This window comes from Bos grunniens, chromosome 11, assembly GCF_055505025.1.
Source record: "Bos grunniens cultivar Pamir isolate PY7600 chromosome 11, Bosgru_T2T1.0, whole genome shotgun sequence".
NCBI lineage: Eukaryota > Metazoa > Chordata > Mammalia > Artiodactyla > Bovidae > Bos > Bos grunniens.
In genome coordinates this window covers 34,465,172-34,584,744 of record NC_141175.1, presented here as the reverse complement: position 1 = coordinate 34,584,744, position 119,573 = coordinate 34,465,172, and the positions used below count along the sequence as shown (strand labels likewise).

General features: G+C 44.2%; 4 protein-coding genes across 10 annotated transcripts; 2 read left to right on the top strand and 2 right to left on the bottom strand.

Moving 5' to 3' along the window:
• Nucleotides 1–272: 272 nt before the first annotated feature.
• On the top strand, nucleotides 273–10,980 carry ADGRF3 (adhesion G protein-coupled receptor F3). The gene is made up of 14 exons (XM_086325935.1): nucleotides 273–352; nucleotides 575–733; nucleotides 2,399–2,459; nucleotides 2,831–2,989; nucleotides 3,435–3,615; nucleotides 4,049–4,293; nucleotides 4,834–5,043; nucleotides 5,538–5,681; nucleotides 5,858–6,054; nucleotides 6,443–6,622; nucleotides 7,486–8,868; nucleotides 9,334–9,375; nucleotides 9,449–9,511; nucleotides 10,149–10,980. The coding sequence occupies exons 2-14, from the start codon at nucleotides 650–652 to the stop codon at nucleotides 10,206–10,208; spliced, it is 3,009 nt and encodes a 1,002-aa protein (XP_086182061.1). The 5' UTR covers nucleotides 273–352; nucleotides 575–649; the 3' UTR covers nucleotides 10,209–10,980.
• Nucleotides 10,981–16,296: 5,316 nt separating this feature from the next.
• HADHB (hydroxyacyl-CoA dehydrogenase trifunctional multienzyme complex subunit beta) lies at nucleotides 16,297–46,396 on the bottom strand. Of its 4 annotated transcripts, none has more exons than XM_086325932.1 (17): nucleotides 46,196–46,396; nucleotides 45,781–46,019; nucleotides 39,924–39,998; nucleotides 39,771–39,815; nucleotides 37,423–37,522; nucleotides 32,477–32,521; nucleotides 30,546–30,645; nucleotides 27,470–27,557; nucleotides 26,144–26,331; nucleotides 25,631–25,811; nucleotides 24,970–25,091; nucleotides 21,953–22,032; nucleotides 21,828–21,875; nucleotides 21,043–21,130; nucleotides 20,649–20,723; nucleotides 19,914–20,078; nucleotides 16,297–17,068 (listed from the first exon to the last, which is right to left on the bottom strand). In XM_086325932.1, exons 2-17 carry the CDS (start codon nucleotides 45,788–45,790, stop codon nucleotides 17,033–17,035), a joined length of 1,446 nt encoding a protein of 481 aa, XP_086182058.1. In that variant the 5' UTR covers nucleotides 45,791–46,019; nucleotides 46,196–46,396; the 3' UTR covers nucleotides 16,297–17,032. The 4 variants fall into 4 exon arrangements, with proteins under 4 accessions (XP_086182058.1, XP_086182057.1, XP_086182060.1 ...); XM_086325931.1 differs by having other exon boundaries at nucleotides 46,345–46,396; XM_086325934.1 differs by lacking the exon at nucleotides 45,781–46,019.
• Nucleotides 46,397–46,679: 283 nt separating this feature from the next.
• Nucleotides 46,680–88,990, top strand: HADHA (hydroxyacyl-CoA dehydrogenase trifunctional multienzyme complex subunit alpha). The gene is made up of 20 exons (XM_086325930.1): nucleotides 46,680–46,823; nucleotides 52,156–52,197; nucleotides 52,291–52,361; nucleotides 53,644–53,777; nucleotides 58,947–59,085; nucleotides 60,040–60,159; nucleotides 61,496–61,598; nucleotides 64,521–64,643; nucleotides 65,109–65,227; nucleotides 67,203–67,259; nucleotides 72,277–72,386; nucleotides 76,594–76,728; nucleotides 78,775–78,946; nucleotides 82,082–82,168; nucleotides 84,912–85,052; nucleotides 85,694–85,762; nucleotides 86,540–86,735; nucleotides 87,428–87,542; nucleotides 88,223–88,368; nucleotides 88,456–88,990. Exons 1-20 carry the CDS (start codon nucleotides 46,757–46,759, stop codon nucleotides 88,599–88,601), a joined length of 2,292 nt encoding a protein of 763 aa, XP_086182056.1. The 5' UTR covers nucleotides 46,680–46,756; the 3' UTR covers nucleotides 88,602–88,990.
• Nucleotides 88,991–90,856: 1,866 nt separating this feature from the next.
• GAREM2 (GRB2 associated regulator of MAPK1 subtype 2) lies at nucleotides 90,857–108,025 on the bottom strand. Of its 4 annotated transcripts, XM_086325927.1 has the most exons (7): nucleotides 107,780–108,024; nucleotides 104,690–104,830; nucleotides 96,816–96,946; nucleotides 94,850–95,896; nucleotides 93,752–93,915; nucleotides 93,157–93,241; nucleotides 90,857–92,409 (listed from the first exon to the last, which is right to left on the bottom strand). In XM_086325927.1, the coding sequence occupies exons 1-7, from the start codon at nucleotides 107,889–107,891 to the stop codon at nucleotides 92,221–92,223; spliced, it is 1,869 nt and encodes a 622-aa protein (XP_086182053.1). In that variant the 5' UTR covers nucleotides 107,892–108,024; the 3' UTR covers nucleotides 90,857–92,220. The 4 variants fall into 4 exon arrangements, with proteins under 4 accessions (XP_086182053.1, XP_086182054.1, XP_086182052.1 ...); XM_086325928.1 differs by lacking the exon at nucleotides 93,752–93,915 and having other exon boundaries at nucleotides 107,780–108,025; XM_086325926.1 differs by having other exon boundaries at nucleotides 90,857–93,241; nucleotides 107,780–108,011.
• Nucleotides 108,026–119,573: the final 11,548 nt, after the last annotated feature.

Here is a 119,573-nt window from a genome sequence, read left to right as displayed (position 1 = left end):
TTTTTATCCCAACAGTCTTTTCACCCCAAATTTAAAACTTTGTATACTTTCTAATTTATTATTTCCTCTCTGGCTTCTGGGTTTTGTGTCATACTTAGAAAAGCCTTCCTCGCCATGAAATTATTTTATGAAACTCCTTGATAATTTCTCCAGGTATTTTCCCAGATTCTTTGTTACATTTAAGAGTCCAGTCTATCTAGAAATTATTTCAGCATAGCCATCAGCTCTGATGTTTGTCTTTTCTAATCTTGCCTTTTTGATCAATGACCCAGCTTCATGGGAGCTTCAGAAAAATCCAGATTTTCCAGACCCTTGGAGATGTGATGGAACCTGGCTGATGGACACATGGCTGGTATTGTGACCTAGAGCCCCCAGCTCCTCTCCTGCTCACTGAGTCCTGGGCCCAGACTCCAGCAGGGAACCTGGGCAGACCACTCTCACTGGAGCCTATGAGCTCCAGGGGGCCCCACAGTGACCTGGCTGCCCATTTGACTGTAGCATGGGCTGTAACACTTCCTCTGTAAACTCAGCCTGGCTCCCTTCCTCTCTTCTCTCACATTCCATCTGTGCACAGCCCTGCCAGCTCTCCTCGGAGGACATTTGCATCATGCGGCAGCAGGTGGGCTCTTGAGGACAGCTTCAGTGAGCCATGGTCTGCTCAGCTGCCCCTGTGCTGCTCCTGGCCATGACTCTCCCTCTGGTGGAGCCACCAGCTGTCCAAGCATTCCAGCCTGTGAGTAAGCCTGGGTGAGGACCACGAGAAGGTCTACAGAGATGACAGTAGGGGCCTCTGGGTGTGACAGGCAGCACGGTGTAGGATGAATGGATGGGTGGATGGGAGAGGGCTGCAGGGTGAGAAAGTCATGCTTTTTTTTTTTTTAATATTTATTTGCCTGAGCCGGGTCTTAGTTGCAGCATGTGGGATCCAGTTCCCCGACCAAGGATTGAACCCAGGTTCCCAGAACTGGGAGCACAGTCTTAACTACTGGACCACCAGGGAAGCCCCTATAACATATTTTTTTTAAAGAGGATGGTTTTTTATGAGAGTTCAGCCTAATTTTTCAGAGTGTGAGGATAGCTTTTGTTTCTTTATTTGAATTCCTGTGAACACCAGTGATGCCTGCTGCACTTTAGGTAAAGGCTCTTCTAGTCAAGCTTGCCACTTAAAAATGAAAATTAAAACTTGCCAAATTTGGGAACCATTGGCATAGAGGAGGAGAGAATCTGAGGCAAGTCAGCAGTGTCTAGTCTGGCACTTTATGATTTGTGTGTTCTCCCAGGTGGGTATCTATCTATAGCCACATACTCATCTAGTGCATATCTGTTTTTAGACTGACCTCCTCACACACATGCAATTTTGAGAGAGGGAGGTGTGGGTGAGGAAATATTTACACACACCAGAGACCTAGGTATTGCTTCTGCTCACCCTCATGGCAATTGCTATGGAGGGAATAATCCCCAAGCTTCCCTGATAGGTCAGTTGATAAAGAATCAGCCTGCAATGCAGGAGACCCCGGTTCGATTCCTGGGTATGGAAGATCCTCTGGAGAAGGAGTAGGCTACCCACTCCACTCCAATATTCTTGGGCTTCCCTGGTGGCTCAGCTGATAAAGAATCCACCCGCAATGCGGGAGACCTGGGTTCAATCCCTGGATTGGGAAGATCCCCTGGAGAAGGGAAAGGCTACCCACTTTCTGGCCTGAAGAATTCCTTGGACTGTATAGTCCTTGGGGCTGCAAAGTCAGACACGACTGAGCGACTTTCACTTTCTTTCTGGGTGCCAGGCAGCTCCACCCAGCCCTCCTCACTGGAGCTCCAGACCCAGTCATTTCAATCAGCCTAGAGGCCCAGGGATGGGCTTCCCAGGTGGCACTAGTGGTAAAGAACTCTCTTGCCAAAGCAGGAGACATAAGAGACATGGGTTCGATCCCTGAGTTGGGAAGATCCTCTGGAGGAGGGCACAGCAACCCACTCCAGTATTCTTGCCTGGAGAATCCCCATGGACAGAGGGGCCTGGAGGGCTACAGTCCATGTGGTTGCAAAAAGTCGTGGAGGGACTTAGCACACACACACTCACACTCACAGACCCAGGGATGGGTGCATTCAGGAAGCAATTAAGCAAAGCTTGTTGACTCTCAAGGGTGTGTCTGGTTCCTGGGTTCGGGTGGGCCTTGCCAGCCTGGGAGGGATCCCTGGGGCTGCAGTCAGGCACCTTCTACCAGAAGCTGGCTTTCCCCTCCTGTTCTGCCCGCTTGATTCCAGTCAACAAGAGGAGCTTCCGAGAGACCAAGTCACAGCAGATTACCCAGGCTGCCCCCGCAGCAGCTTAGAGAAGAAGGTGTCCCTGGACAAAGGCAGGGTTCAGCTCTCCCCAGAGTCTCCCTGTGCTCTGTTCCAGGGACAGAATCAGGCTCGAGGGGGATCAGGGCCACGGCTGGACCCCGAAAGTGGAGCAGGTGGTGAGTGGACGAATGGGAGGGTGGGGAGCAGGGAACGAGGCAGAAAGGTCTGGGAGAGGCACCGCCGAGGGGGAGGGCAGTGCAGGTCAGAGAGACCGGGTCTGGCACCAGTCACAGGTGTGAAGGCAGCTCTCTAGCTGTGAGGTCTTGACAAAACCTTTTGCTCCTGGAGAGTCTCACCTGTGCAAGGGGGGTTGTTGGAAGGGCAACATGAAGTGGCAGGTGTGATGGGTGAGCAGAGACCACCTTCCTGGGTCCTGTCTGTGTGGACTTGTCTGCATGGGCTGTGGGAGGAGGAAGGTGGGACGTCTTCAGGTTCCTGGAGGGGACAGCTAGTGTCCGGTCCACAGCAGCCGCTCCTTTCCCTCCAGCTCTCCCCTCTCCTGCAGAACTGGTCCTGGTCTCCGTCTACATACAGCTGGACTTCTCTGATGAGCCCTGGCCGGTGGCACTCTCCCAGCCCCTGACTGTCCCGGCTGCCTCGGCTTCCTCGGCCCCAGTGACTCTCACTGGCCTCAACTTCACAACAGGTGGGGAAGAACCTCTCCTGACCCCCGGCCTTTCAATGGCTTTTAACTGCTCAGGTGGGAGGGGGAGCTCAGGGTGCGAGAGCTGCCCAGCCCTCCCACAGTGTCCTGATCTGAGATACTGTGGGGAGCTCCTCCCTATTTCTTGGAGGGTCTGCGTGCCCAGCTTCTTCCCCACCCCTCATCGGACAGATCTTCCCTTCCTGCTCCATGTCCCCATCTTCTAAACTTTGGCAGAGGCCCAAGGGGCAGATGATGCTGAGCCGGGGCTTCTCCACTCCCACCTCGGATGCCTTTGCCCAGCATGCTCTGCTGCTTTGAACCCTGGCTGGGAAGGCAGTGACTTTGGGATTGTTCCAGAAAGCTAGCCCTAGGGCCTCGCAGACAGCAGGCATTAGCCTTTCCTGGACACCCTGCTCACTTCTCATTTCCCTTCCTTCTGTCACAGAGTGCAATGTCACCCACGACGGGCACAGCTACTGTGCTTGCCTCTCTGGGTACCAGTGGAACGCCAGCATCTGCAGCCATCGCCAGCCCTGTCAAACCACCATCAAGCACCGGCCGTGTGGCTGTCTTGTTCTGAGCCCTACTGAAGCCGGGTACTGCGAGCTGCTGCCACCTGGTGAGGAGGGCTGGGAACTTGGAAACCAATAGCCCCGAGTGAACAAAACCCTCTCTGTGTTTTTTCCTCTCTGAGGGCTGTATCTCTGCCAGCTGGTCCAAGCCCAGCGGCTCCTCTGGGTGAGAGAAAATGCCAGGTATCACAGCAGATCACAGGCCCCGCGCTTGGGACAGGAATAGTGAGACTAACCAACAACAGGGCTCTGGAGACAGGTGGACAAGGAAAGTTTCCTTTCTGGTGGAGGGGGAAGTCTTAGGTCAGAAAGCTTCCCTGTGTGGTTCCTACTGACATATAGGGTCTTCCAGGCTGGACTGCAGCAGCCACACTCCTCCAGGGACAAAACAGGACAATTAGTGTTGGGTGGGGAAGGAGTGAGGAGAGATGGGCTTCGGAAAATGGGGGAGGAGGGCGAGGCTCCAGGGCCACAAGTTTCTGTTCTGGGGGTCCTGTCTCCTGCCTCCTGCAGTCCCCGCAACCCTGAACCTTGACTCCTGGCTGCAAATGCCTGGCAACACGCTGAACCTGACCCTCCTCATGAACCAGGAGACCACTGACCTGAACTGGTTCCTGTGGCCCACAGGAAGCCCCAGCCCCGTCCTCCTGCAGGCAGGGACCTGTGTGTCCTTGACCTCCAGCCGGGGCCAGACTGTCCTCAGCATCGTCAACATCTCCCATAGATGGGCAGGTAGCCCGCCTGTCGCTCCCTCCTCCTCTCCTGCCTTCTCGCTCCTCCCCTTCTTTCTTCCCTCCTCTTCCTCTGCTCCCCTCCATCTCCTCCTCCTCCTCCCTCTCTTCTTCCTTCTTGTCTTTCCTCCTCTTCATTTTCCTTCTGTCCATTTATTCATTCTGGGGAAATGAAGGCTAAGAGGCCCATGGATGTGAAGAATTTTGATGAGAAAACGCGAAAAGCATGGTCTCAATTTCAACTGAGGACAGATGTGGGCTTTTCTTCATGATGCCAAGATGGCAGTGGGTGGTGCGGGAAGAGCATCTCCTGGAGACAGGGAGGTTCATCTTAGGATGCACGGCAACAGGCTCGTGACAAAGCGTCAGGATCTCCTTTTCCTCCTAGCAGTCCTTGAGGGCACGGGGATCTTTTCTGCTGGGGTTTAGCTCAGGCTGGATGGGGAGGGCAGACCTAGGGAGTGGCTGGGGAGGCAGGAGGGACCCTGCAGTACATGTCGGGGCTGAGCAGCTGGGAGGTGCAGCAGGCGTGTGTCTGCAGGTGAGTACATATGCCGCTTCGAGGCCCAGGGATTCAGGTGGGAGCTGCACCAGGTGGTGAGGGTGCCCCTGCAGGCAACAGATGTGACTGGGCTCCCAGACCAGCTCTCCGTCTCCTGTGCCACCTCCCCCGGCTTCCAGCTGAGCTGCTGCATCCCCAGCACACATCTAGGCTACACGGCTTCCTGGAGCCCCAGAGAGGGCGGCCAAGGTATGGAAAGGGGCTGACTGTCTTGGGGGTCCAGGGAGAAAGGGCAGCTAGTCGCCTCCAGGCAGCTGGGGCTCCAGCCCCCAGGAAACAGGCTGCAGTTCAAGCTGGGAGTTCCAGGTCCAAGTCCAATACTTTTTTGACCCCAGTTCTATTCAACAATAACCACATGTGTGTAGACAACTTTCACATCATGCTGTCATCCACACGATCTCCTGGAACCCACCCAATGCTGCTGTGCAAGCTTCCTCTAATGATGGTCCCATTTTACAAATAAGTCCACTGCGGCTTCAGGGCCTGGAGCTTGTAGGACACCCCCGACACACCACCAGGGTCTCCCGGCCCCAAATCTCAGCTCAGCCTGCAGTAGTCTGCTGCCCACATACCACTCAGCTTTTCTCCACTGTTTCATCTGCTTCTGAAATTGCTAGAAAGACCCCGAGGGGTCTAGGCGTGTCCCTGGTCCGGAGACCATTCCCTTCTCGTGTCCCCCTCAGCCTCCGTATTCAACAAGCCGGACTCCCAGTGCTTCATGCTGGCTGTTCAGCACTGCCCTACAGCCAACACCACATACATTTGTGAGCTGCAGAGCCCGGGTCTGAGTCCTCTCAGGGTCACCGTCTCTGTCACCATCATTCAGGGTATGTGGGGCCTGGGATCCGGCCAGCCATCTTCTCACTGCCCACCCTGGGAGCTCCCCCTGGGTGTCTCCCTGAGCTGGGCAACACAACCAGACTCAAAAGCCTGCAGGGGTTTCTGCTCAAGGAAAGGCTTGGGCTTGAATGAGCTGCTAAGCCCTCCCTGATGTCATTTTTAGATGGAGACACCACCTGCCCTGAGGACTCTTCAATTGTTGCCTGGAACGTCACCAAGGCTGGCCATGTGGCACAGGCCCTGTGTCCTGGGGACAGGACGGGCATGGTAAAGAGGCCCTGTGTGCCTGATGGGGTCTGGGGACCCATCCACAGCAACTGCACAGACGCGGAGCTCCTGGCTCTGCTCCTCAGAGCCCAGGTAAAGCTTCTGACCCTGCTGCCCACATGCCCCATCCTCCATGATCTATCCCTTCCTCAATCAGGACCCAGCTTTAGAGTCCTTTCCCCCCGAGGCCCAGCAGGAAGGTTATTCAGCTTCTCTGAACTGGAGCCCTAGCAGAGCCAGGAAGTAGGTGTTGAGACCCTACTACCCAGTGTTGGTGTAGTCCCAAACCTTCATGCCCTCAGGTATCTGCTCCACAAACCTTGGTGTGAATTCCTCCCACGTGGCTTGTTCCCCTCTCTGCTTCCTGCTCCCCTGGGATGGGATGTGGGGAGAAAGAAAGGAGGTGCTGGGCCGGGAAGGAGGTGGCCCTTCCTTCTTGACGGCTCACCAACTCCCCTCCTGCTGTCTTATCTGTCTCAAGCTGCTACAGGCAGGCCAGGGCTGGCCTGAGGAAGAGGTGTCACAGATCCTCGCTCAGCTGCAGGAGCAGGTAGAGGCAGTGATCTCCCCCTCTGACTTACTGGCCCTGGTGGCCACCATGACAGTCCTGGCCAAGGTGGTGGCAGACACCGGAACACAGCTCAACTGCAGCGCCCTGGAGGTGAGATCTCTGAATCACAGCAGGGGCCAGCTGGGTAGTATGGGCAGGAAGCTCTTCCCCCAGGCATTTCTGTCCCTCTGACATCGCCATGGGCTGTCAGATGGCAGACCTTTCTAGAGTCCAAGTGTCTGCTCTCCTGGTCCCTCTCTCCTCCTGCCTACACCAAGGCCATGGAGCGTGAAGGCCTGATGCTGGGAACACATGGGAGGCTGGGGAAAACAGGAAGGGGTGTGGAGACAGGAGTTCAGAGGCGTTCATATGTGTGCAGGCATGTATGTGGACTTGATCTGAATCCCCCCAGGCCCACACACAAGGTACCTGCATGAGGATACTCAAACGCACTTGGCTTTGCGGGACTCACCTAAACCAGCTCTCAGTATAGGCACCAGGTGGTGAACCCTAAGCTGCAGCCAAAGGAATAATCAGGGACAATGGCCCGGCACATCCTTCATGTCTGGAACATGCATCACTTGTGGCTACAGACATGCAGGTGGTCCTCTACTTCAGAGAGTGTGCCCTCTACCACTGGGCACCACTCCTAGCTTTACAGATCTGGAGGGGCCCCCTTAGGACATTAGAGGCCCCAAGGGATGGAAGGGGGAGGAGGGTTGTCATACAGAGGGGTGGGGTGTTCCTCAGGAGCCACATATTGAAGGCACCCCAGCAGTTGGCTGAACAACCCCCCACCCTTCCCATTTAGAAAGGCTCTCTTCACAGGCCTGTCTTCCTCTCCCTCTTTCTTCCCATCCTTGGGTCCTGAGCTAGACTTGGAAGGATGGGTTTGGGGTCTGTGGTTCCCAGCGCCCCAGCTCAATGCTGTGGGCTCTGGCAGCCAGGCCTCATCTCTCTATTGGGTGTTGCAGGCTGTCCTGAAAACCACAGACAAGGTCCTTGGCATGAACTCCAGCTCTCTGTGGACCCTAGCCCAGAGGCAGACGCCCTCGGTGGGCTCCAGTCTCCTGCTGGCGGTGGAGACCCTGGCACACAGCCTGTGCCCACAGGACCAGCCTTTCTCCTTCGTCTTGCCCAACGTGCAGCTGCAGAGCCAGCTCCTCGAGCCCACATTTCCAGCTAACTACAGAGTCTCCTTCCCTACTCAGCCCCCACTGAAGGCATGGATTCCCAGGCACTCATTGGCGCCCCTGCGCCATAACGGAACCAACGTCAGTATTACTAGCCTGGTGCTGCAGGAACTGGACCACCTTCTGCCCTCAAACTATGGGCAAGGGCTGGGGGACTCCCTCTATGCCACTCCTGGTCTGGTCCTCGCCATCTCCATCATGGCAGGTGGCCAGGTCTTCAAGCAGGGAGAGGTCATCATGGACTTTGGGGACACAGATGGCAGTCCCCACTGTGTCTTCTGGGACCACGATCTCTTCCAGGGCAAGGGAGGCTGGTCTGATGCAGGGTGCCAGGTGCAGGCAGCCAGTGCCAGCCCCACCACTCAGTGTATCTGCTGGCACCTCACTGCCTTCTCCATCCTCATGTCTGGACACACGGTTCCAAACAACCCCACCCTGGAGCTGCTGAGTCAGGTGGGCTTGGGAGCCTCCATTCTAGCACTGCTCCTGTGCCTGGGCGTGTACAGGCTGGTGTGGAGGTTTGTGGTACAGAACAAGGTCGCCTACCTACGCCACTCGGCCCTGCTCAACATGGTCCTCTGCCTGCTGGCCGCAAACGCCTGCTTCCTAGGAGCTCCGCTCCTCCCTGAGGGGCCCCGCAGCCCAGTCTGCCTGGCTGCTGCCTTCCTCTGTCACTTCCTCTACCTGGCCACCTTCTTCTGGATGCTGGCTCAGGCCCTGATGTTGGCCCACCAGCTTCTCTTTGTCTTCCATCAGCTGTCCAAGCTCCGAGTACTCTCCCTGATGGTGCTCCTTGGCTACCTGTGCCCGATGGGTTTAGCAGGTATCACCCTAGGCCTCTACTTACCCCGAGGGCAATACCTGAGCGAGGGGGCATGCTGGCTGGACAAGAAGGGAGGAGCGCTCTACACCTTCGTGGGTCCAGTGCTGGCCATCGTGGGCGTGAATGGGCTGGTACTCACCATGGCTGTGCTGAAGCTGCTGAGACCCTCGCTGTCAGAGGGACCCCAGGTGGAGAAGCGCCAAGCCCTCCTGGGGGTGATCAAAGCTCTGCTCATTCTTACACCTATCTTCGGCCTCACCTGGGGGCTGGGGCTGGCCACTCTGCTAGAGGAAGTCTCCATAGTCCCTCACTACCTCTTCACAGTTCTCAACGCCTCCCAGGTGGGTGACACGGTGGCAGGCATGCTCTTTGCCCTGTTAGACAGCCTAGGTCACTGCCAGTCCCTTCTCAAGGAGGTATCACGGTGGAGCAGAAAAACACAGGCACAGGAATTTTAAAAGGCTTAATTAAGTCTGTATCCCAGTTCCTCCATGGACTGCTAGGTAACTTTGGACAGACTTCTTTGAGCTTTGGTTCTCTTATCTGTAAAATATCTGAAATTGCTATTGAAGTCAGGGAATTGCCAGTACCCAATCTTTTGATATTCATCTTCCTCGTAACAGTAAGAAAAGCATCTGAAATGGATCCTATGCATCAAGTGATGTTAATGCTCAGAACTGAGATGGGAAGCCTCAGGATGGGAATTAGGCGAAAGGACAGAGGTTGAAGGAAGAAGAAAGGCAATGAGTTGATTTCAGTTGATTCCTTCCTCCTTGACTAACGGATCCCCATATCCCTCTTTTCAGGGTGTCTTCATCTTACTGTTTGGTTGCCTCATGGACAAGAAGGTGAGTCTGCTCGTCTCCCCATGCCTGACTTGCACTGGAAGGCCGGGCATAACAGCATTCACCTCTCTTGCAGGTCCAAGAGGCTTTACGCAAACGCTTCTGCTGCAGCCAACCCCCCAGATCCACCATCTCCTTGGTGAGTTGCTGGCTTCAAGTTTTACTTTGACCCCTGAGAGCAGGTCAGAAGTAGATGTTCCACAGCCTTTGAAGGAGACAGGCACAGCTAGAATCCAAGAGAATACTGGGGATTTAGGGCCAGCTCTCCAACAGCAGAGAAAGCAGCCCAGGCAGAGGACAGATTCAGGTTCCCGGGCTCCTGATTGTATCCTGGACTCTTGGTAACTCTGGATTGTCCCTTGTTCCCCCTCTCTGAAAATCTGCCTCCAGTTGGCATTTGAAAAGTAGGATAGGTATGCATGGGAGTCACTGCAGCTGGGAGCAAAGTTTCTGCTGCCCAGGCATGAAGGCAAGTGAAAATATAGAAATGGATACAATCCATCAAAGGAGAGATGGCAATAATAATCGCTCTGCAATTGGGCCTTTCCACCCCCTTCAGGCTTCCCTGGTGGGTCAGATGGTAAAACATCTGCCTGCAATGTGGGAGACCTGGGTTTGACCCCTGGGTTGGGAAGATCCCCTGGAGAAGGAAATGGCAACCCACTCCAGTACCTTTGCCTGGAAAATCCCATGGACAGAGGAGGCTAGTAGGCTATAGTCCATGGGGCTGCAAAGAGTTGGACATGACTGAGTGACTTCACTTCACCCCTTCCTAGGCCACAAATGAAACCTACATCTCAGAACACAGCAAAGGAAGAAGTAAAGATGCCAGGTGAAAATGAAGTGTTCTTAGGGGCAGCATGCATAGCATGTGGTGAGGCTGAGTGCACAAAGGGCTTTCCAGCAAAGCTCTAAAAGGAAAACTCTTCGTATACCTGTCCCAACCCAATGGCGGAAAACAGATTTCTTCAAGTGGACATTTCTAGATGGGCTGAAGAAGGTGGAGGCCTCAGATGTGGATAGCATCTCCTATTGCTTTCCCAGAAAGGTGGAGGAGGTGTCACCACCACCAACCCTTGACTCAGTTCACTCTGAAAATTCCTTTTCACACTATCAAAATTTTAATCATCCTGAAAAACCATTGTTTTGAAGGAACTGCTGTTGGTGGGCCTGGAGTGCAGAGGGGAGAGGGGCCTGCAGAGGCTTCAGGGAGAGCTCCTTGGTGGGGAAGACAGAAACTCTGAGTGACCCACAGGCAGAGCTGGTGTTCCTTCAAGGAGGCTGAGGGTATGTCCTTGAAGCCAGGGATGGGTCCTGGCCAACGATCTGAACACTTTCACCCTCCCAGAGCTCAGCCAATGGGAAAGGTAGCCCTCCCATTAGTCACACTCATTTCTCTTGTAGTCATCTGTCTCCACCTCTAAACTATCCAAGCAAGAAAAGCATGAAAAACTAGCTGAAGCTACCTAATGAATAAGCCTGCCCTTGCTGTAAAAATAATCACCAAAGTTCAAAGTAATTACAAGCAAAACTATCTCAACCAGGTTTTTAACTAATCAACAGTTTATGTTACAGAGATATTTGATAAAAATGGTTTTATTTGAACTATTCAGTGATTTCTTGTCTAATGATTTCTTCCCTATAGTTACAAAGAAAGGATGACTTTAAAAAAAAATAAAAAAGAAAGGATGGCTTAATTGAAAGGAACGCTGATCTTCCAAACACTGGAGGCAAAGGACAGAATTTGGTTTCTTTTCAAAATATAGGAAAAAGTGAAGTTAATAGGTCTCTCTTTAAGCTTTATAAAACACATCACTATATGTAAGTTTCATACATATGTATGTATATAAAAAGTCGTTGATAGAAGGGCATTCATAAGCAGGAGGCAGCAGTACTGGAATCAGCGGGGGCTTTGCCTTGCCGGTTTCCCTGACAACAGAATCATGTCTCAATTCCACTTTTACATGATTAACATTTACAGTCTTAATTTTTTTAATTATAATTTTTCTTAATTCAAGTAATATAGAATAGAAGCAGCAGACTCCTTTTCTGAGCATGCTTCCGAAGATGCATGTGTGTTCTCATCTTCCTTCTCAAATGATTACACGTACTCAAAACACACTCTGCTGCTAACAGCACACTTTAGAATGGATAAATGAAATGACATTAAGCCTTTGTTTACTTGGCTTTCATCATTTAAAAAAAAAAAGTGGAATAAACAGAATGCTCTGGAGGTAAATCCAAGAAGGCGAGATTTAGCAGCAATTGTATTTCTAATAAGAAGGCTTAAAGAAATAAGTAAACAAGTGGACAGATAAATGTGCAAAGGATGTGTACTCTATGTTTGCACCCTTAAAAAAGAGGCACGTGGTGAAACCAATTAGGATATATCCATCCCAAGGAATGCTATGTGGTCACTAAAAATGATGACACTCAGCTACACCTACCAAAATGAAACAATATTTAGGCTACATATCTAAGTAATAAAAAGGGGTTCCAGAACAGTGTACTAGGCAATTACGTTCCATATGTCCATATAAATATGTATGCGTTAAAAAGAGATACCAAAATACAAAGAGTGGGTATCTCTACTTGATTCTTCATTTTCTTCTTCTACTCTATATTGTTTGAATTATTTTTTTATAATGAGCATGTATTTTTATGTTAGAAAAAAAGATTTTCAATAAGTTTTCCTGACCATTTTGCATATTTAAAAATAGAATCTTCACAAGCAAGGAAACACAAAAAAAATACATCCTGGAATTTAAGTTTGTACAGAAGGATAGACTACATTAGGTGTTCCTGGGAAAGCTCTGAACTTTCTATCTGGAGTTCTGCTTTGGGAATCAACTGATCACTGATATTCCTTTAAGTGTGAAAGGGGAAAGGGCTTCTAGTTGAGTATGACACTGAGTACAAACACTGCCAACATGTCTGAATGCTTCTTCTCTTTGACAATCATCTATTTTCAGAATAGTACTACTATTTTTGTCCTCCAGTCCCCCCATTCTCCAATTTCCTCTCAATCAATGATCACTCTTCTTTGAAGAAGCACAATATACCGGTTGAGAGTCCCCAGAAAACCACAGTGATACAGGCAGAGAGCCTCTGAGTCACCGACTAAAATCTGAGAAAGCCCAGGAGACCCTGATACCACCTTTTACTCCTCAAGAGAGACCAAAACTTGAGAGGCCTGAAGAAATATACAAAACTGAGAAAGGACACAGGGAGGAGCCAGGCAGAAAATTAAAATTCTTCTCTCAGGAAAGATGGAAGCAGAGACTGTTGGAAGCAAACAGCTGAGGGCAGGGGAGAGCCGAGGGGAAAGGGTAGGGGAGCCAAACTTCCAAAGTCTGAATGAAAGAAAATAAAGGCAAATAAAGGCTCCACTCGCAATTGGTTATCAGGTAGAACACAGAGTGTAATTAAAGTTTTACATGGAAGACACTTTAAGTTGGGATCTTTACGAAGAATATAACCAGTTTCAGCTATTTAAGAACAAACTTTAAGGAGACAACTGTAATCACCACAGCCAAGGATGGGCTTTTGTAGCAGTCATGCAAATGAAAATAACGCGGGTGTCTCTTGTATGTATAAAATGTTTTGAAATGGTACATAGCTTTAACCTATGTGCTCCTTTCCAATCCAGTTCCACTGCCCCCCACCTAGAGGTAACCTCTGTTCTGAATGTTTTCCCTTACCTTAAAAAAAATTGTTTTTAACTGTGATAAAATACACATAAAATTGATTACTTTAACCATTTAAAAATATACAGTTCAGTAATATTAAGTACATTCACATTGCTGTGCAACCAACCTTAAGAATTCATTTTTCAAAACAGAAACTCTGTACCCACTAAACAACTCATCATCCATCCAAGCCCTGGCAACCACCATTCTACTGTCCTTAAGAATTTGTTCTGCATATTTAAATACCTGGTACAAATGGAATCATACAGTATTTCTTTTGTAATTGGCTTGTTTCACTTAGCATATCCTCAAGGTTTATCCGTGTTGTAACATGTGACAGGATTGCCTTCCTTTTACTCATCCATTGGTCCATCAACGAACACAAGTTGTTTCCGAGTTTTAGTAATTGTCCATAACGCTGTTATGAACATGGGTGTATAAATATTTCTGAGACCCTGTTTTCAATTCTTTTGGATATATACTAGAAACTTCTAGGTCATATGGTAATTCTACCTTTAACTTTTTGAGGAACTGCTATACTATTTTCCATTCCATCTGCACAATTTAAAATTCCCATCAATAGTACACAAAGGTTTCAATTTCTCCATATCCTCATCAACACTTGTTATTTTCAGGGTTGGTTTTTTTTTTTTTTTAAGTAGCCATTCTACTGGCTGTGAAGTCGCAGTTTAATTTGCATTTCTCCAATGACTAGTGATGCGAAATATCTTTTAATGCACTCATTGTTCATTGTCAATCTTCTCTAGAGAAATGTCTATTCAATCATTTGCCAATTTTTAAATTGTGTTGTTTTTCTAGATGTTGAGTTGTAGTTCTTTATATACTCTGAATTAATAACCCTTATCAGATATGATTTTCCCCCATTTCATAGGTTGTGTTTTCAACGTGTCCTCTGATGTACCGACGTTTTCTTATGAACTCCAATTTTTTTTTCTTTCCTGTGCTTTTGGTGTCATATCCAAGAATCACTGCCAGACCCAGTATCATGTAGCTTTCCCTCTGTTTCTTTCTAAGGGTTTTATCATTTTAGCTCATGTTTGTGTCTTTGGTCTGTTTTGAGTTCATTTTGTAGAGTGTAAAGTAGGGGTCCAGCTTCATTATTTTGTATGTGTATTTACAATTTTCCCAACACCATTTGTTGAAAATACTGTCCCTACCCCACTAAATAGTCTTGGCACTCTTCTCAAAAATAATTTCACCATATATGTGTTCCTTTATCTGGGCTTCTTTTTAAATACTAACTCCAGATTTCATTCAAATTTCATCAGTTTATTAGTGTTCACCCAGGATACTAGCATTACCTTTAGCTGCCAGATCTCCTTAACCTCCTCTGGTCTGTGACAGTTATTCACGACCTTGATAGTTTTGAGTATTGGCAAGAATTTTGTAGAATGTCCCTCAATTTAGTCTGATGTTGTCTAAAGATTCAACTAGGTTATGGGTACTTGGAAAGAATACCACTAAGGAGAAGGGCCCTTTTGATTACATGACACCATCAGGTCTGTGATATCCACATGCCAACACTATGATGATAACCCTGGGCTCTTAGTTAAGCTAGCGTCTGCCAGGTTTCTCCACTGTAAGTTTGCCTGGTTTTCCATCTTCATACTTTTATTTTTTGGAGTTGAGTCACTAAGTCCAGCCCACACTCACCAGGGGAAGGGCATGCTCCACCTGCGGGAGTATGGGGTCTACACATATTATTTGGAATTCTTCAATAAGACTTTTTTTTTCTTGTTTTGGAAAATATTTTCATCTCATATGTAGGCATCCTAGGAGTATACTTAGTTTTGCTTGTTTTTGAAATTTTGCTGTGGATGAACATTTTTTATTTATAATATTTTGCTATTAAAGAGCAATGCTGCTATCAACACTCTTGTACACGTCTCCTGATAACTTGTGTGCACGTTTCTTCAGGAAATATACCTAAGAGCGGACATGCTGGACTATAAGCCATGTGTCATATTCAAATGTACAAGATAATGCCAGACTGTTTTCTACAATGGTTGTAGCAATTTGCATTCTTACCAGCAGGTATAAAAAGTCCCTATTGTCCACATTCTCACTAACGCTTAGTGTTCTCAGTCCTGTTTATTTTTGCCAGTCTAGTAAGCATAAACTAATACCTCATCATGATCTTAGTTTGGTTTTTCTTGACGACTAATGAGCATATGAGCATCTTTTTATGTTTATTCTCCATTTGTGTATTATTTTCTAAAAAAAAAAACCTGTTAATATCTTTTGCCAGTTTTTACCATGCTCTCTTCTTACTCATTTACAGGAATTCTGTATACATCCCAGATCCTTTGTAAAATATATCTATATCATGTATATTTTGTAAGATATCTATCCTATGTATATGACAAAGATATAAAAGAGATATCTCTATCACATGTATAATATACCTTTGTAAAATATATATATATAGATATAGATATAGATATGCACATTCTTTGTTAAGTTGTATCTGTATCTTCACATTTGTGGCTTCTCTTGCTACTCTATCATATAAAGAACAAACGTTCTTATTTCAACTTAAGCCAACTTATACATCTTCTCTTTTATGGTAACACGTTTACTGTCTTGTTTAAAAAAAAGTACCCATCCCAATAGCGGTATTTTTCCCTAAATTGAAAAAAGTTTTTTACCTTTTATATTTCACTTATCTAGAGTAAATACTTGTGATTTGTAAATATACTGATTTACAGCATTAAAAATTCAAGTTATGTAGAATTTACCAATGAAATCATGGGGAAATGATGCTGGGATCCTCAAATAACCTTTTAAGAGGTTAGCACTTGCTCCCTTGCCTAAACTGTCCCTGAACTAGAGAATGATTCTGATTGCCAGTAACTTTCATACATCTAAACAACATTCACATAAATGGTTGCAGCTGAGACTTTGCTTCAAAGCACGAGCACACATGTTATTCAATGCAGTTTGGTTGTCAAAAAACTGAGGATTTTTAGTATGTGGACCAAATCTTTAAAATTTCTTTACACCTGGCAAACAGAAACATCTCCAAACAATAATAAAATAAATTTACTTCAATTGGACAATGGGGAAAAAATGGTGTTATTCTAAAGCAGGACTTTATGTTCCTAGCGGCCTCATGGTGGACCAAAATGGTTAGAAGTTACAAATGAGCAGTCCAAGGCAAAATCTGTCTCTAAAACAAGAGAACCACCTCTTACCTCTAATAAAACAAGGCAAATGATTCTCAAACTTTTCTACTTTATTAAGGTTAACCAACATGGGCGTCCTTGTTGGCTCGGATGGTAAAGAATCTGCATGCAATGTAGGAGATGTGGGTTAGATCCCTGCATCAGGAAGATCCTCTGGAGAAGGGAATGGCAACCTACTCCAGTATTCTTGCCTGGAGAATTCCATGGACAGAGGAGCCTGGCAGGCTACAGTCCATGGGGTCAGAGTTGGACATGACTAACACTTTTAACAAGGTATTTATACATCTAAACATTTACTGTAAATTTTCAGTGATGCTTAGATTCTGAATTATTTTCCCATAATTAAGTTAATTTAGGCACACCGGTTTTGTGTTTTATAGAAAACGTTTATCGTTAGGTCACAAATAGGAATGAGTTATAATTTGCAAATGTTACAAAGGTGATCCCAAATCTCACCTAGTTTCTTTCCAAAACTGCAGCCACTCATTCAGTCCTTAATGAAAATAGAGACCAAAAACAATTGCTTGAACTTATCACTGTGAGAGATTCTGGTAACTAAGGAATCCCTGAAAGAGGAGTAAGCTGTGATTCTTGGAAAGCTCAGAACACCGGAAAGGCTTAATTGCAAAGTATTGAACAAAAAGCCACAAATTTTGCTTTCCTAAGAGGAGCTGGGAACTAGAGATATCATTGAATAGTGCATTGAAATGGCATTGCCTAGGCCGAGTGCTGCACAGAAACTCCAGGTCACCTCTTCTGGATCTATTATTTTGGATAAGCTTCTACTATCATAGCATGGCCCTGTAAAAGAAAAAAGAAGTCCAATTAGAGCAATGAAAGGCAATGAATCCAGCCAGTATGGAGGCAGAGGAGAACCATGGGAAAAGTACAGGCTTTGGAACTCAATCCTGACTCTGCCATTCAAACACTGTGTGATCTTGGGAAAATTATTAGCCACTCTGAACCTCAACTTCCTCTGTAAAATGGGGCTCATGGCGCCCACATCAAAGTATTTTTGTGAGCATTAAATTAAGTGATAGCATACAATGTGTGTGTGTACATACACCACACACACACATACATGCATACACGTGTGTATCAAAGTCTGCCTAGTAGAATCTGATTTCTAGTAGATGCTCCATAAGTGGTTGCTATTAAAATAAGCCACAGTGGCTTTTTTTAGCTGTATAAAAATAAACACAATACAGTGAATTTGACAACAGTTTTCTTTCTTGTGAGAAAGATAAGAAAAATGGGGGCTTTTTATTTAAAAATGTAAAAAGGTTACATTACTCACCAAATCCAGAAAGCTATCAAATAACAGGGTCAGGACTTGAAACCAGATGATTCCAAAGCCTGGTCTCTTCTTTACTACTCTATGCATGTGGAGATGATAAGCTGCGGTCCCACAATAGTCAAAAAGTAGAAAACCCCTTCCCACGTACTAGGCACAGTACAGTTACCTCCCTAGTTTAACCCTAGTATAGGAATGTATGATGTCACGAGTCTAAATCCTATCTGATAATCATAATCATTCTTTCTTCTGGACTGTTATCAATCCAGTTAACAGTTTAACTAATCTCCCTACTTCTAGATTCAATTCAATCCCCACAGTATTTATTCAGTTCAGTCGCTCAGTCGTGTCTGACTCTTCGTGACCGCATGAATCCCAGCATGCCAAGCCTCCCTGTTCATCACCAACTCCTGGAGTTCACTCAGACTCACGTCCATCAAGTCAGTGATGCCATCCAACCATCTCATCCTCTGTCGTCCCCTTCTCCTCCTGCCCCCAATCCCTCCCAGCATCAGAGTCTTTTCCAATGAGTCAACTCTTCGCATGAGGTGGCCAAAGTACTGGAGTATTTATTAAGGAACTATTATTTACAAGGCACCGAGTTAAACACTGTGTGGGTACAAAGTTTTGTTACGTGGTTTCTATCCTCAATCTAGTATACACTGTAGTTCAAAACAAACTGTTAAATGCCCTTGATACAGGCACAATCAAACAAAAGAACAGGGGTGGGAAGGTCTGACTGACTTGGGGTTGTCCTAGAAGGATACATAATAAGTTAGAATATTCCTTCTCCTGTTTTATTTAAGCTGTGTTATTTTCATGTCCCAAATCTATTATAGTATTCTACATCAGTGATGCCCAACTGCAGTGATTTTGCTCCCCACCCTCCCCAGAGGACATTCAGCACTGTCTGGAGATATTTCTGATTGTCCCAGCTGTGTGTATATGGTGAGACAGGGAGAGGGGGTAATGAGGGGGGTTGTTTGCTACTGTTATCTAGTGGACAGAGACCATGCTAAACACGCTACAACACACAGCACAATCCTGCCAGCCAAACAAAAAATTACCTAGCCCAAAGTGTTACTAGTGCCAAAGCTGAGAAATCCTGCTCTAGATCCAATGACGGATTCCTCCTCTGATCTAATCATGTCTATACAGCACTCACTTGGCTCTCAATGAAACAATGCCAAGTTGAATCTAGTGTCTAGAATGCATCATCTCCTTCCTCACTACACTTAAACTTCTAGAGGAAAGTAATAACATTGGATATTATTCTTTGTTCATTTGCAAACCATCTAGCATTAGGTTACTAATCCTCTATGTGCTAGATTAAAAAATTAGGGAACAAACACTCAAAACCAAAGGACACTGACTGGTGTGGACTACGCACTATGTACAGCATTGTGCACCAGTTATCTCCCCCAGTGAATCTTGGCATAGAAAGATAAGGAGGGCTCCAGTCCCGACCAACCATGGTTTTCCGTAAACGAAGTTACCCAGATTAGAAATACTTCCAATCATGAAGTCTAAAAGATTCTAACCTAAAAATAACTGACCCCTTGCTTTTTCAAAGTCTCTGAGGAAAAGCTATAAATAAAGGCTTTTAAATGCAAGATGTTTATACTTTTACATATCTTATTCATCTTGGTCAGCAACAGATAGATTCTATTATCTGGTGAAAAATCAAATCTGTTTCCAGCAGGGTTAAAAAAAAAAAACCAGATTACAGCCAGCCTTCCTTTGGATTGTAGTCCCACAGTGAAACGCTACAGGTAGGAAGTTTTGTCGGTAACACAAGTAAAACAGATAGAAAAAACCTGTAGAAAACAAAATTTTCCCCAGCTAAATAGCAATAAGTTATCCAGAGGTAAATTAATTCTCCATTGTATAGTTTACTTCTCAAGAAAGACAGTTTTCCTCTTGGAGAGATTTTATAGATAAGGTCTCAAGGTGACTGAATAAAATTTTATTATTAAAGAAGAAAATATATCAAAGTATGATTAATGATAGTGTCTGATGAGATTATAAGTGATTCTAGTCTTATTTTCTACATACTTTTTGTATTTTCCATCATTTCCATAATGAGCACATGTAACTTTTATAAATAAAACCTGTAAACATTATTTTAGGGGGAAAAAATTTTGGATTTAAATAGCTTCTTTCATTCAAAGTACTCTCAGGATTGAAGTTGTACTCCCCAGCCCTCAAAAATGGGCTTTTTTTCCCCAGTTGTGTGTCATCAGAAAAATCACTCTAAGACTGTATCGAATTAAGATAAATCAAACATTCTTGGATGAGTTTGTTTCCAGAAAATAACTTTCTGGAAACTCCTATTAAGCTTCTGTGACCTACCTGCCCTCCAGCTGCACAGGCAGCTACTAGACCATACTGGCCTCCTTCCTTCCGTAACCTGTTGGCAGCTGCCATGACCAACCGACAGCCAGTGGCTCCAAATGGGTGCCCCAGAGACAGTGATCCACCCCAGTTGTTAAACTTCTCCAAAGGAGGCAATCCAACCTGGCTCCCACAAAAATAAACACAAATAAAAAGGTGAATTTACTTAAAAATCAGGCCAGGCTCTGAGTAACAGGAAGTAATAGCAATAGAAGGAAATAACTTTCTTAAAGACCCACCATATGCTATTTGACTACAAAAGAAATTCCAAATCAATTCTGAAAGCCAAGAGCCCTGTTTATTTTTCATCTGACATCAGAGTGGATAAACAAAAGACAATTTGAGTTTTTGCTTTTATTTTTTCCAAAGAATTTCCAGGAGGTATTTTTCAACTAAGAAATAAATACATGAAATAACACACAAAAATTTTCCTAAGAAGCAGCAGCCTTCCTCTTCATATTTTTATTAGCAGGTATTAAAGCTCCAAATATCATAGTGCTTTGGAAATTCAAAGGTTTTTTCTGGTGGGGGGGGGGCCCACACTGTGTGGCATACAGGATCTTAATTCCCTCACCAGGGATAGAACCCACATCCCATGCAGTGGAAGCATGGAGCCTTAACCACTGGACTGCCAGGAAAATCCCTCAAGCATATCTTTTTTTTCCTCAAGCATATTTTTAACCAGAAACTTACCTTGGCTTTTCTACCCATGTAGTTTTGTGCAAACCAATCAGAATCCATGGCCTTCAAATTAGCCAAAATCTGACCCTAGAAAGGAAAATAACTCAATAAAGACCTTCTTGTAGTAAAATCCCTCAAGGCTTTCTTTTTTGCATGAGTTTGTCTAACTTTAGAGCTAAGGAAACCTTTATATCAGTTTTCCATGAATATTTTCTAAAGAAACAACCTGATACTTCTGAAGGGCCTCAAAGAAATAGCTTCAAAAGATATGTTTTTCAACACTGTGGGTGTAGCCCTGGATTTCCTCCCAGTAGTGTTAAGTCAGTACTTCAAACATAAAGCTCTACTTGTTTCACACATATTAAATGATTATAGTCCTTTGATATGTGTCTTTAAAGTGACTTACTGAGAAAGCTTCATGAAATTCAAAAACATCAATATCATTCATTGTTAATCCTGCCTTTTCCAGAACTTTTGGAGTAGCATACGTTGGTCTGAGAAGAAAAAATTTAGTGATACAATATTAAAACTTTCATTTTAAACTAAAGAACTCTTTCATATTCCCCAAACTGAATTTTACAGTTATTAGAAAGTCCTCTACTCATTCACTGATTCTACTCTACAAACAAAGTGTTGTTGATACAACAGTAAACTGAACAGACATGGCCTCTGCCCTCTGCAGTTGATATTCCAGACTCAGAGAAAGAGATAATAAGCAAGTAGACAATAAAAGAGAAGGGCAAGTTAATAATGTGAAGAGCCAGAAGAACACAGAGCTCAAACGGCAGAGCATAAGGGGCATGGCTAGTTAAATAACATGATGGAGGCTAGTGAGGGTACAGCCTTGTGAGGAAGGGAGAGGAGTCTATCTAAACATTAGGAGGGTTTTATAAAAAGTTATTCTAATTGTGTTGCAGAGTAAGTAGCAGTATAAAAAAATGCTTATGACATCTTAATGTAAAAAAGGATATAAAGTTGTATATATATGATAACTGTAGTAGAAAAGCATAGGAAAAAGTAGAAAAGTGATAAAACTATAAAACGATAACACAACATAAAGGATTATTATTTTAAAACCCAACTTACAAAACAATTATGAACTCAGTGCTTTATATACTTTTAAAATCTATGTAATAAACATGGGTAACCAATATTTTCTAGAATAATCCAAGAATATACATTGCTACCTACCCAAGTAAAAGCTGATCTTTTGGATCCTGGGACACGTACATGAAATCCCTAGGTAAAAAACAGAAGGGTGAGCTCTGTACTAAAGTAAAGAAACCAGAGGAAACTTACTTGAATACTTACTTTACCTCAGATATGCCTTCGGCTTATAACCCATGGCCAGAGCTTTTTCCTCTGCCATAATCAGCACTGCAGATGCACCATCGGTCTGAAATGTTAATTGGAACAAAAATGTTAAATAACTGCAGCCTACCTGGTGCTATTTCTTCAGCCATCTTCTATGCTCTGTTCCTAAATTTACCAACACATCACACTTACAGAGTGACTCTCTATAACAAAATCTTTCCATTTTATCCATCATTAAGTCACAATTTGACACACACACACTGACCCATTTTGGGCAGATGAGGGTAGAAAAGTCTATTCAAAAAGTATCATAATTATCAAAATGAATGATGAGAATTGGTAACTCAATATGTATTCATAATAAACTAGAAGTTTTTTGCTTTTGGCACAGAATACGAGGGATTTTGTGAATTAATCCTCCCCCAAATCTCTTCTTTACTGATTTATTTTTATATTTTCTGGATTGCTTCTCAGCTGTTTCTTGCCTGTGGCTTGTACATGATTTTCTTCAATTTAAAGACTCTATAACAAGCAAACCACGAAGAAGAAGTGGAGGACAAATTAGTACTACTCACAAAAGGCCTTTACTACTGTTTCAAAAGAAAAAGCTCAAAAAAAAAAAAAAAAAAAAAACCCATAAAATTCCAAAGAAAAAGAAACTACTCTCTAGAATTGACAAAATTAAAATAATCTCTACCGTAATTTCAGACCATATTTTTTTAACTCAGTAACTCTGAAGAGGCTATGCAGCCACTACCAATAAGGTGGCCATAAAGACTGGAAACACAGGTGACTATACATAATAACATCATATTACTATATTCAATGTGCAATTGTGAAAAACTGCAATGAATACGGTGCATTAACAGCATCTCTGAAAACCCATGTATCTGTGATGTATTACCTCTAATGACTTGTGTTTCTGATTTTGATGAATAAACCTGAACCTTTTGCACACCTCACAAGTATTCAAGGGGGTTCAGATCTGCCAAGAGTGTAACCGATGCCATATGAACCTATCATCCAATTTGGTTTTAGAAATAACCACCTAACCAGTCCTTCACTGCTCAGGTTTTACCAGGTGGTACACCATCCTGTTAAAATCACCTCAGGTATCCTTTCCTAAGCTCAAGAGCAGGCATTAAATTGTCATTTATCAAGGTCAAATATATCAAACATTTGCCTGTGTTTCTTTCTAGACTGTATGTCTGGGTAGGAGAATGATACTGTAAAAAGAAACACTGACCAGATGAACTATATCCTGAAGACTGCACCCAAGGTAGAAGGAGGGAAATCACATCTCACAAGCAGAAGCAGAATCAAGAGGGACATTTAATAGAGGAGGAAAGAAAAAAAAACCCAAGCAAGGACATGAAGCTACCTGCATACAAGTAAAATAACAACCAAAAATGAGAGTAGATTTACTCCATGATGCTTATAGGAAAGTAATTTGGGGGTCAACATAAAACATAATTTTCTAACAATCAGAACTAGAAAAAGTATCTTGTCATTCTCTCTGCCTACTTTTCAAGTCTTATGTTGCTCAGTTGCTAAACTGTATCTGACTCTCTGTGACCCCATGGACTGCAGCATGCCAGGTTTCCCTGTCCTCCAAGTCAAAGACGACTCCCTAAATTCATATCCTGTGTTCCAACCAGGCTTTTCTCCAAAGAGGCCCTTTGTTCTCCTAACTCCCAAAGTTGCATTTGCCATTCCCTTTGCCTAGAAAGCCTTTTATACACTTCTTAAATTGGCTTGTACCCTTCCTTCAAGATTCACTGATCAAGTATTACCTCCTCTAAGAAGACTCTCTTACTCACCCAACTATGTATCTTCTCCAAGAGTCAATGCTTACAGTCATCACAGAACTTTCTCACTACAATTAACTATTCTTTTTACCTCCAGTGCCCAGCACAGGCAGGCAAAATTTTTTGACTGCTGAAGTGACTGAAGAGAACAGCTTTTTTTTTTTTTTTTTTTTTTGAGAACAGTGTTTTTGTATTAGAATGGTGACTGGATCAGGTGATTTTTATGGTTTTAAAAACGGATTCTGTTTTAATAGTGTTTGTAATAGATAAGTATATTCTATTTATTTTTGGCTGTGTTGGGTCTTTGTTGCTGCGTGAGGGCTTTCTCTAGTTGTGACAAGTGGGGGCTACTCCCCAGTTGTGGTGGGCAGGCATCTCATTGTGGTGGCTCTCTTTGTTGTGGAGCACAGGCTCTAGGCATGTGGCCTGTGGCCAACAGTAACTGTGGCAGGTGGGCTCATGAAAAGTTGTTGCTGAACCACAAAAAGATGCCAGGATTCTTGGCCTCCAGAGGAGAATTCAATCCGGGGCCAGAGACAAGGCTTGATCGCTCAGAGCTTTTGTGTACTAAAGTTTTATTAAAATATAAAGGAGATAGAGAAAGCTAGAAGGGGGCAGAAAGTGTTAGGGTTAGCAATGTAGTTATATACTCTCCAATTAGTCGTTACAAGGAATCAAAAGAATGTCTGGAGGTTGTAAAGACCTCAGCAGACCTACTCCCATAATTTACATTTTAAGATAACAGGATTAGCTAGAAGGTTTAATCCAGAGACTGTCCTCAGGCAGGATACATTATTGTTATATAATCCTAAGGAATGTAGAGGAAAAAAAAGAAAGTTTGTCCTTTCTTCCTCCTTGAGAATTCCAGACCCCTCTCTCTTTGGGGACCCCTAGACTTATCAACCTGCCTAGGAAATGACTCTCTCACTCAGTAGTTGCGGCTGGTGGGCTCTAGAGCTCTGGCTCAATAGTTGTGGTGCATAAGTTTAGTTGCTCCACAGCCTACAGAATCTCCCCAGACCACAGATTGAACCTGTGTCCCCTGCATTGGCAGGTGGATTCTTATCCACATCGCCACCAGGGAAGTCTGAGTAAGTATGTTTTTAAGTCTCTATTCGTAATACACACAAGTACATATATTTTAGGCTTTCCTATTGAGAATACACAAATATAAAAGATCACTAGTAAACACATATAGCACACATAGTTACCAGGAAAGAAGAATTTGCAGCTGTCACTGTGCCATAGGGCTTGATGAATGCAGGTTTTAGTTTGGCCATCTGATCCAGAGAGGAAGGACGAATCCCATTATCTTGTGTAACTGTATCTCTTCCTATAAAAATATGGAATTTTTAACTCTAAGCTCAATAAGCATTATATATCTTCTACAGAGAAATATGCTTTAAAATTACAAGAACAAATAAAATGTAAACCATAACTATTCACTAAAAAGAAGGCTCTTTATAGTTATCAAGATGTTACCAAATACGAAAGCAAACTCTTAGGACATTTGGGAAATAATCTAAATGATTTAACATTAAAAAGGATCACTTATTTTCTTAAGATATTCATTTACTTTTGGCTCTTCTTTACAGAAGACTTATAAATACAGAACTTTAAAAACAGGCATGCACGTAAGAACTAAAATATATCTGCCAGACCTAAAGGAGACTTACAAAACATCTCTTTAAAATGCTTACGTATGTTACAACAAAAATTGAAACCTGAGTCAATATTTAAGAATAAAAGCTGAGTATTTTGGAAATATTCATTGAAAATCACTTAGGGTTTTTGGAGTTTTAGAAGAAATTCAGAACTCTCTAACAATATCAAGAAGCATTTCCCTTTACAAAGCTGAGCGAGCTGTTTTACCTGGTACTTTGAAGGGCACAACATCAGAAAGGAGTCCTTCATCCTGTGCCTTTTTGGCCAGGCTGTGAGAGCGCAATGCGTATTCATCCTGCTCCTCCCGAGAAATAGCAAAGGCAGCAGCCAGTCGGTCTGCAGAGTGGCCCATGGTCTCACTGGTGGAGAACTCACTCACTGCAGGAAGCTGGGAAAGGAGATGTTCGGGACCAGGTACACTGTTAACAGGTGCTATACCACACCTAGGGCTATCTGGGGAAGTTAAAGTCTACGATCAATCAGGATTAGGACAAGGGAAGTTCTTTGTCCGCAAGGCATCTCTAAAAAAGGGGCTTCCAAATTCAAATCTTCTAACTGCTATTTTTTCTCTGTCTTGACCTAATAATTAACCTTTCCTTGTAACTAACAGAATTCACAGCTATAGAACATAACTGAACCCATGCCATCTTATCTATCTAAATCTCTGCAGTGGGATGCTTTGGCAACATAAGTCTTTATGTTAGCATTCACGAGTCTTACCTCTGGCGATAGGAAATTCAATCTGAATTTAGAGATTATAGAGAGTCGCTGAGCCAGAGTCTTGGCCTTATTGAGATCCAGCATCATTTTCCTCATTTTCCTTGAATGGCGAATAGGGATGTCAGACATCAACTCTACACCACCTGCCACGACCACGTCACATTGGCCGGAAGCAATGAGGCCGACAGCTACAGGGCATGGGCACAGGTCATATGCACATGAGCATCTTTTGCATAAACTAACAGACCTCTGGTAATTTAAGCTTCTTTTTTTTCCCTTAAATTTAGGCTTGACTTAAAAATTGTACAATAGTTATTAGCACTGTACAACATGTGTAATTCAGGTTTTTATCTTTTCAGAGGGATTAGGATAATTTTTTTGACTGACTCAAAATACATTCAGTGCACTAGAGAAAACAAATTTCATTCAGGCTACAGGGACATCAACTTTTGTAAGTATCCACTGGACCAATTCTCAAACAAATCATATTCTAAAGCAGAACATGTGGCATATTTCACATGTTTCCAGCTTCAGTTTTGGTAACAACTCTTTTTCCTATAATTTCAGTTTCTACTACAAGCTAGATAAAGTATGGCTTTTAGATGTAAGGCAGCCCCCTGCCCTCTGCCCTTTGGCCACTGGCAAGTACTATGTTGCTCTAACTGGAAGCAGTCACATGCTGTGCAGAGTGGAGAATGCCCCCATTTCTGCCTCCAGCTTATTCCCTGCCACCTTTATGATGGACTGGCCACTTGGCCTTGATGTCACTAAGAGAGCACATGATTACTGTATCTTCCAGGTTTCCTGTCTTTTCACAGTAAGGGCTGGTGTTACAAAATGTTCCACAGATTTGCTAAGTTTGTTGTGAGAATTTGTAAATAATTATAAAAAGGCGAAGATGTGGGGGAAAAGTAGAGCAAAGAGCTGTACCATCCAAGTCAGTGATTTATTGCTATGATGATGGTGGAGGGAGGGCCACCATCTTCATGGGGGAGTATCATGCTAGAATCACCTAATCTTAAAACCTAGCAGGTGATAAACTCCTCCTGCCTCAAATCCAGAAGCACCCCCTGCAGTTAATAATCCCTGTGATAGCCAGCCACACTACTGATGGAGACATTACACAAATGGTTGTGGTCCTCAGGTATGGAGGGCAAGAAAAAGGTGGAGAACTACTGTCAAAAATAAAAAAATGTAACTGCTACCGTATTTTCTGAAACACACAAATTCAGAGATCATTTATTTCTGTTAAGAATAATGTTTAATGATCATAGAAAAGACAAAGGAGAACCAACATGTACCTTCTGCTTTCAAAAAAATACATACCTGTGGTCATGGCTTGGTTGGAAGAGATGCAAGCCATGGTGACAGTGTGAGCAGGAGTCTTGTCAGAGAAGCCAGCTCCGAGGGCAGCCTTCAGGAAATACAGTGAATGCAATGATCACTTACAAAGGAAGTGCAATATGTGAGTGAGTACTTCACTGTGAGCAATGCTGTGAGCAGTACTTCACTGTATGGTAAATCAGGAAAGGAGCTAACATCTCACAGAGGAATATTTAAAATACAACTAAGCCCATTATGGAAATGGTTTACGAATTTTTTATCTAGCTGTTAATCAATAAGCACTGCCAAATTCCTTGCAGTGATTTTCTAGTGTGGTATACAAACCTACAGTCCTCTGGCAGTTCACCTCCTCTCTTAGCAATGCTTTCCCCAGCACTTCTAAGAACATTAATATATAATTTGATTTTAACTCATTTAAATTTTCAAATAGACCTAAAGTAAACCTGCTACATATGGTTGGTGGAATGATGAAATATATCATGGGGTGAGATTCTCATGACCTGTGTTCCTGCAGTTATAAGGCTTAGAAGTAAAGCAAAGTTTTCAGATATGAAAATAATTTCTAAAGAACTGACCATTCATCAACAGATTCCCACACAGGTCCCTGGCTTGCTCTACATTCATCTCTACTTTCACTGACTGCCTGATATTTCAGACAGCTCACTGTCAATCCAAAGCAAAGCCGAGTTGGAAAACATGCCAAGTATCCAAGAGTTCAAGTGAATGAAAAAATTTTGGAAAACTGCTTTGGCTACAAGTGAGTCTCTGAAAAATAAGGACTAGACAAGTTAACAACTGGAAACAAGGAAACTGGTCAGGAAGATGACATAAGAGGTGTTTCAAAAGAGAATTAATTTGAAGGACCTTGAGAAAAACTGAGGCCCTCCATTAATCTTGCAAAAATGGAAAAAGGATATCTAATATTTTATTATGCTATTTATTGAGTTAATTACACTGCCAAAAAAAACAATGAACGCCTGATTCTATTTTTGTTCATGTAAAGAACTGATGCATAGGTGCAAAAATCAAATATTCAATACTTATTTTTATAATATTAAAGTTTCACTTTAAAAACAAAACTCTCAACACCTCATGTCCCCGACCACCACCACTTACTATGAAATTCTGGTTCCTATTGAGGGAATTAATTTTCTCTGAAACTATTTAACAATCCTCAGAATACAAGATTTCCTATCACTTGATAAGATTAACATGCTTCCAAAGCCGAAATCAGAGGGTTCAGTTTCTTAACTGATTTTCAGCTTTATACTTCACTTTGCTGAAAAGTACCTATTGGCAACTGCACATCAGCCTCTTGATGTAAACCAACCCAAAAGGAAGAGAAAGGCAAGTCTCCACCGGGAAGGGGAGAAGAGCTCCCCAGTAAGGCAAGGGTAAAGGGCACTCAGGTCGTACTGGCCTGATCCTCATGCAATCCTTTCTAGCAAGTGTCACACCCTTGGCTCCAAGTGACTCTCAGGACTGAAGGAACTTTAAATAGAAGTGGTTGCTGGTGAACCTTGTCTCCGTGCTTCTATTTAAAGTCTGAATAGATCTCAAGGCAAGCTTAGGCTCTAGATGGTGCAATGAAGGGAAAGGAGGAAGATGTCTCTTAGGTAAATTGGAGAGCAGGGAAATAAGCTGAGGCTTTCATTAAAGTCAGGTTCATGGGAACTCAGCATCAGAAGCCTTTCAGGATTTTATTATTACACTTGCTGGAAGTCACAGCAGCCTTCAGGTTGCAAAACAACTTTAAAAAGACATTCTTATATTCCCTGAATTCAGCCTTCAGTATTATTAGTACAGGGCCAGGAGAGGGATCTACCACATGTCAATCAATAGCTGAGATTTGCACATGGATATAAAATTTCCAGAAAAAAAATTTAGAAAAAAATAAGGCTAGATATATATATCTAGATATATCAAGAATAGATATATAGAGAAAATTGAAACAGATTCAACATTTACTTTTAAGTGCTCCTTTAAGAGTCACTTTGGTTTTTTCCCTAGAATATAAGAATTGAAAATGTATTATGAATAATTTGATATATTCATGAAATTGTCATGTTTGATACATTTAGAAGTGTGAAGATCAAGAAAACTCCAAAAAATTAGGAGGTGGGGAAAAAAACCTCTTCCTGTTCTTAATTCTTTCCTGCCTCCCTTACAATATACAATAGCAGTTGATTATTGTAGACTTGAGTAACACCAGGCCTTCAACAGTTTGAACATTTACTTTTGCACATTTACTGATGAGTAAAAAGGTGGGACAAAACACATACTTCCAGTCCTACTCCTTTTCCTTTCTCTTGGCTGACAGTGGTGAAAGTTACAGCCCTTCCAACTATACTGAACGCAATAGTATGGCAAGCACAAACTAGAAATACAGAAAATGCTCAGCACACTGAAATGTGCTTTGGAGCCAACTTTATCCAAATAGCCACTTGCGAATGGAAACAAAGCTCAGAAAACGTTTTTGGAGTCTTCATTACGAAATGACTGTGGGACATGCCGCAGAAGTGCCAAGGCCTCTCATTATCTCAGTTGCTCAATAAACAGTACGTGGAGCTCTGCCAACTGGGGTAAAGGTAAACTTCTATGAACTAGTTAAGAAAAAAAAATGCCCTATGTGTCCACTAGTCAAAGGGAACAAATGAATAAGCACAACTCCCTCCAACAAAAACCATGGGTATGAAATAAGTTCTCTGTAAAATGGAAATTTTAAGTTGATTGGAGGTCGCTATATCTCACATTACAAAAAGTCACATCAGCCATGCTTTGCCCAAATCTCTGTTTTCCTAAAAGAAACACAAACATATCCAAAACCAGCTCAAATAATTGATTTGATTTATAATATAGCATAAACATATACTAGTAAAGTGTACATCATTTGATTTATAATTTTTTTAAATATAAAATAATTCAAATAGTAAAATCACATTTTAAATTAAATATAACTTTAGTGAATTTTAATAGCTTTTAAAGAGTAAATTCTATTAACTAAAATTCAAATTGATTCTCCTATCAATCTCTTCAAACAACATAAAGTTTGACTCACCTCTCTAGCCACATTGCTTGTTTTCACCTCCTGTATAACTGTGCCAAAGATGATATAATCAACAACATCCTTTGGGACACTGGTCCGATGCAACAAACCCCTGCAAGCAGAAGTTAAAAGCAAAGAAACATTTCATACATTCAAGACAGTGCAACAGATCATCACATAAAACATTACACTTAACTCTGGTTAAAAGGTTAACTTTCAATTAAAAAAAGTAGAGACTATCTTTTCCTTAATTTGACAAGCATGTGGCACATTATCAAATAAATTAAAGACTGATTTAAAAAGTCAACTTTTGATGCTCAATTGGCAATAAGAAGTTAAATAGAAAGAATCATCAATAATTTGGAATATAATCTATAAAAATTTTGAATCACTCTGTTGTACCTGAAACTAATACTGTAAATCAACAATATTCCAATAAAAAATGAAAGAAAAAAATAATTTGGAATAGGATAAAACAGATACATAAACCAAAATTTTCAGTCAAAAAGAAAAGAGAAACAACTAGAAAATTAAAGAGATGAAGTAAAATCCCAAATATGTTAAATTTAAATTTGAAATATCAATATAACCACATCATTTTTTTGAAAAGGAAAGCTGCTCTTTACATAAAAATACCAACCAATAAATATAGGAGGAATAAAAGAATAAGTAAAGTCGAAATTGTATAATCTCTAACATAATAACTAATCCAGGCAAAAATTATCAATGAATGCTAAAGTCACTTGGTCAAAGGTTGCTGGGGAATATGGTCTTAAGATATCACCTTACAGATGACTTACTAATTGCAAAAGAAAAAAAATGCACGTTTATCACCAAAAGATCTGGTGGTTTGACCACTCTGACCAAAGGGTTCGATTTAACATTATACATCATGTGCCTCTTGACATGATGCAATAGCCATGTGCTTTACCTATGAAGCATTCTTACCAAAAAATGTTTAACCTGAATCTAATCAAGCTTAGACATTAACTTTCAGTTTACAGGAAATTCACCGAGGAAAGTTAAATATTACTACAAAGATACATCCAGAATGTGGGACATTCTACAAACATCTGGCCTGGACCTTTCAAAAAGTCATTATCATGGGGGGTGGATTGGGGGGATGTCCTAAATTAAAAGAGACTAAAGATATACATTCATTTGCATAATAATATGAATTCTGACCAGATCCTGGTCTGGGGAAAAAAAAAAATTAGAGCAGGAGACCTGGATTCAATCCCTGGATTGAAAAGATCCCCTGGAGGAAGGCATGGCAACCCACTCCAGTATTCTTGCCTGGAGAACCCCCATGGACAGAGGGTCCTGATGGGCTACAGTCCATGGGGTCTCAAAGAGTTGGACATGACTGAGCGACTAAGCATAGCACCATTGGCAAAATGATAACAATTACTAAAACTAAAATGAGGAATCTTCATGTCTCATTCTAGGCTTCTTTCTAGATAAATACACACCTCCACCCCCACCCCACCAGGGATACGAAATTCTGAGGATGCTTATGTCCATTAGGTAAAAATGGCATAGTACAGTTGGTCTTCTGTATACACAGGTTCTGCATCTGTATTTGCATAATCTGTTCAGCTATCCTCATATAGTAATGAAGTTTCTGAGGTAACCATTAAATATACATATTGGTTTTTAGCCTGATCTAGTCCTACACTATAATCTGCAGCTAGCTACAGTACGTTAAGGAATACTATCATGCCAAGAGATCGTCAAGCCTGCAAAATAAAGATCACTGACATTCACCACCTGCTTGAATTTGTGTAGCACACATGGCTAAAATGAAGACTATATGAATCTTATAAAATCTACTAAGTGTTTTTTCTCACCACATAAAGTTAACATATCTTAGCTATGGGAATTCTATTAGACATGCTATTTCAAATGTAAATAAGATCTAAAATGCAACTGCATTTACTTACGAAAGTGCTGCTCTAGCCAAATCATGTGGCATCAGGTCTTTATATCTGGAGGAAGAAAATAAATCATTTAACCAAAAGCCTAGAGCTTTAATAAAAAATGTTTTTCATTCTATTTGAAATATCTAAAGAAATAAGCTAACTATAAGTTGCTATTAATATAAAAGCACTTAACATCATTCCAAAGTAACAGTGTGACTTTGCTATTTGTCATCCTTAAAACTCTGACAAGTCTTGACTCATCCTGCCCACTGTCTTACTGTTTAGCATGACATTGGCAAATATTCTTTAAAACTAAACCCCACTGTTTTAAGTTCCCTTTTATTTTATTTTTAAAAAATTCTTTAGTTATTTTGTGATGTCTAAAGGGACATGAGGGATATATTAGGACTTTTAAAGAAAACTTTGTTTTGAAATTATCTGAGGTTTTACAAAGAATTGGAAAGATAGAACAGAGTTCCTTCATACCTTTCATCCAGCTTCCTCTAATGCTAATCTTATGTAAACATGATGCACTTGTCAAAACTAAGAAATTAACACCAGCACAATACTACTCGATAAGCTTGATCTGACCACATCAGTTTTTCCACTAATTCCCTATTACTGGTCTGTTCCAGGTTCCAATCCATGTATTTACTTGTCATGCTTCCTTAATCTCCTCCAGTGTGTGACAGTTTCTCAGTCTTTCCTTATCCTCCTTGACCTTGACACTTGGAAGACTGGGGTTATGGACACCAGGGAAGAGTATCACAGAGGTAAAATACCCTCTGCTTCTTATCAGAGTGAACTTGATAGCAACATGACTTCTTTCTAGTGATACTAACTCGATCACTTAGTTGAAGCAGTGTCTGCCAGTTTTCTTCATTATTTTTCCCTTTCTGAACTCAATTTATTAGAAGAGAGTCACTTCTGGCCCTTACTCAAGGGAAGAATTAAGTTCCACTTCCTAGTGGAAAAAGTAACAAAGAATTTGTGGACACATGTTAAAATCCTCACAGTAGTTAATAAATATTTCAAGAGAGAGAATTGAGGCTATGCCAATATCTTGTTCCTTCTTAACCTTTCTCACCCACGAATTTTAGCATTCATTCCTAGATCCTGGTTGCAGCAGCTATTCCTGTGATGATTTATCTATTTTCCTCATTCCTTCTGTATTTATTAATTGAAACTGAAGAAAGACTTGTCTTTTCTCTTTTATTTCTTTATTCAATCATTTATTTATATCAGATTGGAGTCATAGATATCTCATGTTTTGAGTTATAGTATAATATTATACTATTATAATTTATTTTATTAATCAAATTTTCCTAATTTTTGTCATTGGAAGTTATTTTAGGTTGGCCCTGTGTTTTTTTGGCATGCCCCTTTTTCTAAGCATTTCTTTACTTCCTGGAACTGAAATGTTCCAGATGCATCTGGATTAAATAAGAATATTTATTCTTTAAATTCCTGAAAATTAAAACCTGAAAATTCAGAAATGTTTTTATTTTTACTGTGAATAACTAGAAGAACCATCAGTGATTTTATTTTATTTTTTTTAAATTTAATTTTATTTTTAAACTTTACATAATTGTATTAGTTTTGCCAAATATCAAAATAAATCCACCACAGGTATACATGTGTTCCCCATTCTGAACCCTCCTCCCTCCTCCCTCCCCACATCAGTGATTTTAAAAATCTTTTATAGGGAAAACCAGTTCCCTACAATTTAGAGCAGAGTAACTTGGGCAAAAGTGTATCAATTTTAAAATGCCTAAACCACAATTATCTATCATTTTACAATTTTTCTTCTCATGCTCCTATAACTCCCTCTCAGCCAGGATGCTGAAAGATTCCCACATGCCACGGCTGGAGTATATTCCTAAGAGTGCTTCCAAAATATTTCCAAAAGACCTATAGGTCTTTCAAGTGACACAAGTTGAAAGCAAAGCTTCTTCAAATTAAACAGAAAAAGATCTTTTTCCATCTAGAAAGTCATTTTCTATTTTAGAAGACTCATTTTTACCTCAATCATAAGATTAATAATATGATTTAACTATTTGTCTTCTTTATAAATTCTTCTCTTTGTATTATTTTTAGTCATTTTTGTTTTGCACATGAATAGTACCTTAAAATTTTTATTCCTTCTTCTCTATTAACTATATTTGCCTACCATTACTCAACATTCTTCTCTGTGCTACTAAATTACTCATGAACTTTATCTTCTTCCTCAATTAGGATTCTAAATTAAACTAAAACATACTAATAAAAAATAACAAAAGGAATATAGCCTATACCAATGTGCTGAATATCTCAAATTTCACCTTTGGTAGTTTGATACCAACTATCAAAGGAAATGTGTAAATGATATCTTTGAGCATGTTCATGTTTTTTTAACAGCTAGTCAAACAGTTGGAATCAAACTTCTACACAGTATACAAACAGCCTTTACCACAAAATGGCCTTTCTAGTCAAGAATTTTCTTCTCTTGATGGAAGTTTCTTTTCCTACCCTGCTGCTGCTAAGTACAATAAGGATCCACTCTGCTGCTAAAGCTTCAGGTTCTTATTCTTACTACTGTTGTGTCCATACAAGAAAGTTATTATATTGAGAAAAGAGGGTGAAGAATCTTCACCATTTACTTACCTAAGAAGATATTCTCTAGGTCCTAAACCACTATTTAAAAATGAATGTTTCTTGTTTCTGTATGTACATGCATGCATGCGTGCACATACATATACATACACACACATGCACACACACATCTGTATCTTCCATAAATGGTGGCATTATACACAATGCTCTGAACTTTGCTTTTTACACCTAACGTATCTTCAAGATTTTTTCATATTAGTATAGAAAGGTCTCATTAATTTTAACAGATACTCAACTTTTCTTAGCTTATTTTTAAGTTAGTGACTGCTAGTTCAAAACATGAACATCAAAAAATCTTAACAGAATACAACTAAATGTTTCATTTAATTTTCACTTAGTTCCCAAAGTCCATCATCAATTTTTAGAAAGACTGGGCCTCAGTGGGGAACAGAAAAGGAGAAAGGAAGTCTAGGGGGAACAGTAGTTAGGTTCTGGGGGCCTTGAAGGTTGGTCTAGGACCATTGTTATTCCATATATTTGGGGTTGTGCTATACCAGGATTTGGACCAGTCCATCAACTCCAATTCTGATAACTTCCAGAAAGCCAAAGCAGCAGATTAAAGTCCCTTCAAGATGCCCATGGGCCCACGGCCTCAGTATTTAAACTTCTGAAGAGGCACAGAAACAATGTACTTCTCTCCAGATGAGGAAAGGGCATCTGTTGGAAGCAAGCTACCTAGTTCCACACTAGGTTTTCAAAATACAGCTAGTTTAGTCTAACACTACACTAGACTAGCTCATGAGAAAAGATGAAAAACAGATTCTGCCACTCTATTTCACTACTGACTTGCCTTATTCTGTATTAATTTCATGAAAATATTGTTTATATATTAGTTGACCAGCAATATTATTAGGGGCTTCCTTGGTGGTTCAGATGGTAAAGTATCTGCCTACAATCCAGGAGACCTGGGTTCAATGCCTGGGTTGGGAAAATCCCAGGAGAAGGGAATAGCAACCCACTCCAGTATTCTTGCCTGGAGAATTCCATGGACAGAGGAGCCTGGCGGGCTACAGTCCACATGGTCACAAAGCATTGGACACAACTAAGTGACTAACACTTTCAGCAACAGTATTACCTACTGGGTTAATTCACAAAGGTTCCTTTTGAAAACACCTTAAAAGAAGGAATAAATAAACTATATGGGGTGATGGATGTGTTAATTAACTTGATTGTGGTAATCATTTCACAATGTAGATACACATTAAATGTAGGTCAAGAAGCAACAGAACCAGACGTGGAACAACAGATTGGTTCAAAATTGCGAAAGGGGTACATCAAGACTGTATATTGTCACTCTCTTTATTTAACTTATATGCAGAGTACATCATGTGAAGTACTGGGCTGGATGAATCACAGGCTGGCATCAAGATTGCCTTGAGAAACATTAACAACCTCAGATACGCAGAGGACACCACTCTAATGGCAGAAAGCAAAGAGGAACTAAACAGCCTCTTGATGAAGGTGCAAGAGTGAAAAAGCTGGCTTAAATGTAAGCATTCAAAAAGTTAAGATCATGGCATTCAGTCCCATCACTTCATGCAAATAGATGGGGAAAAAAGGGAAACAGTGACAGACTTTACTTTCTTGAGCTCCAAAACCACTCGGATGGTGACTGCAGCCATGAAATTAAAAGAAGCTTGCTCTTCGGAAGAAAAGCTATGACAAACCTCAACAGTGTATTAAAAAGCAGAGACGTCATTTTGCCCACAAAGGTCCATATAGTCAAAGGTATGGTTTTTCAAGTAGTCATGTACGGGTATGAGAGTTGAATCATAAAGAAGGCCAAGTGCCAAAGAATTGATGTTTTCAAACTGTGGTCCTGGAGAAGACTCTTAACAGTTCCTTGGACAGCAAGATCAAACCAGTCAATCCTAAATGAAATCAACCTCGACAATTCATTGGAATAACTGAGTTGAAGCTGAACCTCCAAAACTTTGGCCACCTGATGCGAAGAGCCAACTCACTGGAAAAGACCCTGATGCTGAGAAAGACTGAGGGCAGGAGAAGGGGGCAACAGAAAATAAGATGGTTGGATGGTATCACTGACTCAAAGGACGTGAGCATGAGCAAACTCCAGGAGATAGTGAAGGACAGGGAAGCCCAGCGTGCTGCAGTCCATGGTGTTGCAGAGAGTCGGACACAACTTAGTGACTGAACAACAATATGCATTGAATCGTCACATTGTATTCCTTAAAAAACAATCACATTGTATAACCTAAATATATGCAGTTTTTATTTGTTAATCATACTTCAATACAGCTGGAGAGAAAAAAGAAAAAAAGGAATAACAAGTAACAGAATCATTTCATACTTACGAAGTGCCTGATAGCAAAAATGGAGTGCGAACACCATCCACCACCACAATATTCCTTATGTTGGGTTTGGCTAGGGTTTTTTTCGATTTAGTCTGGGAAGCTTTAAGATAAAGTTCAGAGAAAAAATTAATTAAAATACAAGAAGTCAGGTAAGTTTTTACATTTTTAAAGATAGACATTCTAAGAGGGATTTTATCACTCCATGCCAAATTGCATTAGTCATTTACCAAACCACTACAACTAAAAAAAAAAGGATTAAGAAATTAGTGAGCATTTTCAAGTTTCCAAATAAAATTTAAGGCAAATATAGAGATTATACCTAGTGATAATATCACTTATGCCATTAACAAATTATTTTTATCAAGTGCTTGACAATCCATTTCACTGAAAGCAACCAATTAAGTCTGCCCTTAATACCTTAATACTCTTGCTTTTCTATGTAGAAATAAAGGCATCTGGTTGGTGACTACTGCAATTTGACAAAAACCTAGCACGCTTCCTGACTCTGTCTGACTCAATTTGTGTAGCTATTTTGTAACATCTAAAAAGCAACCTTTCTCTAATGTTTTAATTAAAAAAACAAAACATGAGTGGTGGTTAAAAAAGAAAAAAATAAATAATACTAAAATATGGAAAGTAAAACCCAAGTTCCGTCTTTATGCCCTCTGCTGCCCTATTGCAAACTAAAGCCTGTTCAGCACGAGTACATTCCCTTTTCCTCCCATCAAATCAGCTGATCACATTCCTTTGTCTTAACATGTGCCCTCTTGTACCACTATCAACATCAATGTTAAAACAAACCACTTGTAGGACAGTGTTAAACACCAGTAACATGACAAGGCTTAAGTCTCACAAAGGTTTACAATATAGTTGGGGAGAGAGAAACACAAAAACTGTTTAAGAGCAATATAAATAAGAATATTCTAAATGCCAGAAAAATGGTATTTAACGTGGTATTCAATGTGACTTTCTCCCAGCTGGCAAGAAACAGATCTATCTGTGTGACTGCAATAAGAATTTCTGAGTAAACATTAGAATTAGGTGAAATGTGAAATGAGATGGAAAGGAATTATTATTATTCTTTGTGAGGTTAATACATATCTATATTCTAGTTAGAGTTTAGAAGCCAAAGAAAATATATTTTTTATATGACAACATGAAACTTTTCTGGGTGGGATTAAATAACAGACCCCTGGGAATACACTATATGTAAAACAATATAAAATATCATCTTGTATTTCCACTGAATTTACAGATTTCAAAGTGTTTGAGATATCTTAATAACTACTTGAGGTTAACATGGCTAAAATTATTATTCTTTGTTAGATAAAAAACTATAAAGCAGGGAAATGACATGATGAGTTGAAGGTCAAACTGCCCAGAAAGAAGTAGAACTGAATCAAAGCAGAGTTCTTCTGAATCTTGGTAAGGTATTTTTTTTAATTAAGTGATTATCCAGGTAGAAATACCACAACAAGACCAAAATCAGAAGTCATAGATCAATATAGGACCCAGGCAAGTGAATATACAAAACTACCGCAGGTTCTACAAAAGTATGTATTCAACAGTGAAGAAGCCTAATCCGCTGGGTTTACCAAGGGTCTAAAAGACCATATAGTATCAACAAATTTCTTTTTTCACTTCATATTGACTAAACAACCTTCTTTTATTAACTAGTCACACCTATTTCAGGTATGCATCCTCTTGCACATGCACTAAGATGATACTCAGTAACAGAAGCCTGTCACTGAAAGTGTAAAAAGTTAACTTTTGGCTTCACAATCATTTTTAGGACTGGGGCTTCCCTGGTGGCTTAGCGGGAAAGAATCCACCTGCCAATGCAGGAGACACCGGTTAGATCCCTGGGTCAGGAAGAGCCCCTGGAGGAGGAAATGGCAACCCACTCCATTATTCTTGCCTGGGACAATCCCATGAACAAAGGAGCCTGGTGAGCTACAACCTGTGAGGCCACAAAGAGTTGGACATGAGTGACTCGCACACACGCATCTTTAGGACTGACAGCCCGTAGCTGAGTAAACTAACCAACCAGAACCTGAGCAAACTAACAAAGAACAAATGAACAAACACAGAACCTCAGTGACTCCATAGGCTCCAGATCCCAGAAAGAAGCCTCCTGCCAACATCCTCAAGCCACCTTACACCATGCACTATCATTACTGATTGGTCCTGTATTGTTTTAATTTGAAGGCAACAGTGATGTTCTTATTGATCATAAAAAGGGGAGAGTTAGAAAATTAGTTTTTGTTTTTATTCAAAATTCACAAATCTAGATCCTATAATCTAACTTTTAAATCAGAAATATTTTTATTTTTTACAAATTACTGTACCTGCGGCAGCTTGTAGCTGGGAGGAACTGCTCAGAGGTCTCATACCTGGAAGACAAAATCAAGTGTTTACAAAAAGCAGTACAATTCCATGTTTGCACAAGATGCTTACACATTCAAGTCTAATCTTAAAAACAAAGAACAAATGAAACTTACAAAATCTGAGGGCCCATTTTGATGTATTGGGAAGATTTTTTAAAGTGTAAGTCAAGAGGGAAGTCATTCTGAAATCTGAAAAAGAAAACAAAAAGACTTTCTGGGTTATTTGAACAACCTGCAGTTTAAACTGTAGGCTATGATCTCTGATATCTCACCCATGGGTTACTATAAAATACTTAAAAATTTACTCTATTACCAACTACCTTTCCCCTAATATTATAGCTATGTAGACATAGCTTTCATAACATGCAAACCACTAATCTAATCATTAATTCTCATAAGGACCTGTGAAGTAAGCATGATTATTGTACTTTTTGTGAGATTAGAAACTGAAGTATACAGGAATTGAGTAACTAGTAAGAGGCAGAGCTATGATTTGAAGCCAGACAGTCTAGTCCAGCAGTATTCTTGGCTGGAGAATCCCATGACAGAGGAACCTGGTGGGCTATAGTCCAGAGGATCACGAAGAGTTGGACATGACTGAAGCGACTGAGCACGCACGCATGCTAGCTCCAGAGGTTATGTTTTTCTCTAGGGTCAAAGGGGTACAGACTATTGGATAGGATCAGGAAGCCACCAGTGTGACTTTCCTGATTTTGATGCTTGTATTGTGATGATGTAGAATGCCTTGTGTAATATTTGTATTTGAAGGGGATACACACTAAAGAATTCAAAGTATCACTTCTTACCTGATATAAGAAAAAAAGTTCATATACTACACTTGCTACTTTTTTATAAGCTTGATATTATTTCAAAATAATAAAAATACAAAACTCCTACATATTAAAACATATTTAAAATATATTAAAACATTTTCCTAAATTCCTCATAATGAGTTCCTATGAAACAGTAAGAAAAAAATGGGCAAACGATATGAACAAAGTGTTCATGGAAATGGAAACACAAATGGCTCTTAGATACATGTTCAATCTCACTCATAAAAGAAATACAAATTACAGCCACAGAGAGGTATACCATTTGACTTAGAGGTCTGACATTCACTGTGTGGTAGAGGCTGCACAAACAGGCTCTCTCATATACTGCTGCTGAGAGTATAAACTGCTGCACCTCCACAGGTACATTCCTATGGAGGCCAATTTGGCAATTAACTGTCAAAAAATTACAACTACACCTAACTTCTGATCAGTAACTCCATTTCTCTGAATTTTTATTTACATGGTTGGTCGGTGTAAACAAAGAATACATCAGAAGTGATGCTGCTGCTAAGTCACTTTAGTCGTGTCCAACTCTGCGTGACCCCATAGATGGCAGCCCACCAGGCTCCCCCATCCCTGGGATTCTCCAGGCAAGAACACTGGAGTGGGTTGCCATTTCCTTCTCCAATGCATGAAAGTGAAAAGTGAAAGTGAAGTCGCTCAGTCGTGTCCGACTCTTAGCGACCCCATGGACTGCAGCCTACCAGGCTCCTCCGTCCATGGGATTTTCCATGCAAGAGTACTGGAGTGGGGTGCCATTGCCTTCTCTGAGACGTCACTTTTTAGATTCGGCTGTAAGAGATACTGCAGTTCCCATCTTGGTCTGTCTCTCAGATAACTCGCTCCAGGAGAAGGCAGCTGGCATGTCAGGAACAGCCCCACAAAGAGGCTCTCATGATGAGGCAGGAGGATGACAACTCCTGTCAACAGTCATGTGAGTGAGCTTGGAAGTGGATCCTCTAGCACAGACAAGTTTTCGGATGACTACAAGCCTGGACAACATTCTGACTGCAACCTCATGAGAAACTCAAAGCCAGAACAACCCAGCCAAGTCACTCCAGATTCCTGGCCCTCAGAAACTGTATAACAAATTTTTATTGTTTTAAGCTACTAAATTTTGGAGTAATTTGTTACACAACAATTGTTTGTTGTTCAGTCACTAAGTCATGTCTGACTCTTTGAGATCCCATGAACTGCAGCATGCCATTCTTCCCCATCCTTCACAACGTCTCAGAGTTTGCTCAAATTCATGTCTGTTGAGTCGAGGATGTTATCTAATCTCATCTCATCCTCTGCCACCCTCTTCTTTTGCCTTCAATCTTTCCCAGCATCAGGCTCTTTTTCAATGAATGGGCTCTTCCCACTAGATGGCCAAAGTATTAGAGCTTCAGCATCCAATGAAAATTCCTTCCGATGAATATTCAGGGTTGATTTCCTTTAGGATTGACTGGTTTGATCTCCCCGCAGTCCAAGGAACTCTCAGGAGTCTTCTCTAGCACCGCAATTCGAAAGCATTAATTCTTTGGTGCTCAGCCTTTTTTGTGGTCCAACTCTATACAGCAATAGCTAATATAAAAGCCTTATTTAATTTCTCTTAGGTCTTCATAGGCTAAAAAGAGATGTCCTGTGGCTTCCAAAAAGAAAAAAAAATCACATTTATCAAATACATGGATTGAAAAGAGGAGTCCAACCTCTCACCAGCTCACCAGCTTGTATATGTTCAACGACTCTGGCCAGGAATACACAAACTGGCCCATGAGATGAGGACCACTTTATCCAGAAGCAACATTTGATGCCATTTGAGTCTGGAATACAAGTCTCCTTCAGTTCAGTTCAGTTCAGTCACTCAGTCGTGTCCGACTCTTTGCGACCCCATGAATCCCAGCACGCCAGGCCTCCCTGTCCATCACCAACTCCCGGAGTTCACTCAGACTCACGTCCATCGAAGTCAGTGATGCCATCCAGCCATCTCATCCTCGGACCTCCCCTTCTCCTCCTGCCCCCAATCCCTCCCTGCATCAGAGTCTTTTCCAATGAGTCAACTCTTCACATGAGGTGGCCAAAGTACTGGAGTTTCAGCTTTAGCATCATTCCTTCCAAAGAAATCCCAGGGCTGATCTCCTTCAGAATGGACTGGTTGGATCTCCTTGCAGTCCAAGGGACTCTCAAGAGTCTTCTCCAACACCACAGTTCAAAAGCATCAATTCTTCGGCACTCAGCCTTCTTCACAGTTCAACTCTCACATCCATACATGAACACAGGAAAAACCATAGCCTTGACTAGACGGACCTTTGTTGGCAAAGTAATGTCTCTGCTTTTGAATATGCTATCTAGGTTGGTCATAACTTTCCTTCCAAGGAGTAAGAGTCTTTTAATTTCATGGCTGCAGTCACCATCTGCAGTGATTTTAGAAACTGGTCAATCTAATCACACTAGGACCACAGCCTTGTCTAACTCAATGAAACTAAGCCATGCCCGTGGGGCAATCCAAGACGGGCGGGTCATGGTGTAGAGATCTGACAGAATGTGGTCCACTGGAGAAGGGAATGGCAAACCACTTCAGTATTCTTTCCTTGAGAACCCCATGAACTGTATGAAAAGGCAAAATGATAGGATACTGAAAGAGGAACTCCCCAGGTCAGTAGGTGCCCAATATGCTACTGGAGATCAGTGGAGAAATAACTCCAGAAAGAATGAAGGGATAGAGCCAGAGCAAAAACAATACCCAGCTGTGGATGTGACTGGTGATAGAAGCAAGGTCCGATGCTGTAAAGAGCAATATTGCATAGGAACCTGGAATGTCAGATCCATGATTCAAGGCAAATTGGAAGTGGTCAAACAAGAGATGGCAAGAGTGAATGTCGACATTCTAGGAATCAGCGAACTAAAATGGACTGGAATGGATGAATTTAACTCAGATGACCATTATATCTACTACTGCAGGCAGGAATCCCTCAGAAGAAATGAAGTAGCCATCATGGTCAACAAAAGAGTCCGAAATGCAGTACTTATATGCAATCTCAAAAATGACAGAATGATCTCTGTTCGTTTCCAAGGCAAACCATTCAATATCACAGTAATCCAAGTCTATGCTCCAACCAGTAACACTGAAGAAGCTGAACGGTTCTATGAAGACCTACAAGACCTTTTAGAACTAACACCCAAAAGAGATGTCCTTTTCATTATAGGAGACTGGAATGCAAAAGTAGGAAGTAAAGAAACACCTGGAGTAACAGGCAAATTTGGCCTTGGAATATGGAATGAAGCAGGGCAAAGACTGATAGAGTTTTGCCAAGAAAATGCACTGGTCATAGCAAACAAGTCTCCTTAAGTAAAGCTTATTTCGAAATAAAATTCATGAAAACAGTCAAGAAAATAAAAAAAGGGACACCTTGCTCTAACAGATATCAAAACTTTCTACAAAGCACCAGGAATTAAACAGTGCTGAACCTAAAGGAAATCAGTCCTGAATACTCATTTGAAGTACTGATCCTGAAACTCCAATACTTTGGCCACCTGATGCCAAGAACTGACTCATTGGAAAAGACCCTGATGCTGGGAAAGATTGAAGGCAGGAGGAGAAGGGGACGACAGAGGATGAGATTGTTGGATGGCATCACCAATTCAATGGATATGAGTTTGAGTAAGCTCCAGGAATTGGTGATGGACAGGGAAGCGTGCTGCAGTCCATGAGGTTGCAAAGAGTCAGACACGACTCAGCAACTGCACTGAACTGAATCAACAGAACAGGATGTAGTAAGTTCATAAGCATACTCATGTGTATGAGAACTTAGTATATAATAAAGAAAACATTTCAAATAAGTGGGAGAAAGATGACTTACTCAATAGATTTTCTGGGGAAATGTCTAACCACTTGGAAAAAAATTAGATCCATAGCTCACACTGTATGTACAAATTACAGATGGATTAATCTAAATAAATACTTTTTAACCTGCTACAAGAAAATATCAGAGAATATTTTTATAATCTTAAATGGGGAAAGGTTTCCAACATATGGGATGACACCCAGAGGCCATAATGGAAAGTAACTAAAAAATCTGATTAAATAAGCATTTAAAATATCTACACAGTAAAAGATACTAAAATAAAGTTAAAAGGCTAACAATAGATTCAGAGAAAACATTTGTAACATGGAAAACAAGGGGTTAAAACTCATATTCCATAAAGAGTTATACTTGTGCTCGCTATTAGTATCAGTAGGTGATGGTATAAAGGTCTTTAGTTCCCCTTTATGAAAGCTACAATGAGAAAAATAGCATTTCTGTCCTTGATGGAGCTTATGATTTTGCTCAGAGTACAAGAAACAAAAAAGTCAGAGAGTCAAACAGTGACCTAAATCAGGGGCTGGCAAACTACAACCCATGGGCCTCTAGCTAATATAGATTTCACATTTTTAAAGAGTTGTAGAGCAAAATAAAACAAAGAATATATGGCAGAGATCAATGTGGGTTATAAAGCCTAAACTATTTACTACCTGGCCCTTTACAGAAAAAGTTTGCCATTCCTGATCTAAACAATAAGTACTACACTGAATTAAATGAAAAAGCATTGCATGGGCAGGACAAGCTTTGAACTGTAAAAACCTTATAAGTTGGAGGGCCTTTGTTGAACATCAAGAATCCTTTCTTGTAAATTAAGAGGTCACTGCTCATCCAGATTCTGCTTAACGTGCTCAGTGATGGAAGACTCACCATTTGACTTAAGCTTTAAACAGAAACCTCTCTTCTTCCCATACTCCTCAATTCAGTCTCAACTTCCCTGCCATTTCCCCCTGCCTCTTCCTTCTCCCTCTCCTGAGGAACAATCTGGTGAAAAGTGGCACAAATTTATGCCCGAATCTGGCTCTGCCACCTAGCAAGTAATTTATATAAATCACCATGCCCCCCAAACTTTACCTACAAAACGTTAAGTAACAATTTGGGGATCGTGAGGATTAAATGAGATGGCGGTGAAACGACCTAGAGGGTCCTCAACATCACTTTTTGGAATCAATTAATTTATTCCAGGGCTCAAGCGTCTCTCTCCAGCACAAAAACAGCTATCATGTAGTGCAGAGCTCTTGACTAGAAGTTAGTAGACACAGGCTACCACCTGTGGCCATGGGTAAACTGACTCACTCTGATTCATGGGCTTCACCGATGCAGTGAAGGAGATCAAAGACCAGATGATCTTCGGTTCCCTCCTGAATGAGAAAATGATCTTGAGCCTTGGCTGTCGGAGCCGGACACAGGAATGCCTCAGTTCGTCTGACAATCGAGTTCCAAAAAAGCCACACAACCGAGATTCACCCTCGAAAGCTTTATAAAAGGGGTAATACTCCTGGCCCTGTTGCGATTCTCAATAGCCGCCGACCTGCCTACAGGCAAAATAGGGGTTACAACACCACTGGAACACAGGCCAGCGCTTTTAACCGACACACACACACACAAATTAGTTAACTTGCGGTGATAAATTAAAAGGCATAGGCGACATCGTTGCTCGGAGCTACAGACAGAACGCTAGGCCAAATTACTGCCCAAACTGCACTCGTACCGGAGACCCGGACTGAGAAACTTCCTTCCGCTCCCTCGAACTCCAGGGAGTGGAGGCCAGGCGGCCGGGGGCACAGGCGTAGCAGGCGGGAAACTGCGGACCCCGCCGGAGAAAGGGCAGGCGGTAGCCGAGCGCACGCCCCTTCTCACCTTAGGTCTCGTCGGCTGAGTCTCCAGCAGCAGGCAAGGCTCCCGCCCGTATGACAGGACCAGACGGGTACCAAGAGGCGGGGCCTCCCTGGAAAGGACCCTTCGCGGGCCTCACAGGCTTCCCTGCCTGCCCGCCGGCTGCCTGACTGGAAAATCCGGAAAGCTGTCCTCTCTGAGCTTTCTTCCTTTCCTGCGGAGAAAGTGTCCTTTTTTTTCGGCTAACGGGGAGTTAGCCGGAAGCGAAGGGCAAGGTTAAGGAGCCGGCGGCAACTCGCCATCGGGGTTTCAGTCGCGGGTTTTCAGTCAGGCAGTACGTCGGGCGCCTGGGCAGTGCCAGGCTGAGGGAAGAAAAGTCCTCTACTCGGCTGCCCGCACTTGAAGGGCTTTCCACTTTCGTCCGCTCCCGCTCAAGATGGTGGCCTCTCGAGCAATTGGCAGCCTCAGCCGCTTTACTGCCTCCAGGACGCTCCGCTGCTCAGGTGAGGCCTGGTTGAAGGCACCCCACGGCCCCGGGACAGAACTGCGGAGACCCGGGAGCCGCGTCTCCCCATGGCTGCCACCTCCCTGCCGCGGCCCTGGATGAGGGGGAGTGATGCTGCTCTGAGACCCGGTCTCATTCCCTGGCGCAGCGACTGACATTTTCTCTCTCGTTTTGAGTCCTGCAGCTGTTTCAGGCTTCGTAGCCCCTAACGTCTCTGAGTCTTGTCCACCCGGTCTGGCATTTTCCGCAGGTCTCCTCTTAGTTTCTTTAATGATGGCCTTGAACCTGTCCCTACTGGATTGGGAGGACTAAGAGAACAAGGACAGTCCAATCTGTCACATCTTCGTGCTTCACTGCACCTTGCCTGTAACGGGGAGCATCTTATTTACTTCTTGTATGAAATTAACCAGTCTTGCAAATGACTGCCATTCCCTGCGCTTTTCCCTCACAACCTTTTACCTATTACCACACTGGGTAGATGCAGTCCATGGGGTCGCTAAGAGTCGGACACGACTGAGCGACTTCACTTTCACGCATTGGAGAAGAAAATGGCAACCCACTCCAGTATTCTTGCCTGGAGAATCCCAGGGATGGGGGAGCCTGGTGGGCTGCCGTCTATGGGGTCGCACAGAGTCGGACACGACTGAAGTGACTTAGCAGTAGCACGCTTCAACAGGAAGCTGAACTTTTGCAGCTCCAGTAATTCCAGTGTGAATGTATAATATGTAGAATTTCAAGAGGCAGATTCTGCAACTTTCCAGAAGAAGCACTTAAAAAAAAAAAAATGCAGATACCTTGTATCTTAAAGAACAAGATGTTAGATAATTTTACCAACTATTTCTACCCTTGTTTCTGACTATACCCGGTTAGCTTGCATTAGCTGTATTGTCTTTTTCTCTTCAAACTGGCAGTGAAAGAGTTAAAGTGGGTGCTTGTGGAAAATTAAGCATTTTCCTTCTGTCTCAAATCTGTAAGGTGAAATGTGACTGTTTGTTGCATGTTGTACTTAATATCGGTTACTTAATTAGAAATATAATTTATAAAATGCCTTCCTCCTTCTGAATCACTGTATGCTGTTTTTAGAGGCGTTCCTTTACTGTAAGGGACTAATTTTGAATGTTTGAACCTTTTCTGCTTTGTTATTTTGACCAATGTTTTTAGTCTCCACGGGACTGCTCTGTATGTGTGTGCATACCTGTCATAACACTACAGAAAATTGAAATGTTGCAAAGATTGGGGGAAAGGGTTAAGCAAAAAATAATCACCCTTTCTCTTACTACTCACATACCTACAGTTAGTATTCAGTCATGTTACCTGACAGTTTGATTGTTTTCCACATTTTTGGTTTAACACTTTAAAATTATCAGATGTATATTTTTGAACTTCCGTTTCATTGATTTTAAGGTAATGCAATTAAAAGCATTAGATTTGGAGTGTGACTTCTCAGTTTCAATCTGGCTCTGCCTTTTACCCACTGGTGACCTTACCCTTTGGTGACCTTGGGCAAGTCATTTCTATGTCTGTTTTCTCTTTTGTGAAATGGGGAATAATACCATCTTGTGAGCTTTAAAGGGCGTATTTTAGGTGTAAAGCAATTTTTCATGGAGTAAGTGCTATTATTATTAATAAATATTAGCTATTATTAACTCTTCCCTGCCCTGAAGAATTATGATTTTATATATCTGAGACTTTTTTAAAGTAATTTTTACATTGTGCATGTGTGATAAAGTTACAAGCTTACTTTTTCTATATTTTTTGTATAGAAATATAGATACACATATGTGTATCTATATTTTGCATTCTGTTTTAACCTATAAGAAAATATGGCTGAGGGGAAAGATAAATTGGGGGATTGGTACTGACATACACATGCTACTGTATGTAAAACAGATAACTAATAAGAACCTGCTATAAAGCCCAGGGAACTCAGTACTCTGTAGTGACCTATATGGGATTAGAATCTAAAAAAGAGTGGATACATTTATGTGTATAACTGATTTCTTTGTTGTACAGCAGAAACTAAGACAATATTGTGTTGATAAATCAACTGTACTCTAATAAAAATTAATTTAAAATTTCTTAAAGAAAATATGACTTATTAGTTATTGCCCCTTTTAGTAACAATGTATAAATTTTGAAAAAAAAAAAGGCCTAGAAAGTGAATTTAAAATTACTTGCATACTTGGATTGCCACTTAGACTGAAAAGACTAACACTAATTAAAAGTCTGTGCCTAGGTAGTGCCAGACTTTTAATGAGACTATGATATTTAATGATGGATGATTAAAATTCTTCACACTGATTTGTACTTCTTGAAGTTTTAACCCATTCCTGCATGAGTGCTATAATTCTGAGTGTGACTATCAAATGAAGATCACATCTTGATCAAAATATCTTAATTCCCACTCTTATTCTCTACCCCCCACTCCTATTCTAATCCAAATTCCTAATTACATAAGTAGTAGAACAATTTCTCAGGTAATGAATTGAAGGCAGATATCTTAGCAGATGGTGTATATTTAAATTTGACTCTTACTTACATAATCCTGTCCCTTCACCAGGACTAGATATTGAGAAAAACTGTTAATTGTTAACAACCATAGTAACACGTTCATATTTGAAATATGTATCAGCATAATCCAGCTCTCTCCACTGCTATAGTCTTAGGTCTTGTAGGTATCTTCTTGAGTTAAAATGATTAAAAAGTAGAGTAAAGGGTTCTCTCTCTTTTGCTGGTGTGGGAAATATGGGTGAAAGTTCACCCAGCTGCTCTGAAGTAAGCTTTCCTAGTTAGGTTAGTGAGTAAGGCTGTATTCTAAAAACAAAGCTACCCTGTATTTCAACTTAATTTAGTTTATTGTGATTTGGAATTGTTTTCCAGTTCAGATATGGTTGTATATTTGGTGATTTTTCTCTTTTTTTATCTCTTGATTTAGTGTATGTCTCTATGGGTGTGGGGCAGGGGGTGGCGCAAAGGCAAGTTGTCTCCGATATTTAGTCTTCAGAATTACAACCCTTGTCCCTCCACCTGCTCTATTTTCTTTTTTTTCTTAGGTGCGTATCTTCTAACATATTTACGTTTCTTGTCTTTTGTCTATCTTTCCACCTCACCTCTCCCACCCTGCATCCCTAATCAATTCACACTCACTAATTCAGTTTACCCTGTTCTAGTTATAATTGCTTATTACCTGGTTTCTCCCCCACAGAATGTTTAGTTTATTGGCAAACTCTCTTTTCATGCCAAACCTATTTTCACCTCCTCCACAGAGACAGGGATTTTTATCTTGCTGCTCACTCTGGGTGCCTGGAGCAGTTCTGTTAGACTGCACTAGACTTTAGTTGCACAATGAATGACTCCGAGATGATGTTGGAGGAGATTGCAATTTACTTGAGGGAAACAGCTGCTACAGATGCAGTGATTAGAGAACCAAACAGTGAGTAATAAAGATAAAAATTGGGGCAGGGAAGGGAAAGATTGTTGTAGGCAGAATCTCAAAATAAGGCTTTGTGAAACTGCAATACTGTGGTGCTGGAGAAGACTCTTGAGAGTCCCTTGACTGCAAGGAGATCCAACCAGTCCATCCTAAAGGAGACTGGTCCTGGGTGTTCATTGGAAGGACTGATGTTGAAGCTGAAACTCCAATCCTTTGGCCACCTGATGAGAAGAGTTGACTCATTTGAAAAGACCCTGATGCTGGGAAAGATTGAAGGCAGGAGGAGAAGGGGACGACAGAGGATGAGATGGTTGGATGGCATTACCGACTCAATGGACATGGGTTTGGGTGAACTCCGGGAGTTGGTGATGGACAGGGAGGCCTGGTGTGCTGTGGTTCATGGGGTTGCAAAGAGTCAGACACGACTGAGCGACTGAACTGAACTGATACAGATATAAAAAAGGAAGAGTGATAAATACAGATGATACAGATTGCAAATAATGGAAAAGCAAAAGGAAGTTTATCATTAGTGAAACAGAGGCACTGGAGATTGAGGAGATGGCTGGCTTCTCCTATCTTAATTTACTTTAGTGTAGCACTTTGATTTACAGGTACTGTTATAATCATTACATCACTTCTACTTCTATCTTTGTAAGAACACTGAAATGCTCTAAGAGACTTATACATGGCCATACAGCTAGTGAATGGTAAACTTGATGGTTGAACCCAAGGCTTGGGACTCTCAGGTCCTTTGTCTTTGCCCTGTGAGTACTGATTTGGATTGCTTAAAGAAAAAAATGCAGACAGAACCGGTGATCACCCCGCTGTGGTTCTGGCACCATCTACAGTTTTCTTTCTTTAATAGCACGTCGTTTGGCCTTTAAGGCCGTACAAAGCTGCTGCTTTTCTGTGCCTTCTCTTCCCCTCCTTTAAAGAACTGCAGGATGGAGAGACTCGCGGAGTCTCTGATGCGCCTTGATTTTACTCTTCATGACACTGGGAAGTCCATCTCTCCATAAAAATGCAAGAGGACCCGGCTGGAGAATGTGCTTGAGATACCTTTGGAATGCATTTGGAACTGACGTTACAGATTGCTTTGTATCAATAGATTATTTATTGTCTTAGTGTATTTGTTTCCTATTGTGGCCCTAAATTTCCACAAACAGCATCTGAAACAATACAAATTTATGATCATACAGTTATGGACATCAGAAATGAGTCTTACTGGGCTGAAATCAGAGGTATTGGCAGGACTGAGTTCATTCTGGACACTAAAGGAGAATCTGTTTCCTTGCTTTTTCTAGCTTCCAGAGGCTGCCTGCATTTTTTGACTTCTTCATAGCCAGCAGAGTGGGTTCTCATGCTGCCATCTTCTGGTTCTTTTGCCTTTTTCTGCTCCTTTATAATTACACTGTATAGCTGAATAATCCAGGCTAATCTCCCTGTATTAAGGTCAGCAAATTAGCCACCTTCATTCCATTTGCATCCTTTATCTCCATTTGCCATATAACCTAACATACTCAATTTCTGGGGACATGGACATCCTTGAGAGGCCATTCCAACTACCACATTTAGTATCCAGGTAATCATATGACCTGATAATTGAAACAAAAAAGATACAGTAATAGTCACAATAATGATCTGGAACACTTTATTCTAATTTTGGTTTTCTTGTTGTTGTAAACTCCAGCGTTGTTATATGTAGCAGGTATTATAGAAATTCATGAATTTCATGAATTTGAACAAACTCCAGGGGATAGTGGAGGACATAGGAGCCTGGCATGCTGCAGTCCATGGGGGTTGCAAAGAGTTGGACACGACTTAGCACCTGAACAACAAGCAACAAATAGAAATTCTGTTTTGAAAATAATTAATTGTGAAATACGTTTCCTTACAGGTTATATTTGCCGCAGTTTTACAAGGTCCTCTGCTTTGCTGAGTAAGTTTGATTTCTCAGTGACATGCTTTCATTGCTTTTTATACTTATTTAGCCATAAACATGTTTACAAATAAGTTTTCCTTCTCTTTTTAGCCAGAACCCATATTAACTATGGAGTCAGAGGGGATGTGGCAGTTATTCGAATTAACTCACCCAATTCAAAGGTACCTAATTTAATTCACTGCAGTTTATTTCTACTCACTGCATTCATTAACACATTCCTGAATGGCAGAGAAATAAATCCACTAATTTGACGCTAATCTTGTCACATGGGTTTACAGTTTTGATAGAGTTTGAGAACTTGCCCACAGGATGCAGTTTTCTGCAGCAGACATCCTTGTTTAAGAATTATTTCTAGTTCACTGTAGAGGTATCAGATTAACATCAAGGATTAATACATGCCTTCTGTTACACTGTAGAATTATAAGATAGTTTATTAGATAAGAAGCCAAGTGCAAGCTTTGTTTATAAGAATTAAAATTGACCTACTTGTCTTAACTATGAGGTTCTTATGTCAACTTTCTTAACCTGCCTGACATGAGTCATTACTCATAGTAAGTTGACTGAGTTAAATGTCATTAAGGTTCCTGAGGGCCTTGAATGACTTGGTGCAATTCATGTTATCAGAAATCAAATTCCACTCAAAATGGGGCTTCATTTGTTTTTGGCAACTTCAACAAAATATGCAGCATTAATCCAATCTTTTGCCAAGAAAAGCTATATTTGAGGAGCTCATGCTTTCCCCCCACCTAAAGTTGCTGTAAAGATTTCCTGTTTCAGAAATCTTGTTACCAGAGACCTAAATGAAGTAGGAGGACCTAGATGCAAGCAATTAACATCTAACACAAATTAAGGAAAGTAAGAGCCAGTCCCCCTCTCTAGAGTGAGGTTGGCATTTACTGAGCAGTGATTCAGACTTACGGTATTTTTTCAGTATTTTCTAAGTTAAGCATTTTTCCTGAACACAAATATAACAAATGCCTATGGTTGGACATTTGAAAGCAATTAAGAGGAAAATAACAATCATTCATACTCCAAACCCCAAGATAACCACTTTTAACATTTAATCTAGTTTCAGCAAACAGTATTCTAAAAATTAAGATCATACTATTTGTCTAATTTTGATTCTTTTTTTCCCTTAACATTATACAAATTTTTTTCCATGCTGATAAATGTAGACTTACTTTATAGCCTGCATATGATTCAAACTCTTAGGACTATGAGCTCCTCCTTTAAGGAGAACTATTTTTTAGAGGAAGGCATTGGCCAAAGCACCTGAATAAATAGCTGCTGGCCTGTTGGTTTGTTTATTTCCCTATTTCTTTTAACAGTGTATTTCTCCTGGGTAAATATATTTCCTGTAATCAAAATAGCCTTGGGTGGTGATTTGTATGTCTACTACATCAAATTTAAACCATTAGATTTATGTGTATTTCCCTTTGGCAGGTGAATACTCTAAGTCAAGAACTGCATTCAGAGTTCATGGAAGTAATGAATGAAGTCTGGTCTAGCAGTCAGATCAGAAGTGCCGTCCTTATCTCAACAAAGCCTGGCTGCTTCATTGCAGGTGCTGATCTGAAGTAAGTTTCAGAAAATTTGAAATCACATTTTATCTTGGCTAAAGGTATGTTTTTTAGGCCTTATCATTTCTCATTTGAAAAGAAAGTAGAAGTAAATTTTCTCTGAAAGTTACTTTTTGTGTTATTTTCATGAATATAAATAAAGTTGATAGAGACTTGTTGCTTAAACCTTATAAGACTGAATCCAGCCTTTCTTTAAAGAAGTTGAAAGTAGTTCAAGGAGCAGTATTTGAGTAGAATAATTACTATAAAACCAAACTAACAATGAGATGCCCTTTTTTTCCTATCTGTCAGACCAGCAAACATTTAAAAGTTTGAAAATATGATGTTAGCAAAGACTTGGAAAAATGAGAAAGTTGAGTGTTACTAGGACTGAAAATTGGTATAGCCACCTTGGAGAACAATTTGATAAAATTTAGTAAAACTGAAAATACATGTATCATATGATCTGTTCTAGGTATGTATGCTGGAGAAATCCCATCCTTTGTTTTTTAGGACCCATACATGCATAAGGATGTTCAGTCCTGTGTAATTTACAATAGTGAAGAATTTGAAACAAACTAAATGTCAGTCATGAGGGTAATAGATAAGTAAATGTGGAATATTCTTAAGATAAAATGCTATAAAAACAATTCAAAGGATCTAACTAGATCTACAGCATAATGTTAGAACTCAAAAATATGTTAAATTAAAAAAACAAAGCAACTTGCAGAATATTTGGTACAGTATATAGTTTATGTAAACATTTTAAAACAACACATAAAATACTTCTCTGTATTATTTATGGATACAAATACATAGTTGGTCTGAAGATTGTACTGCAAGTATATAATAATGGATGTTTCAGGGTAAACGAAGTAGCTGATAGAACTTGAGGAGGTCAGAGAGTACTTTACCAATACAGCTAATATTTTCTTTCTTTTTTTCATGATATAATATATGTATATATAACTTTTTTACACTTTAAAGCAAAAATAAGGAGAGATGGTATCTTAGTGTTTGTTTAACGGGTTAAAATGTTGACAGTTGTTAATTCTGTAAGAAATAGGTATTTGTTTTATGATTCTTTGAAGTTTAGGCAATGATAGCCAGCATTATTGGCTTAATAATTTGTATTTAAGGTACTTGTATACTTTTAAACATTGTTCAGTATGGCTGTGAGGAGATATCCCACATCCAAGGTAAGGAGCAGCAGCTGCACTTTGCTGGAGCAGCTGTGAAGATATCCCACGTCCAAGGTAAGAGAAACCCAAGTAAGACAGTAGGCACTAAGAGAGGGCATCAGAGGGCAGACAGACTGAAACCACAATCACAGACAACAAGCCAATCTGATCGCATGGACCACAGCCTTGTCTAACTCAATGAAACTAAGCCATGCTGTGTGGGGCCACCTAAGATGGACGGGTCATGGCGGAGAGGTCTGACAGAATGTGATCTGCTAGAGAAGGGAATGGCAAACCAGTTCAGTATTCTTGCCTTGAGAACCCCATGAACAGTATGAAAAGGCAAAAAGATAGGACAGAGAAAGATGAACTCCCCAGGTTGGTAGGTGCCCAATATGATAGTGACGATCAATGGAGAAATAACTGCAGAAAGAATGAAGGGATGGAGCCAAAGCAAAAACAGCACTCAGCTGTGGATGGGACTGCTGATAGAAGCAAGGTCCAATGCTCAAAAGAGCAATATTGCATAGGAACCTGGAGTGTTAGGTCCATGAATCACGAAAATTGAAAGTGGTCAAACAGGAGATGGCAAGAGTGAACGTCAACATTCTAGGAATCAGCGAACTAAAATGGACAGGAATGGGTGAATTTAACCCAGATGACCATTGTATCTACTACTGTGGGCAGGAATCCCTTAGAAGAAATGGAGTAGCCATTATAGTCAACAAAAGAATCTGAAATGCAGTACTTGGATCCAATCTCAAAAACAACAGAATGATCTCTGTTCGTTTCCAAGGCAAACCATTCAATATCACGGTAATCCAAGTCTGTGCCCCAACCAGTAACGCTGAAGAAGCTGAAGTTAAACGGTTCTGTGAAGACCTGCAAGACCTTTTAGAACTAACACCCAAAAAAGACGTCCTTTTCATTATAGGGGACTGGAATGCAAAAGTAGGAAGTCAAGAAACACCTGGAGTAACAGGCAAATTTGGCCTTGGAGTACAGAATGAAGCAGGGCAAAGGCTAATCGAGTTTTGCCAAGAGAACACACTGGTCATAGCAAACACCCTCTTTCAACAACACAAGACTCTACACATGGACATCACCAGATGGCCAACACCAAAATCAGATTGACTATATTTGCAGCCAAAGATGGACAAGCTCTATACAGTCAGCAAAAACAAGACCGGGAGCTGACTGTGGCTCAGATCATGAACTCCTTATTGCCAAATTCAGATTTAAATTGAAGAAAGTGGGGAAAATCACTAGACCATTCAGGTATGACCTAAATCAAATCCCTTATGATTATACAGTGGAAGTGAGAAATAGATTTAAGGGACTAGATCTGATAGACAGAGTGCCTGATGAACTATGGACGGAGGTTCGTGACATTGTACAGGAGACAGGGATCAAGACCATCCCCAAGAAAAAGAAATGCAAAAAAAGCAAAATGGCTGTCTGAGGAGGCCTTACAAATAGCTGTGAAAACAAGAGAAGCAAAAAGCAAAGGAGAAAAGGAAAGATATACCCATTTGAATGCACAGTTCCAAAGAATAGCAAGGAGAGATAAGAAAGCCCTACTCGGCAATCAATGCAAAGAAATAGAGGAAAACAATAGAATGAGAAAGACTAGAGATCTCTTCAAGAAAATTAGAAATACCAAGGGAACATTTCATGCAAAGATGGGCTCAATAAAGGACAGAAATGGTATGGACCTAACAGAAGCAGAAGATATTAAGAAGAGGTGGCAAGAATACACAGGAGAACTGTGCAAAAAAGATCTTCATGACCCAGATAATCATGATAGTGTGATCACTCACCTAGAGCCAGACATCCTGGAAGGTGAAGTCAAGTGGGCCTACAAACAAAGCTAGTGGAGGTGATGGAATTCCAGTTGAGCTATTTCAAATCCTGAAAGATGATGCTGTGAAAATGCTGCACTCAATATGCCAGCAAATTGGAAAACTCAGCAGTGGCCACAGGACTGGAAAAGGTCAGTTTTCATTCCAATCCCAAAGAAAGGTAATGCCAAAGAATGCTCAAACTACTGCACAATTGCACTCATCTCACATGCTAGTAAAGTAATGCTCAAAATTCCCCAAGCCAGGCTTCAGCAATACGTGAACCATGAACTTCCAGATGTTCAATCTGGTTTTAGAAAAGGCAGAGGAACCAGAGATCAAATTACTGACATCCGCTGGATCATCGAAAAAGCAAGAGGGTTCCAGAAAAACATCTATTGCTTTATTGACTATGCCAAAGCCTTTGACTGTGTGAATCACAATAATCTGTGGAAAATTCTGAAGGAGATGGGAATACCAGACCACCTGACCTGCCTCTTGAGAAACCTGTATGCTGATCAGGCAGCAACAGTTAGAACTGGACATGGAACAACAGACTGGTTCCAAACAGGAAAAGGAGTATGTCAAGCCTGTATATTGTCACCCTGCTTATTTAACTGATATGAAGAGTACATCATGAGAAATGCTGGGCTGGAGGAAGCACAAACTGGAATCAAGATTGCCGGAAGAAAGATCGATAACCTCAGATATGCAGATGACACCACCCTTATGGCAGAAAGTGAAGAAGATCTAAAGAGCCTCTTGGTGAAAGTGAAAGAGGGGAGTGAAAAAGTTGGCTTAAAGCTCAACATTCAGAAAACTAAGATCATGGCAAATAGATGGGGAAACCGTGGCTGACTACTTTTTTGGGCTCCAAAATCACTGCAGATGGTGATTGCAGCCATGAAATTAAGATGCTTACTCCTTGGAAGGAAAGTTATGACCAACCTAGACAGCATTTTAAAAAGCAGAGACATTACTTTGCCAACAAAGGTCCATCTAGTCAAGGCTGTGGTTTTTCCATTGGTCATGTATGGATGTGAGAGTTGGACTATAAAGAAAGCCGAGCATCGAAGAACTGATGCTTTTGAACTGTGATGTTGGAGAACTCTTGAGAGTCCCTTGGACTGCAAGGAGATCCAACCAATCCATCCTAAAGGAGATTGGTCCTGTGTGATCATTGGAAGGACTGATGCTGAAGCTGAAACTCCAGTACTTTGGCCACCTGATGCGAAGAGCTGACTCATTGGAAAAGACCCTGATGTTGGGAAAGATTGAGGGCTGGAGGAGAAGGGGACGACAGGCAGGGAATGGCAGAGACAGTTGGATGGCATCCCCGACTCAATGGACATGAGTTTGGGTAGACTCCGGGAGTTGGTGATGGACAGGGAGGCCTGGTGTGCTGAGGTTCATGGGGTTGCAAAGAGTCGGACACCACTGAACTGAATATTGTGTACTCTTCTTTGTTTATGTACAGTAATTAGAAATTTATAAATATTCTGTTTATTTTTTGAAAAAAGCAGAGTTATCTACATCAAGGACTTTTTCTTTTGCCTTGGTTATTCCAGCCTAGCAAGACATTGATGTACCTAATAGTAGCCACCTAAATCCTTAGTAAAGTACTTGCAGCTTCTGTGAGGCTAGCTGAGCCACTCCCAGCACACAGGAAATGTGACAGGAAATCAGTTATCTTTGATCAAAATGAAAAACCCACAGCTTAAATGTGTTCAGAAACAGTTAAGTAGCAAATGAAGGAAACTGAAATTAAAGGATGTTGAGGAAACATTGTTGTAAGAGAAGCTTTTTTCTCTGTCATTTCCACTGATGTTCAATCTGAAAGCTACTGATAATTAAAATGTTTAATCTGATCATGAAAATATTTACCAGAAGATTTGTAATCTAATGATTTGCTATCAAAGCAGATATAAACTATTCACCATGTTTTGTTCATGTTCCCTGAATTTTGTAGAGAGATGATGTCACTGATATTAGTGCTATCTGAGACAAAATCATTCTTCTTAAACTTCTGAGTATTTGAAGACTCACTACCAAATATTGATATATGGTACAATAAGGTTATGGTGGATGAAGTACTGAACAAAGTGAGTTATAGTTTTATCTTTGTTTTTTTTTTTTTCTGTTCTCTGTTTTCATGTTTACTACAGCATGTTAAATTCTTGTACGACCTCTCAAGAAGTAACGCAAATATCACAAGAAGCACAGAAAATGTTTGAGAAACTTGAGAAGTCCACAAAGCCTGTCGTGGCTGCCATCAATGGATCCTGCTTAGGAGGAGGACTTGAGGTAACAGATTTCTTCCAGAGTCATCGAAACACGGGCCAGCTCATTGTTGGGATCCACCAGCTGCAAACCTTTAGGCCACTGTTTTGCCTTAAGAAAAGCTCTTGAGGGCGAGTCAGCTTTTTCTGAGTCATTAAACTTCTGGATAGGTTTTTAGTCTTAGTCTCATGGCACTGAGCAAGCAAATCAGAGTGGCACGTTTTCATTTATAAATTAAGAAGAGTTGAACGGGATCCCTAAGTTCCCTTTCAAATATAAAAAACCTTGTTCAAGTTTGCAAGGCAAAAATTCATAAGTGCAGTTCATGCTCTTGAGCTACTTTAGTTAAGACAGCATATAGTGTATGTCGTGTGTTCTGTGTGTAGTAAAGACGATAAATAACACAAGGTCTGAGAGAAGAGATATTTACCAGACTGGAACACATAGAAAAGAAGGAGGCGGGGAAAAAAGAACATTTTTTGGACATTTATCACGTGCTGGGTTCTATACTAGCCACTTTCACACATTAATGAAGGAAAGCTGTATCTGGTTCTAAAAGATAAGCAGAATTTGATTAACGAGAAAACAGTGGCAAAACATTCCACATGTGGCATGATGTGAACAAAGACAAGGATAACAAAGCCTAATTAGGATACCATAAGTAGGCCTACTTGACTGAAGAGTCTTTATAGGGTATAGGGCTTCTAAACCTGAGATAATTGTGTGTGCATTTCTCTATTGAAAATTTCCATAGTTTTTAGATAATCAAGGGGATCTGTAGACCTAAAAGAGTTTAATAACTTAGGAAAGACAAATGAAGGAAGCCAGAAAGGTAAATTCTAGAAAGCATCAAATGCCAGCCTAAGAAATTCTGTGGGCACATTCCTGCCTTATAAGTAATTTTTAGACCCTCACATATCCTAAGATGCTATAAAACTAAGTTTTTTAACATTCTAATTTTCCTTCATTTGTTTGAAGCTTGCCATTTCATGCCAATACAGAATAGCAACAAAAGATAAGAAAACAGTATTGGGTTCCCCTGAGGTCTTGCTGGGAATCTTACCAGGAGCAGGAGCCACACAAAGGCTGCCCAAGATGGTGAGTTTAAGATCTCAATGTGAACTTGAGATCTTCAGTCCTATATATCCATTTGATCTATTTCCTCTTGTACAGAAGGTATTGTATGTGTACTCATGGTAAAATTTATAAACCAAATAAAATATGAATATATGAGATTAATGTCTGTTTATTTTTTTAATTCCTTAATCAAGATGATTGATCACGGGCCTTTGTTAGTCCCTAAAGAAGGGAAGAGATAAATAACATACATGTCTTGCTTTCTGAAACCTAACAGTTTAATTTGTTCCTTCTCTGCACAGTACAATCTTATCAGCTTTTCAGATCCTTGGATCTTATCTCATGATAACTATAAGAGACAGACCTTTTTTTTTGGCTGCACAGCATGTGGAATCTTAGTTCAGCGACCAGGGATCAAACCCTCAACAGTGGAAGTGCAGAGGCTTAACACTGGACCACCAGGGAAGTCCCTGGACGATCTCATTGTATTCTATAAACCCAAAGGGGCCCATCCGGCTTTTGAATTATTAAGAAGGGGAAGGACAGTGAGACCTGGAGGCTGCAGAGCAATCTTAACATCAAACATGAGTACCACCTGAACCTCATAGCCTCTGGCACTATAGATTCTTCAGGAAAACAGCAATCACTCCACAGAAATGCTCTTTGGAGAGAAGTTGATATGAGTTGGACACAGAAAAATGGGAAAGCTTATGGTATTCATTCTGATATTAAATAGTGTGTATTTCTTCATAGAAATTGTCAAGAGGATTTATTGAAAGAATGAATATGCCTATATGTGTGTAAAAAATATAGCTGAGTTTCTTTGTTATTGTTGGAAGCGGGGGGGCATTTCCATCCCCTACCAGGGATTGAACCTGGGCCCCCTGCACAGGTTGAGAGTACAGAGTCTTAACCACTGGACCACCAGGGAAATCCCAAGTCTGAGATCCTTTCTAAAGACATTTTCAACACAATGAAGTTTCTCAAAGTCTCTACTAATTCCATTGTAGGAATTTTAAATATTATACAAATGATAGAGAAGAAACTCAAAATGACATAATTGTACAATTTTAGAAAACATGAATTTTTTTTCTCCACTTTATCAATCCATAAGACAGAAATCCTACATACTGAATTAAAATATACAAAGATGTTTTCACTTCAAGTGGAGGTTTCTAAAACTATAAGTTACCTGAATGTGTATCTGTATAAAATTTCATTATTTGATATACAGCATGAAAATCTGTTTTGACTTTTCTTATTTTAATAATTATTTTGCTCAGTTGTATGATTTGTAAATTGTAATTATCACTCTGATATTTTTTCCCTTCTACTCAAATCCTTGCTTGCCTGTTAGGTGGGTATACCTGCTGCTTTTGACATGATGCTGACTGGTAGAGGCATTCGTGCAGACAGAGCAAAGAAAATGGGACTGGTTGACCAACTGGTGGAACCACTGGGTAAGTGTTAACATGACTCAGAATTGAGCCTTATGAAGTTATATATTTTCTTAAAAGTGTTAATATCTTGAATATTGGTTAAAGTGAAATTCATATACTTAAGAAATGAGTCATTGCATTTCTCTACTGATGAACAATATTGAGCATCTTTTCCTGTGTTTATTGGCCATCTGCTATATGTCTTCTTTGGAGAAATGCTTGTTTAGATCGTCCACCCACTTTTTGACTGGGTTGTTTGCTTTCCTGATACTGAGTTGCATGAAGGTGAAAGTGAAAGCCGCTCAGTCGTGTCTAACTCTTTGCAACCTCATGGAATTCTCCAGGCCAGAATACTGGAGTGGGTAGCTGTTCCCTTCTCCAGAGGATCCTCCCAACCCAGGGATCAAACCCAGGTCTCCCACGTTGTGGGTGGATTCTTTACCAGTTGAGCCACCAGGGAAGCCCAAGAATACTAAAGTGGGTAGCCTATCCCTTCTCCAGTGGATCTTCCTGACCCAGGAATCAAACCAGGGTCTCCTTTTTTGCAGGCAGATTCTTCACTGAGCTATCAGGGAAGCCCCTACATGAGCTGCTTGTACATTTTAGAGATTAATTCTTTGTCAGTTGCTTTGTATTCAGTTATTTTCTCCCATTCTGAAGGTTGTCATTTCATCTTGTTTATATTAATCATTTCCTTCACTGTGCAAAAGCTTTTAAGTTTTATTAGCTCCCATTCATTTACTTTTGTTTTTTATTTCCATTACTCGAGGAGGTAAGTCAAAGAGGATCTTCCTGCAGTTTTTGTCAGAGAGTTCTGTTTTTCTCTAAGAGTTTTATAGTTCCTGGCCTTACATTTAGGTCTTTAATCCATTTTGAGTTTATTTTTGTGTGTGGTATTAGAAAGTGTTCTAATTTCATACTTTTACATGTAGCTCTCCAGTTTTTCCAGCACCACTTATTAAAGAGGCTCTCTTTCTCTTTCCTCCATTGTAGTTTTGCCTTCTTTGTCATAGATTTCTTGACCATAAGTGTGCAGATTTACTTGTGGGCCCTCTGTCCTGTTCCATTGATCTATATTTCGTTTCTGTGCCACTACCATACTGTTTTGATGACTAGTTTGTAGTATAGTCTGAAGTCGGGCCTGATTCCTCCAGCTCTGTTTTTCTTTCTCAAGATTGCTTTGACTATTGGGGTCTTTTGTGTCTCCATGCAAATTTTAAGATTTCTTTCTTCTAGTTCTCTGGAAAAAGCCATTGGTAATTTGATAGGGATTGCACTGAATCTGTAGATTGCCTTGGGTAATATAGTCTTTTTGACAATATTGATTCATCCAATCCAAGAAAATGGTATATCTTCCCATCAGTTTGTGTCATCTTCAGTTTCTTTCATTAGCATCTTATAGTTTTTAGAGTACAGATCTTTTGACTCCTCAGTTCCCTACCTTTTTTCTGAGACCTCAACCTCATATATGTTAGAAGCTCTGTTTTTCTTTTTCAGTCTGTTTATATTTCTTTGCCATATATTCAAGTTTCCTGATTTTTTCTTCTTCACTGTATAATTTGCTACTAATCCAATCACCTGTATTTTTTGTTTCAGCATTGTTGTTTTCTCATATTTAGAAGTAACATTTGATTCACTGTTAAATCAATTTTTCCTTATTATGTTTCTGTTTTCCTCTATCTTCTTGAACATACAGCATGAATTTACAGTAACCTTTCTAACTTTTGTATCTGCTTATTCTATCTTTCCATTTCTGCATCTGTTTCTATCAGTCAGTTTGTCTCCTAGCTATAGGTCATTTTTTCTTACTTTTTTTCATGCCTTTATGATGGCTCTCTCCCTGACCTCAGATAGTTTCCTCTCATGCATGTGTAGAATGATAACTTGGCCAGAGTTTCAAGGGGCCCCTCTGTAGATCTCTGAAGTGCTTCTTTTCTATAGTAACTGATCTCCCGTATTCTTCCATAATTCCGGCATTATGACTTCCATGGACCCTATGCACTTTTGTTATTCGGAAGTTAGTGACTTAGTTCATTTTTTGTCTCCTCCACAGAGGCTGAAAATAGGGAAGAGTTTTTAAGTGTGGCTCTTACAAGCTTTTGATTGAGAGCCTGATGGGTGTGTGTTTTCAAAGGCTGTACAATCAGCCTTTGGGGTTTTTGAGTCTATCTTTTTATTTTCCTCCATTCAGTAAGTTTGGTGTCAGGCAAAGGCCTCAGGTGAAAAGTCAGTTGATGTTTTTGGCAAGTTCCTCTCTCTCTAGAAGTACTGCTATGCTAAACATTATGACACTATGGGAGATTACACTCTAGCTTCCAGCCTCTTGCACCACCTTAGAACTTCACAGATATTCCATGCAGGAAAACTAGCTTTGTGTTTGATTTTTACTAGTTCTCACCTATTGTATGTGACCACCAAAAGCTCTGATCATTTCACGTTCTCTCAGTAGCATCCTTCTGCCTGAGCCACATCCAGTCCTCAGCCGATGCCCAAAATCAGCACATGCCTGCAGAAAAGAGAATGTCCGCAGTTCACCTCTGACAGGCTCTTCCCTCTCTGGAATTCTATTTATATAACCTTTGTTGCTTCTACAGCTCTCCAGTATCTTTACAGATGTGATTTTGCAATTAACTTTTTTCCAGTTTTGCAGCGAGAATACAGGTCTCATGAAACATAATACATCCTACTCAGAAGTGGAAGCCAGATTTATGGGGCTTAAGATTTGTTTTCTCTCTGGAGTAGGTTGTTACACCTTTGCTCAGCGTGACTTCTCTTTTTGAGTCCATAGTTCATGACACTGCCACCCACCAGTTTCTAGTTTGACTTAGAAAACTGTGCTGAAAATGGGTACGAGTCTTTGGCTTTGGTTTTCCTGGGGTTTTGCCCACCTGGGACTGAGCCAAGCCTGACTGACATTCCAGTCTGTTGTGTTCATCTTTACAGGACCAGGAGTAAAACCTCCAGAGGAACGGACAATTGAATACTTAGAAGAAGTTGCAATTACTTTTGCCAAAGGACTAGCTGATAAAAAGATCACTCCAAAGAGAGACAAGGGATTGGTAGAAAGTGAGTGTCATTATTAAAAAACAAAGTCACAGCTTCTTTCCAGGGAATTTAATTTGATTTGCCATGAATTTGAATAAGGAAAAGATAAATGCATTGTTTACTCTTAAGTGTAAACTCAGCCTTAGAGGGTGCAATAACTCTGCTCAAAGCTCTAGTCCTGGACCTTACATTGGTTAAAGACATTTTCAGAAAAAACTTTTTATTTTGGAAAATTTAAAGTAATACCAAAATGGAATAATATAATTGTGTAATAAATACCATGTACCCAACACTCAGCATTAATACTTATCAACTTAAGTTTAAAGAAGTGCTTAGGTTGCAATTTAGATTGTGTATATCAGAGTAAAGAGCAGTTCTTACAGAGAGCTAGAATCACTGCATTTTTGTGGAGTTTACAGAACAAACTAATAAGGGAGGCTGGGCTCTTACCAGTAAGAAGCTAATAAATAGCATTTTACCTTACAGAATTGACGTCATACGCCTTGAGTATTCCATTTGTCAGGCAACAGATTTACAAAAAGGTGGAAGAAAAAGTACGAAAGCAGACCAAAGGCCTTTATCCTGCACCCCTGAAAATAATTGATGTGAGTCTTTACCCCATCCTCCAACATCTCATGTTTCTTCCCTCTGTCGAGAGCAGTACTCTTTATTGCCATTCTGCACCATGCATGCCAGCACTAAAGTTCTTCATGCTGCTGTCAAAATACTTAACTAAAAATAACACATGAGCATAGCAAGCTATGAGGATTTACAGAAATGGGTATTTGGGGGAAATTAGTGCCAGGCATACTTTTTAGTTGATGAGCTTAAAACTACCAGTTATAAACCAGGAAAGGAACCTATGTCTTATCAGTATAAGGCGGCCAGTAAAATATCAGGCATTAATTAAGAGATAGTCGAAACAAAATTAATGGCTGTATTTTGTCCTTAGTCAAAATGGTCATTACCTAAAATATCTCATCGACTCTCCAATGCCACAATTATGAAAAAGATGTAATGATATAGAGAAGCTCTGGAAAAGATAAGGGAGGATACTTAAAATCATCACAGAGTTGAAGAAACTTCTGTCTAAAGGTAGACTTTAAAACTTATAAAATCTTCAATCTGGAAAGTCTAAGCTTTAAAGAACATAGGATCAAAGACTTCAGAATTGGAGACTGAATTGGTCAGCAAATATATTTGAGCCAAAGACACCAAAATACATTACTTATGAAACATGGTCCCCTACCCTCATTCACCTGATAGTCTGGGTTGGGGAGATTGAACACATGTATGTAATAAGGCAGATGTCAGGATAAAGGTTGGTATGCAGCTGCAGGGGGTTAATGCAGGTAATCAGGATAAAGGAAAATTGCTAAATTCACTGAGAAGGGAACAATCCCTATAAGCCAGAGAAATTAGGTAGAGCTTCATGGAATTTGACTTGAGCCCTGAAAAACAGGCAGAGAATAGATGAAAAGAAAATAGTGCCAGGTAGGGATGGGCATTTTGAATAAAGTTACAGAAGTTGGAAAGCATGAGGCTCTTCAAGAAACATTAAACGAGATCAATTTTTGTGGAAGGATTATGAAATGTCTTCAGGCAGGCAGACTGAGGCTATATTTTAGAAGATAATGATTAAGTAAGAAATTTGACCTTTGTCCTACATAGGGCATAGAGAACCATCTTCATGGTGGTGAGTAAAAATGAATTAGAAATAGACAAAGTAGAACAATGAACTAGGAAACTATGCTGGTAATTCAGACTTGAAGTTTGAATAAGATCCTGAGATAGAATAGTAAAAGTGAAAATATGGGGGTAGTAAGAGACTTGCCAAAGAGAAGAGTTCAGTTTTAGAAGTGTTGAGATTAAATATTTCAGGAAGTTCAAGCAACAGTAGTTTAGACAGAGAAGTCAGTTCAGGATATAGATTTATTTATTATTTTTTTAATCATCAATAAATTATGGTGCTTGAGTACACAGTTATTTCTTTTATACTTGCCTTTGTACTTAGGATAGTACTTAACCCCAAATGTTAAATTGGATTTCACAGAGATCATGATTAACGTGGTAAACTAAATGATGTTACTGAGGATGGATGAATAGAGAAGGAGAAAGGGCTGAAAGTGGAACTTAGGGGACCTGCTCATATTTGAAAAACAGGAGACGAGCTGGATGAATAATTTGAGGAGGAGGGAAGGGAGAGGAGAGGAAACGGTAAACGTACTATTGAACTCAGAAAGGGGTGACAACAACTCTTTCTCTGACAAAATAACAGGATTCAAAGGATAAGGAGGTAGGATTTGAGCTGTGGAACCTCTGTATGCTTTTCATGTTCTGACTTTAATTCTCTTTCCTTCTATTTTATTTCCTCCCATTTTATGCTAGGTTTAGCAGTAGCCTTAGAGATGGAGAATTAACTGTCTTAAGTAATAAGGCACTCAATCCTCTTCTCTTTCTCACTTCAGTTTAGACTTCTGACTTTTTGAAGACTAACAACACTAGCCATCTTTTTTCAGCATTACTGTACATCTCAACAGTCCATTCCAACAAGGAACAAGTGCTCTCTGTGTTTTTTAGGTAGTGAAGACTGGAATCGAGCAAGGGAGTAATGCTGGCTATCTCTCTGAATCTCAGGTAAAATTATTTCCTTTCAGTGTTTTATTATTGGAGACAGGAAAACCAAGATCTAAAATGCTGTGTGTAAAACTGAAAAAAGATAAACTATTCAAAGTCTAGTAAAAAATATATATGTATTTTCTTCTGGTGGTTGTCATTTCTTCTGATTAATCTCACTGAGCCAGTAGATGCTGAGAAAACCATAGTAGTCCCCGGATGTTGGGTTGGACAAAAAATTTATTTCAGTTTTTCCATTAAGATGTTATGGAAGGACTTCCCTGGTGGTCCAGTGGTTAGGAGTCCACCTGCCAATGCAGAGGACACAAGTTCAGTCCCTGGTCAGAAGGATTCCATAAGCCATGGGGCAGCTGAGCCCATGCACTATAGAACCCATGCACTGTAGAACCCATGAGCCGCAACTGCTGAAACCCACATACCCTAGAGCCTGTGCTCCACAACAAGAGAAGCCCCACAGTGAGGAGCCCAAGCACTCCCAACAAGAGAGTACCCCCACTCACCGCAACTAGAGAGGGCCCATGGCTGCAACAAAGACCTAGCACAGCCAAAAATAAAGCCATTTAAAAAGGATGGATTGGCCAAAAAGTTTGTTGGGGGGAGAAAACCCCAACAAACTTTTTGGCCAATCCAGTATTTGAACTTGCTCTCAGTAACGGCTTCCCTTAATTCCCTTGTGGCTTAGCTGGTAAAGAATTTGCCTGCAGTGCAGGAGACCTGAGTCCAATCTCTGGGTTGGACAGATCCCCTGGATAAGAGAAAGGCTACCCACTCCAGTATTCTGGCCTGGAGAATTCCATGGTCTATACAGTCCATGGCGTTGCCAAGAGTTGAACATGACTGAGCGACTTTCACTTTTCACTCGTGCTCAGTAACGAGGGTATAACTAGGAAAAGCAGAGACAGAGTTATAATCCTTTCAAAAGGAATCGTTTGGACTTTTTGTTCTGTGGATGGGCTGGTTTCATTATGACATAATGAATACACTGGTAGGGAAATATGATTCTTACTTGTTAGGCCTAGAGATAAAACAATCCCAGCCTCCCTTTGGTAAACTAGAAGGGAAATTTTTTGCACCCACTAAAACAAGAAAACAGAGTGACTCAGGAACCAACCTCACCTCTTCCACTTCCTAACAAGTTGGTGGATCATAAATTTTAGTGGATTCAATTGTTTTGAAGTTTTAAGCAATCACTGAAGAATGATTCAGTTCAGTTCAGTTAGTCGCTCAGTCATGTCCAACTCTTTGCAACCCCATGAACCATAGCACACCAGGCCTCTGTCCATCACCAACTGCCAGAGTCTACCCAAACCCATGTCCATTTAGTCAGTGATGCCATTCAACCATCTCATCCTGTGTCCTCCCCTTCTCCTCCTGCCCTCAATCTTTCCTAGCATCAGGGTCTTTTCAAATGAGTCAACTCTTTGCATCAGGTGGCCAAAGTATTGGGGTTTGACCTTCAACATCAGTCCTTCCAGTGAACACCCAGGACTCATCTCCTTTAGGGTGAACTGGTTGGATCTCCTTGCAGTCCAAGGGACTCTCAAGAGTCTGCTCCAAAAAAAAAAAAAAAAAAAGAGTCTTCTCCAACACCACAGTTCAAAAGCATCAATTCTTCGGTACTCAGCTTTCTTTATAGTCCAAGTCTCACATCCATACATGACTGCTGGAAAAACCATAGCATTGACTACACGGACCTTTGTTGACAAAGGAATGTCTCTGCTTTTCAATATGCTGTCTAGGTTGGTCATAACTTTCCTTCTAAGCAGTAATCGTCTTTTAATTTCATGGCTGCAGTCACCATCTGCAGTGATTTTGGAGCCCAAAAAAGTAAAGTCAGCCACTGTTTCCACTGTTTCCCCATCTATTTCCCATGAAGTGATGGGACTGGATGCCATGATCTTAGTTTTCTGAATGTTGAGCTTTAAGCCAACTTTTTCACTCTCCTCTTTCACTTTCATCAAGAGGCTGTTTAGATCTTCTTCACTTTCTGCCATAAGGGTGGTGTCATCTGCATATCTGAGGTTATTGATATTTTTCCCGGCAATCTTGATTCCAGTTTGTGCTTCCTCCAGCCCAGCATTTCTCATGATATACTCTGCATATAAGTTAAATAAGCAGGGTGACAATATACAGCCCTGACGTCCTCCTTTTCCTATTTGGAACCAGTCTGTTGTTCCATGTCCAGTTCTAACTGTTGCTTCCTGACCTGCATACGGGTTTCTCAAGAGGCAGGTCAGGTGGTCTGGTATTCCCATCTCCTTCAGAATTTTCCAGACGGTAAAGCGTCTGCCCGCAATGTGGGATGTCTGGGTTTGATCCCTGGGTTGGGAAGATCCCATGGAGAAGGAGATGGCAACCCACTCCAGTACTCTTGCCTGGAAAATTCCATGGACTGAGGAGCCTGATAGTTTACAGTCCTCGGGTTTGCAAAGAGTCAGACACAATTGAGCGACTTCACGTTCACTTTCAGAATTTTTCAGTTTATTGTGATCCACACAGTCAAAGGCTTTGGCGTAGTCGATAAAGCAGAAATAGATGTTTTTCTGGAACCCTCTTGCTTTTCCGATGATCCAGCAGATGTTGGCAATTTGATCTCTGGTTCCTCTGCCTTTTCTAAAACCAGCTTGAACATCTGGAAGTTCATGGTTCATGTACTGCTAAAGCCTGGCTTGGTGAATTTTGAGCATTACTTTACTAGCGTGTGAGATGAGTGCAATTGTGTGGTAGTTTGAGCATTCTTTGGCATTGCCTTTCTTTGGGATTGGAATGAAAACTGACCTTTTCCAGTCCTGTGGCCACTGCTGAGTTTTCCAAATTTGCTGGCATATTGAGTGCAGCACTTTCATAGCATCATCTTTCAGGATTTGAAAGAGCTCAACTGGAATTCCATCACCTCCACTAGCTTTGTTCGTAGTGTTGCTTTCTAAGGCCAACTTGACTTCACTTTCCAGGATGTCTGGCTCTAGGTGACTGATCACACCATCGTGATTATCTGGGTCATGAAGATCTTTTTTGTACAAGTCTTCTGTGTATTCTTGCCACCTGTTCTTAATATCTTCTGCTTCTGTTAGGTCTATACCATTTCTGTCCTTTATTTAGCCCATCTTTGCATAAAATGTTCCTTTGGTGTTTCTAATTTTCTTGAAGAGGTCTCTAGTCTTTCCCATTCTATCGTTTTCCTCTATTTCTTTGCATTGATTGCTGAATAGGGCTTTCTTATCTCTCCTTGCTATTCTTTGGATGATTGCTCTTCAGTAACACAAAAGGTATCTGAGGAACTTGGGACAAATTCCAGAGAAAACTTTCTTTATCCTGGGTTGCTTACCACAGTGCACTCTGATGAATTCCTTTACATTATCACCAAGTGCAACAACACATACACATATGTACACTAAGATTGAAGCATGTTTCACAAAATAATTAGCCTGTACACTGTGCTCAGTATTTTCTGTCGGTTCTACTTATTACAACGCACTAAATTGGTGTCCACTGATGGATTTCTGCCTGTAGTTTGAAAAATCACTGACTTACTGAATAGAACCTACTTTACCAAGATTAGCAGAACATTGTTTCATGTTCTATTCAGACATGAAGGTAGCATTATTAGCAGGGGTTCCTCCTTTGAAATGCTATTTGTAACCATGTAATTGAACCAGTAAATTCTAGTAATGTTGATGATGGTAATAGCTAAAACCCAGTCATTTTACAAGTGCTCTCATTGACTCCCTACAACAATACTGTAAAATAGGTATTGTTTTTCCCATTTTAGTGATGAAGAAAGCTTCACAACTGGGAAATGGCAGGGCCAGGCTTTAAACCCAGTTCTTTCAAATACAGATTCTAAATCTCATGATCTTATCCACTAACTTGAGACTTGTTCTCTGTAAACGTTAAGATACATTTAAAGTGGTAGATGATGAAGAAGGAAATGGCAACCCACTCCAGTATTCTTGCCTGGAGAATCCCATAGACAGAGGAAACTGGCAGGCTACAGTCCATGGGGTCGCAAGAGTTGGACACGACTTAGCGCACTGTCTCACCCCAGAGATCCTGCCACATATACCACAAAAACCAAACATCCCCCCAATGACCTTGGCCCCACTGTTCCAATCACTCCCAGGTGGGAATTCAGGCACATGTTCACAGAGGTCACAGACAACATACATACGGTTCTGTTATGTCCCATATATTACCCTTTCATGTCCCAAGGAAGACATTTTTGCTTAGAGATTTTCATTTAGTGTATCTTTAAAAAATCTTGTGTTAAACTTGCCTCCATCTTTTTCTTGGGTAAGGACAACCCAGAAATGGCCCTTTGTGTCTGTGATGTTGCCATTCACAGCTTTCTTGATAGGCCTAGTACAGTCTTGAGAACAGGGTTGCTGTATGCTGAGTGTCAGACGGTAGCTCTTAGCTTTGTCTATTTTAGGTAGTTATGCTGTGCATTTTTTATTGGTGTACCATGTTTGATTTGTCCCTAATACCTTTGAAGTTTTTCTGAGAAATGAATAATGCAACATGAACTTATTAAAATACATTTTAAGCCTTTAAAAAATAAATAAAGTGGTAGATGACACATGGGGCAGCCTACTACCTTGGAAAGAGAACTGAAGTTGGGAATCATACTGCCCGGGTTCAAGTTCGCTTTCTGCCCCTTTGAGGCAGGGTAGCTTTGAGCAAGGTCACTTAATTTCTCTGAGCCTCCTCTTCCCAATCTTTAAAATGAGAGTGGTGGTTGAGATAATTGGTCCACTCTAGTTCTGTGAAAAAAGTTGCCACAACCTCTGATGTGGAGAATCTTGAGAGCTCGTTATATCCAAAACCTTGCAAAGCAGTCATCAGAAGTACAGATGAGGAGAATGAGAGAAAGACCCTCAGTAGGAATGACCGACTTCTGCAGCTCAGGACCTGAGGCTTTGCACATGTTGCCCCTGCTCTGCAGAGGAACTGACCTGAAGGAATCCATGTCTCCAAGACTGGGAAGCTCTACCTTTTCTTCTTCTCCTTTACTTTCCAGACATTTGGAGAGCTTGCAATGACCAAAGAATCAAAAGCCTTGATGGGACTTTACCGTGGTCAAACCCAATGCAAGAAGAATAAATTTGGAGCTCCGCAGAAGGAGGTTAAGTAAGTTCAGCTCTGCCTAGGAAGTCCCTGTGGATTTCAGCACATGCTAAGCTCACTGATGCCTCAGTCTTGCCCTAAACTGCTTTTGCCTTCATCAGTATATACCCCTATCCTACCATGGACTTCGTGGCTTTCAGAGCTGTGCTTGTGCTGAGTTTTCTCCAGACCTCTCTGTTGTTGTTTAGTCCCTCAGTCTTGCCTGACCCTTTTGTGACCCCATGAACTGTAGCCCACCACACTCTTCTGTCCATGGGATTCCCTAGGCAAGAATACTGGAGTGGGTTGCCATTGCCTTCTCCAGGGGATCTTCCCAACCCAGGGGTCGAACCCATGTCTTCTGCATTAGCAGGTGGATTCTTTACCACAGAGCCACCTGGGAGGCTCTCCAGACTTCTCTAATGGCTCCTATAGAGGCATTCGTGTGTCACCATTGATGTCCCCTAGAAATCTGGTTTAGGTTCCTGCTTCCTAAACCAAATACACACACTATGTCCTGATTGATGACCTTGTCTATCCCTGTGACTTGAGATACCATCTCTGGGAATTCATACATTTCCCTCATTAAAAAACATAAAGCCTTAGAAATTCCCTGGTGGTCCAGTGGTTAGGACTCCAAGCTTCCACTGCCAGGTGCCTGGGTTCAGTCCTTGGTTGGGGAACTAAGATTCCACAGGCCTCAGCACAGCAAAAAAACAAAACAAAACCATAAAGCCTTATTCTAGCCACTAAAGACTTGTCCTTTGTTTCACTTGTAGCCTAAATATTTGAGTCCCCTTACCTATTTCCTATCTATTCTCTTTAGCGAGGCTTTCAGTGTTATGCTGCCTAAATAGGTCTTCAGCATCTGAAGTTTAATAATGTCCCTAAACTCACCCTCTTGCTCAGTAGTTCTTAACCTGGGCACTGTTGCCACTAGGGGACATTTGACAATGTCAGGAGACATTTTTAGGTGTCACAACTGGGGAGGGAGGGATGAGACTGGCGCCAGTGGCCAGGAATGTTGCTCAACATCCTGCAGTACATAGGAGAGCCACAAAACAAAGTAACCAGTCCAAAATGCTGGTAGTGCCAAGGTTGAGAAACACTGTCTAGCTGAATTACACAAAGGGGCTTGTGAAAGCAGCTAATGTTACTTCCTTCTCCTTTATAACCTCTCTCACCTTCAGTGAGATTCAAATCTAAAGCAGAAGAGGAAATCAGTAAGAAGTCCAGGTGAGACAGATAAGATTCTTGCCAAGAGGACTGATTTCCAAATTAGAATATGAAATATAATCTTCACTGCTTGTCCAGAACACATGGTGATCAGTATCAATCTGTATCAATTGGTATCAATCTGCCTGTGAACCACCAACCTTGGCAAGTATCTCACATTCAGTGGCTGAGAGCATTTACTTCCATGTTGCAGTGGCATGATGATAGCACTTCAATCTGTACTTCTTCACATATCCTATAGAAATTTACCATTAAATTTTAAATTATAAGTATTTACTTTTAAGAAACCTAGTTAGCCACTCCAAACTCTTATTCTAGTCTGCGTGTAACTCTTAGTATTTTAATATGTATGATACCACCCAGAGAAGCTGTTACTGTGTACTAATACACAGAAAAGACAGGCAGCATGTGTATGAAACCCATGGAAGAAGAAACCAATGAGAATCAAAATACTTAAGCTTATGAAAACTCTGCCCCACAACCTCCACAGTGCAAAAGAAAACTGTAACAGAATGCTCCCAGACTTGAATTCTGTGACCTTAAGTAAATATTTGCTATAAGAAAAAGAATTACTTTGAATCAAAAATTTTCAAAAACTCAGAACTAAACAGACAGAAAAACAGGATGATGTAAGAGTTGACCTAACTTGAGGAAATAAATTGAAGGAAAAGATAACATCGTGTTAGAAATGAAGAATAAATTATAAGGTATGCAGGGCAGACTAGGTTGAACTGAAAATGTAATAAATTGAAGAAAGGGTGTCCTCCTTCCTGCTTCCCTAGTTATCAGTAATAGTTCCACTTCTGTTTCTCTAGGCCTCTTCCCTTTGACTTTGGGGGGTAATTTGAATTCCTTACCTATTTTCTCTTTTCATAAAATATTTTTTTATATGAAGAATGCATTCTTATTATCCTTTTTTAAAAAACTTTTTAAATACTAGATGAATCTGTTTTGTGTTTATGATTTGAATGTTTTATTAATAATATAAAAGGTCTATCAGTATGGATCCTGTAACTTGCTCTTTTTAGTCGGTGGTACAACTTGGAAGAGACTGTGTATGATGGTTACATACCAGTTAACTTGTTCCTTTTCATCGCCTACTGATGGACTGGTGGTTATTCCCAATTTTTTCATTATTGTAAACATTATATGACTCTTCATCCTAGCATATCATCTTATGCATAAGTCCATTTCCTTGGAGTAGATAGTAGAATTACTGGGTCATAGAGGATACAATTTTTGGTTTTAATACATTTGACCTCCTAGAATGGGAAAGACTAGAGACCTCTTCAAGAAAATTAGAGATACCAAGGGAACATTTCATGTAAAGATGGGCTAAATAAAGAACAGAAATAGTATGGACCTAACAGAAGCAGAAGATATTAAGAACAGGTGGCAAGAATACACAGAAGAACTGTACAAAAATCTTCACAACCAAGATAATCACGAAGGTGTGATCACTCACCTAGAGCCAGACATCCTGGAATGTGAAGTCATGTGGGCCTTAGAAAGCATCCCTACGAACAAAGCTAGTGAAGGTGATGGAATTCCAGTTGAGCTCTTTCAAATCCTGAAAAATGATGCTGTGAAAGTGCTGCACTCAACATGCCAGCAAATTTGGAAAACTCGGCAGTGGCCACAGGACCGGAAAAGGTCAGTTTTCATTCCAATCCCAAAGAAAGGCAATGCCAAAGAATGCTCAAACTACCACACAATTGCACTCATCTCACACACTAGTAAAGTAATGCTCAAAATTCATCAAGCCAGGCTTCAACAATACGTGAACCGTAAACTTCCTGATGTTCAAGCTGGCTTTAGAAAAGGCAGAGGAACCAGAGATCAAATTGCTGACATCCGCTAGATCATGGAAAAAGCAAGAGAGTTCCAGAAAAACATCTATTTCTGCTTTATAGACTATGCCAAAGCCTTTGACTGTGTGGATCACAATAAACTGAAAAATTCTGAGAGGGGAATACCAGACCACCTGACCTGCCTCTTGAGAAACCTATATGCAGGTCAGGAAGCAACAGTTAGAACTGGACATGGAACAACAGACTGGTTCCAAATAGGAAAAGGAGGACGTCCAGACTGTATATTGTCACCCTGCTTATTTAACTTATATGCAGAATACATCATGAGACATGCTGGGCTGGAAGAAGCACAAGCTGAAATCAAGATTGCCAAGAGACATATCAATAACCTCAGATATGCAGATGACACCACCCTTATGGCAGAAAGTGAAGAAGATCTAAACAGCCTCTTGATGAAAGTGAAAGAGGAGAGTGAAAAAGTTGGCTTAAAGCTCAACATTCAGAAAACAAAGATCATGGCATCCGGTCCCATCACTTCATGGGAAATAGATGGGGAAACAGTGGAAACAGCGTTAGACTTTACTTTTTTGGGCTCCAAAATCCCTGCAGATGGTGATTGCAGCCATGAAATTAAAAAACGCTTACTCCTTGGAAGGAAAGTTATGACCGACCTAGATAGCATATTCAAAAGCAGAGACGTTACTTTGGCAACAAAGGTTCGTCTAGTCAAGGCTATGGTTTTTCCTGTGGTCATGTATGGATGTGAGAGTTGGACTGTGAATAAGGCTGAGCACTGAAGAATTGATGCTTTTGAAGTGTGGTGTTGGAGAAGACTCTTGAGAGTCCCTTGGACTGCAAGGAGATCCAACCAGTCCATTCTGAAGGAGATCAGTCCTGGGTGTTCTTTGGAAGGAATGATACTAAAGCTGAAACTCCAGTACTTTGGCCACCTCATGCGAAGAGTTGACTCATTGGAAAAGACCCTGATGGTGGGAGGGATTTGGGGCAAGAGCAGAAGGGGACGACAGAGGATGAGATGGCTAGATGGCATCACCGACTCTTTGGACGTGAGTTTGAGTGAACTCTGGGAGATGGTAATGGTTTATTGGATGATAACCTGGGCAATCCCACTTTTTACTGAATTAAGAGCTTTTATCAAAAGTCGTTTCATCTTTTCCTTTCAGGCAGCTTGCCGTTCTTGGTGCAGGGCTGATGGGAGCTGGCATTGCTCAAGTCTCCGTGGATAAGGGCCTACAGACCATACTTAAGGACACTACACTGCCCGCGCTGGGTCGAGGACAGCAGCAGGTGTTCAAAGGGTGAGCCTGCTCTCTCTGCCTTTGCTGGGAGAGTAGAATGTGTTTTGATTTTCACCATCACAGTTTGCTTTTTCCTGAACATGATCTGTACTGGATACTCCATATTTAAGTCTTATTTCTTTGATTTTGAGAAACTCTAATTCCTTCTTTCACTTTTTTTTTTTTTTTGCTATTGTTGCAGACAATGTTATTATAAATCATTAACATCATTGAGTCTTTGAGTGCAGAAGAGAAAACCTTATGTATTAGATGTTTTTAAATATCATGTACGTTATGCTTTGGTATCAGACTAGAAATTGTCCTATTTGTGAATTTTAATTGCTGTATTGTTTTAGAATATTGAAACAGCATGACTGGGTGTGTCTATGGAGAGAACTGAGGTTTGGGATATGAGGAAGCGTGTAATTGCATCCTGAAGATAGGGCTAGGATCTGCACTCATGAGCCTCGTATTTCTTGACTGGCGTGACCATGGAGAAGCAGTTAACTGATTTGGCTCCATAGTGTCTGGATCTTATAGACTGTGTCTCCATCTTCCCTCTGAATTAATAAAAGGGAAATATTATTCTTCCTCTTGCCCATCCCCCCTCTCATACCCCACCCCCAGCCGCATAATGCAGAAGGGAAAAGTGGAACAGCAAACTTGGCAAAACTGGGAATCGGTTTCAGCTTATTTCTCTGCTCCAGTGTAATGGACTCTCTGAGGCTGGCTGCACTTTGTCTTACATGTGACTTTTAGCTGAGTGAGCTTTTTGTTTCTTAAATGAATTATGTAGCTTACACATGTTTTTACCCCTTTTCTGCAGAGAGGCTCATATATTGCTGCCATAATACCATGCACCACCTCGCAGGTTTAATCATGTTGGCAGATAGCCACTATCTTAATGTCAAGATAGCAAGGTGCTATAGTAAAAGAGATTCAGAGCCCAGAAATGGCACGTGCTTGGTAACCATTCCCCTGAGGCCAGCACGCAAGTGTTCCCAAACAGCATTTCATTCTGTCACCCAAATGAGAAATTGCTGCTCTAGAGTAACCTTTTCTCCTCGACCTCTTTTGGATCCAGCTGTCCTGGGTTTCCCTTTTGGCCTTAGAAACATCAGGCTCTGGTGAGTGCCCCTCACCACACTGTTGACTTGGGACATACACATCTCTAGTCCTCCCTTAGGAATAGTTCCATTAGGCATCAGAATTAGAGCAACTAATAATACTTTGAACATTCAGAGGCATCTTATTTGCTGACTGCCAACATAGCTGCCAGAAACCAGGATATTTGAATCCATACTTTAAGACTTTGACTACTACTTTGAACTCACCACGTGGCTTCTTCTTTTGGTTAAGGAAATTAATGAATGGATTGCAGCTCATTCTTAATTCAGAGGAAAACTCTAGGTCATTTATTCTGCAAGTGTGGTCAGAGTGAAACCTAAGAGAGCCTGTTTTCCTTGGCAATAAAAACAATCAGTTCAGTGTCTGAGTAGCAGGAATCTTGTTTAGCTCTCTGGGGAAGAAGAAATGTTGAGTTAATGTTTTATGTAATCAATATACTGTGCTACTAGGTACAGACCAGGAAATGGATTAAGAATATAAGACATAATGCAGGGTCTCTGTCCTCCAGTAGATCACAGTTACAGAATAATGCAATGATATGGAAGCGAGTATAAACTCATGTGGTCTCGGACCCGTGTTGGCTGTCTCCCCTGTCGTAGGTAGAGAATGACTCAAGCTGCTTTTTTGTTTGCCATTCTGGTGTTCATGTTTACTCCTCTTGGCAGATTTAGCTGTTGAATGCAGGTTGGGCATTAGAGGCATCTTGTAGTAGGAGAACTGTGGATGTGAGGGTCAACCTGTCTGAATCCTAGTACCCTCCCTTAACAAGTCTGTCTGAGCTTCTTTGAGCAGCTCAGCTCTCTCAAAATGGGGGGGCATAGCTAACCTCACTGAATTGGTAGAAAATACACGGTACACTTTCTGGCCCACGGACACTCAGTAAATATTAGTTTCCTGTTCTCCCACTCCGACTAGAGATGTGTTTTGTTTTGTTTCCAGATTGAATGATAAAGTGAAGAAGAAAACACTAACATCATTTGAAAGGGATGCCATGTTCAGCAACTTGATTGGGCAGCTTGATTACCGGGGTTTTGAAAAGGCTGACATGGTGATTGAAGCCGTTTTTGAGGACCTCAACCTTAAGCACAGAGTGCTGAAGGAGGCAGAAGCGGTAAGCACAGGGCCTGCGGTGCTGACTCCTTGTGCAGTGAGTGGAGAACACGGAAACCGGGTTCTTTAAAAGAACTACAAGAAACTCGTGGTTCTGTTCTTAGGGCCCAAACGTAAGGGGTTTTGTTTGTTTCTTTGCGGGGGGTGGATGGGAGAAGGTAAAGTAGCTTTATTTTCTTTGCCAGGTAAAAGGGAGTACAGCAGGCTCCATAGCAGTTTTGAGGTACCCCTCAACGCTGTGCCCCCCAGACATAAGTTTTTACATGAACCTGTACACTGTGTGTAAAGATCAAATCAAAGTCCTCAGGGAAGACACACAAGTACCTTATTAACTGAAGCACAGAGTTCATTAGCCTGACATGGGAGTTTAGTCACCCAGACATACACAGATAACCTCATGGACTGTAGCCCGACATCTTGGCATTTCGGGTTGGCTGCAAGCTACAGCTCAATTCAGGTCTAGGCAGCAGAGGAAATAGGAAGAAACACTCTCCAGGCAGAATTCAGGTGCTCATTTTGTGGAAAATGCTCCTTTGGTCTTGAGTCCACATGCTGTGCACAGTCACCTCTTGAGATGGGATGACATGAACAAAACAAGTACTTAAACCAGGTGGTATGAAGGAGGAGGAAAGAAGATGTGGCAATACTCCAGGTGAGAGGTGGAACCAGGGCCTGGACTAGCCTGCAGTGAAGTAAACAGAGTGGAGGTCCGTAAACGGTGTACATAAAGTGGCACTGACTTGGCAACATTCCAGGCTTCTCAAGTAGTGGGCTGTGTTCCTAGGACTCCTGCCACTTGAGGACAATCTCTGCTGTACTCAAGACCGCGGGTTTAGAAACTAAAGAGCAGCAGCTCGGGTTGGGGACAGATTCCACTTGTGAAACACACATTCCAAAGTCTTCTCTTTAGACAGAGTGCAATGGAGAGTCAGCTGCAGGAGAATATTCAGAAGAGCAGGGTAGGTGTGTGACCCTCTGTCCTGAGGTGGCCCTGTCCCAGAGATGTATGCCCAGTGTTTCTGGGGCTTCAGGGGGCACTCCAGCAGGCACCAGAGGGAAGGCTGAGGGGCGGTAAAAGTAGACACAGCCATTCACCACTGAAAGAGCATTTGTCACTTGATGGGATGATGGTGTTTGCTTCCGGAAAATCAGGCTTTGGGAGGATCTGTGTGTAGAGAAGTTTGTTAGGGTTAGCAGTTGGAAAGCCAGTGATCACGGAAAAGAAGAAAGAGGGATAAGATCAGGAGATGTACAGGCTGTAAACAAATCAATACAGTACTTCAAGCCAAAGGGAGAAGAGAAAGGAAAGAGAAAGAAAAGCGAAGGGGTTTCCTGTGTCCATGCAGGCCATAGAGGGAAGGCACCAGGGAAAAGGCAGCAGACGGAGATAAGAAGAGGAGGGTGTTCAGGGAGTCATGAACTTTTAGCCGATAGTAAGAAAAGAGTAGGAAGATGATTGCCAAACGTAAAGTCCAAGATGTCATGTATGTTGTGGATATTTATGTAATAAATCACTGGCCTTTACCTCTTTAGTGAAGCTAGTGAAATCATCTAAGGTAGGAGATACTCAAAGAAGTCCTTCAGAAAGAGTAGAAAAGAGCAAGGTCCAGAACAGAGCTGTCTTTAGAGCATCAAAAAATTTCAGGTGCAAGACCTTTAGTAGAGCCTAAGATCCTGGGCTCTGCTTTCTTTAAAGGCAAATGGTAAAGCTGAGTCCACCGAGTGTTCCTCAGGGATTCAAAATTTCACTTCTTTCCTCTCCACAGAGCTAAAGAAACTCCCTCCTTTGATATCTTCATAATCCGTATCTCCAGACTCCTCACTGTCTCGGTCATTTCTTCTCTTGTCTTCACCATGTCTCAGCATTCTCTTGGCGTATGAGAAACCACCACAGACCACCACAAATCACCGTGACCTTTTCACAGTTCTGCAGTTAGGGCAGGGCTCCAAGAGGCGGCTTGCCCTTAACTCCAGGTGGCTTCCCAGTAGGGGTGCTCGCGAGACTGCATTCAGCAGAAAGCTTATTGGGGCCCCTCCCGTGGCCTGTCCTCACTTAGTGGCTGAACCAGAACTTCTTTGCAGCATGGCTGCCGGCGTCCAAGAGAGCAGAGCAGAAGCCATCGGGCTTCACTAGGCGAGGCCTGCAACTGGCAGAGTCATTTCTGCTGCTTTCCATTGGTAAAAGCACATCACAGGCCAGGCCAGGTTTAAGGGGAGGGGAAGGAGACTCCCCCTCTGGATGCACAGAGACACACATGTACCAGGAGGGACATGTTGTTGCCAGCCATCTTTGGAGACATTGGTTTGCTCTTCATAGAGAATTTTACCACCAACATTAGACACTATACCACTAATGACACAGCTTGAGACTGTTAGCCTCTGCCCATCGGGCTCTACTTTTGACTTACACTATACTTTTGATTAAATTAGATCATGGGGAACTTCCCTGGTGGTCCAGTGGCTAAGACTCCACACTCCTAGTGCAAGTGGCCCAGGTTCAGCCCCTGGTCAGGGAACTAGATACCACATTCCGCAACTAAGACCCAGCGCAACCAAATAAAAACAATAAAAAATATGATCATGGGCTCTGTACACAAGTTTACTGCCAAGCCAGGTTTTGCCCATTAGATGCCTACTTTTTTCCTCTTTCTTCTTTTTCATAAAATCTTAATACAGTCCTTTATCTTTATCCTCATTTTAATCGGTCTTGCTTTATACCCATTGTTTCAGTGAATCAAATGTATCTTGAACCTTGATTCTCAGCTCTGATGTTAGGATTCTGCTTGCCCAGATTTGCACAAGTTTGACAGGTGTGCATTCCATGTTTTTCATCTAATCATCTGAATAAAAGTGTGAATAAGTCAAGATTGTGTGCAGAATGCTGAGACAGTCTACATTAGAGACTATTCTCCAGTGCAATAAAGCTAAGTTAATAGTATTCTTGTACTGTAGATATAATTATAGTGGTGTGCCATTTCTGAGTATCACATGTGTAACATGAAATAGGCATGCACGTTATGGTTTATTCTTACAAAGATGAGGATGGCAGAGACCCAGTTGTCGCTCATTGACTGCTTTGGGCTGTCGTCACCTCCCGGGCCTACCTGACACATTCTTAAATGCTTTTCTCCTGTAGGTGATTCCAGATCACTGTGTCTTTGCCAGCAACACGTCTGCTCTTCCTATCGGTGAGATTGCTACTGTCAGTAAAAGACCTGAGAAGGTAAATTCTGAGCAGAGGAAAATTCTGAAATGTTTTGCTGCTTCAGGCTCACTGATGAAGGCTTAGAACTTGAGAAGGGAGAGGTATGGATTATAAAGTGGGTGAGGGTGATGATGTAGTCCCAGAAACTGGTCACAGAAAAGCTAGTAACATGACCAGTGTGAGATGAAGAAACAAGTGAAGTACAACTAAAATATACCTTATAGATGATTTGCATTCTTAATGGGAATTATTATTCAGGCTCAGACTATAAAAGCTACCTTTTTTTTTACAGTTGGGTATTGAAAGCCAGGCTCTAAAACAAGAGATGCTCCAAAAATAACACTTGAGCTACAGAGCATTCTCTGGTGACTGTCTGGAATGGGTTTGGTTCCCACTGCGGACCCAGAGATGGAAGATCTTGGGGTGCAGTGGGATGTGTCCACACATGGGTTTGCTTAGAGCTTCTCCCCAGGACAGGAGAGGGGTAGGTGTAGAAGCACTTCACTGTGAATGTTTGAAACAGTACCTGAAAGTTTATCTTTGAGCTTCTGCTCTCTACCAGAGAAATCAAGTGCAATCATTCAAGGAGAAAAAAAACAGTTCACCTCTCTGGAGGACAGCAGTTAGCCTCAGCTAACCAGAACCAGCCAGAAGTCAGCAGGAAATATAAAAGGCCTTTAAACAGCCATAACTGTTAATACAAAGTCCATGTGCTCCAAACCTAAAAGTCTATTGATTGCTGTTCTAATAGCTTGCTGACACAGGGTTATCTTGTTTCCCAGCATGCAGCAGATTAGAGGTCACATGGCCTGATAGAGGCAGGCTTAGTAATGGCAGGAGGAGGTTGCAGGGAGAAGTAGCAGCTGTGAGTGTGGCCCTGCAGGAAGACACCAGACACAGGGTCAAGGCAGATCTGGCCACGTCATAACCACTCGCAGCAGCTCCTCAGCACTGAGGCAGCAGAGGAGACCCTGCTGTTGTGTCTGTGATGCTAACCTCTCTTTCTCCCCCGTGGAGTGGAACAAGCAGCACACTTTGTGTTCCTCACCCCCAGAGGCCTTGAGCTTTTGTCTTTTGCTTGCCTATGTCATTCATGTAAGAGTAAGGCCACGGCAGCCCAAGCAGGGCGACCAGCCATCTCGATGTGCCCAGGACACAGGCCCTCCAGTACTCCACCTGGGAAGTATTCCACCTGGGAATGTCCCAGAAATCTAGGACAGAGGTGGTCACCTTTTGGCACAACTTTTTTGAGCAATGTAAACAGGTTTTGCCTGGGGTAGTGATTACGTGGGTAGATACACAGTTATCAGAACTTAGCAAACTGAGTGCTGTTAAGGTCTGTGCATTTTATTGTATATAAATTACACATAGTGCAAACTCTTTTTGCTCAGGAGTATAGTCTGAATCAGGTCCTATCTTTTAAGTATTTTAGACATAAGTAGAAGAATAATTTAGAGGTTAAAAGCAACTTTGGGATTGATAAGTTGGTGTAACATTTCAGTGACCTGTGTGTCACACAATGGGACGTGGGCAAGCTGTGGAGACAGGCCCACCTTGATGGAGTCCCACCCTGCTGTTTACTAACTGACCCTGAGCTACTAATACTAACCTCCTGATTAAGCTTTCTTCCTCATCTAGATAATTAGACTGACTAGTTCACAGAGTTGTAATGGATTACATGTAAAGAATAAATGATAAATGTGCTAATGAACAGTGGATAGTAAGCAGTCAGTCAATGGTAGATATTAGTTATAGGTGAAGTAGGGGACAGGGGGCAAAACTATGAATTAATGGATAGACTTCTGTCACAATTTAGTTGTGAAGACTGCCTAATTGTTAGCTTATTGAGGCTGTTGTCAAATTTTAGCATGTACCAGAATCACCTGGAGGGATTCTTAAACACAGATCTGGGCCCTGCCCCTAGAGTACCTCATTCAGTAGGTCTGGGGAGGGCCTGAGAATTCGCAGTTCTAACATTGCCAGGCGATGCTAGTGCTGCTGGTCCGGGTACTTGACTTTGAGAATCACTGGTTTAATGACACTTGAGGGAATTTGAATGTTGAGAAATGTTATTTAAACCCAGTGCAGTCATCCCTCTGTGTCCTTAGGGGATTAGTTCTGGAACCCCAAGTCCCTTATAGAAATAGTGCAGCACAGGGAATTCAGTTGGCCCTCTGTATCCTCAGGTTTCACATCCAAGGATTCAGACCAATTGATTGAATCAAATTCAGCCAGTTGGATCCTATTTTAGCTGAACCTGTATGTGCAAAATCTGTGAATGGGAAGGGCAGACAGTATCCTGGTGGTAAGACCCATCTGTGTAAAATCTAGATGCATCTCTGACAGTCCAGCATATTAAGTAATTCTTCTGCCTGTCTCCCCCCACCCATTAAAAAGTGGACCCTCTCACCCAAACCATTCATCATTAATATAATTGGAACCCTCACTCATTCTTTCCCAATAAATCTAATTTGGCCTTTAGCTGTAGGTTTGGCATTAATTGTGGATAAGATCCATTGCCCTCAGTGAAAAGCCCTAGAAGCAAATGGAAGAGAATTTTGGGTAGCTCTCCCATGAACATACTGGACTCTTATTAATCAAAGAACCATGAAACCAAGCCATTTGACCATATCAAGCCAGTATTCCCTTACTACAACAGCCTTTCTCTGCAGTGCTTTCCTAGCAAAAAAAAAAAAGAACCCTATTAAGTTTCCCCTCTCAAGAGTTCTTAAGTCTGGCAGTGTTTTGTCCCCCTTGCCAGGTGATCGGCATGCACTACTTCTCTCCCGTGGACAAGATGCAGCTGCTGGAGATTATCACAACTGAGAAGACTTCGAAGGACACAACTGCCTCTGCTGTAGATGTTGGCCTCAGACAAGGGAAGGTCATCATTGTGGTTAAGGTAAGGAGCTGTGGATAAGAGCAGCAGATTCAGAAAAGAGCCATGAAAACTCCTTATATGTCCAGGCTTCTTGGTGACTCTTCAGGTCAAATAGATCAGCCTTTGATACGATTGGGCTTCCCTGGTGGCCCAGATGGTAAAGCATCTGCCTGCAATGCGGAAGACCCAGGTTCTGATCCCCGGGTCAGGAAGATTCCCTGGAAAAGGAAATGGCAACCCACTCCAGTACTCTTGCCTGGAAAATTCCATGGACAGAGGAGCCTGGTAGGCTACAGTCCTTGGTGTTGCAGAGTCAGAAATGACTGAGCAACTTCACTTTCTTTCTTTCTTTGACATGATTTCCCCTTAGTCATCTACAGTATGGACAGTGGTGTGACTACTGCTGAGTCGGGGTCTGGGACACAGCAGGTTTTCCCAACTATTCCAGACTTTGCAGGTGATGTGAGACTATCTCCTGTCCTCTTGGAATTGAACTAGGCTGCCCCCGGCTCTGGCTTCTGCAGTTCAATATTAAGGATTCTGACTGAGATTATAAATCACCTTAAATTTTGAAATGGCTCCTGGGGAAGGGAGACCACTTTCAGACTCGGGCAGTGCCCTCAGCCGAGGGGCCCATGAGCTCGTGTTCTCTCCCTTTGCAGGATGGACCTGGCTTCTATACCACCAGGTGCCTCACACCCATGATGTCTGAAGTCATCAGAATTCTCCAGGTTGGTATCACTCTCAGAATGTTGGAGGCATCTTCCACTCCTGAAACTAGTTTTCCAGACTGGTAATGTCAAGATGAAGAGCAGACTTCCTTCTAATACACTGACTGCTGGCTCTTCTCCAGGAAGGCCTTTTGCTGCCCTTCCATTCCACCCACTGTTGGGACGTCATGGGCGAAAATGCAGAATTTTAGCTCTGCTCCCCAAGCGTCCTCCCTGCTCCAGTCACCCCGAGGCCTCCCGACATGCTCTATGTGCTGTTTCTGCATCTTCATCCAGAACAGGACCCGTTTGGTCTGATTGGTGCTGTACCTGCTTCTGCCACACACAGACCCCCCTCTGGTAGCCATCCAGGTTGGTCAGTGGCAGAAAGGGCTGGCCACACTCGCCGGGCTCCCATTAGACTCAGGGATCACGGGCTGCTGCAGCCCTGCTCCCTGGTGATGTCTCCTCTCTCAGGGTAGGGAACCTTACCACATCTGGCATGGAATCTCGGTATTCTTGAGATTCAGGATTGCAAACAAGAAAGATATGAATAATTTGTTCATGTCTAGACCTCCTTTGAATGCCATAGGTTAGGAAAGGTTCACACTTTCTCCTGGGGCTCTCCAGCCTCTTTGTGCTTCCCTGTGTGTATCAGTCCCAGTCCTGGGTCTGACCTGGCAGTGCCCAGAAGAGAAGTGGGTGCTACACCAGGCTGATTCTGAGAGCAGCACGGGGTGCCCTTAGGGGAGTCTGGGACAGCCTTCCCCTGAGGTCCTGGGTTTGCTGCCCATCCAGGAAGGAGTCGGCCCTAAGAAGCTGGACTCCCTGACCACCAGCTTCGGCTTCCCTGTGGGCGCCGCTACACTGGTAGATGAAGTTGGTGTGGATGTCGCAAAACACGTGGCAGAAAATCTCGGCAAAGAGTTCGGGGAGCGGTTTGCAGGTGGAAGCCTGGAAATGCTGCAGCAGATGATATCCAAGGGCTTCCTGGGTGAGTAGCCTCAGAGAAATGGAACTAGCACCATGAGTAACGGTCCCTGCGACCCAAGAGCTGCAGAGGCCTGGGTGGAAGAGTGTATTTTCTCAACAGAGCCCCCTGTCATAGGGAATTTAAAAATGATTTCATGACAGCCTCTTCTTAGGCTGGGCCTGTAGATTATGGACAAAAGGCGGAACTCTGGCCTCCTGAGGCTCTGCCATTGCCCATGCAATGCAAGATTGACAGGCATTTCATCCCACCCACAGCCTCTACTACACCCATGGTACTGCAGGAGCCCTGCACCCAGGCTTTCCATGTTCTCTGACCACCTGTGTGGAGAAAGTAAACCTCTGAGTATGTAATTGAGGCCCACCAGAGAGGTGGCTTTCTCTCTCGGTAAAGTAGCAACAAAATCAACACCAGGACCTGACGTCCAAGGGCCTGGTACTGCAGGCGTGGACATTAACACTCGCCCACACAGCCTTTCCCACCCAGGTACCTGGATTTCAAGCTCCAAGAAATATAAGCTCTCTTTTCCTTCTCTGCCAACTCTTCTGACAAATACTAATTTCTGGGGTAGGCTAGATCTACAAATTCAGGAGTATGGAAGAGAGGCTAGGGCTTTCTAGTAGACTAGCAGAGAAGAGAATTCTCAGTGCTGAGCTCTGAGAAATCATAACTCTCCCTTTTCTTGCTTATTTTAGGTCGCAAGTCTGGGAAGGGCTTTTACATCTACCAGGAGGGTGTGAAGAATAAGAATTTGAATTCTGACATGGACAGTATTTTGGCAAGTCTGAAGATGCCTTCTCAGCCCGACGTGTAAGTTCAGTTGAGGGGCTATCAGTGTGGAAGTGTGTTCCTCACCAGCCCAAAGCTTCTTGGACCCTCCACAGTCCTTTTTTTTTTTTTTTTTATGATCACCATATGTGATCAGAGAAAACATTTCCTAATTCTTAACACTTTCTGCCTTTCCACATTCCACCTCATTCTCTACTAGACATCAGGGTAAGGACTGCAGCCAAGCTTTGGGAAGGCCTCTGGATAAGCCATGGAGGGTGCCAGAAAGCAACTAGAAAGTTCTCCTGGGCTTGCTCAACCTGCACACCGTTCACTGTCATCTGTAGTCAGTACCTGCTGATATCAGGACATACTGTCTACCCTGCAGGGCCTGTGCTCGGTGCTCACTTCCAGTTAATCAGGGCAGGCAGCTCTCTACTGTCCTTTTCCAAGGTCGGCTCCTTCTCTAGAGGCAGAAGTTCATTAGGGCTGGCCCCAAGCACCAGCGGAGAAGGAATTGGCAACCTGCTCCAGTATTCTTGCCTGGAGAATCCCATGGACAGAGGAGCCCGGCAGTCCATGGGGTCGCAGAGAGTTAGACATGACTGAGCAACTAACACCTGAGCTCCAGCAGCACCAGCCCTCACTCCCATTCCGTGCTGGGGCCCCTACATCCTCCCCTTTGACTCTTCCTCTCCCTGAATGTCTCTCCCTGTTGGCAGCTCCTCAGACGAAGACATCCAGTACCGCCTAGTGACCAGGTTTGTGAACGAAGCCATCCTGTGCCTGCAGGAAGGGGTTTTGGCCACGCCCACAGAGGGAGACATCGGTGCGGTCTTTGGGCTTGGCTTCCCCCCATGTCTTGGAGGTCAGTCTTGCAAGTCAAAAAAGTAGCTTACTTCACCCCAGAGCTTGTTTTGCTTCTCCTTCAACAAAATCCTCTTTCTGCATTCAGGGCCCTTCCACTTTGTGGATCTGTACGGGGCACAGAAAATAGTGGACCGGCTCCGGAAGTACGAGGCTGCCTATGGAAAACAGTTCACCCCGTGTCAGCTGCTTGTGGACCATGCCAACAACCCTAACAAGAAGTTCTACCAATGAGCAGGCCCTGTCCCCTGCCCACTCACCCACTAACGCCAACCATGGCAGCACTGTTTCTCAACAGAGTGGCGTCTAGATTTATCAGAGTGACCAGAAGGAAGACGAACTCTGGCATTGGTTATGTGCCTTGATTAAAGTGCCTTTGGCTAGGACATCTCTCCCTCCCAGCTAAGTCTGGCTGTGATGTAGTTTGTACTTCCTGTTGGAAGGGGGAACCCTCTGTGTGCACCAATTTATAAGCCTCGAGCCCTAGGGTGGCAGTGTTTCTGGAGCCATCCTTGTTGCCTGCTCCTCCCGAGAGGCCAGTGGTGGTCACTGGTGGCCAGTGGTGGTGAGGACAAGTTTGCACTCAGCCAGATACTTAACAATAAAAATCAAACTGTTCATCAGTCTGACTGCCCATTGCCTTCTTTTCTGTCATTGCCCTTCTGGTGTAACCCCCTTTCCTTCAAAGAGTAAGCTGGAATAAAGCCCTGTGCTCTGGGGTAGGAATGTGTTGGGAGCTTGGAGCAGCACCTTAAGAGAGAAGTTGCAGTGATGGAGAATGGCCTTTGATCCCTGGGTCTGGAAGATCTGGAGGGAGGGCACAGCAACCCACTCCAGTATTCTTGCCTGGAGAATCCTCAGGAACAGAGGAGCCTGGTGGGCTACAATCCATAGTGTCGCAAAGAGTTGGACACAACTGAAGTGACTTAGCATGCATGCATGCACATGTAAGAGCTTTGGCTGGGCTTCTGCTTACAGCAGGGAAGAGTCCTGGCTAAACCAAACAGTAGGAGAGGTATGGAGGGCCAGCGTGTGAGAGAGACTCCTTTTCCCAAACTGCATATCCTCGGTGGACAGTTTTACCCAGTTCCTTTCTTGGTATAACTCATTCCTGTGCGTGCTCGGAATGTTTATGGAACGTTGGAATTAGGCAGTTGTTCAGTTGCTAAGTCGTGTTCGACTCTTTGTGACCCCATGGACTGCAGCATGCCAGGCCTCCCTGTCCCTGTCTCCCGGAGTTTGTCCAAGTTCATGTCCTTTGAATCGGTGATGCTATCCAATCCTCTCATCCTCTGCACTAGGCAGAGGAGGTAACACTTTTCTGGTTAGTGCATCCTGCACATCTCAGCTGCCGCAGAGCACAGAAGGTAGACAATGCCCAAATACCTACCACTGCCTGCACTCGACTGACACCTTCACTCTGCCCGGCCCCTTGCCCTCAGGTAGAGTAAGTTCCTGCACTTGTATTCTGGCAGAAACAGTGCCCAGTCCAGGTAAACAGCTCTGGGGCTCCTCTCGGGTCTGGCAGAAGGATCCACTGAATGTACAGAATTGTAATTCAGGTCCTATCACGCTGCACCATCCTGACTTGGAGATGTCACCGATCCCTCCTACCTCTGCTCCAGCTGTGAGCACTTCAGTATCCCCCCCGGTCCCAGTTCTGCTGTGGGGACCAGCAAGTGGGGAGCTCTGCCCCAGCTCAACACTCAACAGTTGGCTGCTAGGAAGCCAGACTCTGAACACCAAGGCATCTCTGAGTTGGAGTTTTCAGGTGACCCACAGAAGGTAGAGAACTGATCCTCTACACCAAGGCCAATGGCAGTGTCAGGGCAGGGGTCTGAGCAGCCTCAAGGCAGGCGTTTGGACAAGACAGGAAATTAAACCTGGGTAGGAGCATGGGGCTCTGAAGTATGATCTTTCCACCCAGCAGCCCTAACTGCTGTGCTGTCGCTCAGTCGTGTCCGACTCTGTGACCCCATGGACTGTAGCCCGCCAGGCTCCTCTGTCGATGGGATTTCCCAGGCAAGAATACTGGAGTGGATCCATTTCCTTCTCCAGGGGATCTTTCTAACCCAGGTCTCCTGCATTGTAGGTGGATTCTTTACCATCTGAGCCACGAGGGAAGCCCAATACCGGAGTATGGGTAGCCTATCCTTTCTCCAGGGGATCTTCCAGACCCAGGAACTGAACCAGGGTCTCCTGCATTGCAGGCAGGTTTCTACCAGCTGGCTACCAGGGAAGCCCCAGCAGACCTAGGGAGGTGTGTTAAATTATGCTGAAACATTAATGGGAATTGAAGGTTCTTACAGTTTTGGGACAGGTGAGGGGTTTTCAAAAAGGAACGAGGGCCGCTCTATCAGCTGCCTCTGAGGAACAAGTGGGCCATATGCGTAACCATTTCCAAGCTCCTCCCCTGCCCAAGGGCACAGGCATCATGCCAGTCGGTCCCCACGGCCTTCTGAAAGAACACAGTTCCACGCACACTACTCTTCAGTGGTCTAGCATTTATTTCACTAGCCCTCGAGGACTCACTAAGTGGTCGGCAAGGAAACCCAACGTCTCAGCATCCCAGTCTCTGTGCTCTACTCTGACTTCCCTCCATGCTGAGACAGCCTGCTCAGGGCATGAGCACTGGCACGGCTTCTCTACTCTTAAGATAGAAAAACAGAGGAAATAAATATCTAGATAAGGCAGATGAGAAGGCTGACACCCCTGGGCCTGACATTAGGAGAATTAGTGTGCTTCTGGTAAGTGAGACAAAGAGCTCGGGGGATGGGTGGTTGGACATGACAGCCAACCTGCTCTGAGTGCCAGCAGATGGCCATGCTCGGGATTCAGGGCACAAAGACCTGCTCAGATGCAGATGAACAAGCGTAGGAGGGCTCAGCTCCAGGAGGATAAAAGTAGGTTCTCCCAAGCCACCTGCACCAGTGACAGCCAGGGAAGGACACCAGGTGTTTGCAGGAGTCACGGGATGGGGCAGGAGACCAGTGGGAGTGATTGAAGGCCACCCACCTTGGAATCAGGGTGCAGCTGCCCTTCCACAGAAACAGAGTCGTCACAGACTGAACCCAACAGGCAGGACGGACGGCTAGATGCAATGAGATCGGGGCAGAGGCCAGAGCGCTGAAAACATGGGGAGCAAATGCCTCCCTCACCAGGTAAGTGGGTCAAGGGCAGGGCTGTGGCCTTCCAAAGGCATCACCCAAGAACCAGAGCCCACAGGTGGAGCTCTGCGGCACGGCGGCTCAGGCTTGTACGCGATACACCTGTGTTTGGGGCCAGGGACCCAGCACATGGTAGAGCGGGGGGGACAGGGGGTAAAGAGGGCATCCCAGAGATACAGAAATTCGCCCTCCCAACTCTGAGGCAGCTTGGAGCAGAGTCCACAGAGGACAGCGGGCACTTGGGGAATCTGTGCTTCAGTGGTGGGCCGTTGTCTTCCCTCGTCTCCGGCCTGCACCTACAGACTGTGGACTGAGTGCAAGCTGTCAGGGGAGCTCCACAGCAGGACGGAGAGAGCTGTTAGGTCACCACAAAAGCCAGCTTCTGGCTGCCCCATGGGAATCACAGCCCTGGGCACCCTATTCGCTGGTGCCTTCAGCCTCTCCCCCACGTACTCTGCACACTCAGAGGCAAGAGGCATGCAGGCGTCTGGCCGAGACGACGCCGTTTTCCAGCACGCCTCCCCTGGATTCACTCTCTGTGACTGCTGAGCAGCTGCAGTCCTGGCAGAGATTCTCCCGGTGGCAGGCCCCACCTCGGGGAGGGCTGTCCCCCTGCAAAGCCAGGGCTGGCCCCCCGGGGGAGCTTCCGGGCCAAAATTCCAGTCAAGCGGCCCCAAGCCGGAAGGTCAGATCTTGGGCCGCCAGCCTTTGATGAACTGCATGATCTTCTTGACCTGCAGCTTGGTCAGGCGGAAGTCATCTGCCAGGATGTCCTCACTGAGCTGCACGAAGATGCTGCCGTCTATGCGCTCTCGGGCAAAGAAGCTGACCACGTCCTCTGAGAGCCCGATGAAACGCAGACTTCGGGAGACCTCCTCCAGGGAGAGTGCAGAGAGGTCAGCGGGGGGCTGCCAGGAGGTGGCTTCTCGGCCTCCCCAAGCCGTGGCCCCATCCCGGGGACTGGCAGGAGGCCCTTCGAGGCGCCCCTGGGTGAGAAGGAGTCGCGCTCCACCAGCCTCAGGGCCCTGCGGGGCCACCGGTGACAGTGGGGCGGGACCCTGCCGCAACACCAAGCCTTCGGGCTCAAAGGCCTTGGGGGGTCCAAGTGGCGAGAGGCCAGGCCCAGGTGCCCCCACGGCTCTGGGCTCCTGACAGCGCAGCAGCTCAGGCTCTGGAGAACTGCCCCGGCCCAGCTCAAAGGGGTCGAAGGGCTCCAGGGAGGGTTCCTGCCACTCAGAGGAGGAAGACGAGGAGGTGGGACAGGAGGAGGCGGAAGCTGCCGAGTAGGCCTGGCCTGGAGAGCCCAGGCCTGGGGAATAAGCGGGGCTGGAGGTAGCCAGGGGACCTGAGGGAACTGCAGGCCCAGAAGAGGCTGCTGAAGGGCCCGTGGGGTAGGCAGGCCCGGAAAAGGGGTTAAGAGCTCCAAACGGAGCAAAGCGTTTCTGGGGGTGGGAGGGCTTGAATGGAGGTGGGCAGCTGTGGTAGGTCTTGGCGGGGGTGTCGGCCCCCAGGAGGGAGGAAGCTCGACTACTCAGGGGCTCCACAAGGGCCCGGGAGGCCTGGCTGGGCTGCGTGGTCGAGGGCAGGGGGCCCGGGGGTGGACGGCTGGAGGACTCGCCCACCTTGCAGTCTCCCCAGGTGCAGGGGTAGCAATAGAGGGAGTAGGCATCGGGTGACGGCGAGCCACTGCCACTTCGGGACCCCGCCCTGCAGACAGAAAGAGACACAGACAGACGGGTAAGCAGAGCAAGAGGGGAACGTGACAGGCACACACATGTGCCACCACAAACCACCATCCCGCTGGGTCACAGAGATCCCAGCCATGCTGGCCCGTCCATCTCCCAGCCCCCAAGGCCTGAGGCCCTCTGAGATTGCTCTATTCTTCCCTCCGGCAACCTGCACTCCAGGAAAAACTAAACTGAACTACACAGAAAATTTTCAACGGCAAGGAGTACTCCATCCTGCAGCAGATCTCAGTCTGGAAGGAAAGAGCCACACTCCCATGCAGGCATCATCATTTAGGTAATCAGCCAACTGAGGCAGGAAGCCCCAGACCCCAAGGGCCCCTCCCTCAGGTTCGGCTCAGCAATATGCACCCTCCAAACCCCAGGGTCTGCAGTCTTCCTCTTCCTCACACTGGCTCCCTTCCCCGCCCTCTCCCCTGCTTCCATCCACCTGAGGCGGCCCGGGACCCAGAGAAGGAAGGGAGGGGCTCACCCATCCTGGAGGCCAGAGGAGTAGTAGGAGAGGCTGGAGCTGGGGGAGTGGACGGGCTGCAGCTTAGGGAAGCGTGGGGGTACTGGGGGGCTACCCGAGAGCCGGCCACTGCCACCCCGCGGGGGCACAGGAGGGGCGTTGAGCAGGCGGCACTCCTCCTTCACCTGCAAGCACAGGGCCAAGATGCCACCCCCGCCTCCAGGCAGCTGGGCAAGGGGGGTGCCTGCGACTGACCCACTTTGCCAAAAGCCGGCCTTGCTACTCAGCCACCCACCCCACCCCTTCTCGTCATCTCCAGCCTGTCAGACTCATCGAGAGTCCACAACACGCACAACTGTCTCGTGCGGCCTTCAAAATCCATCGTGAATGTAAGAAGAAACAGAGAAGTAGACAAAACAACAAGTAGACATATTCCTTCCTCAAGGAAAAGGAGAGAAAGAAGACAAAGGTGTAATAAGAAGGGAAGGAAAAGTATCTGCCATCTGGATCCCTTTCTTATCGGTCAAACACTCAAAGTGGACTCCATGGGATATTAATAGGTGCTGTATATAGTCTGTGGACAAGTTCTGTTGGAAACTTCTGTGTTAAACCCAGATGAATGGGTTTCTGACCTGCAGGACTTCTCGAAGCCTTTATTATAACGGATACTCTGTGGCTCCAAAGTGAGGATGGGGAGAGCTGGGAATCAGACTGTATTTTCTAAACTTTCTTCACCCTAGACCCTTCTTTTCACCAGACAACTTAATGGAGCCTTTGTTCTGTGAAACCTTCTGGGTAACGCTGTTCTAGGCTCATCCCATACTCCATGCGGCTAGGGACCTGCTGGTCTTTGTCCCACAACTCCCAAGGCCATGGTACCCCTTCCTACAAAAGCGCCTGCGTCTCTTTCCTCTTTTTTTTCTCCCCCCTCCCCACCTCTGGCCACCCTCTGTCGCACACCTAGGGGGCTGGAGCCCGAGATGCCAAGGCAGGGGCCCAGGAGAACGAGCTTTCCAAACCCAAACCCTGCCCCGTGGCTGGCCACCTCCCCGGAAGGCCGGGCCCACAGAGCTCAGCGACCGGCCTCCCACCCTCTTCGTCTCCACCGCATCCACTCACCGCCTCGGATTTGGGAGGCACGGGAGGCGGCGCCGCCTCGGGCTCCAGGCGGGGCGGCCCGGCGGCTCCGAAGGAGATGAGGTCGGGCCCCGGGAGCGGCCGGGTCCTGCCCTCGACTAGGCCCTCGGCTGCCTGGTGCGTCCACAGCTCCTCGTAGGGGATCTCGGCGGGCGGCGCGGCGGTCTCGGGCCCGCCGGCCCAGTCGGGGATCACGTACTCCTGGTCGCCGTCGCCTGGTGGGCCGGGGCCGGGGGCGCGGGCGGGCACGAGGGCGCGCGGGGGCGCGGGCAAGCAGAGGCGCGCGCGGCGCGGGCTGGCGCAGTCGTCGGCCAGCTCGGCGGGCGCCTCGCGCACGGCGGTCGAGTACTCGTCCGGGTCGAAGCGCTCGCGACAGTAGGAGGCGCTGTCGCGCACCAGGCGCTCGACGCGCGGGTCCCCGGCCAGGAGGCCCTGCGGCAACGCGAAGCGCGGCGTGTTGGTGAGCAGCAGGAAGTGCAGCGGCGCCGGTCCCTCGCGGCGCAGCGCCAGCCCCAGCACCACTGTTTTGGAGATGATGCTGACCAGCTTGTAGCAGTGGCCCTCCCGCACCGGGTGCAGGTCGTAGGGGTTGCGGGGTGGGCGGCTGGGCACCAGCACGTTCACCGGGAGCCGCACGCGCTCGATAATGGCGCGCACCGTGTGCTCGCCCTCCTGCATCTGCAGCTCCAGCGGGCTGCGCGTGCTGAAGCGGCCCTGGCACTGGAAGGGCAGGCTCAGGCTCTCGTTGGTGCGGTGGTTCATGCAGATGAGGCAGGGCATCTTGCCTTTGATGGGCCTGGCGCCCCCGCCGCCACCCGCGGCCCCCGCGCCCCCCGGGCCGCCGCCGCCGCCCACCCCGGCCAGCGCTCCGGCCCGGCCCAACTTGCGCAGCAGGGTCGTGAAGCGCGAGCGCTCCTTAGTGGTCTTGGCACACAGGATCTCCGCCTGCCCCATGAGAGTGAGCTCGTCACCCGCGTGCAGCGTGAAGTTGTACACCTCGCTATCCTCGCTGAACTCCCCTGACACCACCTGGGGAACCCAGAAACAGAGGGAGGCCTTAGCCCCAGGCGGGGGAAAGCCAGTCCGGGGACCCAGGAGGGCAACCCTTCTTTTGGGGCTTTCCCAAGATCAAGAGCACTGGACTGAGGGCCTGCATTCTGTAGAGGCCACGTGGTCATGGTGGTGCAGCCTCAGAGTTACCTCTTGGAAAGGTAATTATTTTATTTGCTGTAAGAATTGCTGTAAGGATTAAATAGACTATAAAGTAAGTGTTAATCGCTCAGCCATGTCTGACTCTGTGACTCCATGGACTGTAGCCTGCCAGGCTCCTCTGTCCATGGGATTTCCCAGGCAAGAATACTGGAGTGGGTTGTCATTTCCTTCTCCAGGGATAGGACTGGGTCTCCCACATTGCAGACAGATTCATTACCATCTGAGCCACCAGGTAGACTTTACATATACTGAAATACTTTGAAAATATTCAACATACAGCAACGCTTGTATCATTTTTTTACAATTGGGCAATAATAATCCTCCACCTATTCAACAAGACTACTCTGAAGAGGAATGAATTGATGGATAAGAAAGGGGTTTGTAAATAGTAAAGAGCTATCTGTACATTAAGTGGGGGACTGTTTGCACTCCACAGCCACCACCTCCACCAGTAGATGCTAGGATGGCTGCCCTGAAAGATCTCCAAGTCAAGGCATGAACCTCCACACACATACCTCCACACACACTTCCTGCTTCCCCACCTTTTGCAGGAAGTTCTTGGGCCCAGTTCCAGAAAGTTCATACACCTAGCCAAAGACTTTCAGGGGGCTGCCAGAAGCCACACTGTGACACTTCTACCTCACAGAACCTAGCGGGAACCCTCCATCCAGAGTCAGGCTTGCCCCTGAGAATAATGAAACCTGGGGGCACCAGGCCCAGTGCAGAAAGGACTGACCTTGACACTGAAAGTGATGGCTTCCATCACAAAGATGCGATCAGGAAAGACGCTGGCCACCTCCTCCACACTGCTGAAGTACCTCACTGGCTCCCGAACATCCCGGGCCTGCTCCAGGAGCTTGAACTTCCCTGCAAAGGACAGAACGCAGGCTGTTAGGGTGGGCCTGCTTGCTAGGAAGCCTAGCCTGCATCCTGAGAGGCCTCATGTTCCCCACATCTTTGGCCCCTCATCTCAGCCAGTCCCTCTGGAACTCAGGTGGGCAGAAGGGCAGGTTTGCACTAGTGGAAGCTGGTCAGCTGGTTCAAGACTCAGCAGGGAGGTGAGCACGTATTCCTAGCACATAGAGCACAGCCCTTACCCAGTGGAGAGTTTGTGGGTGTGTGACAAGGCCAGCAGCTGTCTGCCTAGAGAAACTCAAGGGCAAACTGGTACCCAAACACTTGACACCAACATTAGTGTGGCAGTGGGGATGCTGATGCCTAGCTTGGTCCCAGCCCAACTCTGATTTGCTGTGACCCAGACAAATCCCTTCCCCTCTCAGGGATTTTGAATCCTCATCTAAAGAAGCTGGAGCAGATGTTTGCAGGCCCTGTCTGAATCTGGCCTCCTGTGTTAGCTTTAGATTGCTAACCCACACTGATGCAATGGGCAAACCAGGGCCCAGCCCCAGGCTTTGGAGGCCCAAGGAGAGCCACTCTGACTCCTGATCTGTTCCCAAACCCTGCTGTGGTCCAACATCCAGCGCCACTGTCCCAGAGGCCTCAGATCTGAGCCCAGCAAGCTGCCTCCCTCAGATGAGGTCTTCCCGATCTGCAGTCCAAGGCTGTGTTTCCACTGGCTCAGCAGAAGCCCCCAGAAGACATGGGCTTTAAAGAATGATGCTAATCTGTAATGCTGACACCCCTCTGTGTTAACTGACCTCACTGGCCACGTACCTTTTATGTGCCCACCTTGTTGTTGTTTAGTTGCTAAGTCGTCCCCACCTCTTCTGCAACCCCAGGGACTGTAGCCCACCAGGTGCCTCTGTCCATGGGATTTCCCAGGCAAGAACACTGGAGTGGGTGGCCACACCCTCCTCCAGGGGATCTGCCTGACCCAGGGATGGAATCCGTGTCTCCTGTATTAGCAAGCAGATTTTTTACTACTGAGTCACCTGGGAAGCCCCATGTGCCCACTTACATGAGCACAAAGACAGGCTGTGAACCAGGCCTCTTTTTAGGCCTTACACAGGAGGAAGAGAGTCTTGTATAGGCTGAGAGAAGACAAGATGACTCTAACTTCTGCAGTGTTTCTGGTGGTTGCTGCCTATCATTTATTCATTCCACAAGCATTTATAGAGCACCTACTGTGTGCCAGACACTAGCCTAGGCCCAATGAGGGGGGCAGATGTGGGTAAGATATGATCTGCCCTCAAGATATCAAATCCAGATCCAGTATGTGACAGCAGGGTGTGACGGGATGGCAGGATGGCCACAACAGACTCAACAAAAGATGAGGAGACCACCAAGTTGGGGGAAATCTGCCTGGCCATGTGGGGGGATCATAAGAATGAATTTTACAGAGTGAACATTCCACACAAAAGAAACGGCATGAGTCAAGACACATGGTCACAGAAGCAAACTGCCTGCCAACATGGTGAGTGCCTGGAGAGTAGGATTTGAGGGGGGTGATGACGGGTAGAGCAGACAGCAACTGGGCTATGAAGAGCTCTGAATGCCATATGGTAGGACTTTATTCCATAAGAATGAAACCCACTGAAGTGTTCTGAGCAAAGAAAGACCAAGATCAAAGGTGAACTCTATAAAGATAACAGGGACACTTAGGTAAATAACCCAGTAACGAGTTCTGGAAAAGAGCAGGGGCATCAGCTGAGGGGAAAGCAAAAAACAAACAGAACAAGGGGTACAGGTTCCAGCAGAGAGCCTCATCAGACTGTGGTGACTGCCGAGTGGCGAGGGAGGAAGGGGTTGCAGCTACCAGCCTGGTCAGAAATGGAGACAGCAGAGCTGTTAACCAAAACTGGGACCCTGGAAGGAACCAGTGGGGAGTGAGAGAGTCAATTCCTACGCAGGTTGATAAGAAATCTGGGGGTCCCCAAGGAGAGAGGGATCTGGGGATCTCAAGGAGGAGAAAAGGACAAACTTTTATTTTTTTCTTCTACATTCCTTAGTCTTAGTCACATAAAACGTTCTTTCCTTTAAGAACTGATGATTACACAACAAACAACTCAGTTTAAACTCTGTACTAAGGAACAAATTTGGAAAACTCAGCAGTGGCCACAGGACTGGAAAAGGTCAGTTTTCATTCCAATCCCAAAGAAAGGCAATGCCAAAGAATGCTCAAACTACTGCACAATTGCACTCATCTCACACGCTAGTAAAGTAATGCTCAAAATTCTCCAAGCCAGGCTTCAGCAGTATGTGAACCGTAAACTTCCAGATGTTCAAGCTGGTTTTAGAAAAGGCAGAGGAACCAGAGATCAAATTGCCAACATCCGCTGGATCATCGAAAAAGCAAGAGAGTTCCAGAAAAACATCTATTTCTGCTTTATTGACTATGCCAAAGCCTTTGAATGTGTGGATCACAATAATCTGTGGAAACTTCTGAAAGAGAGACCACCTGACCTGCCTCTTGAGAAACCTATATACAGGTCAGGAAGCAACAGTTAGAACTGGACATGGAACAACAGACTGGTTCCAAATAGGAAAAGGAGGACGTCAAGGCTGTATATTGTCACCCTGCTTATTTAACTTATATGCAGAATACATCATGAGAAACGCTGGGCTGGAAGAAGCACAAGCTTCTTCCCGGAATCAAGATTGCCGAGAGAAATATCAATAACCTCAGATATGCAGATGACACCACCCTTATGGCAGAAAGTGAAGAGGAACTAAAAAGCCTCTTGCTGAAGGTGAAAGTGGAGAGTGAAAAAGTTGGCTTAAAACTCAACATTCAAAAACGAAGATCATGGCATCTGGTCCCATCACTTCATGGGAAAGAGATGGGAAAACAGTGGAAACAGTGTCAGACTTTATTTTTGGGGGCTCCAAAATCACTGCAGATGGTGACTGCAGCCATGAAATTAAAAGACGCTTACTCCTTGGAAGGAAAGTTATGACCAACCTAGATAGCATATTCAAAAGCAGAGACATTACTTTGGCAACAAAAGTCCATCTAGTCAAGGCTATGGTTTTTCCTGTGGTCATGTATGGATGTGAGAGTTGGACTGTGAAGAAAGCTGAGCGCCGAAGAATGGATGCTTTTGAACTGTGGTGTTGGAGAAGACTCTTGAGAGTCCCTTGGACTGCAAGGAGATCCAACCAGTCCATTCTGAAGGAGATCAGCCCTGGGATTTCTTTGGAAGGAATGATGCTGAAGCTGAAACTCTAGTACTTTGGCCACCTCGTGCGAAGAGTTGACTCATTGGAAAAGACTCTGATGGTGGGAGGGATTCGGGGCAGGAGGAGAAGGGGACGACAGAGGATGAAATGGCTGGATGGCATCACTGACTCGATGGAAGTGAGTCTGAGTGAATTCCAGGAGTTGGTGATGGACAGGGAGGCCTGGCGTGCTGGGATTCATGGGGTCACAAAGAGTCAGACACGACTGAACTGACTGAACTGAAGGATTATATGACAACAATGTATCCTGCTTGAGGACAGTTTCTCCTTCCTGAAAACCTTCTGGCTAATCCTGTTATCTTAAAATGTAAATTCTGGGAGTGGGTCTAGTAAGAGCTTTACAACCTTGAGACATGCTTTTGATTTATTATAATAACTAATTTACATAACTCCTGATGTCTATGTCAGAAGCTTTCTCTGTCCCTTGTCATACTTTAATAAAACTCTGCTACACAAAAGCTCTTGAGTGATCAAGCCTGGTCCCTAGTTCCAAAGCTAAATCTTCTTCAGAGATCATGAATCCAACACCGTGCACCGTAAGCTATCAGAAGCATGGGCCAAACTGGGGAAGCCAAATGAGGCCCTGCAGGTGGTGCTCCTAGGGCAGGCAGGTGAGCATGTGGGTGCAGGGCTTGGGGAAGTGTAGTCAGAAGTAATAGAAGATCACCGGCCCACAGGAGGCAGTGTCAGCTGTGGGGCAGGCCAGATAGCTCAGGGAAAAGGAAGAAAAAAGGATCCCAACCCATCGGGGACCCCCTTCCCAGAGAAATCCCACAGTGTACTCCTAGCAGGAACACACACAGCATTGTATATACAACATGGGGGTTGTGGTGGGTTCAAAGCCCAACCAGAACCCAGATAGAGACACCTGTACTAATGCAGGGTGTGCAGAGCAGAGAGCCCAGGGCAGCGCCTGCAGCGTCAACATCTAAAAGCAGGAAAAGGGAGAATCAAGAGAGGGGGAAATGCCCAGAGAAAGCCAGAGGGAATGCATCCCATCCCTACCCCGCACCCTGCTCCAACTACTCCGAGACCCTGGTGGAAAGAGGCCTCAGATGAGCCACAGCCCTAGAGGGCAGCAGGGATACCCTGGGGAGGGGACCGAGCAGGTCAGGAATCACAGGTCTGCCACCATCCAAGAGTGGCCCCCTTCCCTCATCCAGTCGCCGCCCCCATATCCACACACAACTACCACCACCCCCACCCCCACCACCAATTCCAACCAGCCAGGCAGGGAGAAATGCCCACTGCCCGCTGTGGGGAGAGCTGGAGCCAAGTCAGGGCTAGAGCCGGGGGAGGATGTGGCAGGGAAGATCAATGTAACCATGGTAGCCAGCACCACCCCCTCCGCCGCAGCCTGAGCCCAGCACCGGTCATCACTGCCGGGAGGAAGGAAAGAAGACCTCTGGGGAGTGATGCTTTGGCCCCTGGAAGCCTTCTCCTCCCTCTGCGGCCCCACTGGGGGCAGCTTCCTCTCCTGCCTTCCCCCTACAAGAGACAAGAGGTCTTCCCCCCCGACCCCCGCGGCTCTAGGGACCTGCCCCACCCTGGCCTGTCCCTCCTCCCTGCCCGAGACTCCCAAAGCACATAATCGCGGTCCTGACCGTCCCTTCCAGCTGGGTCTTGTTTGTCACCGCTCCCTGCCAGCACCTGACCCAGAGCAGATGCTCCTTAAAGAATGGTGGGTAAATGCACAGACTTGACAGTCGGACAGACCTGGTGTCACCTGCCACCTGTATGGTCTTGAGCAAATTATTTAATCGCTATAGGCTTCAGTTTTCCTATCGGTAAAATGGAAGCATACAACTTGGCTCACGCGGTGCTCCGCGGGGTCCCAGAGAAGGCCGGTCTCCCTGCCTCCCCCGGGGGTGAACCTTGGCCTGGAGACCCGGGTCCCCAGCAGCGCCCCCTACCCGACTCGGGACCAGGCACCGCCCTGAGCGCTCCTCCCCGCTCCTTACCCCACCCCACCCGGCCCACCGCGGCGGCTCTCTCCGAGGTCCGCAGCCTCCGCCCCCGCCCGCCCGCCCGCCAGCCCGCCCGCGCTATTACTAATTCATTAGGAGGAACCAGCGTCGGGCTGTGCACTCAGAGCTTCCTCGTAAACCTGCCGGCGGCCCCTCCCCCTTCCCCTCCTAGGGGGGCTTCGGCCTCCCTACCCCAGCCCCACAACCAGGCGGGGCGCAAGCAGCCCACCGGAAAGATGGGTCAGGGATGCGAAACCTCGGCTAGCCAGCTGTCACCCCATGATCACCACCATACACAGTCAAGAGGCCACCCAAAGTGATGGGGGGAAAGAGCCAGGAGCCCCGTGGACCCACAGTTCCCTAGGAGACTCTGAATCTCGGTTTCCCTGATTTGTTTGGTTTTTATTGGCAGCGGGGTCTTATTCCCCGACCAGGGATGGAACCCGCGGCCACTGCAGTGGAAGGGCAGAGTCTTAACCACTGGAGCACCAGGGAAGTCCCCCAGTCTTTGCTTTTTTGTCCCAATGAGATGACCTGGGACTTTTCCCTGGACCAATGCCAAATACCCAGGCTGGGAAGTTTCTAGCTTGGGCAGGCCTTCCCAGGGGCCCCAGGACAGAACCCTAGGTCAGAAAGATACTTGAGTTTCCTCATCTTCAAAATGGGGTGTGGGGACTACAGGGGTGTGGGAACTACAACAAGTTCACGGGGTGCTGTAAAAAGCGGAAGCCCTCTAAAGGGTTTGGTCCTGTCCCACAGACTCAGGGGAGAACCAGGCAGGGCCAGAGGGGGAACAGCAGACCTGTGAGGAAGCTGCTGGGAGCCTTCCCAGCTTCAAGGATTCCAACCTTTGTTGCAGGGTGAAAGTAAAAATCGCTCTGTCATGTTTGACCCTTTGCAACCCCATGGACTGTAGCCGCCAAGCTCTTCTGTCCATGGAATTCTCCAGGCAACAGTACTGGAGTAGGTTGCCATTCCCTTCTCCAGGGGATCTTCCCAACCCAGGGATCGAAACCAGGTCTCCCACATTGCAGGCGGATTCTTCACTATCTGAGCCACCAGGGAAGCCCTGTTTCGGGGTGGGTAGCAGTTAAACACAGAACTGATCTAACTCCTAACTCCTGGAGCTCTGTTAGACTTCCTCACAGGGTTGCTGTGAGGCTGTGATGGTGACAAAGCTCTGCCCAGTGTCTGGAAAGCAGCACATGTTGATACACAGGAGCTGTGGGCTCCTGGGTTTGCATAGTGGCATCTCTGGGCTGACGGCGACCAGTGTTGCACCCTTCTCATTCAGGGAACAACAACCCTGCATCCCTGATGTGGCAGCCAGCACCAGCCCAAAGATCGAGATGCCTGGGTGCTAGCCCTTGCTCTTCCGTGTGACCCTGGGCAAGTCATTTCCCTTCCTAGGCCTCTGTTCCATCCTGCGTAAAATGAAAGGGCTTCTTTTTTTAGAAGCAGAATCCTTTCTTCAAACAAAATCTTTAGGACATCAGCATCACATATAAAATAGATAAAAGTAAATATTCATTGTTGTTTAATTGCTAAGTTGTGTCCAACTCTTTGCACCCCCAAGCTCCTCTGTCCATGGGGTTTCCCAGGCAAGAGTACTGGAGTGGGTTGCCATTTCCTTCTCCAGGGGATCTTCCTGACCCAGGGACCGAACTCAAGTCTCCTAGGTCTCCTACACTGGCAGTTGGGTTCTTTACCACTGAGCCACCAGGGAAGCCCTGGTCTCAAGCATAATTTTATTAAAAGTTTTTAAATTTTAGCATTCACTTAAGAGTCAATCAATGGGGACTTCCCTGGTGGCACAGTGGTTAAGACTTTGCCTTCCAGTGCAGGGGGTATTGGTTTGATCCCTGATGGGGAACTTAGATCTCACATGCCTTGGTGCCAAAAAATCAAAACATGAAACATAAGCAATATTGTAACAAATTCAATGGAGACTTTAAAAAAAAAAGTCAATCAATGAAAACAATAAATTTAACACAAGCATCGGAAAAACAGGATTAAGGCTAGCAGATGCAGCCATATAATCAGCCTGGGCATCCCTTTGTTTCTATGTCTTTGGGTTGCGCAATACTGAAAGAATCCCGGCAGGAGATATTTTCTTTGAGGGTCTGTACAAAAAGGGTTAATGAGGCAGATTGTGGTACACACCAAATGTCTCTAGTCGGGGTTTAAGGTTTGACTTGTAGTGGTATGAGGGTGTGGATTTTTTTAATCATTAGTTTCAAATCTACTTTAAAATGGGAATCAAAGGTTTGCAACCAGAAACCCGGGGCTTCACAGACCAGTACGAAAACCACTGGACCCTAACTCTAACCCTGACTTTAGTCACCACCACCCCCGCCCCGCCCCCACTCATCAGCCATGCCCTCGCTCATCCCTGCAGCTCTAAAGAAAAGCCAGTCACCAGCATCCAGTGCCCAAGACTTCCTGCACCCATCCCCCTGCCTACAGCCCCCACTGGCTCTGTGCCATCTGTCCCTGGGCACACCTGGGTACTGCAGGGGGATGTCAATCTTGGGCCCGATGACGTAGTGGCCCTCCTCCAGGGTGTGGGCTGTCACCGTGGTCCACTGGCGGCAGGAATGAATGAGCAGGATGTCTCGCTCACTGACGCCCTCAGCATACTCCCCTGGGAGGGGGCAGGCGGACAGAGGAGGGAGGAGAGAAAAGAGAACATCAGGAGGGGCAGAGAGACAGGGTGACCTCCTCACCGAGACACCGCCCGAGGACAGCTCTCCACGATCCCTGTCCGGGCCAGCAATGCTCCAGGGATGGGGGCTGCCACCTGTGAGCTTGGGGCTGAATCAGGCCCCGTCTCTCAGGGCTCAGGCTTCCGATGGGGCCTCAGAAACCAACGCTGCCTCCATCCTGCATTTATCCTTCGACTGGACTGCCTGCTGTCCCAGTCCGTGTGCTGGAGCCAGGGACTCCTCCCTCCAGGAGCCCTGAGGCCCAGGGGGCAGGAGGTGGGGAGAGATGTGAACAGAGGATGCGGGCCCAGTTTGAGGCACTGAATGGAGGCAGTCTGAGCTCTCACAGAAGGGGCAGCAAACTAGTTGGGGGGGGGGAGGGGCAGGAGGGAGGATGGGAGACAGTGCTGAGCAGCAGACACTTGGGCTGGACCTCAGAACCACAACTCACACCAGCAGAATTCTCAGCCGCGAATCAGCTCCTGGGCCAGTCAGCTCCTGGCCCCCGCCTTGTTGGGGGCCCAGAGAGGGCTAAGAAGGGGTCGTCCGTTGTGGAGTCCAGAGCTGTGGGTCACTTGGGTCAGGAGAATGGCGGGGCTTAGAGGAGCTGATTCACGGCTCCCTTGGGCAGCCCCTTCCTTCTCTCCCACTGCCACAGACAGGCTCCTTCATCCAAGGGACCCCAAAGGAGAGGGAACCTTTGGGGTCTCAGATACCCTCTGGCCCCACCTCAGAGAAGCTGCTTCTTGGCATTCCTTCTCAGAGCCCTTCACCTCCCAGTTTGTGGGACACAGTGATGAAGGCCAGAGCAGGGCGGGGGTGGGGGTGGATTTAGAAGCGGAGGAGGATAGTCCTGGGGGAAGCTGCACTGGGGCAAAGGTGTTAGGAGGGGCCGGGGCCCCAGAGGCTCCAACCCCAGCAACAGTTTCCAGGAGAGCAGGAGGCTGGCCCAGCTTCCAGGAGGCCTTGGAGCCGTTTCCTGGATGCAGCTGGTGGGTAGGGTGGGGGTGGGGGACGCTCCCTCCAACACAACTTAATAAATTTCTGCCACCCAACCAAATGGGAAATGGTTTACTCTGATGGCTGGGGACTCCCTGAAGTGTGTGCATTTGATGGGGGGAGAGGAGTGGGGGGGCGGAGATGTGTTCAGGACCTTCAGGGAGGGCCTGGCTCTCACCACGTATATGTGTATATCTGGTTGGGAGTGTGGGGCTTTCTCCTCAACTCCTCACCTGGAGCAGAGAAAGTTCTCCTACTCCGTAACCTCCTCTTAGAGCTCTCTTAAGCCCCCGCCTGCCTTTCCAAGGGATGCAGGCCACAGCCACACAGGACACACTCCAACCATGGATCAAGGTCACCAACAGTGGAGTCAGCACAGCCACCTGGATCACAGCGATAGGGGCTTGTCACCCCTATGACGCAACTCAGTCTCACAGTCACACTAATGCACGGGCCAAGACATACTTTTGATCACGTATTCACAACTCACAATTTTGATAACAAAAGGTGACCACAGCCATAGCCACCACTGTCACAGACAGATGGCTGGGCCATTACACCAGTTGCTCATGCTTTCATTCATTCATTCAATCCTTCCATAATCTTTGTTAGGCAGGATGCCCTACCTCAAAGAGCCCGCAGCCCAGTAGGAGGACAATAAACTGACCATTGTAACGGGTGCACAGCAGGAGACAAGACAACGGGCCAGAGGTCAGGGGAGCCCAAAGGAGGCTTGCCTGTCCTCAAAAGAGACCCCCAGGAGGGAAAGATGCCAACTAGGATGCATGGGAAAGTGGCCAGGCACGACCTAGGACCAGCATATTCCATTCACACCCAGACACACACACGGCTTTGCTGTTGACATCGGCATCACACGCTGATGATGGGCGACAAGACACCGGACCGCCAGGCACCCCTACCCGACGGCCCAGGCATAGATGCTTCACGGAGCCCGCTCCTGGACACGCTGACACTCGCTGTACCCGCTCCGGGCCGCCGCGGGTCGGCGGAGAGGCTGCTGGCCCCAGCGGAGAGGAGACGAGCCTGAAGCCGCGGGCCGCATTAGCATTCAGGGAAGCGAGTGTGCCAACGCGGGCCAAACCCCTATTCTTCTCACACACAAAACCCCCGGCCTGGCTGCCAGCCCCGGCTCCCGCCCCTCCCCCAGCCAAGCGGCCCCCTTTTCCTGAAACGGTCCCCTTGCTCTGGGCAGCCTCCGGGCACCCCTCTCGGCCCCCCAAACATCAGCAGAGCAACCTGGCCCCCCGGGGCCCCAAGGAGAAGTGGAGCAAGACGTGGGAAGGGCCGGGGGTGGGGGGCTTGGGGGCGCGCCCGGAGGGATAACTCGCTCCTTCAGGCCCAGAGGTGGCCTGCCAGTCCGCGGGGGCGGAGGCTGCCCACCACCCCCCGGCCGCGAAACGAGGGTTCGAGAAGAGTCCCAAGAGGGCTGGGGTGGGGGTGGGAGGCGGCGGCAGTGTGAAGACAAGAGTCCGAGGCCCAGGGATGCGGGAGGATCGAGGTGAGAGGCCAGAGACAAAGAGATGGAGGGGGGCGCGGCCTGGACGGGGGTCCGAGGGCGCCAAGAGAAGGGGGTGCACCGACGGGGCGCGCTGGGTGGCTCCGCCAGGCTCCGGGGTCCAGCGAGGCCGGAGAGCTCTCTCCGGGGCCCGGCTCCAGTCCCTGTCCCAGGTTTCTGTCCCTGTGCCCGTCCGCGGGGCCCGGGAGGAGGCATCCCCTCGCTTTCTGGACCCCGGGTCTCCCGGGAGGCGCGCCGAGAACAGAGCGAGGTCCGGGCGGAGGAGCGGGAGGGCAGGGGCCGCATCCTCACGGCCCCGCTGGCACCTGCCGGGAGAGCCCCCCGCGGCCCCTCTCCCCAGCATCCCCGGTACCTGGCCCGAGGCAGGCGAGCGTGGGCAAGCGGCAGCGGCTGACGATGAGGTCCAGCGGGAAGGCGCCCATGCTCCAGCGCAGGCCGGCCAGCCCGGCCGCCAGCTTCTCCATGGCATGGGAGCCCCAGGGTCGCCGTCCCGGGGCCCCGACGACCGGTCCGGTGCGGCCCGGGCTCCCGCGCCCGCCGCCACCTCCTGGGGCCGCCGCGGCGCTCCCCGCCTGGCCGCCCGGCCCGGGGCTGCGGGCGTCACGTGGCCGGCCTCCCCGCGGGGCGCGGGCCCCCGCCACCCGCCCCTCGCCCCACCTCCCGGCCTCCAAGTCCCGCCTCCCCGCCCGCCGGGTTCCCTCGCCCCCTCCCCGAGCGTCCAGGTGACAGGCGGGGACCGGCGACCCCAGGCGGGCGCCCGGAGGGTAATCGAGGACGCGAAGCGGCATCTGCGGGGTCGGGCTCTGCTTCCCCGGCCAGCGTGTTGGGATACCCGCTTCCCTGCCACGAGCAGAGCCAGTCCGAGCCCGCAGGTGCCCCCCGGCCTCCGGGAATCGCCTCCCGTCCCGCTCCGGGTCCTGGCTTCGCTTCCTAAATCTTCTGCCCATAGTTCAGCCGCTGCGATCCCAGACTCGTATCACCTCCAAGGTGGTTGCTGCCTCCTATCACCTCCAGATTCACACATCCTGGTACGGCCGCCTTATTAACTCCATTTTACTGATGAGCAAACTGAGACTCAGAGAGGTCAAGTGGCCGCTCGATTTGAAGCCAGGTTTGACTACAAGTGGCTTCCCTGGTAACTCAGTTGGTAAAGAATCCACCTGAAATCCAGGAGACCCCGGTTCGATTCCTGGGTGGGGAAGATCCACTGGAGAAGGGATAGGATACCCACTCCAGTATTCTTGGGCTTCCCTTATGACTCAGCTGGTAAAGAATCCACCTGCAATGGGGGAGACCTGGATTCAATCCCTGGGTTGGGAAGATCCTTTGGAGAAAGGAAAGGCTACCCACTCCAGTATTCTGGCCTGGAGAATTCCATGGACTGTATAGTCTATGGGGTCACAAAGAGTCGGACAAGACTGAGCAACTTTCACTTTCACTTGACTACAAGTCCCACTGCCTTCCCAGGTAGTCACCTAAGCCTAATACCACCCCTCTGCCCTCACCAAAGAGCCCTTTCCAAGTTCCCAGCCCTTTCTCACCGATTGTCACCAGTCCTGTGAGCCAGATGACTCCAGCATAGACACAGGCTGGTGCTGAAAGGGCTCCATGGACGCTAGTCCTCAGCCTGGGTACCCCGCCCCCCAATACATACACACAAACCTTCTCTTTGGAAATGACTGACATCCCACATATGGTGACCTGAACCCCAAGAGAGATGGCACCAGATAAAATGGACACAACTTCTCAGCCGGAAGGGACATTTCGCATCACTGTTCAATCTCCATCTTTTGCAGAGGAAAGAAACGGGAGATGCCAAGAGCAGAAATGCTTTGTTTCTAAGGTCACAGAGCAGGAAAGAAACAGAGCTCTGACTGGAAGATAGTTTTCATCCAGACTGGGACACTTTTGAGAGTGAAGGAAGTGCTAACAGGGACAATTGGCATAAACCAGGATGGCAAGTGTAAAGCAGGGTCGGACCATAGGGCCACCCTATCCCTGAGAGAGCCCTCTGAGCCCTTATGTAGATGCCACATCACACCATTCCTGGTTCACTTCAGCTCTAGACCTGGTCTCCAGCTAAGCCCTGCTACCCGCCAGAGTGATTCACAGGCATTCCATTTCAACAATCACACTTGAATTTGGTCCTCTTTTATTTTCTATCCTAACTAAGGCCATCACCTTTCACCTGGTTCCCCTCACCTGGAACTCTTCTTAATCCTTATAACCAACTGGTCACCAAGTCCTGGCGATTCTGCTTCTGCCACTTGTCGTCTGGCCCTTCCTCCTCTCTGACTCTGCTGTTGCAGCCTGTCTTCAGTTCCTCCTCTGATGTCTTTCCTCCCTTTGTATTTCGTACCGAAGTCACTCTGGATTTGGGCTGAATCTGAGACTGCACAGGTGTGAGACATCAAGCAGAGCTACCTAACTGGTTGCTACCTGGTTGCCCACCCTCTAAATGTTGTAGAATGTTCCAGAACCTTTCTAGTGCTTTTTAACCATTGGCAGATCTCCAGGGACCTCAGTGTGCCCAAACATATACATCCCTTCATTTGTTTAGGGCTCAAGAGTCATGTGGGAAGGAACTCAGCTTCTCTCAGATCTGTCCCTGGGCTGAGATGGCTGGAAGGCAGCTGGCAGCACGGAATGCAGAGAAGCACCTGGAGGGAGGAGGATACTCACAGAGAGGCCAAAGTGGGCGTGGGGTCTGGAAGCGAGAGCCAGGGGCCTGGATGGTGTGTGAGGCTGCGCCTGAGTTTCACCCTCCGGGAGACTCTGTGTGGGAGACAGAGAGGTCTGAGGGGAGGAGGCAAGAGCTGGTTCACTGGGGTCCCAGCTGCTCTGCTATGTGTTCCCCCTCCGACAAGGTGGATGGTGACAAGTAGAAAGGACATACCACAGGTCAGGTATTTGGAGGAGGAGGCTGGGAAGGGGGGTTGGCCCTGGCAGAGGCCCACTGTTGGCTCAGAGGCCAGGCTGTGGCAGAGGCTGGCCAAGCTGCCCGTAAGTGGGCAGAGTGGTCAGTGGAGTAGAAAGATGGTGAAAGTGGGCAGCAGCAGCTTGGGTTATGTGTAAAACAACTCTACTCCACCCCATCTAAAAGGACTGATGAACTTCTCTGAGCCCATGAACTCCGAAAGGACAGAGAACATCTGGCTAAGCACCTCTGAGAAGTCTAGGAAATGGTGTATCCAATTTTGCTTTCAGAAAATTTTATTTTTTTTTAAGATTTTTTTGATGGGCACCATTTTTAAATCCTTTATTAAATTTGTTACAATAGTGCTTCTGTTTTAGGTTTTGGTTTTTTGGTTGCACAGCATGTAGAATCTCAGTTCCCCCCGCCAGGGATCAAAATTGCACCCCCTGCGTTGGAAGGCGACGTCTTAACCGCCAGGAAAGTCCCCAGAAAATTTTAACTGTAAACTAGAGATAATAGTATTATGAATCCCCCTGTACTCTTCTGCCGGACGCCCGGTGGGGCCCAGCGGGACCCTCCCCCAACTCGGAGAGGGGAGGCGCTGTCCATGGTTACCAGTCCATGGCTGATCATATTTATTTCTCCTCCTTATCAAATTTCTAAAAAATAGCTTTATTGAGACATAATTCACATACTATACAATTCACGCATTTAAAGTGTACAATTTCAGTGTTTTTAGTATAGTCACCATACTGTGCCACCATCACCATGATCTAATTTTCAAACAAATCATCCTTCCCTAAAAGACATTGCTAACCATTAGCAGTCTGTCCCTTTCCCCAGCCCTCCCCCATCTGTAAACAATTGCCAGTCTACTTCCTGGCTCTAAAAATTTGTTGTTTCTCTACATTTTCATACAAATGGAGTAATAAAATGTGTGGTCTAATATGACTGGCTTCTTTCACTTGGCATTAGGTTTCAAGGTTCCCCCACGTTGCAGGATGTTTCAGTACTTCATTACTTTTATTGCTGAATAATATTCCAATGTATGGATAACTACATTTTACTTATTCATGGATAAGTTGATGGATATTTGGGTTGTTTCCACTTTTTTGGCATCATGAATAACACCGCTATGAACATTTGTGTACACGTTTCTGTGTGGACATATGTGTTCACTTCTCTACCTTGTGGTGGAATTGCTGAGTCGTATGGCATCCTGGGTGTTCATTGGAAGGACTGATGCTGAAGCTGAAGCTCCAATACTTTGGCCACCTCATGTGAAGAGTTGACTCATTGGAAAAGACCCTGATGCTGGGAGGGATTGGGGGCAGGAGGAGAAGGGGATGACAGAAGATGAGATGGCTGGATGGCATCACCGACTCAATGGACATGAGTTTGAGTGAACTCCGGGAGCTGGTGATGGACAGGGAGGGCTGGCGTGCTGCATTTCATGGGGTTGCAATGAGTTGGACATGACTGAGCGACTGAACTGAACTGAACTGATGGCAACTGTATGTTTATTTTTATTTTTTTGGCCATTTCAAGTAAAACGTGGGATCTTAGTTCCGTGACCAGGAATCAAACTTGTGCCTCCTGCATGGGAGCACAGAGTCTTGACTACTGGATTGCCAGGGAAGTCCACTCTGTGTTTAACATTTTGAGGAATTGCCAAGCTGTTTTCCAGAGTGACTGTACTGTTTAACATTCCCACCAGCAATATATGACAGTTTCAATTTCTCTGCATTCCTGCCAATGTGTATTGTTTTTTTAATAGCCATTCTAGTGGATTTGAAGTGGTATTTCATTGTGGTTTTGATTTATTAATATATTTTCCTTAATGACTAATAGTACTGGGTATTTTTCCATGTGCTTATTGGATATTTGTATGTTTTCTTTGGAGAAATGAAGATTCAAATTCTTTGCCTATATTTAAATGTCTTTTTATTGTTGAGTTGCAAACATTCTGTGTATGTTCTAGATATAAGTCCTTTATCAGAGATATGATTTGCAAATCTTTTCTCCCATTTGGTGGGTTGTCTTTTCACCTGATAGTTTTTGGCAGCACAGAAATTTTTGCTTTTGATGGAGTCCAGTTGATCCATTTTGTTCTTTTGTTGCTTGTGTTTTTGGCATCATATCTAAGAAAACATTGTCTAACTTAAGGCTACAGAGATTTACTCCATGTATTCTTTTACAAATTTTATAGTTTTAGCTCTTACATTTAGGTCTTAGGTTCGTGGTCTCTTTTGGGTAAATTCTTGTGTATGGTATGAGGTAGGAGCCCAGCTTCATTCTTTTGCATGTGGATATCCAGTTGTCCCCACACTGTTGAAAAGGCTATTCTTTCTCCCATTTAATTGCCTTGGCAATCAAAGATCAGTTGAACATAAATATCCTGATAGAAGTTTGAAAAGATCTTGGATATCTTATCACTTCATCTATGTAAATATTTCAATATGTACCTCTAAAGATAGGACATGGAACAACAGACTGGTTCCAAATAGGAAAAGGAGGACGTCAAGGCTGTATATTGTCACCCTGCTTATTTAACTTATATGCAGAATACATCATGAGGAACTCTGGACTGGAAGAAACACAAGCTCGAATCAAGATTGCTGGGAGAAATATCAGTAACCTCAGATATGCAGATGACACCACCCTTATGGCAGAAAGTGAAGAGGAACTAAAAAGCCTCTTGATGAAAGTGAAAAAGGAGAGTGAAAAAGTTGGCTTAAAGCTCAACATTCACAAAACTAAGATCATGGCATCCGGTCCCATCACTTCATGGGAAATAGATGGGGAAACAGTGGAAACAGTGTCAGACTTTATTTTTGGGGGCTTCAAAATCCCTGCAGATGGTGATTGCAGCCATGAAATTAAAAGACACTTACTCCTTGGAAGGAAAGTTATGACCAACCTAGATAGCATATTGAAAAGCAGAGACACTACTTTGCCAACAAAGGTCCATCTAGTCAAGGCTATGGTTTTTCCAGTGGTCATGTATGGATGTGAGAGTTGGACTGTGAAGAAAGCTGAGCGCCAAAGAACTGATGCTTTTGAATTGTGGTGTTGGAGAAGATTCTTCAGAGTCCCTTGGACTGCAAGGAGATCCAACCAGTCCATTCTGAAGGAGATCAGTCCTGGGATTTCTTTGGAAGGAATGATGCGAAAGCTGAAACTCCAGTACTTTGGCCACCTCATGCGAAGAGTTGACTCATTGGAAAAGACCCTGATGCTGGGAGGGATTGGGGGCAGGAGGAGAAGGGGACGACAGAGGATGAAATGGCTGGATGGCATCACTGACTCGATGGACGTGAGTCTCAGTGAACTCCAGGAGTTGGTGATGGACAGGGAGGCCTGGCGTGCTGTGATTCATGGGGTCACAAAGAGTCAGACACGACTGAGCGACTGAACTGAACTGAACTGAAAGATAGGAACTTTTTTCATAAAATTTAACTGTAACTAATAAACTAACAGTTTACTAATAAACTAACAAAATTTAACTGCAACTAGTAAACTAACAATATTTTCCTAGTATCATAAAATATTTAGTTGGTGTTCATATTTTCCCAGCTGTCTAGTTGGAGAATTTATTTATAATTTATTTAAATCAAGTTCCCAATAAGCTCTATGCATATTTTTCTTGCTATTTATTTATGGGAGAAACAGGACTATTTGTCCTGTGGTTTTCTTATAGTCTAGATTTTGTTGATTCAGTCCCATAGGATAGTTTTATATGTTGCTTTATCTTCTAATTTTCTCTAAATTGGTAGTAGATTGTTGGTAGTAAATCAAATACAGATTATTTGAGTTTTGCTTTTTTGGCATAACTATAAGAGAGTGGTCCTTCCATCAGGAAACACACAATGTCACGTTGTCTATATTTCATGTCAGCAGTCATTGCTGATCCTTGCTTAAGTGTTACCTTCCCTTTAAAACACCTAATTTCCCAAGATAGAACTGACTCATCTTTTCTCAGTGTGCACACCACACCACTGCCATAGAATGTATTATGTTGTATTATTAAACACACCGCCCCCATTTAATCTATTGCTATGTGATTCTCCACATGGACTAATCATTATGTGACTTACAATGGGCATCAACAGATAAGGCAAAATGGTCCTTGAACTGAGAGGATGACATTTGAAGTCTAGTGGCTGTGCAAGTGACTTAATCTCATTCCAGTGGTGAGAGCCAATTGTCAAAATTACAGAAATTTGACAAGTGGGTTATTAAACACAGCTATTATCAAAATTTAAATTATAAAAAGTTACAAAAACTTACATTAGACAACCATAGTAAAAAGTGAAAGTGTTAGTCGAGTCTGACTCGTTGCAACCACATGAACTGTAGCCCACCAGGCTCCTCTGTCCATTGACTTCTCTAGGCAAGAATACAAGAGTGGGTAGCCATTCAGTTCTCCAGGGGATATTCCTAACCCAGAGATAGAACCTTGTCTCCTGCATTGCAGGCAGATTGCTTTACCATCTGAGCCACCAGGGAAGCCCTGCTGCTGCTGCTAAGTAACTTCAGTCATGTCCGACTTTGTGCGACCCCATATATGGCAGCCCACCAGGCTCCCCTGTCCCTGGGATTCTCCAGACAAGAACACTGGAGTGGGTTGCCATTTCCTTCTCCAATGCATGAAAGTGAAAAGTGAAAGTGAAGTCGCTCAGTCATGTCCAACTCTTCGCGACCCCATGGACTGCAGCCTACCAGGCTCCTCCATCCATGGGATTTTCCAGGCAAGAGTGCTGGGTTGGGGTGCCATTGCCTTCTCCGGGGGAAGCTCTAGACAACCATAATAAATACTTAAACTCATGACTTCATTATTTTATTACATTTTACTATTTTCTATTCTATTACAGTTATTTTTGTCTATTGTTTCTGTACAGTGGAAAAACTATATAATGGTGTGCCACTATTCATCTCTTCCCAACTCTGTGCTCAGTGATACCTTGCTGATAGCTTGAAACTGGCCATAGTGGGAATATTTATACCACGGAAGTTGGAAAATGCCATGAATCAGGACCTTTTTCTTAGAGAGTGGTTATAAAACATTTACCAGTACACCGTTGACTCTCATTGTTAAATGGGGATAAAAATAGTACCACTTCATGTAGGATGTACATAAAGCACTTGGCATGGTTTCAGATACACATTTTAATAAGTGGTAGTCATAAATTTTCTTACTTGTATCTCATCTCTGAACTGTGGCTGAGGGCAGCCGTGCTTTCTTTAGGCATTTCTAAGGCAAATGTACCATGGAGAACTACACATCCATTAGAAATCATGCTGTGAAAGTTAATAAACAGAACCCTCATTTAAAATGGAGTTGGGAGGCCAGAGGGGTAAACTCTCACGTCCTACCATTCCACTGTCAACTGCAGACCCAACAGAAAGGCACTGTACCTTTGCATCTCCAATACAGGAAGAAGGTTACTACCTCACTACCTGGCAAAAGGAAGGCAGAATTTCTCCCTGCCAGGCAATGGCCTACTCAATCAGAGATTGTCACAACTCAGCCAATGAAAAGTCATTATATTTTGAATTCCCAGTTTCCTCCAATGGATTCTGTTTAAAATAGCTCCTCCCAACTCCCCCTTCTCCTCTGTAGAAGAGTTTTCTCTCCTTTTTCCTCCAGACTTGCCTGTGGTTCTACAGACTGCCTAGCCCAAATTGTTAATTCTTCTTTTTTAAAAATTAACCAATCTATTTATTGTTTTGGCCGCACTGGGTCTTCATTGCTGCACGTGGGCTTTCTCTGGTTGCGGCGCGTGGGCTTCTCGTGGCAGTGGCTTCGCTTGTTGTAGAGCACGGGCTCCAGGGCACAGGCTCAGTAGTTGTGGTGTATGGGCTTAGTTGCCCTGTGGCATGTGGAATCTCTGCAGACCAGGGATCAAACCCATGTCCCCTGCACTGGCAAGCAGATTCTTAACCACTGGACCACCAGGGAAGTCCCTCAAATTGTAATTCTTGCCAATTCCTGAATAAACCCATCTTGAAATGAAATAGATGAATTTAAGAAGGTTGAAGGTCAATATATAAGAATCAACTGCATACTCTATTCTGTTTTTAAATTCATCTGTTAGCAGGCTATATAGACCAAAGAACAGACTGGAAATCTTCCTACTGATATTGGGAACATCATATGGATATTGTCATCATGTGTTCTTATAAAGGGCTGGGACATTGCTAAGGCCATTTTTTTAATGAGCTCAATTTGTTGACTTTCAGCACTCAGTCAAGGTGTAACATTGTGTTTATTTCCTTTTCTTAAGTTCTCTATAATTAAGAAGAATTCATTGAAGATTTTCTTTTTTATTTCTGTGATATAAATTATAAAATGTCTTAGAAACCTGTGAAGTAGGAAAGAACCACAATTTGGTTGGCTTTTGTAATTTACCTACTGTAGTTCATTAGGCAAGGAAACCAAGAAAGGAGCTTATTCAAGGGGATTTTCATTGCATATTTATATTTTATCATAAAAGAAGAGAACATTATAGGGATAAAGAGAAATTGAAACCCAATCCTTATCTATAGGTTGTTCCTGAAGTGCTCCTTCCTAAGAATAAATAACTCATGAAATATTTATTTCAGGAAGCTAGAATTTTAAATTTTGGTCAATAGTAAACACAGTAAATCAAGCTACACCTCTTATAATTTGGACTTTTAATTTTTTTAGTGGATACACTTAGTTTTCAAGTGAATAATGATGCATGTTTATCCAAAACAAAACATTTTGACTGCAAATAGTATTTTTTTCATAATTTTATTTATTTAATTTTTGGCTGTGCTGGGTCTTCGTTGCTGTGCAGGCTTTCTCTAGTTGCATTGGGCAGGAGATGCTCTTCGTTGCAATGTTCGGGCTTCTCATTGCAGTGGCTTCTCTTGTTCCTGTGTATGGGCTCTAGAGTGCACGGGCTTAGTTGCTCACTCTACTGTGGAGAGTACTGAGTGAATAGTTGAACACTACTGCTTCAGTGGTTGCAGCACTCGCGCTCAGTAGCTGTGGTACACAGGCTTAACTGCTCCGCCGCGCATGTGCCATCTTCCCAGATCAGGGATCGAACTGGTGTCTCCTGCATTGGCAGACAGATTCTTTACCACTGAGTCACCAAGAAAGCCCTATAAATGGTATTTTAAATAGTATTTTAAGCTTAAGAAAAAAGTAACAAATAACATGTTTCGTTATTTTCAATATTCCATATTTTTAAAAGATTTTTTAAATGTGGACCATTTTTAAAGTCTTTATTGAATTTTCTACAACATTGCTTCTGTTTTTTGATTTCTTGGCTGAGAGGCTTGTGAGATAGTCGTGTCTTGAACAGGTATCGAACCCACACCCCCTGTATTGGAAGCTCAAATCTTAACCACTGGACCTCCAGAGAAGTCCCATCATTCCATATTTTAAATTTTGTTAATTTCTTCTAATTAAGCTTCACAGTCACGAAGATGTTTTTAAACTGAAGTTTCATTAGCCTTTTCATTTCTTGCTTTTAAATGGTGATGTTTATGTTCACAACATGAAAAGCTTCAGAATCCTTTAAAAATTACTTTATTCAATAGAGAGATTTTGTATTACTTGTCTTTCATACCATTCAGAACCACACTAGCCTGAATAAACATTTCAGATGGCCTTGGTATCATCTGGGCCCAAGCAACAGCAAATAATGAAGCAAAACTGTAGAAACTGTCCAACCTCTTTTGTGTGAATCAAGTCAACGAATTAGCTGAGGCTCCGACAGCTTTGCCTTTGTCTGCTGAGACGGATTGTCCAATAACTCCACTGAAATTGCAGTCCCAGCAATAAGACACATAGATCAGTGAAAGAGAATAGAAAGCCCAGAAACAGACATAGGCAAATATGGTCAGCTGATATTTGACAAATGAGTAAAGGCAATTACATGGCAAAAGAAAGAACAGTCTTTTCAACAAAGAACAACAGGACATCCACATGCAAGAGGAGAGAGCCTAGACCCAGACCTCACACCCTTCACGAAAACTAACTCAAAATAGCCTCATAGACCTGAATGTAAAACACACAACTATAGAACTCGTAGAAGACGAGAGCCAGTAGAGCTCGACAGAGCAGGAGAGCCTAGACAATATTTATGGTTCTGAAAGACCTGAGTTTCCTTCTCCAGACTTAAGATCTGACATTTTGAAGAAGGCAGCACAACATGGTTGATATTGTATAGTCAGGCAAGTTATCCTATCATGAACTACAGATTTACCCTTACCACCTGCTTTGCTGGCATTTTCATCAGTCTTCTCACCACCAACTGGGCAGCAGGGATGGAAGACAGCAACTGGGCTTATGGTCAAGCCAAGAAGTTTCCAGAACTTGTGGGAGAGCTCCCGCCCAGTTACTCACATTGTGAATGAACAGCTGGTAGCAATGCCTTCTCAGTAAGTTGAACTCTTGATCACGTATGTGAGAGTTTATTTCTGGGCTCTCTGTTCCATTAGTCTATACATCTATCTTTATGCTAAGACCATATTGTTTTATGTTTGTTTTTTTTTTTTAATTTTCTGTTGAGGTATAATTGGCACATAAGGCTTCACTGGTAGCTCAGTTGGTAAAGAATCCGCCTGCAATGCGGGAGACCTGGATTTGATACCTGGCTGGGAAGATCCCCTGGAGGAGCACATGGCAACCCACTCCAGTATCCTTGCCTGGAGAATCCCGATGGACAGAGGAGCCTTGGGGGCTACAGTCCATGGGTCACAAAGAGTACAGTCCATGAGGTCAGAAAGTTGAATTCTTGGTCACATATGTGAGAGTTTATTTCTGGACTTTCTACTCTGTTCCATTAGTCTATACATCTATCTTTATGCTAAGACCATATTGTTTTATGGTTTTGTTTTTGTTTTTTATTGAGGTATAATTGACACATGACACTATTAGTTTCAGGTATATAACATGATGATTCAATATTTGTATACATTATGTGATCACCACAATAAATCTAGTTAACATCCATCACCATACATAGTTATGGATATTTTTTTCGTGTGATGAAGACTTTAAAGGTCTAGTCTCTTAGCAACTTTCAAATATATAATACAGTGTTATTAACTATAGTCACTATGCTGTACATCAACAAAAATGAAGATTCAACCTACCAAATGGGAAAAACATTGGCAAATCACACATCTGATAAAGGGTTACCATCCAAAGTATACAAAGAACTCATGTACTCAATAGCAAAAAACCCCA

Bases quoted from the DNA above. Each gene is read 5' to 3' on its own strand.
- GAREM2 (XM_086325926.1), bottom strand. From the start codon at position 107,891: ATGGAGAAGCTGGCGGCCGGGCTGGCCGGCCTGCGCTGGAGCATGGGC. The intron at 104,831-107,779 runs GTACCGGGGATG...GCCCCCTCCCAG, and splicing joins GCTCGCCTGCCTCGGGCCAG to GGGAGTATGCTGAGGGCGTC. The intron at 93,916-94,849 runs GTGAGTGGATGC...CTGTGCTTGCAG, and splicing joins TGCCTCCCAAATCCGAGGCG to GTGAAGGAGGAGTGCCGCCT.
- HADHA (XM_086325930.1), top strand. From the start codon at position 46,757: ATGGTGGCCTCTCGAGCAATTGGCAGCCTCAGCCGCTTTACTGCCTCC. The intron at 52,362-53,643 runs GTACCTAATTTA...TCCCTTTGGCAG, and splicing joins TTAACTCACCCAATTCAAAG to GTGAATACTCTAAGTCAAGA. The intron at 82,169-84,911 runs GTAAATTCTGAG...CCCCCTTGCCAG, and splicing joins TCAGTAAAAGACCTGAGAAG to GTGATCGGCATGCACTACTT.
- HADHB (XM_086325932.1), bottom strand. The intron at 32,522-37,422 runs GTAAGTATGAAA...TTCTTCCTCCAG, and splicing joins TTTTTGCTATCAGGCACTTC to ATATAAAGACCTGATGCCAC. The intron at 20,079-20,648 runs GTAAGTTTCTGG...TGTGGGAGCCAG, and splicing joins ACATGGGTAGAAAAGCCAAG to GTTGGATTGCCTCCTTTGGA.
- ADGRF3 (XM_086325935.1), top strand. From the start codon at position 650: ATGGTCTGCTCAGCTGCCCCTGTGCTGCTCCTGGCCATGACTCTCCCT. The intron at 3,616-4,048 runs GGGCTGGGAACT...GTTTCTGTTCTG, and splicing joins CTGCTGCCACCTGGTGAGGA to GGGGTCCTGTCTCCTGCCTC. The intron at 4,294-4,833 runs GTAGCCCGCCTG...GTGTGTCTGCAG, and splicing joins CATCTCCCATAGATGGGCAG to GTGAGTACATATGCCGCTTC.